This window comes from Styela clava, chromosome 8 (assembly GCF_964204865.1).
Source record: "Styela clava chromosome 8, kaStyClav1.hap1.2, whole genome shotgun sequence".
Taxonomy (NCBI): Eukaryota; Metazoa; Chordata; class Ascidiacea; order Stolidobranchia; family Styelidae; genus Styela; species Styela clava.
The window spans coordinates 9,844,747-9,976,707 of record NC_135257.1 but is presented as its reverse complement, the minus strand read 5'-3'; the positions used below and the strand labels follow the sequence as shown (position 1 = coordinate 9,976,707).

The window sequence follows — 131,961 nt, the reverse complement described above, 5'->3', positions numbered from 1 at the left end:
GTTTGCGGCCCTTTGCACAATTCCCAAAATGCAATGCTGCCCTCGAATACCCATGAGTTTGACACCCCTGTTCTAGAGGACAGCAGAACCGAGCGGTAGAGTTTGCGTTATTACACATGTTTTTCTCGATGTGTTTTTATTGAATTAAAAGCTGACAATATGTGAGTGACTGACTGTGGTGATGGTGAGTCAACAATAGATGTTTTCCCGACCACTGACCCCAGAAAAATCACTCATATATTCTACAGTTGCAACATTTTTGGTGCTTTTAATGATGGTTTCGCCTTAAACTGGTTTACATGTTTCAAACAAACATTTTAATTCAAAATATGCAACCCTGTTATTTAAAAATACCGGTAGAAAAGTTGAGCCTAGTCTGTCAAGACTAGTTTTAGACTAATTTTTGATTAGCAGCAATTAAACTATAATAAGTCGCAATAATCATTGAGTTTGTACTGAAATTTGCGAAACATAACGAAAAACGAATAGCATGCAAAAACGAGGTATGGTTAACAACCATGCCAGAAAATCTGTGTATGTGGCTACTAAAACGTCTACTGTTACGTCGCTTTTCCGAAATGGAAATGTTTGTTGCTTAGTTTGATGATTAATTTAATAAAAACAAACGTTTCTATCTTAGTTGACCTTTAATTTATTTAGTCTCATGCATAACAATTACTATAATTTGTTCGGTCCCAGAATTATGGGAATAGGGGTATCTTTATCAGAAACTTGCCACGGGCAGCAAAAAAGTTTTGCACAGCCTGCGTCGAAGTCAAGTGAATGTTAATGTCAGACAAGCCTGAATGATTATGGAATTTTTTTTCTAGGCCACAATTCCAATTTACAAAGATAAAAAATTAAAAAGTATGATGTTCACAATATCAAATATGTTGAAATATATCAGAATAAATATTTACCCTGTGATAGATATTAAACAGTCTTGAAAAACATTCAAAACTAATTAAACAGTTTTAGAAAACCTCAGAGATGTTTTGTTAATTCATCATCATATGTTGTTGTTGAATATAAATTGATTTATAATTGAAGGCAATGATCAGTACAAATGTAACGCATTAGGTTCAAACGTAATTACAAATTACCTCTTACGTATTACAAATTTCTTCGATCATTTTACAATGATTTCACAAATTACTATCCACATTTTTTTTTTAGTTTTAATAGACCTGGTGGCCCACAGCTTTATCATAATTCTTCAGAAATGTTTTGGGAGGCAATGTGTTGGTCGACTCCAGATTTGATGGAGTTCATGATATTATGATTTGGTCTTCCACTACAGGTAAACTACCGTACTAATTAGATTACGCAGGCGTTCCCAATTCAGCTTGCGTCATACTAACAACGAAATAAAAAATTCGCGGCACACTTATTACAAATGAAAGTTTTTAAATTCCCTATCAGAAAAAATTACTTTGGTTTACTATATACATTTTATATACATCCATTTCTAATAACGATCGTTGAATACTCGTTTTCTGAAATTGATGAGAGAAAATCTAAATGGTGTCAAAGTTTAATAGTAAAATTATGAAATCTATATATATAAAAAGAAAAAACGTGAAAAATTTTAAACTTAATATCATTTTCAAGATTCCAATTTCTTAACTGCTGACAGGTTGAAAAGGATTGTTCCAGTATTTTAATAGAAACGATAATTTATCCCAAAACAGAAATTTCCCGTAGTTTCAGTGTGACTAATTACCGAACAGTACTATATAAACAAAGTGGAATTGGTAAAATTGCAATCTTTCCAGAATGTTGCACAATACATCACCTATCGGTGGACATAAACTAATGTATCTTCATATGTATGTTACCATACTACTCCAATTACTGATTGCGATGTAATAAAGTTCATGATGATTATTGTGTAAAAAGCTCAGGAAGTTTCTGAAAATTTACCGTTTAGGTAACCCTGGATTACTGTGATACGACTTTACCGATAAGTGAAATTGTCCATCCCTCAGTCGGAGCAGAGAAAATTCACCGATTCATGGCACGCATGCAACTAATATATCTGTGACACCGGTATGACACACTTTGCATCTTTTCAATGTAAGGTATTATTGTATACGGGGATAGGTAATTTTTAGAGCTTTAAAATAGACCAAAATTCACACCGATGCTCCACAATTAAATAAGACGAATAAGACCATATTTATTCCAGGAAGAGAAAAAGCAATAAGACCGAAGTAATAAGAAAAGGAAATTACACACTTTAAACTCTCCATAGTAGTAAAAAAATTGACCGAACCAATAAATTTTATGCCCACTTACTGTGGAGCGTATTGTATATATATATATACATATCAACGTTTTATGATTTATTAGAGCTTACCAACTTCTATTCAATTAATCACTTACAATTTTGTCTTTGGTCTAACCATTTTCCCCTCGCTTGTCGTTTGTCTTTTATGTAACTTATATACATTTATTCAAATATGCCTTTTTTATAAATTTATAGTTGAGTTGTTTTTCTTTTTCTCTATTATATGATTTTAGTAAAGTTGCGTTTGCTGCGAATTTTTTCAATAATTCAAAATATGATCACCATAACGACTATTGCATAGTCAATGTTTGTAGCAAATGTAATTATTTTTTTACACTGAACCAGTAACAGCGCTTTAGGTGTCGTTGCTTGAAGACCTAATATGGTCCCTCGCGACTCCTGTCGCACAAATATCATTATATATTATTATATTTATTGTACCAATTTTTTGTGCATTTGATGTTTTTGTGACGACGAATAAATGATTGATTGATTGATATTCGGGGGCTTCGTTTGGAAAAAGAAACCTTATATTAAGCGACTGGCCTATAGGGTGTCATGTATCATTATCATGTATATATTGTAGCCTATGAACCGAGTAAGACGAAGTAACTTATTGCAGTTGTTAGAAAATGTCCACATCAGGAATTCCAGAATAATGAGCGGGACGGAACAAATAATGGTTGTCACTTTTAGCATCAAAGAGCTGGAAGCTTCATTGTGGACAACGTGTGACTGAAGACATGATAAGCAAGTTTGCGACATGATTAATCGATTCGCTTTTGATTAGCAAGAAGACGATATCTATATTTACTGTAGCGACCACGGTTCTAGTCAGTCTCCCTTTTCGTATTTTGGGTGCCAATAAACTGGCAACGGCAACTTATTTGTTCAAGCCTGAACATTTCTTGAACCGATTTCTTACCTCTGTCTCTTTCGGCGTCGGGTCGCATGGGGTTAGTTCCTATCTCACCAATCGGCGGGTTTGGGTCCTAGCTTAGACGCGGTTGACGTTCTCTATTTTATTTAAGTTAACATTGCTTCTATTAGAAAACTGATCATTTTGGGGTTTGGTTTCGAGTCTCTTTTTTATGTCGTTAAGTGCGGACGACTCTGACTCTGAAAATATTCGTTTGGGTTGATAACTGGGTGATAAAAACAGTAACGAGATCCGCAGGGGCTTTGCAACTTTTTGCCACAACGCGAATTACATGTTTCCGTAACTAATCAAAATCTATAAAAGCGTAGTAGGGCACCAGCAAAAATTTCCAAACACAATCACAGTTTACCGATATATTGCAGTATGACATAGCGAACAGAAATGAACAATGCTCTTGAAACTAGACCTCAAATAAATTCTCTTCTAGTATTGAGATATCGCACCTCTCTCATTTCTGCAAGCTATACTAAAAATAAGGCAAAGGCTAAAGTAGTAGTAGCTAGTAAATTTATTGGAACTTTTAGGTAAATGATCAGTGACAATACATTAAATAGCACACAATGGCAAGCCAAAAGTGATACCTCATATTTTATACCTCAAATGCATAAAGAAGCGGAACTCGCATCACTTTTTTCGGTCCGCATCACTTATTACACAAAGGACGCAGTAAGAGTGGAACAACATATATACACAATATTGAGAAAATTATATGTCCGTGCACCAGCTTTTTCCATCACTAGAGGCCGCCAAGACGAACGGATCATCAACCTAAAAGTACGAAGACGCTCTCTATTCAATTATTTGATAGCCAAATAGTCTTAGTAATACTTTTCTCAGGACAACAAATTCATCTGCAAGTTTGAATCACGCTGGAAATAATGTTCTCATGTGCTGGACTGGGAGCCATGGCACATCTATTAGGTATAACAATCAGATCCGAGTAAATGAACCAATAGATTCTAGTCATGCTATACAAACAGATTAGAAGTAATTTTTGAGGCACGGTACCTTACATTAATCAAAAAAATTCACCCCTGAGTAGGTCATTACGCCTTAAGGAAGAATCACAACGAAGGTCGTAGTTAAGTCCAACAATCTTACTCTTTATTCACCTCAAATGACGGCACATAATTCCCAGATTTTCTGAACGAAAATTCATTTTTAAATCTTGCAGATTGTAAAATTGCTGTCGTGTCACCGTCTGTCGCTTGTGGAATGCCTCGAATAAGTTTCAGCTTGCAGTCAAACTGCAAAAAAAAAGTAATTACAAATGCGGTGAAGGATTGCTAACAGACGGGACTTTGGCAAGTTGTGCTGAAATTTAACCACGACGCCAGGATTGAACTTCAGGCATGAAAACTTTACAGCTGCATTGTCAGAACCTTCAGTAAGACACACGCCCAATATTACATGAATGGTTATTCGAATGCGTGCGCAGATGATGCGGTGGATGGTTATGAGCAAAACACTGGAGGCTATATCCACTGAGCCATCGTTTATCTGTGATTTATTTATTTTTTGATTGTAATGCATTCATTCTCCTATTTTCATTTGTTGGCGTTTCAATATTAAAACGTGGCAAATTGAATACCACCATGCAAACGAGTTTGAATTTTATTTTATTGAAGGGCAGGGAAAGAGAAAGGGGCCGTGGCCACGGGATATGTCGATTTATTTTTATTGAAAAATGCTGGTGTTATTACGCAATCATCGCCAACGAGACGATAAAATAATAATTGAAGAAGTGAACGCGATTGCTAAATTTCCATCTGACAATAAAGATCGAAAATTATGTTTTATTCTTCGAGTCGGCGCTGATTTAAATATTTCTTGTCGGCTTCTGATGCTTTTGTCTTTGCTCATACGTTTATCCGCCAACTTAAATTAAATAATATTATCACCATCGACACCTGGAAATACATATGCATATATAATGTAATATTTAAACGCTATTTTTGATGCTGTTAAAATCTCCCAATATGCTCGGTCACGATCGTAAGTACCGATTCGGAACCGAGGATAGAAAACAATTACGAGAATTTAGTGCTTTGGCCGCACAGACTATCTCCACTATGAAGAAACAAATGTAAAATAACGATGATGATTGTAAAATATTTTCAATCAAAAAAGTGTTATAGGTACTTCGGGTCGGCGCTGATTTATTGTCGCAGCGCAATTTCATTCAAAATGTGGACACCGGCGCGAAAATGCGTGCGCGATATTCGACATTCTTATAAGGACTCAAAACGACATTCGGAGGTCGTGATATTCGAATTGGACATCCCTGCATGACCTTAACTATGTTAGCATCGCAATATTAAATATTTTACATCGACTTTTCCATTTCACATAAGACCAAACCAGGAAGATTCCGGTGCTTCAATATAAAGTGGATCCCTTACATATCAGTGACTTCGTGTATAGAGAGAGACTTGTTCATCACAAGTCGATGAGATAAAACATATAAGTTTTCTTATTGTAACAATACATATGGAATAACATCTTTAACGTCTAACCTGTATTTCATCTTCATGTCCAAATATCTCGCCTTTATACAAAACATCTTTTGGTTCGCGAATAATGTTCGTGGGAAGTTTAAAAAGACGGTATGTAACAGCGACAAACTTGGTATCACCTAAAAAGATGAAAAATTAAGGAAACTTCAAGGGCATTGTTTTGCAGCAACTTCATTTACACAATTAACAAAGTAGACATAACTCATTATGTGATCATTATTATTATAACTCATTGTGCATAACCGCTGCCACATTCTACAACCATGAAAGTCTAAAATCTGTGTAACGATGTTGGTATGCTATTTTCATACCGCAGCTGCACAAGAGGTCTCTGGGTTATCCTAATGTGACATAATTTCAGTAACCTCACCTACTGAAGCCTTTATATCAGGTTGTATTGCATCTACAATTCGTGCACTGACAGTTCTCGGTATTTCAAACCCAATATCCTGTGCAAGAGAAAAGAGCCTTCTCCAAGGTAACGCTCCGCCCATTCCTTCCCCTAAAAACAGCAAATTAGTTCACTCAAACGTCGTAGTACTTGACGAATCTTATTCAAGATCTTCATAAACATTTACCATACTGCGGATCGCACATATGAGAACGATATTCAAAACCTGTGTAGATGAGAATATAAAAAACGAGAAAGCAATGCTCAAGTATATGGACATTTACGTAAAACAGTCCAACTTAGAAATCACTCTATCTTCAACGCCGTTTCCCTAGGCAAGCGTTGTGTTTCCCTCATCCCTCGGCAATATAACGTGGAAAGCGCCAAAAAGGATTCTGGTTTAGTATTAACGATTATCGTTATGAAATTATACCCCATAGCACTTCATTATTTTTCATTTCTTCAGTGGGTTCTCTGTCACTATACATATCACTGAAATAGAATTCTCCACCATTTTTTAAAACTCTGAAAGCTTCTTGTAAAACGGATTGCTTGTCTTCGCATAAACTGATAACGCAGTTTGATCTGATAAAACAAGTGAAGGATTATAATGAGATCTATCCCGACTACTCAATTGAATGGCTAACTTCCAAACTCAACAATGTGGCTTACATAATCAATAGTCTGGAATACCCAAACTAGTTGAAGATTCCCACTCCCAGACAAATTTGACTAGACGTCATGATTAAGTTGTCCTTAAAAACTAAATCTTATTTCATATATCAGGGATGACGAACCACTGACCCGCGGGTCACAAAGTGACCCACCGCGTTTTATTTGTGACCCGCCAAGCGAAGGCACGGAAAAAAAAAAAAAATGCTAACATATCAGTGATAAAACCGGCCTTAAATTAATCTAACAATTACTAAACTATTATAATGTACCGTCAGTTGGAAAGTCAGGGAGGGCTGTGATCGCGCATGTTCAAAATGTTGATTTTCGCGCCGGTATGGTAATTTTCAAACCCCTAATCTTTTACGCATGTATGCACCGCTGTGTACCGTTATTCAGCTATTGGACCTGACATCGTTTATGAAATAACAATACAATTGAGGGAGGTTGTTCATTTCTCGCAACGCCTGTCTTTTTTGAAAGTGCATCTGCAGACTCCTTTAGTGGTTATACGAGAACTAGATGCTACTTTGCATTTTATTAGTTTCTCGCCTACAATGCCGTTGTGAAAACAAAAACTTTCCGACTTGAAATAAAAATCTAGAAATCTGATATAACAATGGGGCAATGTAAAAGTGGCTTAATGTGGTTGGGAGCTGATCAAAAATTATAACACTATCAAAGCGGAATTACCTCCAAACACTAGAACCGTAAAATAATTTAACGCATCATCCTAAACGTTTTTGGTAATTCATATGCGTTTTTTTCGTACTCCAATATCATAAAACCGAGTGCCATAAAAAGTCCCTGATATAAGTGCTGCATAAGTAAAGCCCAAAACTACACCAACACCAGCTTATAAGATTCGTTTCTTATAGATACAAACGTGAATTAAATATCTGTGACCCACTCTCTTTTGTTCCGCGATAAAATTATAATTTTTGACCCATTCATTGAAAAAGGTTCGCCATACCTGTCATATATGATACAAAATTTTAAGCCGACTCACATTATGACATCAACAGATTCGTCCACTATTCCAGCATCTTTCAAATTTTCAATATATCCTTTTACGAATTTTACATTTGATTTTTTGAATCCGAAAACATTACGATGATATTCAATGTATTTATGTGCAATTTCCAACTGTAAGAATTCATATAATCATTTCAATAAACTTGACTCCATCTACATTTTAGTTTGATTTTATAGAAGTGAGCTATTCTGGATATTGATCCACGTCCACGTCTAACATTCAATTGGTTAACTTGTGTAGGTCAAATTATCGTTTTGAAAATCGATCACGCTACGGACTATTTTGGCCAATGGCCAGCCCATGCAGAAACGAAATTCATCATGCCACAACGAATTTAAAAGAATCACGATGGAGCTTTCTATACGCAAATGTCCCTCAGACTTGCACGTAATCGACCGAAATCAAATCCGTAATTACGGGGAAATCGCTTACGAAATGACGCGCTAATCGCGATAGTTTTACTTCATTGTTTGCTAAATTTAAATCCATTGCTAATTCGTATTTATGAACAAAATCTTTTTGTTCAAATTATATTTATTTAGTTGCATGAAAACCCAAATTTTCTAGGTAGTTTAGGTTAGGTGATCTCAATAAAATATATAAGTATACAATACAAAGATAAATAATGACATTTAATTCCATAAGTAAGTAACTGAAATCGAATTATGTAATTTAGTAAATTACGTGCAGGTCTAATTTATTTATAGCTGAACTGAGCAGTTTGCTTTGCAGTTTTTTTTAACACCCCTTAGAAATGTCGTGAAAAATGTAAGGCTTGAGTTTATACTGTCATCTACATTCTACAACGCCCAACGTTCTTAGAATGAGAAAGTATAGCTTTCAAATGAATTAAAAATGAAAAAATCTTCATTTTCATATAGTAAGACCTGTTCATCTGTCATGTCAATACCAGTAACAAATCCATCTTCACCAACAAGTTTGGCAAGAACATAGCAATCTCTTCCACTTCCACTGCCAAGATCTACAATAGATCCGAATAAATGATGCATACAAAGATTTATTCTAAGAATTCAGAATATCGATATCGCTGTTCAATAAGGTAAAATTGCTGCAAAATATGTTTATGTCTTTGATTTACACTTGCAGGGGAAATAATTTAGGGTAGGATACACTGTTCAAACATTGAATTTTTTATGTTAGTTACTGAAGAATTTATTTTTGCCGTAGGGCAGCGGTTCCCAAACTTTTTGTTCGTGCGGCGCCAAATTATCAGTAAAAAAACATCTCACGGCGCACTTACACGAAAAAAAAACGCTGCTTCTAAATAAAACTCAATTTTGTGATCGTTAATGTGTAGCTAATTTAAGCATTTCAAAGTTTGTAAACATATAGGCCCGGGGAATACAGGCAAAAGGTCAACTCTTTTTCCTCATCTCTGCGTGATTTTCCTTTAAAATGACTTTAAATATCACTCCTGTTCGCTAAACTCGGTTCAGCAGATAAATAAACTGCAGCTTGCGAAATTACAGCAAGTGGTGTCTACCTCTATTGTTGCGCAACAATGGATGCAGAATTGCAGATACTACGTAAGAGAAATTAAATAAACTTGAATTTATTGATTACGATGTATAAAATATTTGTGTGCCGCACTCTTTGGGAACCGATGGCGTAGGCGTAGGGTATGCTATAAAATATAATGAGGAGCAATTCAATTAAGTATGGATTTTCAACTCTCATCCAATTACATTATATTCTAAAACTCATCAGATTCGCATTTTATAGTGGTAAATAATAATATCAAAATATTAAGATGAACAGTATTAAATTCAGTTTCCATTATATACAATTAAAAAAAGACAGTCAAACCCAATATGCTCATTCCAGCCAAACATTCAGGAAGTGTGATCCCACAACCAAAGAACTTTGCAATAACATCATTGTGAATCAGTTTCATCGTATCCCGGACATAATTTCTCATCGTACCAATGCTTGGCGAACATGCTGTTGTTTTTATATCATCAGTTGTTAGAATGGTTTTTCCTATCACGAATAATAAAATGGTCTCAACTCCAAAGGTAAACTGTACTTATGGTAAGATAATGATTTGAAATTTAACTAATATGGGAAATAAGACGGCGGGAAATAACAGCGTCGACACTTGCCGATGAGGTGAAATTGTTCCATTATATGCTTTGCCAGTGGAAGAGTACAAATGATAAAAAACAGAATGAATGGCTGGGAGAATAAATAGGTTCTTAAGGCGGGCGTAGTGCCTTGAAATATTTTTTTTACACAACAATTTCTGAAGCCTTTTTAATCCGGCAAGCGAGATCCTGAAAGACTAATATATACAACTATAATTACCAACCATAATATTCTTTGACATTGCCATGGACAGATGATCCCTTGGTACAATCTTCTCCTCCTACTTCCATAGTACGTTTCAACTACTATTAACTAATTAGTTATAGTATAGGATAGGATACTAATCTGACTCCAATATATAAAGGAATAATATAGGTAACGTGCGCGAACTGGGATTGTTTATTATCCCCGATATTGATATATCAATACAAAAAGGTCACATATACAAACATGTGTCAATATCAAACTTATTGTTATTGACAGATGAATGAAAAATGATAGCACACATTTCATATTACTCGGTTAAAATCACCTCTCGCTTTTTATCTTAAAAGTCATACTTCGCAAGCCCCCATTTACGGAAATTATAAAGGAATCTATCCCCTGAGGCTAAGCTAAGAATTAACCGATTTTCACGATAGCCTTTTCACGATGTATACATCTTTCAAGACCTCTTGTTGGTTTAATCATAGAGCATAAATTACAAACTTTATTTCTATTACTATCAAATATTCCGCGCATCGTGCCCAAAACACGAAATTTTCACAAAATATGATTGTCCCTTTATCCAGTAATTTCTGTGCGCCAGAAGAGAAGATCATTCAAGCGTTTACTATCTGCAGCATTAAAATGGTGAGACAATGGTCACTTCACAGACGTATGCATACCACCACCGTGAAGTGACTCACATGCCTTTTTCTAATTCTGTGCAGTGGTGCGTTAAAACTATCTATTGTGCTCAGTGAAGGGCGGTGGTGTATTACTTTATACATGGGCGAGTCCTGAATTCAACACGATGAAAATTATCTCGAATTTTAGACATGGACCAAATACATGTTGATAAGCAGTAAATTCAAGTATATTTTGCGGTAACTCAGAGATATGAATTTCAAGAAAGCCGAGTGGAGAACACCCCGGCGTTTCAATCGACATTGACTTTTATATACTGATTTTCCCATGTACATTATCGAAAAAAACATTCACCCCGCTAACAAAATAAGCTCAGAGCAAGTTTGTTCATAAGATTACGTAGTCATAGGAGTTTACCCTCAGAGAAAAATACCCGTTGAAAATGCCGAACAGAATCGGTCAGTGCTACTATAACGTGAGGCACACGCATTCATATACGAGATCGAAAATGTTTTGAAGTCCGGGCCAATAACAGGCCTAGGTCCTATACCTGTACATGCGTTTCTAATTCTGCCATTTTGCATTGTATGACGTAATAATTCGTAAACTACCTTTAATATACATGGCAATTTAAGAAGTTTTACATGAATTTTAGGGTAAATCACAAATTTTTAATCCATGCAGCAACCAAAATCGAAATATAAGTTTAACCGAAATATAAAATAAGTTTTGTTATTTTAAAATTTTCGGCCCTCGCAAAGCCAGATGTCAGTATATTTTATTTTATGTGGTATATTATAAAGATACAGTAAGTTTGAAATTTCAAAAATCAACATCAAATATTGTCCTCTTAAGGGGGCTAGATACTATTTTTAGTCAAGTCATTTTGTATTCATGCGTAATTCATTGCTGAAAAGAGCCTATTTCGCATCAATCGGCATAGGTGAAAAATCGTAAAAATATACACCTTTCAAACTTTAGTCACATGTCTTTTCGCCCAAGAGGGGCGAGATTTTATTATTTGGTATTGATAAGGTTCCAAAACTCAACTACAGTACATAATACAATTTGAGTCGATGGGTACAAAATTTTGTATTCATGCGTAATCCATTGCCGAAAAGCGCCTATTTCGCGTATATAGCATGGCTGAAAAGTTCAATCATCTATCCAATTTAGGGTTGCCAACTATAAAAAGTTTCAATAAAGGCCATAGATTACCGTCATCATTTATTTTGTAACTTACAGGAAAGAACAATATAAAACAATGAAATAAAAATATATACAAGCTAAAAATATATATAAAAAAATCGTCATGTGTTTTTCATTTAATGTTTATTTAATATTGACCCAAACAAGCTGTAATTTCGCAGTTGCATAAGTTTATAATTTTTAAAGTTATATTTCTGCTGACTCTTTGCTGAATTCAGCAATTGTGGATCACGTTTTATATTTCCCGAAAATTCACGTCATGTGTCCTTCAAGTTAAATTATATTAAAGGTCACTTTTCATTAGTTGTATGGAGCATCTGTTTATTACACTGCGCTATTTAGATGACATCACACTAAAAATGTGTTCACAATAAGCTGAGGTTCCAGGAATTGAGAGTACAAATATTACTATTTTGAAAACATTACCACACTTAAGATTAAAACTTTTTAAGAAAAAAGTGCCATTTTAGTTATTGAACTAGAATTTACTCAAATCTTGCAGTGTTGCCATTTTTGGAAAATTAATGCAAAATATTTGAAATGTTGATAAAATTGTTATTTCTTTGGCTATTTGAGCCGGACCAAAGCGAAATTAAAAAGAATAATTGAAAGCTTGCAAATACATAAACGGAAGCGATTTTTAAGCACAGAACAATATCAAACACAGTACTATAACTATCGAGCAAAACGACGTTGGAAAGAATAAAGGACAATTAGCATGCTGAAAAGGACAACGCCATTGTGGCAAGATGGGAAATTATATTTCAAGCAGTCAACTTTATCTGTCAGAAAAGTAATTGGCGAACATATATTAGGAAAGGCATTAATATTGGCGCGAAATATAGCTTCTACCTCGCGCAAAAATACGAATGGCATAAATATTGTGTAAAACTATCAATTTTCAAATTTTCATCATGTGAGTTAGTAAGTAACGATTGTGGCATTCATCGTGACTGACACTGTCCATGGAAACAAATGCATCTCTCTGCAGATTCCACAGTCTTGTTTTTTTTCACTTATTTGAGCACAGCCCAACCTGCTAAATAATACAAATCATCTGCTTGGCAGGTGCTGAAAGAGACCAATGTATCAATCAGAAACGAACATTCACGGCCACATAACATTACCCAAGGTGGCTCACCGAAATGGGCTCTCCATTTACATGTATTTGGCCATATTTTATTGCCTATCTCTATCTTTTGCGCGGCGATTACAATATCATTGCGTGGCATAGACTATAGCAGGGGTGGGCACACCGCGGCTCGTGGGCCGCATGCGATCTTTTTGGGCGGCTCTTCTCGCTGACATAAATTATTCTCCAAATTTTAACTAACAGAAAAACTTTAATGTAAACACTTTTAATTTAAAAAAAGTCGTAAAAAAGTTTTCGTCAATGATTAAGACAAATTATGTTTTAGTATGAAAATCGCTGTAGCGTTGAATTTCGAATTTAAGTCAGTCGAGTCAGCAAATCTTTCGTCACAATGGTCAATGTTTATTGATGCGTCGGCGGTATTGCAGCTTGATTGCGGCTAGTTAGTCTAAGTTACTGTGCGGTATGTCTTCAATTAAAAAACGAAAGTACGAAGATGAAAACAGAGTTGTCAAGTCAGAATGGGAAGAAAAATACTCATTTACCAGTCAGGAGAATAAATCTCTGTGCTTAATCTGCCATAAGCTACTAAGTCAGAATAAAGTCAGCAATGTTGAACGGCACCATGAAACGAATCATGAAAACTTCTTACGAGACTATCCTCGTAAATCAGCTATAAGGATACACAAATTGAATGAGCTCAAATTGTGCATATATTTGAGCATAGTTGCCTTGTTTATCACCTCTAATGTTATTATACTCTTGGTGAATTTTTTTTTCTGTTCATGGTATTTTGATAATATTAATAAATTCACAAATTCTGCGGCTCTTTTAAAGTTCTGACTTGCAGCATGCTGCTCTTATACTAAAAAATTGTGCCCATTCCTTGACTATAGTATTCGTGCTATATATACATATATAACTAGAGTGCGATTTACTCTCGTTTTGCGGCATCATCTGAAGATCCATTTTGAATTCGGTGAATGAACAAAATCGGTGAACGATTAGAAGCCAAGTTTGCGTATAATGGCGCAAATTACAATTAGGCATTGACATTCAGGCGACATTGTTCTGCGGATCACTTTACGTGAGTTAGATTACGCAATCGCGCATTTTGTCGTTCACATCTGGAGTTCCAATTGTATCAGGATCATAGCATCGGCCGCGGTTAAAAGCTATATATTCAAATGCATCTTGATTGAACATGGTTGATAATTTATAAAAAACGAGGGCCATGATATATACGTTTAGTTAACTTTAGTATCTGATTATGGGACGTAACTAAATGGCCAAACCAAAAAAATGTTAACCCCGCGTCTTTATAGGGTTCCGCCGGAAACATCAGGGCTAATTTTTTACTGTTGGATATCATTAAAATTACAATTAAGTTTTATCAACAAGAACGTGGAAGACATGATGGCGTCGCTAGATCACTCCGACGCAAAAGAATTGAAATATCCTACCAATCGGTTGATAAGAGCTGTAACACCAGTCGCGGCGACTTTATACGTTATAATGTACAACTTGTACGCTCCGATGAAATTCATTAGGCCGCACAATGTGCTAGTCATGAGGCCGTTTACATTCCATAAATTTTTTGGAGCAACTCTTGCAACAGCTCGTTAAATCAAGAAAAATTTTCCCGAGAAAATTAGGGTATTTCATCAGCTTCTGGAATGATTAATGTAAAACGTTCGGCATGGTGTGAACAGGTATCACAATACCTGCTTTAAACGTATGCTTTAGGTCAGTGACGTTTCCCACTTGTGAGAGAAAGCGATATGTGTTTTTCATAAGGAACGTAGAGCTGCTGTGTTGCAACGTAATTGCGTAACGAAGTAGTTAGGGAACGTCGTTGTTTAGCTCAAGTTGGCGCAGCGGACATGTAGAGAATTGGAAGACATTGAATAAAATAGCTTATACAATTTTACTGGTGATCGATAAATGCAATCTAATGCGACCAGCCGAAAGCTATCTTTAACATCTACAAATGTGTCTATATCATATTAGGTTAGCCCAAAACCAAGCGAAGTTTTTGTTATTTAATTCAAAAGCTTTTCAAAAAAATGTTACGCTTTCCAATTTTTGTACGATAATCGCGACATTTTATCTCCATCTCATAATTATATTTAATCTCCTAGATTGTCTCTCAAACAATATAAAACTTGTCTAAATATAATATAAGGTTCGTGAGATATCAGATTTCAAAGTTGCCTAGCTCACACGGGATGATAAGATACCGTAACTATCGCAACTTTCACGAAATCGCACGATACCAGTATTGTTCCACTAGGCCAGGGTCGTCCAACCCGTGGCCCGCGGGCCATATGTGGCCCGCGGAAACATTTCGAGTAGCCCGCGCTGTAATTTTTCAGTATGAATAAAAAAAAATTGAAGTAAAACTATTCTTCGAGTGATGTAGTATACTAAGATGTGATACAAGCGATTCTTTTCCTGAAATGCGCTCTGCCAGCCCTTTCGAACGAGCTATTAGTGCCATTTTGAATCGAAACCAACTGGGAGGAGATATCGATACATAAAGGTGCCATAGCCGCTCACACACTTGATCTTAAACTACTCTATATAACGTTATCGCAAAACCATCGAAGCCATTCTTAGATTAAGAATTTGTTAAGGAATGTATATCATGTATTGTTTGGGTTGCCAATGTTTTACGTCCGGAAATAAAAGAGGTGTTTGCAAAAATAGCCTGTCAAGACAGACCATAACTCGTCACGTCGAAAAGCATGAGAACTCATAGCGGGAAAATTTCCATCGTATTCGTTGGCGCTTGACGAAAGCGCTGACATCAAGGTTACCGCTCAGTTGGCGATCTTCTTGCGGGGGTTACCGTAATAATGATTTTGAAATTACCGCAGAGCTCGCAGCCATTGTCCCTATTTTATCGGTACGACAAGAGGCATCGGTGTGTTGGGAACTGTGATGAAAAAGATCAAGCGTCTTGGCTTATCTTTGGCAAAACTTCCGGAAACAACTACTGATGGCGCCCTATCAATGCTTGTGAAACAACAGTTTTATTGGTATGAAAATTGTGAAAGTTTGGTGTGCGGGTATTGTTTGTTTTTTCATTAACCTGTTGTCAGTGCAGCAAAACTAGAACCTAATGTCATGTTAAATGGCCCGCGCAATTATTAGTAAACTAAATGTGGCCCTTCGGCCAAAAAGGTTGGACGACCCTGCACTAGGCAAATAGCAAGAGAAAAATGCTAAACTTACGCGAATGAAATATAAAACAGTAACAAATCTCCAGAAAAATTGACGAACGAAACCTCCTGATCAGCAGACTGATGAAGCTAATACAAAGTTTACAAACTGAGCATGACGCGTTCCCTGTTTCGCCGGGCATAAAATAGCGTCCTTACTGCATCATTGCACTCGGTGTCTCCACTTGGGTTATAGCCGCCACAAGCACTGAACTGGAAATCTCTGTGGGTTATAATCACTTTGGTATAATACAATCGAGGCAACGCTCAGACAATGGACGCCATATTGTGCCTGATGTTCTCGGCCATCCAATACTGCGCCTTATGAGAGTTAGCACACAATTATTGAGACATAGGTACTTTTTATTTTCACTAATATTTTGCGTAGAAAAATTTTGAAGGTCGCGTTTTTAAGAAGAATCTTAGTCGAACATGCTGATCCTTCCATGTTTGCCAAATTACATTATAGTACATTAAATTGTCTTTGAAGACAAGTATACCGGTTCCGAGTTGCTTCCGAAGTAAGTTGGCCATCCTAATCGTCATAATCAACCATTTGACAATGACGTTCCTTATGACGTCACATATGAATAGTTGTATTTATTCGTCGAAATTACCGACCGACTCAACTTCATCTTCAACGGCCGTTTCTATTTTCTGATTAACAATTTTCGTCTGTCAAGCTCCATAATGCCCTACTGCTCAGCTCCAAGCTGTGCTAAAAGAACAAATGACATTGTAGGATTGTTGCGGAGACATTTTACACCGTCAAATTGGAGTATCACTATAAAATCTTCGGAAAAATGATTAAAAATGGTTCTACGTTGTGTTTTATGGTCAAATTTAACGCATTAGATCATGGGTCGGCAACCTTTTGTCGCTCGCGGGCCAAAATTAAAGGTTGCAAATCATTGGTGGGCCGCACATATTTTTAGAATGTTAAAAATCGAATGGATGACCGATGAATCACATTTCATCACACAGATCAGAAGTTAAATTTGAAGCAGCGCGCGAAGACTGACCATTTGAATATTTTTTGCGCCATTAAACTATTTGAACTTAGCATCAACTTTTCAGCGTTTTGTTGTCATTTGTCTAAATTATAATTAAATTATAGGCTCATTAAACGAGTAATTGTGAATTATATACTTGTTACGTTATAATATAATTCAGTCTACACGTAAATTCTTTTGCGTAAAAAATATAATCGACAAAACAGCTATTATTTGTTACTATAATTCAGTGAAGCGTCGCGGGCCGGATTATATAGCTCCGCGGGCCGTAGGTTGCCGACCCCTGCATTAGATAGTTTGTTATTCTTAATTGCGTTATATATTTAGGTAGCATATAGCTTAAAGTTCAAAAAACACCCTTCGGCTTCATTCCTAGCCCTTATAACAGCTGACTTATTCGATTTGGTACAACAACACGACGAAAATTTTCCATAAGAATCCATTGTTTTGCGTTTCCCGAATATGGCACAAGATGGAGTACATAGACTCGCTTAACCGTAAATATATACTACTACTAGATGTCCAACTAATCAATATTTTTATCTAAAAGAAACTTATGAAACAAATCTTATAAGCTTCTGTTGATGTTGGCGTAGTTTTGGAATTTACTTATGCAGCACTTCTATCAGGAACTTTTTATGGCACTCGATTTTACGAAACTAGAGTACGGAAACACGCATATAAATTACCAAGCACGTTTAGGATGATGCGGTAAAATATTGTACGGTTCTAAAGAGTTTGGAGGGAATTCCACTCTGATAGTGTTATATTTTCCGATCATCTTTCAATCACATTAAGGCACTTTTACACTGCCTAATTGTTATTTCAGATCTCTAGGTTTTTATTTGAAGTCTGAAAGATTTTGTTTTCTCAACTTCATTGTAGGCGAGAAATTAAATAAAATGCAAAGGAGCCTCTAGTTCTCGTATAACCCCTAAAACAGTCTGCAGACACACTTCCGAAAGAGACAAGACGTTGCGAGAAATGAACAGATCAATTGCAGTGTTATGTCATAAACGTTGTCAGAGCCAACTAAATAACCGAATAACGGTACGCAGCGGTGCAGACATGCGTCCGAGATTAGCGGTTTTGAAAATTACCAAACCGGTCCGGGAATTAACAGTTTACATATGAGCGATCGCAGCCCTGACTGCCCAACTGACGGTACTTTATAATAGATGATTTATTGTTATGATTAATTTGAAGCCGGTTTATCCATTTTTACCACCGGTATTTCAGCATTTTATTTTATTGGACACGTTTAGTGGACATAACGATCGTTATGTTGTTCTTGTTGGACACGTTTAGTGGCCATAATGATCGTTTCAATATTATGTTGTTGTTCTTGTTCTTTGACACGTTTTTAAAAAGTCGCTTTTCTCTTCGAATACTGGACCAATTGCTTTGAAATTTTCAGTGGTTAAAGATTAATTTTTTCGCTAGAAGGCTATTACTTTTATTTATTTCAAAATTTTGCGTGAATTCTATGAAATTTGATATTTCGTCTAAAATTTTGCTGTATTATTTTTTATCCATGGGAACACGGATTTTAGTCAGTGTCATGACTGGCTGTACGTTTTGATTCTGCAAAATTCTTGCTACTGGAAATTCAGAACTTTTTTGAGGGTACCGGTAGCGTCAAAGGTACCGGTAAGGACTGATTCGCTCTGGTCTAACGTGTCCATATATTTGTGCGTAGCTCTCTTGTTCTTGTTGTTCTTTGACACTTTTTGGACACCTAGTGGAAATATTTAAAAACCGCTTTTCTCTTCGATCACTGGACCAATTGCTTTGACATTTTAGTGGTTTAAGATGAATTTTTTCTCCAGAAGGCTATTACTTTTATTTATTTCAGATATTTCTGTTAGCTCTGTGAGATTTGTTTTTGTTTGCTATGACGTCACCGAACGTTCTGCGGACATCGGACCCCATTTTGTGTCCTACTGTACTGCTTCGCTTGGTGTGAATATATTTGTAGACTGTGATCTGACGGTACGGTAAACCGTACTGTACTGCGAACAGACGTGTCCATATATTTGGGCGTAGTCTCTTGTTTTATTGGTTGGTCACGAATATAACGCGGTGGGTCACTTTGTGACCCGTGGGTCACTTTGTGACCCGTGGGTCAGGGTTCGCCATCCCTGCCTTAGGGTCCAATATTGTAATATTGTTTGGTCTAATATGGTATATCACATGTTGAAGGTACCAGTATTTGGAGCCCTTCATATGCTGGAGAATCAATGAAATGTTGTTGTTTTTTAAATATGAGTACAAAATGTGTTGCATGTAGCTGTATAGCATTTATTTTGTTAAAAAAAACCTTGGGCTAATCACCTGTTGTAGACTTCTAGTGTGTAAAATAATTTATGAAATTTGGGCTGATCCACTGCAATCTTTTGTCTCCAGATGTTTCAGAGAGTGGTAGTAGATTTCCGTTTTTTATGGAAGCCACGTCAGTGATAGCTGTTCGATTTCGGGTGCTCGTCTGCGCGTCTTGCAGTTCATATAGTTTGAAAGGCTATATTACGTCCCTGTGACGTTGTAGTGACGTAATTATTGAATGGCGTAATCAGGATTGACAGAAAGAATTGTTATGCTACGCCCACTAGAAGTATGTTAGATATGAAACTACATTAGACCCGCTTTTCTTTGGCAAGCGCTATGACTGTATGACGTGATGGGACATATTGTGATGTAATATTTGGATGACGTAGCCAGGTGAGGATTAGGAATAACCACGTTGGAATCAAAGTGACTATAAAAGTGTTGTAGTCACTTTGGTTGGAATAACATAGCGAAAATGTTTTTGCCACGCCAACTAGAAACATCTGTCACGCTGACGAAATCCTGCTGCTCAAAAACACGATGTCATAAAAAAGTGTTTCATTATAAAATTCAAGATTAAAAAAGAGTTTAATCGTACTCAGGTAAGGAGGCGCAGTTCTTACCACTTCATGGCAGCTCCGCCACGAACGAACCGCGGCAGCTCTTGCCACGGTTTTATAGCGCTATTCAGTAATCAGTATTAACGGCATATTCACGAATTAATGTACCAGATTTTAATTGATCATGCGGAATTATATCTCTTTAAACCCTAACCCCAAATCCATCAAAACTGTATCCATAAGAAAAACGTTCCAACTTACCCAATATTTGTCACCATAAGGGACAGCCCTGTCTTAGTGTCTTTACGGCCCACCTGCCGCGGTTACGGCAGCAAAATTTTACCTGCCATTCGTTTTCAATTTGCTGCCGCGGTAACGGCAGCTCGTCATTGGTTTGTGGCAGCAATGACATTAAACAACATGATAGGCAACTCTGACGTCACTCCATAAGACTACAGGCAAAACATTGTATTTCATGATACGCTCCAATGCACATATTTCTCGTCGCCTTTCGCGTCCGTTTTCCGCTCGCTTTTGCTACTCGGCGTCTTTTTTACGTGTAGTACCTGCCTTTTTGCGCCTGTAACGAAACAAAATAATCTCTATATCTAAGAAGTTTTGCTTACTTGGAAAGCTGGAATAACAGGCAAGCTGTAAAGAGCAATTCTAGACATCATAGACTTTTTTTTTATCAGAGAAGATTACAAACGCGATAGCGGAAAGATTTGTGTGGAACATTTTGCAGATAATGACAAAGTTCAAAGTTAGTAATTTTAATGTTTGCGCTTAATCATTGAAATTTTATTTAAAGAGGGTGTCATACAAAACTGTGCTGCGATACAATTCCATAACACAAAGTTTGCACCTATCGAACTTGCTTTTGTAGGTGAATTTATTAGACATATTACATATTCAGTTAATCGTAGGTAACATTGCTGGTACATAATGCATCGTAGATAGGTTTGTTTAAATTTAGCTCATAGCCCACTAATTAATATTATCTTCTATGCAGGAGGTTGCAGGGCTGAATTCAACTTGCAGCCTTACCGATCACCTGACGATGCTCATTTAGTTTGGCTCGAGCAAGTCTTCTTGGAATGCTTGTGTGGATGGAAACTACCTATATTTTTTGCCTTCCTCCGATTTTAGACAAATTTATTCTGAGGGATTTCGCATATAATTCTCACTGATTGTTGGCTGTTTATAATTCCTATTGATTGTGAATTCTGATTATAACAATGAGTTGAAAATTTTTTTACCTAATTTACTGGCACCTTTTTCTTGTCAATACTCCAAGCTGAGGTAATAAACATGACAATACATTTATGTCATCTGGAAGCAAAATATGCACACTAATTAATAGTTAGGCACATTGAGATAATACATCATGACAGAAAATACAAGTTAAAGATATGTATGACCATCACATGGTAATTAAAATTAATAAAAATTAATAGGGGCTGTGGAGTATGGAAAGTTCAAGACAAAGAAAAGAACAAATGTTCATAGCTCATGAACTCTCAATTTTGCCTCCATTGCTTTGTGAAGGCCAATATATTTCGAGTGGCTGAATTGGTTTACCTTTATGATAGCAACGATTTTGTATTTAATATAGCGAGATTATTTCAATTTAATTGAAGTGATATAATTTCCCAAAGCAATGCTTGAATCGTCTAGAATAGATCAGTGGTGTCAAACTCATGGGTTTCCGAGAGCCGCATTGCATTTTGAAAATTGTAAAAAGAGCCGCAAACAGTTTTTGATAATGTATACTCAAAAGATATTTTTAAGATAGTTTTAGTTTGTGACATATATTGTGATGCAACTAAACAGTTGGATTAAGTTTTATTATTTTCTTCAATTTCAAATGCAATTACATATTAATATTTGCATTCCACTATTATTGCAACATTTGCAAGTTACAGTATTTATTATAAAAAATCGTAAAATTCTATGTACAACCATCAAAATCATTTTTGAACAAGCTTTGAATAAGGAAAGAATTATACATACACTAAAAATAACTTAATCTAAATATATGAACCTAAAATTAACAAAAATACTACAGTATAAACTCAATGTTTTAATAATTACATTTGTCCTGGCGTTTGGCATCTTTTTTGTGTCACCAGCATACTAAGGCCAGTCTGAAATGATTTTATTTTACCAACTCTAACTAACGAGGCCACATGATCATGGGTTTATCTGGATCTTTACGAATGTTTAATTAATTCCAGTAATGCAAAAAAGTTACTTTTATCATTTCATGTATAGATCAGTAAAAAAACAAATGACAGATTTTTTCGACAAGACATTTCGCACTACATTGCGTGGCATAGGATTGCTTGAATTATTATTGATATTGATTTTTAGTAACTAAGCCGTTGTATAATTATATTAATATACAAACACATGGAAATTTTCTGTTCGAAGTTGGTCTTCGAATTTGTCATATTGACTGCTGAGCTTATTGTGTTTTTTGATTGTATTGATGGAAATATGACAAATTAAACAATGTGCTTCAGAATTTTGTGAAGAGCAGAAATGTTACAACTCCCATTTTCTTCGAAAATGCCACCTTCTTCATGTACTTTGCGTTTAATTTAATTACTCAAGTGTTTTATTCAAGTATTCCTTTGCTAGCTTGATGTGTATTCTTAATTGGGTCAAAATGTGGACAAAAAAAATTAATATTTCAAAACTACTTTCAGTAAATTGTTTTCTGTGTGAATAATCAATTTCACTTTAGAAGGTTTGAAAAATCTATTACATTTAGATAAAAAAAAACTTCCAAAATCCTATTACAATTATTGTTAAGCGTTCGAGGGCCGCACTGGATGTTCTCTGGGGCCGCGAGTTTGAGATCCCTGGTCTAGATTGAAGTTGTTCAAAAAATATATGATAGTATTTTATCATGAATGATGATTATACCCCTTCCGGAATTTCTTCTATAGTACTACCAAAAGTTGATGAACCAAATATAACACAGGTGCAGTGAGGTACCCGTAATCCTCATTTCCAAAGCTGTTTTAAGTATGTCTGGCGTGTTTTGTGCCTTTTCACAAATAAGACCGCTTATGCAATCTTACGCTTTGGAATTTTTAGTTATTTTCCTCAAGCCCTGCAGGATGTGGAGGCCATACACAACTCTACCGGAGGGTCAAATGTCTTTGCATGCCTCCATAGGTTGTTTTTCTATTGCAAATTTCTATTTTCAATTGCATTATATTTCTTGGAATCACACTGTCACTGATATGTCGCCAGACTTCTGATATCTCCCCGTCTGCTATAGTTGTCCTGTGAATAAATAATAGGAAATTGAGACTAGACGAATAGTTGAAAGTTTTGCTTTATGTCGGCTTAATTTCTTGATTGATATACTTACTATTTCTGCTATTGCCTCTTGTGCTGCAAGAGTCTCACAATGCTTGGACAGGTTTGTCCACAACTTTCACATCTGAAGAAAGAGAGGAGATTTATTAATTTTCGTTAAGAATAAATAAAGCAGTCTATATGATTCAGAATGGAAAAGCTATTAAATCCAATATCTCATGTTTTATTTAAAAAATATTTTACTGAATTTGGTATATAAACCAACTAATAAAAGGGTTTAGTCAGAAAATTACAAGCATTCGTGGCTCCAAATACTTGAGAAATCAGACTATACAATATAGACCGGTATGAGTGAAATGTTAGGTGAACTTGTTAACACTTTGATTCAATACGCAAATAAAAGTGAATGCGTAATAGTATGTTACAATGAGCAGCAATCAACAATGATTATATATCCTCACTGATTAAAAAAATCTAACTGGAGGTGCATGAACTATTTGAAACCATAAGGGGTAAGTAAATATGTAATTTCGGCAAATGGGCAACTACGTACCGTACTGAATTAATAACATCGTAGTATTTGACAAAGGCTGGCTTTCCCACATGTACCCAACAGTGCGATGCCCGGGTGTGATATACAACAATAGTATTCACCTTACCTTTTACCGATTTCTTTTTACCCCAACTTTCAAAAATATCATTAAAATCGACAACAACTGTCAAAGCAGGCACGAACACCATTCGTGCTACGCCTTGAAAGCAGCACATATCCGCTCGTTTTCGTCTCGTCAAGTATGTGCATTGGAGCGTGCTATCGAATACGATCTTCGGACAAAAATGCCGGAGTTGCGCATCATGTTGTTTAATGTCATTGGTGGCAGCAGAATTAATGTACCAGATTTTATTTAATCATGCGGAATTATATCTACTTAAATCCCAAATCCATCAAAACTGTATCCATAAGAAAAAGGTTCCAACTTACCCAATATTTGTCACCATAAGGGACAGCCCTGTCTTTACGGCCCACCTGCCGCGGTTACGGCAGCAATATTTTACCTGCCATTGGTTTTCAGTTTGATGCCGCGGTAACGGCAGCTCGTCATTGGTTTGTGGCAGCTAAAAAGTCAGTCGCCATCACAGAGATATATAAATATTTCCAGTCCAGTGGTCGTCATAGGTTTGGCCGTAGCGGCCATGGTATGAAAATACCGCCGTGGTTTTGCGGCTGCTGCAGACGCCACAGAATACTTAAAACTGCACTTGCAGGTAAGGTAGTCTAACATTTTTGTGTATAAATATGGTATCCAGCAGTAGGTTCCCTAGCTTTTTATTTTAGGGGGGGTGTTTCGAAATTTAGGGGGGTGGTAAATAATTTGCTATTAGAGATACGGTAATACTAGGTTATTTGTATTCTTAAAAAAATGGTATGTATTCAAGAAACGATGTACATGAGGGGCCCCCCAAGTTGATTGACGGCGAGCCAAAATCTACAGCAGAATAAAATTGTAGGGCCAGAAAAGGGGAGCGAGGATAAAGTGCGGGACGACACGGCTGGGGTTTAGAAAATTTTGAGAAATAGGCACCAAAATCTGAAAATAGGCTCTAAGCTTGATTTTAGATACACCTAGCATCGCAGTTTGTTATGTAATGAAATCAATAATTATAATATTTAGCTGATAGAATTCCCGGGAAATAGATAACAAGCACGGCTTTCAACCGTAAATATATATATATAGCCTACTACTACCGGTACGTTTCAACAAGTAATTTGCAACTGATAGTGACTAATGAAGTTACTTGCTCATCTGGCATTGTATGAATGAATGGCTACTTATGGCTTGTTTTGTTACACATTTCACATTTTTTTGAACATGTGTGTTTGACTTTTGTATGAATTATGCAATGAATTAAATTTTGAAACACGCGCGTCAACTGATCATAATGGCGCATAACGTTGTATTCCTTCAGAACTGAGATATTTTGTTAGTAAGAAGACAAATCGCTGAAGTTTGTTTATTTTCAATAAAGAAATAAAAACGCTGTCATTCATCTAAAAAATGTTTGTTTTCAGTGCCTAGTTTTCGTTTTGTGACATCTTTAAGCTTTCTTGATATACGGCAAATATCTAAAATACTGAAGTGTGTAATCCTAATACCCATACGTATACATAAGATACTGGTATAATTCAATTGTTACGAAATAAACGTGCTTAAACTGTGATAATGATGTAACAATAGACGATATCTAAAACTCAAAAGGTACCACAGGAAGGGTTAGCCCGTTAAACTATTTCACTCAAGTTCGGCGGGCCATTTTAAATCGTCCGCCGGCCGTAATTGGCCCGCAGACTGCGGTTTAGAACCCCTCTTCTACACTGATAAATATGCCATAGTCGTTATATTTGAATACATTTATACTTGAGTTAGAAAATAAAGTGTGGAATCGCACCTCAAAATTAGGGGGGGTGTTTGAAATTTTAGGGGGGGTGTTCACCCCCTATAGGGGGGGTGTAGGGAAATCACTGGTATCCAGTCTCATGTGAATAAAAGCAGATTATATACTTTGATAAGAATATGTAAATTGTGCAATAGAATAATGAATAGGGCCTACATGTCAAAAACATGTATACAATCAATCAATCAATTTTATTTCGGTCGCTCTATTATAAAACAATAACAAACACAAAACACAGAGGACCTGGAGGACGGGCATAACTTAGAGAAAAGTTAAAAACGTGAAAATATGCGCCCATCCACCAAAAACAGTCAAATAACACAATAAAACAAAAATGCACGATACGAATCGGGCAATAACTTCAAATAAATAAATTTATGAATAACGGTGACAACAATGAGTTTATTGGACACGTTTAGTGGCCATAACGATCGTTTCAATATTATTGGACACGTAGTGGACATAACGATCGTTTCAATATTATGTTGTTGTTCTTGTTCCTTGACACGTTTTTAAAGTCGCTTTTCTCTTCGAATACTGGACCAATTGCTTTGAAATTTTCAGTGGTTAAAGATAAAAATTTTCTCCAGAGGGCTATTACTTTTTTTTTCGCTATGACATCATCAAAATTATGTGACGCTACGTGTCCATATATTTGAGCATAGCTCTCTTATCATTTTTAAAAAATCGCTTTTCTCTTCGAATACTGGACCAATTGCTTTGAAATTTTCAGTGGTTAAAGATAAAAATTTTCTCCAGAAGGCTATTACTTTTTTTTTCGCTATGACGTCATCAAAATTATTGCCATTGGGTGTCCATATATTTGAGCATATCTCTCTTGTTTTGAAGAGGGGTCATAGTCTACAGATGAAAAACATCGTTTTTATGTGTAACAAGAAAATGAAGTGATTGTAGGAATAACACTGCAAATGGTAAAGGAAAATTGTGATTAGAATAAACAGGTCGCTTGAATGAAGACTTTGTTCGAACATTAAATGACTGATAAAAATTGTTGAAAGAGGTGCTTTTGTGTGTTGTCCAACTAAAAAAATAGTGCTGTGATGGTGTGGTGTTTATAATAAACTATGTTAAAATCTTAGGCGAACTGGAAAGCTATTCAGTGCCTTTTCAGTGGATCCTTGTTTAATGTTAAAGAGTCATTTGAACATAGGAAAATGAAGCGCCTGAGCTGGGGCCACAGTTTGAATATAATGTGAGATGAAGCCAATAATATGATTTCGAACCAGCTCTCCAGCCCTGCTTGCACTGAAGTTGAAATTATCAAGAATTGAAAGAGTCCTATCTTAAGAATTTTCTGGTCTACCATATTTTAGAAAATGAAATCCACTATCCCAGGGCAGATTTTTGGAAATAGATTTAAGATTCAAATGACTGATCACTGAAAAACAAATGCATGCAACAATAAGATAGTGAATACGATTTGATATATGTTTGAATTTCCTATTTTTAGACTGCAATGTCTAGTCATGTAACTAGTCATGTACGTGAATAAAAAATGAAGTCAATCATATCACAATCATATTTTTACAGATACTCCTGTAGGCCTAGATACTTCCTTACTTGATAGAAAAGATCATTCTGTGATTGCCATGCCGCCAAATGTGCATTTTCATAAATTCTATTTCTGTATGAAAGGGCCACCGTTTCCTTTATACAAAGTACATCGAATCAGTTTCTGTTCAACCTGTTTTCTCACAAAATCATTTTTTATGGAACCATTATCATCAACATGTTATACGAGAAAAATATCTATGTCAGCTTGTGTACAACAAATTGAATTGCGAAAAAGAGGAGATTCTGAAATTGCTTCTGCATCAAAATCAAAGAAGGCAAAACAAGCTGCTAAGGACACTAGTTATGCCTTAGTTATCATTGTTGGATTAACATGTATGGGGTTTGTTTTTTACATACTTTATAAAGAGCTGTTATCTAAAGCAGGGCCTACCCAGGTGTTTGGAGACGCTCTTGAAAAGTGTCGAAGTAACCAGGAACTAGTGGTTGCACTCGGGTCACCCATTGAAGGCTTCGGTGAGATGAACAGTAGAGGTAGGAGGAGGCATGTTTCTCATCTTGCTTACATAGATGCACAAGGCAGAGATGCTATGAGAATGAAATTTCATATCAAAGGATCAAGTGGAAGAACAGGGACTGTTCAAGTTGACTCTGTAATTGTTAGAAGAAAAATTTCATATCGGTACATTATTGCTTATCTTGATACTCATCCTAGAAGGATTATTATTATACTAGATGAAAGATCTGAGCTTGACAGAGAGTCTGTTCCATCTATTGAATAGGTGACCAAGTATTTCACCACTGAATCCAATACATTTTTTAAGGATTATCTCCAAGTACATTTAGAATGACCACATCCTAATCCTAACTGTCGAAAAATTCATAATTTTGTGGTATGATTCGAATATGAAGTATGATCACACAACTGCTCTGTTTCATTGGCTGTTATGCAATATTCATATTTGCAAGTGTAAAATTATAACACTTTAAATGGTAAAAATCATACTGGGCATGCTCAGCCACAGCTCTCATATATTATTGAAAATTAATTTTTATGGTTACTTGTTCAATTATTATCTTGTTTGAACAATGTTATGAATTCTAATAACTATGGTTTATCTTTGCCTTATAGATATTTGTATTAATATGCCTGTGTGCAAGTATTATTTGAAAGGCAACTGCAGATATGGTGATAGATGCTATAACGAACATCGAAGAGACAATGTGTCGAATCGACGCCAAGAAAGATGGGAAGAGGATGATTATGGTGGATCATGGCAAGGAAGGAGCAATAACCATAATCAGTATTCCAGATCGCAAACATATAACAGATCAAGTAATAACTTTTATGATAATCGTTATAGTAGTCCTGTCGGTACAAGCAATCAAGGATACAAGCAAGATACCCGGTCAGATAATAACTTTTCTGATAATCGCTATAGTAGTCCTGTCAATACAAGCACCCAGGGATACAAACAAGATAAATATCATTGGTCAAGAAATAATCGATTTTCTGCATTGGAGCAGGAAGAAAAACCTGACAATAATACTGATCTCATGTTTTCTACAATTCAGTCAGATGTAAAAGTATGGGCAGAATCTAAAATGTGGCCATTTTCTTGCTATTCTTATACAAAAGAGTCTGGTTGCATCGAAGGGTTACCAGATATTTCTCCAGAAGAAATGAGAGTTTTAGCTGTTTTACATTCTGCGGAGTACCTGAACATTTTGAATGAAATTGAATCCAAATACTGCAGAGTAAAAGATGAATTGTTTGATATGTCTGATGCCACCAAAAGCAGTCTTGTATCACAAATGAACAATGCAGACAGTAACCCTTCTCAGGATCTTATGATTTCTTCTCTTTATGGACCTAAATTTAATTTTTCTTCTGAAAATACTTCTGAGCAACTTTCTGAAACTGTGGTATCTCCACAAACATCAATTAGTTTTAAATCTAATGACCAGTTCCAGAATTTATCTAATTTAAGTAGCTTTGGTACTCCCGTAAGCACAATTCCAGCACCTAGTACTCCTGCTTCAAACTCCACCAAAATTTCACAAAATATTTCCGTTTTTGGAGCATCCACTCCAAGTATATCTAATAATGCCACAGTGGTAGACGAAGTTTATACAAATGAAGACTCTCTAACAGACGATGAAAGGAAGAAATTTGAAGCTGACAGGTTTACAGTTGGTGAAATACCTACTCGACCACCTTCTCAACAATATTGTCGATAATGCTTCCAATTTTCACTGTTTTACTATTAAGTTTGAAGTTTTAAGCATGGTGAACAAAACAATATATCTATGAGACTATGACAAATTAGCTTGCATCATAGAATTCCTTGATTGATGAACAAATTGAAAATCTATATTGTTATGCACCAATGAAAAAGAGTCTCAGCAATTTTTAGTAGACAAAGACTTGCATCATTTGAACAAGGTTACTTATAACTGTAACAATATTAAGCAATATATGACTCTTTGTTTTTATTTGAGATGTACAGCCATGCACATTACTATGTAGGTACAAAAACTTTCCACATGTTTCAACTCCTATATTTGTATCCACATCTGCAGCCAATAATTAAATGAAAAATGTCGTAGCTAAGAGATCTAACTTCAGTACTTTGTCACATTTATTCCTTCTGTTTTATTTTTAATCTATTGTTTTTTTATGAATTCTAATTCCAAAGAATTACATTCTCTCTATGATAGGCTATTATTTTATCCAACAAAAATGATATCTGATATTCTTTTGTTTGGGTAAGTTGCTTTACTTTTAATTCATTAGAATAGTTCTATTTCTTAGCCATGATATAAATATAACATTACTGTACCACTATTTCTGATATATTTACCCTCAAAAGTTTCCACTTTATTTTCACTACTTTCAATGGAATACCTATCATTGCGTACATATTTAAGGTTTCTTGAATAATTTTCAATCGTCTTTGCAGATAAGAATTTTGAACCCTATTTGACTTGAATTTTGATTACGATGTCAACTATGTTTGAGAAAAAAAATTTAAATTTTGATATTTCATTGTTTCATATACCAAGATATTGGAATATTTTATGTGATTATCAATTCGATCTTCTCTTGACCGTGAAACTTTTCTTATGTGAAATATCAATATCTGAATGGAAACATATACTTTTTCAGAACTTTGATGGCAAATGCCGGTGCTGTTTTGAATTTTCGACTGTGAGTAAATTATTAAAACTTTACAGCCACAGATACTGCAGCCCTGATTGGCACTTGTTGAATAGCTGATCTTGTTTAAATTTGTCATTTTTAGTGGAAATGAATACATTCCTTTAGTAATACCTAGTTTCTTTCTTACCGTATTCTGTTTTCGATCAAGTATAACATAAATCTACTGTTCACCCTGATCCTAATAAGTTTTTTCATGGGCAAAAATGAATCCTCAGTTTTTTTTATATGTATAAATCCTAAAGTTATAATCAAGTTGAAAGATTTGACCTATTCATTTTTTTTAGGAAGAAAAGTCAAGATGAACATGTTTTTGGATCAGAATCTGCTGAACCATCAACGAGTGAGTATTTAGATCAGGGGTGGCCAACCTTTCACATACCATGCGCCACGTTTAAAACATAATGTTTCAGATGCGCCGTAAATCTCTTGTATTCCCACGCCTAATGTCCGCTTCTTGTTGAAATTATATAAATCTATGATACACACACATATATACACACGTATATGTAGTTTTTACAATTTACAACTTCACATGAATAGAAATTAAGCAAGGAAGTATAATGAATAAAACTGATCAATTTTAAGTACCGCCTTTATGAGACTTTTGCTGCTGTTTTACTTTCGCCAGTTTTTTTATTCTTGGAGTTAAGTTTGTTACTGAGAGGAGCAGTGCATTCTTCAAATTTAAATCTGTAAGTCTTGACCTCGCTTTGCTTTTAATTAGTTTCATGGCAGAAAATGTTTGTTCACATCTATATGTCGTTCCGAAACGACATATAAAACCCTGGACAAATTTTCTCAGTTCTGGAAAATTTTCACGGGGTATCGATTGCCAGAACTTGATCATGTCAGATGCACTTGGGACTGAAGAAAGCTCATCAAATTGAATTTTCAATGATGGATGAGTTTTCAAGTCAATTAGTTCCAATTGTATATTGCTTGGCATCTTCATTATGGTTAGTTCACTAAGTGAAAATGGGTTTATAAAAGCAAGTATAGAGTCTTCTTCTTTTGAAATATCATGAAAACGACTTTCAAATAACTCTTGCAAAAACTTGATTTTTTCTGTGTATATTGCCAAATTGCCATTACCAGCAGCACATTCACGGTGTTCTTTTATGTGAGGTACGATTAAGAAGTAAAGTTAGGCGTAATATTGTGACAACGGGCCCTTAGTATCAATCTCTACTCCACTCTACCCTCGATTCTAATTGGCCTTTGCTAATCAGCTGTTTGGCCTAGCGTCGCGTGATTTTACTCCAGGGGCTTCTTCGAGATTAGTACTTGCGTCACAGCAAGCGATTTTAAGCTTCGCTTTTGTTGACAACGGTTATTTGAAATTTGGATGGAAAAGGTGGTATTTAGGGGTCATTTTCAGCATGTTGTGGGTTGATTTATAAGAAATTTGTTGGTTGGTTGAAAAAAGGTTGTTCAATGGTTATTGGGAGATATTTGGGATGTCTGGGCAATGGAAAATCCATGTTTCAAGCTGATAAATGACGATTTTCTATTTTTTCAGAAGTTCTGAACTTTTTACTTCAGTAGGGAAAAAATAGTAAATTTTACTAATTTTTGCTAAAAGTCTAGAATGAATGTCATAAAGTCCATCCAGAAGCTAACGTCGATAATCGCCTGTTGTTTCGAATTCCAACAAGCCGTAAGTGGGCGACGTGGAGTAAGAAGAATAGGTTTTAGGTACAATCAAAAGTCACCATGTAAATCGCAAAAAAACGGCTTGGCGTGGAGAAGCCAAGTGCAATTAACAATTTTGGCATGAAAAGGGTTAAAGATGCAATGCGCCACCTCTAATCATGCAATGCGCCACGTTTGGCGCATGCGCCATAGGTTGGCCACCCCTGATTTAGATGATTTGATAGTGGAAGATAGAATTGCTGACTTTTTGAATCATTGATTTCATAAATTGCAGAAATTTTATGCACTGTTTTTCGATGATTTCAGGGGATAAAATCAGAGAATTTTTATTGAATCTCCGATATTTCCGAATTGTTATTGCGATCTGGAATGTCTTCATTATGCTTTGCATGATAATGTGAGTGTTTTTTTAGTCCATTCATGTTGTTCTCTTATAGAAAACCATATTGGATGCAAAACATGATTCATGTTTGTTGATTTCGAATTTTATCTCTCAAGCATTTTTATTCAAAAAAGGTTAAATATTGGGGCCATGTTGACCCAGAATTACTACAAGTCTTAAAGAGTAGCACCTCGGCCCAATTATCGAAATATAAGACAAATATATCATAGGTTTAGTTTATTACTTTTGGAATTGGAAACATGACTGTTCATCCCCATTCACACGGTCTGCATTACCTGTAAATATGGATTGAATTCCTGGTACAAATTGCTTAACATACAAAGTAAATCCTCAAAGAACTGTTCTCCCCTGTCAGATAATTCATATAATAATGCATTTTATTTCCAGCTTCTTCGGGTCCTGATGGCGCACAATAAAAAGATATTCACTTCATTTGTATATTTTAAAAAATTTAGTGCAATTATATTTTAACACCTAGTTGTAAAATGTTGCTGATTTGGTATGGGACACATATTGAGCACAGTAGAATTCATTGTAAAATCTAGAGCCATCTAAATGAAAAGACTAACTGCTGGAAAGACTGGACTTCCTGAATATTGAGCTATCTTTGAATATTTCTAAAATAACACGGTGGTTACCAACTTTATGTGACTGGTGAAAGCATTGCAATTGTTGTTCCATCTCTGTTTTTCTTGGGCAATATGTATTTTATTTGGTTAATTCTTGATATGTTTGCGATGGCTATCTTGTGAAAATGCTGTTATAAGTCCGTACGCTACCGTAAGTAGACCAGGTTCAACCCTTATCTGCAGACCATGCAGCCTGCCTTGACTGCGAACCAATTATGAATAGGTGGAATTCGCAGAGCACAGACATATTTTTACATAGTTGTACTTAAAATACAACTTGGTCCAGTTTCAGACGTTCAAACAGTCATATTGATCCTGGTAGAAAATTCTGCTTAAGAGTTAGGAATGCACTTGCTACCGCACCGGGTACAAATCGTGTAGGGAGAATTGTAGTGATGTGCGAGAGGATTGCTAGACTCCTTAGTCTCACCAGAGAGTGGTCCGTGTAATCGCTCGCCTGTTACGGCTTCCTCCATTGTTTAAAATTTTATTTTTTGCACCGCCTACTGGGGTGGGTGTATGGGGAAATCACCAAGTTTGACAGTTGAATTGAATGGTCATGGTATGTATTACCCATCCTGCATGGCAGAGCTGGGGAAGGCTACCCAGCAAAAGCTAGTTGAGGCTGAACGCAGCTTTAAAAGCCCAGATACTCGTGCTTAACGATTCATTATTTGTCATAGACCAGAGGGGTTATGGTTATAAATATGATCGATTCCGCAGAAAAATATGCAGTTAAACATCACTAGCCTAAACTTCAACAAGAGGCGCAGAATACATATTCCTTCAATTTTTCCCCAAACCTACTTCATCCGCAGAAAAATATGCAGTTAAACATCACTAGCCCAAACTTCAACAAGAGGCGCAGAATACATACCCCTTCAATTTTTCCTCACTTGCCTGTCCTTTATGACTAATGCGTACTGCTTACCCTTATAACCGATTCAATTTCAGGCAGAAAATTCATGAATTTGTATTTATGTTAAAATCAGACAATTAAACCTGGTTATGAAAATGTAAAGTGGAGTGAATGAAGATTCATAGTCTTTTGTAACATTAGATGCCACACTGCTTTTCCCTGAATCCTCTGCATTAGCAGCAAAATTGATATTGGTGAAATAGAAAATCATTTGATATGATGGTCATCATTCGATTTTTTGGTCTGCAAAAAATATGTACTTTGAGCATATTGGCCAACACTAACTCTGTAAAACGCATTGTGAATATACTCAAAGCTATGTATGAGTGTGGCATTACCGTACTGTTTCTCTTATATAGAACAATGTATTCATTTGGAAGAACAAAATAAACTGAACTTGCAATTATCCTTGAACATGAACATAAAGGTGACAGCACATTTGCATTCACAGACTTTAGCACCCGCATATTGCACCCATGTGGATGTGATAACCTCGTTTACTTCAAAGACTGGTGTCCTTGGACCTTGAGTATAAATCATGAGTGCAAATGTTGGGTCCTTTGGTTCAATGTCTGTGGGTGCTAAAGTGTATAGGTGTGACTGTATTGCTGCAACTGCCTGTGTGTGCAAAAATAATAGAACCAAACATAAGCTCGTTCCATGTCTTTTCCCTGCTGTTATGCACTTGCAGCATACGGCTTGAACAGCCCATTTTGTAAATGCAATGAGCAAATACTATTTTTTGTCTGAAATTTAAATTAGACTTGGCCAACATACACTCCTTGACGATATGAAATTTAAAGAAATGACCTGTAGCTTTGTGAGTTCATCTTTTAGCTTTGTGGACCGGGATCGCTCTTGTTCTAAACTTTCATTAAGATGAGACACCTCCTCTGTCAGTTCATCACGAAGGACACCCAATCGTTCAATCTCAAGCAAAAGTTCGCACTTGTCCTTCACTTGAAAATTCAAACAAGAATATATTCGAACAAGTACTCAGAACTTCAATATCATGAGCAATATATTTTGTTGTTGTCACTTGTTATGTATCTGAGGGATACTATTTCAAATGTACAGTGTTTCAGTCATTATCAGTTACAACGTATCTATCCGATTATTATCAATGAACATTTACACATCGAGAATACTGAAATCCCATTTAAAATAGATTAGGAAATATTACACTTATATTAGCGTAAAGAATTAAACAATTGTTTATTACTTTCTCCTTGTTGCAGCATTATTAAGAGCTGCTTGTTTCGTTTCTTCACATGCTTGAACTGTTCATCTAATTCTGTAACTTTGCTTTGCAGCTTTTTAATTATTTCATCTTTTTCTTCTGATGCTTGCAGTCTTTGATCACGTTTATTTGTTACACCACTTTGTTTTTCTTTCGTTTTCTGCAGTGTAAATACTTGATGAAATATTTGGAACAGAAAAATTTGGCACTAACAAAAGCGATAAACTGGGATGTAGAAGAGAATGGACAAAATCTTTTTCTCCAAGTTTTGAATAAATGCCAGAACTAAGCAGACATCACAAATATAACACTAAACACATCGCACTTTTCGACTTTCATTTGCTACGTTTAAACTGTCCTAATTAACATAAATGAGACAACATAAAAAACACACTTTTTTATCGTGTAGTTGTTGAAATCTTCCCCTCGCTTCTTCTATTCGTTTGATATTATTTGCTTGCTTGTCAACCTCATCAAAAAAGTTTGGCGCATTTTCTGTGAATGATAAGTTTATGGATTGAATTCAAGCATGACATTGGAATCTTATGAAGTGGTGGTACAAATGAAACACCTCAGTCGTCAACGTACCTTCAGTAACCTGAGCAACTCTTTTTTCTTCAGTCATATCTTTTTGCAGGGGCAAAGTATCTTCCACATGTTGCCTAAACTCCTATAAATGTTGAAAATAGCTTTTAGCACAAGCAGTCATTACCATTATTGAGTTTCTGACTAATAGTTCCAATAGATTTTTTAATTTTGGGTTATTATGTCACTTTGACTCATTTATATACTAATAACTTTGGAATAATTATGAAAAATACCTCTAAAGATATAGTCTTGACAGCTTTTTTCTTTTTCTCCTTTTTACCCACTGATGAACTAGAGGTCATCACTTCATTGTCGTACTGGTAACTGTTGTTGAAGTCGTTCTGGTTGAAGAAAGAACAAATATGTGCAAAAATAAATGATAGATAAGGCGGTGATTGTTCTTAATGGTAGCACTCTGCTATTCTTTCTCGTATGTATGAAATAGACAAGAAACATGCAATAAGTAATAGTACACAGGATTATGGTAGCAGAAAATATTAGAAATTATCGATTCACAGTGATTGATACTGAAATTTCCGTTGCATAATATTTTCAATGCACGGCTCATTGTCTCCAAGATCAGATCGATTGTGAGCTTTGTTTCAATTAACTGTAGTGTTTCTGGTACTGAAATATCAATTTCCATACATTAAAAACCCTGGTGAATGGCTATAAATAGCAAAGATGCAGCAGAACTCATCTGCTTAATAAATGTCCCGCTTTTCATTCAGGGTGGATTCACTGACCACCAAATGAGAAAGTAATGGACTTTGCATTTTCATAGACTGGTTTAATTGTCTGACCTTGATGACATCAATTTCGAGTTGGGCTCATTCATAGGATTCATTAGTCAGAGTCTTTCCTATCGAATTTGTAAAATAAATATTTTACCGGAATGTTCATTACTTCATGCTGCATCTGTTTTTGAAGGTTTTCAAACTTCTCATGCTCAATTCTGCTCAGTTCTATAGCTCTTTTCAAATCTTCATTATAAAGATCATCCACCAAGTTTTCATCATGTTGAATCCATTCCTGCATGACACGTCCACTTGGGTTTACTTTAACTGAATAAATCCATTAAAAAAGTTATAATTATTCAATAAACTATTTGGAGACCCCAATTACAAATGAAACATCATAAAATTGGTTCCACTTGTATTGTAGCATTTGAACTCTTTCATTTGTTATTTCAAAAATCAAATTTATCAATAAAACATGATAGCACCTGCATTTCCAGGATTTCCATCAGTGTCAGAAGATGAGGTCTAAAATGCGAAGAATGAAAAAATAATTAGCATACAACAAATTTTCACATAAAATAAATAATCAGACACACTTCCCTATATTTGAAAAATAACAATTAACTCTCCGCAGGATACATAAAATAAATTTCTACACATTGATTATTGAAACATATATGCTGCTTATCATAATGGTTTGTAACTTAGACAATCAATCAAAGACAAACTTTATTAAATTAAAGTGCGTCTATTTCATATGAAATAACTGTATCACACAATCAAACACTTTGTGTCACGAATCATTACAATATATGTCAATTATACCAAAATTTCTACATTTTAGGCTATTTTTTATGAACCATCAAAAACCTGGGTAAAATTTTAACTTTTTTGGTAAAAGGAAAGCAGTTTAATAAAATTCCAATGTCCTCTGATATAAAAAATACAAAAAATTACTTTCACTGCACTTTTAAAAAAATTGATGGAATTCAACTTTTGCTTGGAATGGCCCCAATAACCAGCCAACGATAATTTGACAATTCCCAAATTTTGCACAGCTGCAGAGTGTAAAAGATTAAAAAACAAACCAGTTTCTTTTTCCGACGTCTGTTTTTTTTCTTGTTTGCATTAACATTCGAACCTGCAGAGTTGACCTTGCATTTCTTCTGGTTGTTTTTAGCACTGTGGTCGAGGCATTGATCATTTTCTTCATCACTAGAATCTTGAACATGAAGAAATGCAAATTTATTCGTAGATGCTTGGATTCCGATTGACATGTTGTAGTAATGTGATTACGTTTAGATAGTGAGCTGTAACTGAAAATAAAATTGCAAAATGTGAGATAAGCATAATACTGTAATAATTTGAAAATGTAAGTTAGTTTGTAAACATAAATATCAAGGTGTAGCAGATAGCAGTACCAATATCGGGTCTCATTAGGTACGGTATACGCCGTAACTATCGGCATACCATAACTCCGTAACACCTCTGTGAAGCTAGCAGCAAAACACGAAATTGTGACTGACAGAATCGCAGAAAATACCCACGCGTAAAATTAAATGTTCCCAATGCTTTTTATAAGAAAGTGTATATTTTGATTAGTTTCACAATAGCAAATAAAGCAAAACAATCATTAACTACACACGCTAAAGCGACTGTTACAGTGCATAAAATTTTTTTATAATTCTTTGAGAGATGTTTAAAAATGACTGAATTTTCATCGTGTAACATGGTCGTTTCATGAAAACCTCCAATAAAGCAATGACATTTAACAACATGATGCGCAACTTCGGCATTTTTGTCCGAAGATCGTATTCGATAGCACGCTCCAATGCACATACTTGACGAGACGAAAACGAGCGGATGTGTGCTGCTTTCAAGGCGTAGCACAAATGGTGTTCGTGCCTGCTTTGACAGTTGTTGTCAATTTTAATAATATTTTGAAAAATTGAAGGTAAAAAGAAATCGGAAAAAGGTAAGGTAAATTTTATTGTTGTATATCACACCCAGACATAGCACTGTTAAGTACATGTGGGAAAGCCAGCTTTTGTCAAATACGACGAAGTTATCAAATCAATACGGTACGTAGTTGCCCATTTGCCGAAATTGCATATTTACTTACCCTTTATGGTTTCAAATAGTTCATGCACCTCCATTTAGATTTTTCTTATCAGTGTAGAAATATATACTCATTGCTGTAGCATACTATTGCTCATTCACTTTTATTTGCGTATTGAATCAAAGGGTTAACAAGTTCACCTAACATTTCACTCATACCGGTCTATATTGTATAGTATGATCTCTCAAGTATTTAGAGCCACGAATGCTTGTAATTTTCTGACTAAACCCTTTTATTAGTTGATTTATATACCAAATTCAGTAAAACATTTTTTACATTAAACATGAGATATTGGATTTATTAGCTTTTCCATTCTAAGTCATATAGACTGCTTTATTTATTCTTAACGAAAATTAATAAATCTCCTCTCTTTCTTCAGATGTGAAAGTTGTGGACAAACCTGTCTAAGCATTGTGAGACTCCTGCAGCACAAGAGGCAATAGCAAAAATAGTAAGTATATTAATCAAAAAATTAAGCCGACATAAAGCAAAACTTTCAACTATTCGTCTAATCTCAATTTCCTATTATTTATTCACAGGACAACTGTAGCAGAAGGGGAGATATCAGAAGAAGTCTGGCGACATATCAGTGACAGTGTGATTCCAAGAAATATAATTAGGATACTCCATAAATGTTTGCAATAGAAGAACAACCTATGAAGGCATGCAAAAGCATTTGACCCTCCGGTAGAGATGTGTATGGCCCCTACATCCTGCAAGGCTTGAAGAAAATAACTAAAAATTCCAATGCGTAAGATTGCATAAGCGGTCTTCTTTGTGAAAAAGCACAAAACATGCCAGGCATACTTAAAACAGCTTTGAAAAATGAGGATTACGGGTCACTACACCTATGTTATATTTGGTTCATCAACTTTTGGTAGTACTATAGAAAAAATTCAGGAAAGGATATAATCATGATTCATGATAAAATACTGGTATATATTTTGGACAACTTCAATCTAGACCAAACTCGCGGCCCCAGAGAACTTCCAGTGCGGCCTCGAAAGCTTAACAATAATTGTAAAAGTATTTTGGAAGTTTTTTTTATCTAAATGTAACAGATTTTTCAAACTTTTTGAAGTGAAATTGAATATTCACACAGAAAACAATTTACTAAGAGTAGTTTTGAAAAATTAATTTTTTTTGTTCACATTTTAACTCATTTAAGAATACACATCAAGCTAGCAAAAGAATACTTGAATAAAACACTTGAGTTATTAAATTAAAAGCAAAGTACATGAAGAAGGTGGCATTTTCGAAGAAAATGGGAGTTGCAATATTTCTGCATTTCACAAAATTCTCTGAAGCACATTGTTTAATTTGTCATATTTCCAACAGTACAATGAAAAACACAATAAGCTCAGCAGTCAATATGACAAATTCGAAGACCAACTTCGAACAGAAAATTTCCATGTGTTTGTATATTAATATAATTATACAACTTTTTGTTACTAAATATCAATAATAATTCAAGCAATCCTATGCCATGCAATGTGGCGCGAAATGTCTTGTCGAAAAAATCTGTCATTTGTTTTTTTACTGATCTATACTTAAAATGATAAAAGTAACTTTTTTGCATTACTGGAATTAATTAAACATTCGCAAAGATCCAGATTAACCCATGATCATGTGACCTCGTTAGTTAGAGTTGTTACTATAAAATTATTTCATCCTGGCTCTAGTATGCTGGTGACACAAAAAAGATGCCAAACGTCAGGACAAATGTAATTAAAAAACATTGAGTTTATATTGTAGTATTTTTGTTAATTTTAGGTCCATATATTTAGATTAAGTCATTTGTTTAGTGTATGTATTATTCTTTCCTTAACCAAAGCTTGTTCAAAAATGATTTTGATGGTTGTACATAAAATTTTATGATTTTTTGTAATAAATACAGTAACTTGCAATAATAGTGGAATGCAAATATTAACATGAAATTGCATTTGAAATTAAAGAAAATAATAAAACTTAATCCAACTGTTTAGTTGCATCCTAATATATGTCACAAACTAAAACTATCTTGAAAATATCTTTCAAGTATACATTATCAAAAACTGTTTGCGGCACTTTTTACAATTTCCAACATGTAATGCGGCTCTCGAAAACCCATGAGTTTGACACCACTGATCTATTCTAGACAATTCAAGCATTGCTTTGGGAAATAATATCACTTCAATTAAATTGAAAAAAAATTTGCCGTATCAAATACGAAATCGTTGCTATCATAAAGGTAAACCAATTCATCCACTGGGAATATATTGGCCTTCACAAAGCAATGGAGGCAAAATTGAGAGTTCATGGGCTATGAAGTTTTGTTCTTTTCTTTGTCTTGAATATTTCATACTCCACAGCCCCTATTAATTTTTTTTTATATATGGTCATACATATCTTTAACTTGTATTTTCTGTAATGATGTATTATCTCAATGTGTCAAACTTTATATTAGTGTGCATATTTTGCTTCCAGATGACATAAATGTATTGTCTTGTTTATTACCTCAGCTTGGAGTATTGACAAGAAAAAGGTGCCAGTAAATTCTTTGTATAATCAGAATTCACAATTAATAGGAATTATAAACAGCCACCAATCAATGAGAATTACATGCGAAATTCCTCACAATAAATTTGTCTAAAAATGTCTAATAAATTCACCTACTAAAGCAAGTTCGATAGGTGCAAACTTTGTGTTATGGAATTGTATCACAGCACCGTTAAGAGAAGTAAAAACAGTTTTGCTGTTTTGTATGACACCCTCTTTAAATGAAATCTCAATGTTTAAGCGCAAACATTAAAATTACTAACTTTGAACTTTGTCATTATCTGCAAAATGTCCCACACAAATCTTTACTCTATCGCGTTTGTAATCTTCTCTGATAAAAAAAGTCTATGATGTCCAGAATTACTCTTTACAGCTTGTATGTCATTCCAGCTTCCCAAGTGAGCAAAACTTCTTAGATATAGAGATTATTTTCTTTCGTTACAGGCGCAAAAAGGCAGGTACTAAACGTAAAGAGGACGCCGATTAGCAAAAGCAAGCGGAAAACGGTCGCGAAAGGCGACGAGAAATATGTCCATTGGAGCGTATCATGAAATACAATCTTTCGCATGTAGTCTTATGGAGTGACGTCAGAGTTGCCTATCATGTTGTTTAATGTCATTGAATAAAGGCAGCATTGCAACACCATTGGTGAAAAGTAGAAACCTCAAAGATTCGATTTCAATATGTCAGAACAGTCTCAGCACGTTTTGACTTGGCCATATATAATACTAAACATAGCGTATATTCTTCAATTTTTAAAACAATGTATATACAACAAATATAAAACTGATTTTGTATTTCAACTAAATTCACTGGATAGTTCTTTTCTCTTTGTCACACAACAAGAATGCACTTCATTAAACTTAGAATAAGTTGAGGAAAGTCTAAAATACCAAAAAAAAATTACGCTCTCTTGTCGATTCTTTAATATATTTCACAAAGTTATCGTTTTTGAAAGGGCGATTTCTCAAAAACCGCCAATAAAGGCAGCACTACGACACATTCGGAGTAAAGCAGATACCTTATAGATTTGATTTCATTATGTCAGAACAGTAGCAGCACGTTTTGACTTGGCCATATATAATACCAAACATAGCGTGTATTGAAAATTTTATAAACAATGCAGACTTAACATATTTAAAAACGGTTTGGTATTTCAACTAAATTTACTAGATAATTTATCAAACATCTTTTTCTCTTGGACATACATATATACTGTACGTCCATCAAACTTGGAATGAGTTGCGGAAAGTAAGAAACAACAAAAAATCATTTTACGCCCTCTTGTTGTTTATTTTCAAATTTTCAAAAAATTATTGTTTTCGAAATAGCGATTTCTCAAAAACCGCCAATAAAGGCAGCACTACGACACATTCGGAGAAAAGCAGATACCCTATAGATTCGATTTTAATATGTCGGAACAGTAGCAGCACGTTTTAACTTGGCCATACATGATTCCAAACATAGCGTATAATTTTCAATTTTATGCACAATATATATACAACAAATTTAAAACTGATTTTGTATTTCAACTAAATTTACTGGATAGTTCATCAAAGAAGATATTTTTCTCTTTGTCACACAACAATAATGTACTTCATTAAACTTAGAATAAGTTGAGGAAAGTCTAAAATACCAAAAAAAAAATTACACCCTCTTGTGGATTCTTTAATAAATTTCACAAAATTATCGTTTTTGAAAGGGCGATTTCTCAAAAACCGCCAATAAAGGCAGCACTACGACACATTTGGAGAAAAGCAGATACCTTATAGATTTGATTTCATTATGTCAGAACAGTAGCAGCACGTTTTGACTTGGCCAAATATAACACCAAACATAACTTATATTCTTCAATTTTATAAACAACGTAAAAGTAACAATTTGAAAAGGGTTTGAGTTTCAACCAAATTTGCTGGATAATTATTTAAATATATATTTTTTTTGTCGCGCATTATTACTGTACGTCTAAACTTGGAATGGGTGGCGGAAAGAATAAAATACCAAAACTCATTTAAGCCCTCTGGTGGATTTTTTTTACTTTTAAAAAATCAATCGTGTTTGAAATAGCGATTTCTCGAAAACCGCCAATAAAGGCAGCACTACGACACATTCGGAGAAAAGCAGATGCCTTGTAGATTCGATTTCACTATACCAGAACAGTAGCAGCACGTTTTGAGTTGGCCATTTATAATGCCAAACATAGCGTATATTCCCGATTATTTAAATAGCGTAGATGTTCAAATATTCTAAAAAGGTTCGGTATTTCAAATAAATTCACCTATTCCATTTTCTTACTTTTTCAAACACCGATACTGTGTGTTAATTATAATTAGAATAAGTTGCAAATTGTAAAAAACAATAAAAAAATGTCTTACGCACTATACTTTTTTTTTAATTTCCCAAACATACGCTTTTAGAGTGACGATTTCTTGAAAACCGCCAATAAAGGCAGCATTACGACACTTTCGGATAATCGAAGATACATTAAAGATTCGATTCCACTAAACCAGAACAGTAGCAGCACGATTTGATTTGGTCCTATATAACATCAAACATAGAGTATATTCTTCAAGTTTTGAATAATGCCAACGTTAAAAATTCATAAAGCTGTCGTATTTTAAACGAATTTACTGAATACTTGTTCAAATATAATTTTTTCTCAGTCACACATCAATACTGGACAAGGTAAAAAATATATTTGATCAATTATCCAGCAAATTAAGTTGAAAAACAAACTTTTTAAATTCGTTACGTCCATTTTGATGTAAAATTTTAAAAACACGATATGTTTGGTAATATATATGACCAAGTCAAAACGTGCTGTTACTGTTCTGGTATAGTAAAGTCGAATATGTAAGATATATGATTTTCTCCAAATGTGTCGTGGTTCTGCCTTTAATGGCAGTTTTCGAGAAATCGCCACTTCAAAAACGATAATTTTCAGAATTTTAAAAATAATCCACAAGAGGAGGTAAAATGATATTTCGATATTTTATACTTTTCGCAACTTATTCCAACTTTAATGAACGTACAGTATTGATGTGTTAGTAAGACAAAGGAAGTTTGATAAATTATCTAGTAAATTTAGTTTAAATATAAAACTCTTTTTAAATATGTTATGTCTGCATTGATTTTTGAAATTTTGAATACACGCTATGTTTGGTATTATATTATATTATTATATGGTCAAAACAAAACGAGCTGCTACTGTTCTGGTTCCGTCAAATCGAATCTTCAATGTATCTGCTATTCGCCTGAAGTGTCGTAATGCTGCCTTTATCGGCGGGTTTCAAGAAATCGTCACTCCAAAAACGGCATGTTTGGGAAATTAAAATAATATTATATAGGGCGTAATACATTTTTTCATTGTTTTATACAATTTGCAACTTATTCCAAGTTTGTGTGTGTTTGAAAAAGTAATAAAACGAAATATTACGTTATTAGGTGAATTTATTTGAAATACCAAATCTTTTTAAAATATGTGAACATCTACGCCTACAAATAATTAAGATATACGCTATGTTTGGTATTATAAATGGCCAAAGTGTGTCGTAGTGCTGCCTTTATTGGCGGTTTTCGAGAAATCGCCCTTTCAAAAACGAATATTTTTCGAAATTCAGAAAAGAACCCACTAGAAAGCGTAAAATTTTTTTTTTTAATGTTTTAAACTTTCCCAATTAATTCTTAGTTTAATAGACGTAGAGTATTCATTTGTGAGAGAAAAATATATTTGATCAGTTATCTAGCAGCTTTAGTTGAAATACAAATCCATCTTAAATTTGTTACGTCGACATTGTTTATAAAACTGAGAATACACGCTATGTTTGGTATTATATATGGCCAAGTCAAAACATGCTGCTACTGTTTTGGTATAGTGAAATCAAATCTATAGGGTATCTACTTTTCTCCGAATATGTCGTAGTGCTGCCTTTATTGGCGGTTTCCGAGAAATTGCCCTTCCAAAATCGATAATTTTTCGAAATTTTGAAAAGAATCCACGAGAGGGCGTAAAATGTTTTTTGGTATTTTATACTTTCCTTCCGCAACTCATTCTAAGTTTAATAGACGTACAGTATTGATGTGTGACAAATGGAAAATATATATATTTTATCAATTGTTCAGCAAATTTAGTTGATATAAAATTCCCTTTTAAATTTGTTTCGTCCACCTTGTTCATAAAATTGAAGAATATACGCTATGTTTGGTATTATATATGGCAAAGTCAAAACGTGCTGCTACCGTTTTGACATAATAAATTGAATCTATAAGGCATGTGCTTTTCCCTGAATGTGTCGTGATGCTGCCTTTATTGGCGGATTTTGAGAAATCAACACTCCAAAAACGATAATTTTCGAAATTCTCAAACTAATTCACGAGGGTGCGCAAAATTTTTTTTTATTATTACTTTATACTTTCTGAAACTTATTCTAAGTTTAATAGACGTACAGAATTGATGTGCGACAAAGAGAAAAAGATATTTGATCAATTATCCTGCAACTTTAGTTGAAATACAAACCCTTTTTAATATGTTACGTACGGTTGTTTTAAAAATCGAGGAATATACGCTATGTTTGGTATTATATATGGCCAAGTCAAAACGTGCTGCTACTGTTGTGGCATAATAAAATCGAATCTATAATGTATGTGCTTTTATCCGAATATTTCGTAGTGTTGCCTTTATTGGCGGTTTTCGAAAAATCGCCATTCTAAAAACGATAATTTTTTGTAATCCAGGACAGAGTCCACTAGAAGTCGCAAATGTTTTTTTGCTGTTTTGTACTTCCCGCAACGTATTCCAAGTTTAATAGATGTACAGTATTAATGTGTGACAAAGAGGAAATGATATCTGATCAATTATCTAGCAAATTTAATTGAAATACAAAATCAATTTTAAATTTGTTACGTCCATGCCGTTTGTAAAATTTAGATTACACGATATGTTTGGTAATATATATGGTCAAGCCAAAACATGCTGCTACTGTTCTGTTATAGAAAAATCGAATTTATAGGGTATCTGCTTTTCTTCAAATGTGTCGTGGTGCTGCCTTTATTGGCGGTTTTCGAGGAATCGAGGTTCCGAAAAGGATAATTTTTCGAAACTTCGTATTTGCGAATACCTAAAAATTCATTTTTCGCTTAGTTAGTCTTTTTTTAAACACTATTTTCTTGTTAAATTCAATGTATTCATTCAGTTTAAAGATTTTTCATGTATTTTCGTGCCAATATTATATTTTGATCAGCATTTTCAATTTTCATATGTAACTATAAGTGAACACTATATGCGCGTGGAACCTATATTCAATGTGTTAAAGTATTCTGGCTGAAAGTGCTGCTAGCTTCACAGTGGTGTAACACCTCGCATAACTATCTTAACCATACTGGATGGTAGCAACAAGAAAATGGCTCTGACAGAATCGCAAAAAATACCCACGCGTAAAAATAAATGTTCCAAATTATTTTAGGAAGAAAGTGTATATTTTGATTAGTTATACAATAGCAAATGGAGTGAAACAATCGTTACCTACATTACTCATCTTGTTAATACACAAGCTAAAACGACTATAACAATTCATCACAGAATTACAGGCTTTTTAGGAGTTGTTTAAAAATGACTAAATTTCCGTCATTTAAGACGTTATTTCCCGAAAACCTCTCAAAAAACGTTTCGACATGGCCATATATAATACCGAACATAGCGTGTATTCTCAATTTTATAAACAATGTGGATGTTACATATTTTAAAGGGGTTTCATACATCGATGAACTTGGATAAGTTGCAGAAAGTATAAAATTACAAAAAAAACTTTACGCTCCATAGTGAGTTTATTTCAAAAATTTTGAAAATTATTGTTTCTGGAGCAAAGATTTCTCAAAAACCTCCAATAAAGGCAGCACTACGACACTTTCGAAGAGAAGCAGATACCTTATAGATTTGATTTCGTTTTAGCAGAAGACTAGCAGCACGCTTTGACTCTGCCATATATAATACCAAACAAAGAGTATATTTTTTTAATTTTGAGAAATATAAATGTAACATATTTTTAAAGGGGCTTTTATTTCTACTAAATTTACCTAACAATTATTTTTTTACTCATCATTTACTTATTAGAGATGATGTAATTTCAATGAATTCACCCGTCGTTCAAGTATTTACTTTGAAATACCTGTAATTGCGCATTTATCACATTCCGTCATGAGTTGTGAAAAATATTACATATATCCCAGAATTACTAAATATTGAAAAAATCAATGTTTTTTTGAGGGGGTGATTTCTCGAAAACTCGAAAATAAAGGCAGCACTACATATAACACATTAGAGGAGAAGATAAACAACTATAGATTTGATTATAATATTACAGCAGAGTAGCAGCAGGTTTTGACAAGGCCATACATAATACCCAACATAATATATTTTCTGCAATTAAGCATTCAGAGTTAAATATTAAAGCCTTTCTTCGCGCTTGAGAACCACCACGCGACCCATATTTCAATTCGCGCAGGTAAAAAAATAACGAACGTATTTTCCTCGCGAAATAAAATAGGCCGCGAGCCGAGGCCCTGAAAAACGCCTAGAAAGTGAGTTTCGTAGCGCACATCAGGTAACTACCTGAAAATGATTTTAAAATGTTCCTTAAAAATTTAGTAACAAATATTGCCTTGTTCCCACTTCCAAAAGTTGCACGTTTTACGGAAAAGACGCTTTTACTTCAAGAAATATGTGCTACGATCTGTCCTATATTCTCTACATTTTCGGCAATGAACAATGACTTCTGCACGACGTAACAATTGAATCGAATCAGCTGTTAGCGAGCGGATGAATATTAGTTATTACTGCTCGACCTTGCGTTGAGTTGGGCAGCCTTTCCATAGCCCTATTTAGTTATTATTAGTTAAGTTATGCTAAGACGTTGTTGAAAAATGTATAAGTAAGTTATTAAACACTTGTAGATCCTTACCACGGATATGGGCCATGAGACGAAGTCTTGAAAACGCCCAGAAAATGAGTTTCGTAGCGCACATCTGGTAACTAAATAAATTCTTCAGTTTTGTGTGAAAATGAACATACTGAACGCATTACAGCTTGTTCCACAATCCTGATGCGAAATTGAACATAAGAGGTTCCAGGAAATTCAATAACCATAAGTTTACAACACATACATAAGAACTATGCAATTCGAGAGCCCTACAGCAAACTAACACAAATGTAGTCCTGTAATGTTTTGCCTGACCAAAATCGCACTTTCTCAGTCAATCATAATTTATTAGGTAGATTACGAATATGGCATACATGTAACCAACAACAAAAAATACTTTAATTGTGTGACAGGAGTCGCGAGTGACCTCGAAAGCAGCGACACCAAAATAAAAAACAGCGACACCAACAACGCTGATTCACATTAGCAAATAAATTTTATGTAAGAACCACAAGCAGTTTACAACAAGAACAGCATAAAAAGCTACATACATTTTATAGAAGCTATCAAACGTATTTATTTTTAAGCAATGAAGTCACAAATTAACATCGTGAGCACGAAAACACAAATAAATCAGTTATTTCTCACTTAGAAATTTACCGGAAAAGTCAAGAAAATTAAATGAATGTACAATATGTACATAACATAGTGAACAGAAATATTATAATTAGTCTTTTTTTAGTTTATGTGGTTATGTATTTGAACAAAGGCAATATTATTTCTAGAAGCAGGACTACGACACTAACAAATGTCCGAAAAAAACAAAAAATAAATGATAGGCCTACTTATTTAATCAACTGCAATATCTAATTCACTTTCTTCTGAATTGTTTTCGAAATCCACTCGAAAATCGACTTTTCCTCTATAAGTGTACTGTGATTTTTGCAGTCAATACAAAAACAAAAATCTGTGCAATTTAAGTTGATTTTGACACACTTGCATAAATTATTTTGACTATTTTTCTTACACCTGCAGTTTGCCATGCTTCTTCAGTGAATCATTGTTGGGTGGAATCCTTAGTATAATCCTTATGTTTGCCAGTGTTAAATAGACGTGCCCTGGTATCATTTACATTCTTCATATCCTCTTCATACAGTGAACAAACAAATTCCCCAACTTTATTTATTAATGCCTCGATAACCTCAAAAGATCTTCATAGTTGGGAAAAAAATGAATTGAAAACCTCAATGAAGTCTCCAACATGAGTTTGATGGGCAGTTCCAATTGCAGAAAAGTGCTAAAGTATTTCAATATGAATAGCCCATCTAAGCTGTTTGCAACTATTATAATTCTCATATACCTTTACGCTTCAAGACTTCTTGTTTAATCCATTTTATAGCACTGATAGATAGATAGATAGTTTATTTCGAAAACTCCATAACAAACCTAAATTTAAAATGGAGAAATCTGGAGGGCAAGCAAAACCTACAAAAAAGTTTAAAACATGAAGTATCTCATGTGCCTGCCCACCAGCACGCACACAAAAACACAAGCCCAATTAAATGAGGCTTGGGCCAAACTTCAAAAACAAAATACACGATAGTAATAAACTTTCGGGCTGTTGTACTCTCTTTCAACAATTACGTTGATAATGACCAATACCTACAACCTCATGCAAAGATAATGTGGGGAGTGGAATGTAATAAATTTGCGACGATAGTCATACTCATGAAGCCATGAAAGCTTTAAGAAAAACCAAGCCATGAAAAACTACACTGATTGCTAGATTGGGCATTGCGGAAAAGGTGATAAGTGGTTTAATATACGAACAAACGCAAAACCATGGCGGCAAATTCGGTGTGCGGACACTCATAAAAGCAATTATTAGGAAAAACACTAATCACACGTGAGCAGGTCTGTAGCCTAATTGATACATTGACGTGGCTAACATTGTTAAAACAGTACCGGTATACACACAGAGAGAACAAATCAAAAATATGCCACTAAATGAATGTTTAAAAATGATACACTGTAAGTTACACTGCAAACTATTTACACATATAGTTGAATACTCAGTATTCAAGCGGAATTTCTAGAAATAGCAGTATATCATACTCTTTGTCACATATTCCTTAAGTGCTGGTTCATTGTTGTCAATCTAATCTTTCTTTCTGATAGCAGCAGGGATCATAGCCTGCGTTAGGTCGGATTGGTGGAACATTGCCGTTTTCTTCTGTAGTACAGTATCTAAAATGAGGAAGAAAATCATATTTGGAACAGCATGAGTGTAAAAATACCACTAAATACTAACTAATACCTTGAATACATAATGCATTTTATCTGATGTACTCAATGAGCGTATATATGCTCATTGCATGTACTACAGTCCAGCACTGTTTGCATATCATTACTAGACTATATCTACACTAAATTTTGATATATCACAGTCTGAAATGCCCTATGACAGTATGAGTATGGACTATAGACAGGGCCGGATTTAGATCATGAGAGGCCCTAGGCTATTCTATTTGCGAGGCCCCTTCATATTTTCGAGCTCAGAATTTCTCTCTGAACAACATCACATGTCATTGCTTAATGTTAAAAATATTAGTGCATTAAACTTTTCGTCCTTTCATTCTCCCCATTCATGAGTGCAAATTTTTAATTTAAAGAATAAAAATTTACTCAAGGCAGTTTTGCTTTTAATTTCTAATTTCTTTCTCTTGCGCTTGCTAGCTGCACTTTCAAATCTTTCACTCATAATAAATTTAAGGTTCGAAAAATTATGAAATAATTAATAATAATTAATAATCAGCAACATATCAACTACCGATACTGATTTTTGCAGAGTAGACTACGGTACTTCAACATAGATAGAAGTTCCAGCAGAATGTGCATAATAATTGCCTTTATTATGATGCAAACGACGTAATAATGGCTGTTTACAACGTGGTTGAAACCAGTCGCATAGAATTTTCTACTCTGAAAAGCTTGATATATATATACTACTGTACTATAGGTAGGGTTTAAACTTGTCAAGTTTTCTAAAAGAATTACAAATTTCGAAACCGAACTTCGAGGCCCCTTGACGTTGAGGCCCTAGGCTTCAGCCTGCCTGGTCTATTGGTAAATCCGGCCCTGACTATAGACTATATTTTAAAACATCAACTGTCTGTCTACAACTTGATTTCTCACCTCTCAATCGTTTCCAATGCTACTTTCTTTCCACTCCGGCATAACTTATCATTGCTTCCCAGGTTCTTGTCGACTCTATGAATTTAGATTTAGACCAACCGACATTAGTAAAATTGATTATTTTCTTCTCTTTCACACAACCGTGCATTACAGAAACAGCCATTAATTTCTATTTCCAAATATGCTGTGGCCTATATAGTAGTATAAGTCTGCTGAATAGTCAAGAAGAGTCATTAAATTAATCATAAACATTTCATGCAAGCCAGAAAATATCGTTGTTTGTGACATATTATTCTAGGTCTAGCCTTCCTTGGAGTTACCGCACCGTACCTATTTAACAACGTCTTATGAGCTAGTGCTCAACTAAAATTGGTATTTATGGTAAGGATATACAAGTGTTTAATATCTTATTTATACTTTTCAAAACCTACTTAGAATAACTGAACTAATAATAACTGAAAAAAAAAACTATGGAAAGGCTACTCAACGCAAAAGCGAGCAGTAGTACATCTGATATTCATCCGACCACTGGGGATCCACCTACAGCTGACTAATTTGTTTGTTACGTCATGCAGAAGTCTGCGTTCATTGGCCCATGATACCGGAAAAGCAGAGAAAATAGGACAGATGGTAACACATATTTATTGTAGTAAAAGCGTCTTTTCTGTAAAACGTGCAACTTTTGGAAGTGGGAACAAGGCAATATTTGTTACTAAATTTCTAAGGAACATTTTAAAATCATTTTCAGGTAGTTACCTTATGTGCGCTACGAAACTGAAAGATAAATGGCCTCGGCTCGCGGCCTAAAAGGCCACTGTTGCTCTGTACTGGTAGGTGTAATCAAAACCTATTTTTGTTTTTGTTGCTATACTTAGCTATATAAACTTAGTCCAGAGTAATATAAATTGTCCTGATGTATTTATTGGATGTTTTCGAGAAATCGCCCATCCAAAAATCAAAAATACCCAAGAATCCAATAGAGGGCGTAAAATTTTATTTATTTTTTTGTTATTTTATATTCTACGCAACTTATTAGAAGACGTACATAATGATCTACGACAAAGATATTTGTCTACAATACAAAGTTGCGGCTCGCAACAAATTTCGTCACTTGAAAGTGGCCCGCGAGACGAAAAAGGTTGGGCAGGCCTGTCATAGAGCTTGCGAAGTACAGCTACCATCGTCCGAAATGGCATCTGCGCCGAAGATACCGATTTCGGGTTATCGTCTGCGCGTTTTAGACGACCGCCCGTACACTTTGGAGGTATTTATTAAGCCACTGTGGCATCGTAGTGACGTAATTTTTTGGTGGCATAGTCAGGTGGGATTTAGGAATGACATATGCAAAAATTGTTGCCGGGCCAACTAGAAGTGCTGTGGTACTAAACTATACCAGACCCCAAAACTCAAGTATGTACGTACTTGATATCAACAAAAGTCGGGTCTGGTATTGTTTAGTACCACATGCACTTCTACTTGACCTGGCTCAACAATTTTTGCATATGTCAATCCTAACCTTCACCTGACTACGTCACCGAAAAATTACGTCATTTCGACGTCACAGTGGCGTAATAAGGCCCACCAAAGTATGTGGATGGTTGTCCAAAACGAGCATACGATCACCTGAAATAGACCAGCTATTTTCCTCGTTTCTTGTCACAATGATCACAATAGGAGAGAGATCGTCAGCGTTAGCGAGTTCGTTATCGGCGGCGCAGATGCCATTTCGGGCGATCGTAGTTAGACTTTGGCAAGCCCTATGACTGTATGACGTGATGGTGACGTCGTAGTGACGTAATTTTTGGATGGCATAGTCAGGTGGGGATTAGGAATACCAAATGCAAAATTCGTTATGCTGCGCCTGCGCCCACTGGAAGTACTTGTGGTACTAAACTATACTAGACCCCAAAAGTCGTCTTTTGTTATTTTGTGCAAATTACATTGAAAACATTACTGTGGAAATATTGCAGACCTTAATTGAATGGTCTTGTGGTTGAATATACAGATATAATTAACTTTAAATATTTTTAGCTTATAAAATATTTAATTTACACTGGTGAAAACGATGTCCAAAATATGCTGCTGCAGTACTATTATTTTTATTATTATCTGGATGCATGCTGTTAAAGGTGTTAAGGAACTTGTATTTGTGAATCTTGTGTGGCGACACGGTGATCGGTCCTATATAAAGTCTTACCCCAACGATCCGTACAATAATGGAAGTATATGGAAAAATGGGCCAGGAGAGTTAACGAATATTGGAATAAAGCAACAATACGAACTTGGGAAATTACTTCGGTCACGATATGATGGAATTTTAAGCAAGGCCTACAGGCCACAAGAAATTTATGTAAGAAGTACTGACAAGGACAGAACAATTATGAGTGCTCAAAGTAACATGGCTGGACTGTATCCACCTGTAACAAGTGACGAGCTATGGAATGGGTCCAATACTGAGTGGTATCCTGTCCCAATACATGTTGTACCGCTGGAAAGTGATAATCTCTTGAGATATCCGATCAGAGGTTGTCCAAAATATGAGAAAGTAATGCATGATATCCATAATTCACCATGGTTTATAGCACATGAAAAGAACTACTCAAGCTTTTATGGCTATATTCAAAAAAATACGGGCAGTACATATCGATATAACTTCTCAAACATATGGGAAGTAGAAGATAATTTATTTTGCCTTAAGTCGAACAATTTTTCTCTTCCACATTGGGTGAAAAATGAGGATCTCCAAAAACTCAAATTTCTGAATTCTTTAGACATGGGCGTCATGTTTAGCGATGTAGACTATAAATACAGAAGTGTTATTTCTCAAATGCAAGGTGGTGTTCTTTTGAAGGAAATGATACAGAACATGACACAGCATATCAATAATATTTCAAAATATTCCACCATTGCTTACTCTGCTCATGACACAACCTTAACTGCACTTCTTGTTACCCTGGGCAACTATGATTGGATACAGCCTGAATATGCCAGTTGTATCATGATTGAACTTTACAAAGACTCTGATAAATATTTTGTGGAAATCTATTATAAAAAAAGAAATGGCACAAAGGCGCTAAAGTTTTTTAATTGTAATATTTCTTGTCCATTTGATGATTTTGTCACCATAGCTAAACAATTGATTCCCGATGATTATGGGAAAATTTGTGGAAAGCACCAAGAGCCATTTAGTTGTGATAAAATAGTCCTTATTGCTGTTTGCTGTATTCTTGCCTTGTTTATTTTAATTTTCATTATTTATGTTTCATGGAAATGCTCCAAAAAAGCAAAACGTGACTTTCCCTATAGCATAGTTGAAACAACGGATGATGATGGGCCAATTTAGTATTAAGAAGCTGTCCGCAATCTCTAATGAGGAAGTGATAATTCCAACCCCACATAGTATTGCCCCAGATTATGAGTGAGTAGCAAACAGTGATTAGAGGACTTTGTGACTATCTCATGAAAATATCATTCTATATCCCATTAAGTTCTTAAACCAGATTGTGAAGGTTTTTTCCTTCCTGAGAGTGAAGATATATGACCATCCTTGTCAGCTTTATTGTATTATTTTATTTATATGCTCATGAAATTGTCATTCTTATTGATCATTTTATTTGCAGTTTTATTTATGTCTGATTTGTTTGCTGCCTGTGTCTTGTTCTAATAGGCGCTCTTCTTAGGGGGCGTTCAATCTTGAAGTCTTGACCCACTTCCGATTATATTTCATTATCTATCTGTCTATGTCCGTTATCATGGTAATATTTTGGTGACTAGTATTTACTTTCATGTGCACATTTACTAAATTTTAATAATACATAATATTTATAGGATGAAAATTTGATGTTTTCCATGGATCACGAGGTAACTGATAATAATCAACGGAATGCATACCGTACTTCACCCGTACAAATAACTAATATTACCTCGTATTGAGTAGTCCCGCCACATCATATGTACGTGTGCGTGCGTGTTTTAGTTAATTCAATACTTTTGGATGAGCGAAAAGGTACCACGTTTGACAAGACATTTTAATCTAAAATCTGTACTTTTAAAACTTACTTAGGGTTTTGTTTGCTCTCCTGATTTGTGAGCAGTTTCATTTATTTTGTTTTTATCAATTATTTTATCGTCAGTTCATGCTGATTATGGAATCGGAATAAACCTATACTTACTTTTATCTTCCGATAATAACACAATTTTTTATCTTCGATAATAACACACGACCGGCTTGCCCATTTCTAAATATATGGTATTGCTCATCCAAAGTTGATCACGTTCAATATTAAAAATTACTATTCTCTTGTTCAACATTTTCCAAAATTCGTGTTGTACTTTAACCAACTTAGTGGATATTTTCCCAACCAGCATGATGCCATCAGTTCGTTAGAACTGTACGGATATCAATTCAACTCACCAAAAGATTCTGGCACACGCAGGACGATGTTACCGAAAAATTTTACGCAAAAAATCGTATGAAATAAAAGATGAGATATCGCCGTTCTCAAACAAAACATTTATGGGACCTCCTGAAGTATGCGCCCCAAGATGGCGCACAACCTGAACTCAGGTTGTGTACCAGATTAGGGTTCAGGTTATACGACATCTTGGTGCGCATACCCCAGGAGTACCCATTTATGTGTGAAATTTGAAGAACAATATCCATAAAACAGTGATATAAAAGTTTCATGCATGACAAAGGGGTAAGGGTAATATCAATTTGCAACGTCTATACTAATGCAGTCGACTTTAGATTTTGAAACTTAATGAGTTTATGTGCATTTTAGCCAGAGTAAAAATTTGATTAGTTCAAAATACCAAACTAATGCATTGTACGTTAGCTTAGCAACATAAGCTACTCTTGCGTGGTATTGAAGTCCATCAGCGCAGAATAGTTTAAGGGGGGGGGGGGTGTCTCAAAAATGTCATGTCCCACTTGTCCCCCTTGTGCCACGTACCACTTGTAACACGTGTACCACTTGTACCACGTTTACCTCTTGTACCACGCGTCCCACTTGTACCACGTGTACCCCTTGTGCCACATGTCACACTTAACCCACGTGTCCCACTTTTTAACGGGCCCCACTTGTCCCGCGTGCCCCACTTGTCCCATCGACTTTTATTGCCGATATCGGTCGGGGGAGGAGGTATCGGTCGTGTTATTCTATGCGTTATAACGTAGCGCTATAAACATCGACAGACTTTTTTCGTATTTGTCATATTTTTTTTTTGGTTATCGCTGATATATACGAATTTGTAACTATTATTGATTGCAATTCTGTAAGGCGTATTTCCTTCCCTGGTTTCCCGACTCATTCACTTTTATTATACAAATCACAGCGCATTGTAAAGCAAATCAGGTACAGGTAAGAATTAACCGACGGCTATCGCTAACAAGTTGAACCGATAAATGTAAGAATTTTTGTTTTCTTTTTGCGCCTATCATATATTTAATTTTGCATAAAGCGCGCCCATATCGTTTTTTGTAAATTTAGAATTGTCGAACCAGATAAGTACGACTGTTAAATATTGTATTCCATGGAAATTTTACGAGATATTTGGGACTGGGAGAAATATTAGAAATGCCACGTAGAAATGCCATTATTGCCGATTTATGCAAGTAGGTAGTATTAGTGTTTTATTCCAACGCTGAGTTAATACTCAATACGTGAATACTCAACACTGAATATTTAATTGATTACTAATTTGCGGAGTTTTTAATTGTTATTATTTAATACGAAATTAACACGGACACGATATAAAATTGAAAGCATAAAAAAGTCAAATATCTCATTCCGGGGTGAGTAATACTGTTCGCTTAAAATTGGGACCTTAATTTACAAACTGTGATACAAATCGTACAAAAAAGATAAAAACCAGCATAAAATTAATTTGTGTTTGGAATGCACTCCCTAATAGTTGTCTTTGACATCGTCGCCGATGTGAAATCAATTATCTGTCCAAAAAATAAAAACCAAACTACGATATCCGCCGTTGCATGAGAATTATATTTACTAGTGAATAAAAAGTGCTTTAATATAGGTTATCAGCATTGATTGGGATGTCAAGCCGCCGAAAGGATTGCAGTGACAAAAATATTTACTGCGGCCTTGGACTATGACAAAATTATAACATAAAAAACGCAGGATTGTTACGAAGTTTTCAGTCTTCAAGTAAATTCCGAAAAAATAATTGTCACGGCGATCGTTCCGGCGGCTGACATTTCAATTACGGTTGTTTGAAATGACAATACTCATTATTCAGTGTTGTGTTCGTTGAAAATATTCGAATATTTCGATTAAAAAAATATTTGCCTACAACTAATTACGGCGCAAGTTAATAATAATCATTGAATGGCAATTAAAAATCAATTTGTTTACATTAAATTCCGAGTAATAGTTTCACATTTAATGCATTTGATCGGCGCTACATGCGAGCGTGTTTTTGTACTTTGACGCTACTGACATCCGCGAGTTATACTTCTCTCCCAAATTAATTTTCACGACTTCTAATGTTTTATTTTCAAATGTGGGTACAACTGACTACGGATTAATGGTCGATATTTGAAATAGGGCTTGCAAAATATTCATTATAAACCGCCAGGTAAAGAGAGGCGGGCTAAACGTAACTTTGGAATTTCGCTGTGAACGACGCATTCTTTTCAGCTTATTAAACGCCTTACGTCGTCGTGAATTGACCCCCCCTCCCCCGTTGGAAAAATTTTGGCTGTGCCCATGTCGGTATTTATCTGATATCAACCCGGCTATATTCCGGCACTGATAGACCAGGTCATAATTTGTCACCCATGTTATCAATAACCAAAAATTTCGTGCTTGCTTTTACCAGAAATTTTAGTTTGCTGAATGAAAGTGCGACCCGCGGTTTTACTCAGTTATCTTTATCTGGCCCTCCTGTATTAAAGGTTGCACACGCTTGGTTTAAACTACTTAAATCGATTGTACCGTAAATTGCTTTGCAACCTAGTGTAAGTATGAAATGTTCCACCACAACACTTTTACAAATTATGATAGTTTCAGCAAACGTGTTGTTGCGAACAAGCGCAAGGATTATGGATTGTGACGTCCACCACGAAACGATATTGTTTGTCGCACATGCAAAAAAACAGGCCACATACAGAAGCACTGCAACTTTGGGAAACAAAATGAACGAACGGAGGGGACGACGAGACCAATTATTACGTCAAGACCAAGTGGAACAGAACCCGCGCCATCTTCACCTGAAGTCCCACATGGACGGAAAAATGCACAAAAATTAGGCAAATCCTTAATCGAACCAAACCAAGGATGTTGTCATGGAGAGGCAGAATCACTGTATTAAATTCCCTTGCTCTTTCTCTGATCATCTACAGCGCTGGAGTACAAAGTATCCCAATGTCATTTATTCACCAACTGCAATCGGACTTTTTCAAATACCTATGGTATCCCGAAACCATTGAGGTGATATCCAGGAAAACATTGCAACAACATCTTTCAAACGGGGGCATTAATATGCTCGACGTCAAGTTGAAAGAAAGTTGAAAGCCTGGTACATAAAATCAATCAGCTATGTTCGCTAATCACATATATTTCGTTTCCCTCATAAAACAGTCGCCGTGATTGTTCGCTCGTTAAAAAAACGACTTGTGAGTGAGACTTGTCTGTGGCGTATAATTTTCAATCCATGGTAATCAACTTAATTATGTCTAACGTAACTCGCGTTACGACTTTTAAATACATTGATACTCTAAAAAAAACAAATGTAATATGTGGACATAACCACATGAGATAAACTGTCTAAATATATTTTATTTTAATAGGTATCTTTGCAATCTTGTTAATTCGTTATCGCCATTAGGAATCCCCATGTTTGCCATTTCGCGGATTAGAAAATTCTGTACTTGTAACTACCATCCGTTCAATCGCAATGCCGCCATTCGGATTATTTTTAAGATATAACCGTTATTATCTCACGACGTGAAATCTATTTTAGTACAATGAAAGTCGATTGAATTAATTAATTTATCATCATAATTAATTTACCTTTACAATCCGCGTCGCGTTTACAACTTTGTATAATGATAACACTGAAACTTTCGGCAGCAATATAAAGAAATGGATAAAAAGGTAAATCCAACGCACAATTATTTTTTGTATTGAAGTGATGGTATGGTTTCCAACGCTAACCAACCATAATACCAAAACAATCGACCTTTTTAGCAAAATGCACGCAGTATTAGCGACAAGTGGGACATGTGGTACAAGTGGGGCCCGTGAAAAAAGTGGGTCAAGTGGTTCATTGGTACAAGTGGGACATGTTGTACAAGTGTGACACGTAGTTCAAGCGTGACACGTGGTGCAAGGGGTACAAGTGGCACAAAGGGTACAAGACACGTGGTTCAAGCGTGATACGTGGTGCAAGTGGGACACGACATTTTTGAGACACCGTTTAAGCGGGGCTTCTTAAAGTTGCATTGTATGTATGAAACCTGCAATTTATAGCCACTCTAATTGACAATAGCTATACTATCAAATATATTAGATAAAGTGGTTTTTGGCATTATATCTGCGACGTATGCTGAGATGAAAACACACGCAACATTGTCAAGATGATGTTAATCCACTTTACGTTATTTGGTCGTTCACGCCAGACAGTGAACTCGGCGAAGGATTATAAACAGGAAACAATTTTACTACGTCATTGCTCAAAAGGTTCATTCTCAAATTTCAATTTTGATGTATAAACCTATGGTTTTTAGGATACGAGAAGATGAATAACTTGATAATCAAATATAGACAAACGAAGATAATTTGATAGTATTGAGAATTGAAACTTTCATGGTTTCGTGTATTGTAATCAGAACGTAATATGACTTGGAAGCAAAAGTGTTGGTGTTGCGTCACGTATGACTCATCACACAATGCACAGTAGCTTTTGAGCTAATAAACGATAAATGCTTCCTACTCCACTTCCATACGTAAATCTTTGTATTTAGGTTACAATTTAATTATTCATAGTACACCAACCTCGACCTGTCTTTCTTTAGGATTCAATATTACTTGTGTATTCTACTTATGTGAGCGAATCTCTTTTGTATGTTATTCAATAAAATCTTTCGAACATTTTGTGTTAGATAATCTATTTAGGGCAACTCAATTATTGATTGCGATCGACAACTTCATTCTACACTAAATTCTACATCTGTGGACATTGTCGATTAATTCAAAACTTAGTTGGTTTCGTACGATTTTGGTGATGCAAAAGGATACATGACTGCAATCATAAATAAACAAGAGAGCGAAACTCAAATATATGGGCACAAAAGCCAAAACGAAGTAATACGGGCATGTATGTAATCGTATGCAGTATGGTAGTCTCTCGGTCTTCGACTGACCATGACCACCAGATCGCAAACGCGGATCCGCCTCAAGGTGCACAATTTTCATTTTTGATGATGCAATCACATACAAAAACGAATTTCCTGAAGCCTACAAAAAAATTGAAATGAATAAAAGTAATAGCCATCTAGCGACAACAACCTTTAACCACTGAATATTTCGAAACAACTGGTCCATTAATAAAAGAGAAAAGCGATCATTTATAACAGAATAAAATGAATTCTAACAACAAGAATATAATACTAAAACAATCTATAGGTCCATTTCGTGTCCTCTAAGTTCCACTAATGTTGATCATTTTTACCATCTATTGCGTGGCCTTTAAAAACATAATTTACCATGATATCTTGTGTTGTAAGACCCGTTGAGCTAAATGCTATTTCTGATACAGCGGAGACACAGAGGTACTTTCGGACAACAACTGTGATGTTGCCACCATTCGAAACATTTCTTCTTGGGTCGCTGATAAGCCAAGATTTCTGTCATTCAAATATTTTGACCCCATTGATCAGATTTTCAATTTATTCTTGCTTCTTTCTTTCAAGAAGTTCTATTGCTGTTCCTGTCTGCTGAACTGCGGGATGTTCCATCTCTGATGTATAAACATTTTCTACTCCAAACTTCAACTGCATGTTTTCCACATTTCTTGATGCATTTTGCTTCATGGATTTCGTTTTATATCTCGTATTCAGGACATATGAACACCAAAATCTGAAACAATCCCATGCATCCAGCCTGCTATGTTTACTCCGGTTTGCTCGTCATCAAGCAGCTTTGTTGAAAGTACGAATGAATTTATTGTGAAATCCTGAGAAAGAATGTGTTCGGTGACAAATAAATACGATTCATGCTTAATGCTAGTCGAGGCATCTGTTGTGTAAGTCAATAAATGTGGCATCGAGTAGTATATATAGTTCCAAAAATTGCAAAATTTTGGCCACCGCTATTGGCATTAGGTTTCTTTGTATTTTGAAGCACTCGGACACGTTTCACGGCAATTTTGAATGTCATCTTCTTGCAATTTAACAAAAGGATGACGGCTAACCACATTGCTTCAGAATTTATGGGGTACTGTTGTGAAAAGTCATTGTTTATCCACAGTAAAAGCATTAACTTTGGAGACGCCATTAATGTTCATCTCCTTAAAGTGGTGCCAAACGCCAAACTTTCGCCGATGTGCTCCACTCCTGTTCATATATCATACACGCTGATTTGAATGTAGCTAAGATTTCAAAATTATTCTGTAAATAAGTAGAATATTATTATTTATTCTGGGTAAAGGCAGCTGATGGGGTAATACGATGACTCAATCATATGGTGAACCATTTTGGAGAATAGGACAAGAGTTTATTTTGTATATGTGGTATGGTGTGGGCCCGTAATGCAGTTTTATTGGGTACGAAAGCGGGTGCAGTAGCCTACTATACTGCCAGAATACTAATTGGCCAATGACAATGACAGTAAACAAGTTTAGTCTCACATTAAATAAGAGTTATGAACGCATTAAGAGAAAAAAGATACGAAATGGTCCAAATGTGGCGCGTGTCCTCGCCCCACGCAAACGAGCGAGTTGGAGGAGCGTGTAAAAATATAGTGAAGTTTGCAGCGCTGTAGCAACTCCGCATAGCTGTGTGAAGGGCTTATTACAAAACGTACCTTGTTTGCAATCCAAGTGTCAACAATAAGAATAGATTCCAATGCATCGGAATCTATTCTAGTAAATTCTACGAAGAATCGATTCGATCATCCCTATTTATCACACATGTCAGCGACTCTCAATTTATAAATTTTAATTTCAAACTATTAAACGATAGAAGATATTTCAATAACGAATAGTAAGTAATAATTAATAAGAAATATTTTAATCTTGGTAATAGAAAAATAAAACATGAATACCATCACCGACAAAACAAGATACAAAAATGAATAAACAACAACAATAGTAATAACCTTAAAATAGTTATGCCAAATTTGAACCTTCTTGTCAAATAAGCAGTAAATCAATTTATATTTCTGTTAATTTTATTTTGAATTTTGAAGTAACATTATATTTCTGATTTCCACGTATGTTTTTGGAATTGTAACTATGCTTGTGCATGTTATTCCAAAGATATAATACCATATTTTAATAATCGTGTGAAGTAAAGTAATATGATGAATATTCAAACAATCGACAAAGCTCAATGCCTTGAATCGTAAATTATCAAAAGAAGATTCTGGAGAATCGATATTCATTTTTGAAGTGTTCAATCACTTTTTGTTCATTGTGATCTCGAAATATAATATTGGTGAAGACCAGTTCATCTAATGCCTTTATATGGCGGGAGGTGGCGGCGGAGCAGGAGGAATTGAAGAAGATCCCGTAGTAGCCAAGTCGGGCGTGGGGGATGCGCTTGCTGCAGGTGGCGTTGGAGGCGCTGGCGGTAGTGGAGGAGCATCTGAAGGTGGAATTAAATCCGGCGACGAACCATCGGTGTCATTTTTTGTCTTTTTTGGCGAGAAAGATGACTGGTGCAGAAATGATTTCTGACGCCCGCTCTCATCATCGCTCGAGACACCAACAGAATTATTTAGTGATGCCTGTTCACTTTTCACTGATGAATGATCTGATATTCCCTTTGTTGGAGACAAGACTGGAATCTGTGCTGGGGTTAAATTTTTGTTGCGATTTTTTTCTGGCGAGGAAAATGCCTCCTTGCTACGAGCAGCTAGGGTATCACGATGCGACGGCGAACAAGCAACCTCTGAGGAAGCTCCATCTCCATCAAATGCTGCATTGTTTGAAGCGAATATATTGACCTAGTGAAAAAGAGTGCACTAGTGGAATATTTGGAAGAAATATTCAAAATAAAAATTCATCAAAAAGACCTTGATCGATTATTATTTTCAATAGATCGAATACTAAACACTTCATTGTTACGAGAAAAAAATTTTCATACCACTGGTGCTTGTGCTAATCCTTCCAAACCAGATTCTCCTTTTTCGAAATCGTATCCATTTCGGTACGTTATATCGGTCAGTGCCACCCCTGATGATCCTGGTCTGGTTATCCACGCATCGCTTGCGGATTTACTATGTTTTATTTCATTCAACTGCAAAACACATAGATGTAACGCATTAGATCATATTTATGGCAATAAAAACATATCAAACTTGTTTTTATGACAGCTTTCGTAGTTTTCTCAAGCCTCTTGGCATGGCATCACAAAAATTCCAACTTTCAATGTACTCGTTGGTACATACTTAAACGTGCTTCACATCAATTTGCAATTGCTTTTTTATGTTCTATTTTTTACATGTGTAATTAGAGCAGAGCATTATATCAATAAAAATCTAAGTAAAATTACTTGTGCATTATTCATCAATCCTTAAGTGAAATTGGCACTATTGATTAGACTTAAAGTCAAGCTCATAAAACATTAATTTGAAAAAGACCTTAACAACAAAGTGTACAAATGTTAAATATCCGATCCAACCTGTATCACAGCGAACCCCACAGGCACTTGTAGTGTGATAATTACATTGAACAAGGTGTTTCGAAAATAACCGCATGTGGAATACAAATAATAATAATATTAAAACGTGACAGCAATTGGCGTACCTGTTTTTGACGCTTGCAGTAATACAGCAACACGAGAAGAATTACCACTATTGCTACGACCGCTCCAGCTATGATGAGACCTAAATGCAGAGGCTGTAAACCCCATATGAGAGCAGCAGAAGAAGTAGATTCTATGCCTTTAGTAGAGACGGTTGCCGTCGAATTGTAGAATGCGTTTGTTGATTTGTTTGGAATAAGCGAAGCTTGGGTACTTTCCTGGTCCGGAGGAGTACTTATAACGTAAGAAGTTGTCACACTTTCATAAGTAGTTTGTTCTTTAGGAACTGATGTTGATTTTGCATCTGTTGTGGTCGTTGATATTTCGCCAACGCCGGAACCTTCAAACGTTGACATAATTGTAGATTCTGAAGCAGCAGATGTCAGGCCAATATGGTGTGTAGTTTCTGGCCCTGAAGTTGCTGTAGACGAACTTACTACTGAAATTGTAGTAGACTCGTTTTCTTCAAATTCAACTGGTTGACTATTGTTTTGGGTGCTAATGTAGGTGGTGAATTCAGAAAGTATGTTCTTCGATGTTTCTATGTCAGGATCAGAAGAGGTTGTCAGCTCAGCCAGTGAAATATCGGTTGTAGTTGAGTGATTAATCGCAGGTGTCACCGAGGTAAAGGTATCATTTTTTACTGGGACTGTGTTGTTTGTATCCTCAGAATTTGAGGCTGACGTCAAAATTTCCACGTCCTCACGCACCGTAGTTCCGTTCAAAATGCTACCAACCGTAATTCGAAATGCCTCTTCATTTAATCCTTTTTCAGAAGTGACTTCCAGCAAAGTCGAAACTACAGTACTGAATAGCTCTTGCGTAGTATTTTGTGACCTCATGGTTGTCCCATTAACATGCGGTCAATTTCCTTCAATTGTGTTGCATCGACTCGCTCACTTTTACACGGCTTGCGTCATCTGCTGAATGTACAAATATGTAACCTTTAATAACGAAGTGAAACATTGTGTAACATCGCAGTCTAAACTGCAGATGTATGGTATCTAAGACTATGCGTCGGTATATGTTATTCATCACTTTACCAAGCGTTCAGATTCTATTTTGATTGTCACATTATTCTTAACGTTCTCAATTTCCGCCACGCATTCTGAATCATAGGTCGGTAGTGTTTTATTTAACCTGCTCTGCTCATCTCACAAATGACACAAGCGGATCGTGCCCAAGGTTTTTTATTTCATAGTATATTGTTCGATTTAATGTATAATACCCATAAAAATGTATACAGAAGATTTAGATCGCAAAAATGGTTTAATCAGAATAAAGGCATAAACTTCATGTTACTGTGACCTCTCCAACCCGGAAATACCCGAAAACAATAACCTAGTTTTTGTAAAATTTGCACTACATACGTGATGGTCAAAAATGCTAATGGGATATGGGTTAAGATAAGACACATATCGAATAAAAAAGACACAATGTTGAGTTTTAATGGAAATATGCAGAAAATGTTCAAGAATTTGATACAACCAATCTTAGATAAATATAACGGGGAATTGGACCGTCTTTCAAATTCCATACGTTCATGCAAAATATTAACGTCAAATATTCCAGCTACAATATGTTATAATTTTAATATCATATTCATATATATATATATATACATTCTATGAGCACATATGTTTTTAGTACTTTGGTGACTTTAATTTAAATTTTCGAAAGAGATTTGAGAATACATATGCCGTTATATTTAAAACATAAATTTCATAAAGTATAATTTCACGAACGTTTACCTTTCATACCAGACAATAACAGAGCCAGATATGAGGTCGTCGAACTTAAATCGATTGGGGAAAGTACATTTTTCCATTGGCCGTATCTACTACTGGAACTTTTTTCAGGTCGAAATTTGTTCTATTCGTTAATTATTTTTACAAAAAGTACGCTTCATACGTATGTAAATTTTCCAATTTTTTTTTTAAATATATGACCACAGTAATTCCGAGGGTAATTTTAGCTTTCGCAAGTTGAATAAAAAAAATTTTGGAATGTGAATATAGCAAGTACAGCCCAGTCCGGACGGCTAACATTTATTTTGTTTGTAATGATTTAAATGACGGCGCATAAGTGTGTTCAAAAGACCCGGACATTCTGTTAGTGAGGGTTGCTAACAAAATCCAATTTTACATGAGCGAGAACTGTCGTGGATATTAACGAACCAAAACAGCCTAATGGAAATTACAAATCTAAATTTGTTAAAACTCGGGTATTGCCAGAACTGTTATAAGCGCTATGCTGTAATTTACTGGGCTAAATTGATGAATATTGCGAGTAAGGGAATATTGAAACTCTTGAATGTTCCCGGCTAGTTTGATTCAGATATATCTATACAGTATATATAACGTAATCACTCGCGATGATAAAATACAATATCTAACTTACTAATGATGAAGTCTATGAACCAGAAATGTTCTCACCTGTATGTTACAATAAACGCATATGTTTTTACTTGAACGCATAATACAAACACGAAAATATGAGGCACGTTATGCATACGATTAACTTATTTCAAAATATATGTTTTAAAGTCTTACCTTAACGATACTTCAAACGTTCTGTAGTGGATTCTCTCATATATATAGGTATAAATCACAGTAGGGAATTTAAAACTGTGCTTAATTACAACATCGTAATTGCTTCGAAGGCCGCCTTTTAATACTAAACCCACTCCATCCGTTGTTGTTATAATTAAAGCATGCACATGGTGGGCGTTTAATATTTTATACGTAAGAGATTTATACCATCGGTACAAAACGTATTCTGCAGTATGCGTTGGAACGAATCCAAAACAAGTTTCAAAATTTTGAACGTGTTCATTTTCATTTAAAAAAACGAATCGAACAATTTTAAGAATGTTTAGAAGTCATCTACACACTTAACGCATGGTATTTGATTCAAAATATATAATAATTTAAAATGAAATCTTACACGTTAGAATACGGGCCAGTAATATATATTATCATAAAGTGTGACCTAAATATTTTTTATGTATATAATGATCCATAGCGCTTTGTCTTGGTTTCTACCGAAGATGTAATGAATACAATTTTTCACACGTCATTGCCTCATTTGACGCTGGATTTTTATCAATACCGTAATGGTTATCATAAGTAAAACAATTTATATATATATTCGTATCATTGATCTGACGTAAATGACTACCTTATTAGGCGCACCACGCGCATGTATCAATAGGTCAATAGAAACGCATTATTTTTGCAACATCATCGCTTTAAGATAAGACAAAAACTGTTGTCAAATTAACTTGCGTTTTTCATATTCTTGTCCCTAAGCACGATTGAGCGATATTCGATTTATCTTACCAGATGACCCTATAGCAAAATTGTAACAATCGTGATTCCTGTTATGGATGGTTTCTTTAGAGAGAGATACCGTATATATTATTTTGTCATACAAACAGTCATCAATACGAAAAATAAATACGTAACAGTAACACAAATAAAATTGCTTTGGTATTGACGGGAGGGCGCGATACGACCATGATGTGATCGAGGTCAACTCCCACCCTATTTGCTGATGTGATTAAGGTTCACATTGAAAATGATTATTAGAAAAGTTGGTCTGTCAAATAATACTTCAACAAAATCGATGTAATCACAGAAAACTATTGGGGAAGGGCATGTTTTGTTGAGAACTCATCAACACAATAAATACTCCATATCAGAGGATGATGGGCTCGAAAAATTTGGTAAAAATGTATCACCAGCATGACAAAAGATTAAATGCAGCTTAGTAGAATTACTGACATATTTAAGCCACATTTAAGTTAAGGATTAATGACCAATGAGTAAGACCAGTCTTGACACTATCTCTATCCATATGTAATATGCTTCAGGTTTAAATGCGGGTATTCGTTTCCGAAATACGATATTGAGGCATACAAAAACAGTTGGAAAATGCAAATTTGACTCTAATTGATAAGTGAGCACGTTCATCATTTGTTGAAACCGGACACCCGATAATTGGAATCATGTCAAATGCTGCAATGGAAAGACATTTTTTTATATGTGTACTATAAGCAATCATTATGGAACAACATGAAATATAGAAACAGCTATAAACTATGGCGAGTAAATAGCGTCTGGTAGAGAACGCTTTAACTTCACGTTGATTGATCATTCTTCTATTGTTCGTGCAAAACTGAGTCATGTCAAGCGTCGTTTCATCGTCGCTTCTAATGACATTGAGTATCATTTAACACATTATCGCTGACTGGTCTTGTACCCCTTGGCCACATCAGAATAATTTTTGCCGACACTGCTCCAACAACTATGCTGACTATTACACCAATGTGAAATGACATTGCCGACAACATAAGAGACAGTGATATGAACATTTCTAGCCCGTACATGAGGCAGCAAGTCAAGTGCAATATTAGGACTGAAGACTTCAAAAATCTGTTCAAATGAAAGGTAACGGATTATAACGAATGAAATTGACAGTCAATGTGATGTAAAAAGAAGACCACGAGAATAACCATGTAGTTTTTATATAGAGAGAAATATAAGGAGCGCTTTTTTGTTATAGGTGAAACACGTGATAGGCTACTACTTCCATTCATAATTGTGTTCCAATTACGCATTTCATTCACTCAACTATAGATTCTATTTACAGACAAATATAGCGCAAGAAAAGATATAGATTAGAAAATTAATATAAAAATTTTCAACAAGTAACTTATTGGAATAATATTGGAAAACATATATCCTCGTCTTAAAATGCAGTTTAAGTATGTATCGTTATCAATATTCACTGACTTTTACCTTCTAATCGATGAACACTTCGATCTTTTTACTTTGGGAGTACGAATCGGTTGTTTGGTACTATTTATCGGTACGCATTGGCATGAAGGGGAAGTGGAAACCTGAAATTTTAGATTTTATTATGAATATTATTTTATGAAAATTTGAGATGTTTTCATAAAACCTGCAAAATTTAATCCGCATAAACACCATTTCCGATCATGAATAAGGTAGCACACAATTCTCTAATATTGAGCCCTAAATAGGTGAGTTTATTACAAATGTGATGTGCTGTTGAAACATACAAATATATATACTTTTTTCTGCATATCTATTGTATTATGCTTTTATGGCATTTCATAAACAATTAAGTAAGTTTTAAATAAGATCAAATTCCCCAAATCTAACAATATTAGACCGTGTATTAACTGCAGATATTAGAAATACGAAAACTAAACATTTATGTTTTTGAAAGAATGAAGCTACGATCACAATTTTTAAACTCTGTCTCCTCACCCGCAACTGCACTAACAATCGTAAATAGTGAATGGTTCGCTCATGATTATTGGAAATTTTCATAAATGTGGCTGGTTATGTAGGCCATAAAACACTGAACCACATAGGTAGTCTCAAACAAAATACGTGGCAATTGTTTCCTATCACACTTCATTCTATCATATTGGTCATCGACACTATACTTTTTATACACCAATAGTCATTAGCTTACGTGTTTGTTTTTGTATGCACTGATTTATTTTAATAAAAACAAAAGCAATAGGTAAAATCTGTTTAGAGTTTTGAATGTACTGGTGCTATTTTGATTTATTATGATACCATAACGTACAGTTTGAGTTCAGTGAATAGAAATGCTGAACTATCAATCAATCAAAATATGAATCACCTTTCTAATCACTTTGGATGTTGCCCGCCCTTCCGTATGGTTGATTGCTTTTCCTAAGACGGTGTTGAGGTGGAATCGGCCGTATTTTAAGCATTCGTACAACAACGATATAATCATCAGCAGGAGGCAAGAAAGTATTGCATCTGAAAAAAATTACTGTACCTTTGCGTAGATAGAATGTATAAAAAGTAGACTATTTTACAATAATTTATTTTGTGAACATTATCAATGTCAATTCACAATTAAAATTCAACAAAAATTAAAAAAAACTTTACCTTTTGTATTATCTACTTTCCATTGTCTAAATAACAGTGTGAAAGGAACTTCAAAATGTAACGAATCTTCCATTTCCATTTTATCAGAGTTATGTATTCTGAGTTTATAATTGACCTTAATGTATGTCTCTTTACAAAAGCATAAATAACACTTTTCATACTGCCTTCAATCTCGTCGAGCCCCTAATTGCAATCTTTTTATCATACGATTATTGAGATATATATATTGAGCATTTTGTTTAAAGCAAATCAACGATAAATAAATATCGTCACGCTAATAACCGAATTGCGTAAGTCATTTTTAGCAGTTTTGAGAAAAACGTAAGAAACTTCCTAATGATATTGTTATGCCATTAAGAGTCAATAATCTGCCATGGTTAGATTTTTTGATCGTAGCCGGATTTAAGTTAATTTGTATGAAGCAGTTAAGTGACGTCATAATGGCGCACTGTGACTTAGGCAGAAATGTGTCTATGACTTGGGGACATACGCAATTTTGCAACTTTACTATATGCACCAGTCCTGAAAACTAAACATTACAAAAACGAATGTAATTCTCAGTATCTACAATGTCTAATCCCCAAAATAGCTAATCAGTTTCAATTACATTATTTTTTAGGTTTAAAAATATATATATCTTCAATATAACACGTTCTGCACACCCACCGAAATAAGACTAAGATTAAATATAAAGAATAAAACAGCAATGCACCCAATATAAAAGCCAATCAAGGTGAATTGGACTCGGACAGTGATGATCACAAATGCACGTCTTCCTATACTGTAGTATAAATTCAAATAAAAGCGCGCTAAGCTAGAATCCGAGATGCAAAAACTCGAAAATACTTCGCAGAGGTTATTTTACCTTTGTGACGTCACAATAGTCCTGCTGTAACCACGATACTTCATTATGACGAAACAATTGCACAAATGTGCATGCCATACTAAATCTCCATTTTTATGGGTTTCGGAATTCTTAAAATAAAATCTTAGTTAACAGACAGGTGCGCAGCATTACATAAATACCTATTTTATAAAAAAAACTCAAAATCGCCAAAAATGACTTACGCAATTCGGTTATTAGCGTGACGATATGCTTCAACTATTCCGCCTATTTTTAAGCAGTGCCGCAAAAAATCTTGTGAAAACAAAACTCAAGCATACGTGAAAACAGAATGCTTCATGGGCAGATGAAACATGATGTGCATATGAGTTATACACGCTATAATCATTCCTAATGTTCACTAATTGGTAAAATAACATCCTCACGCCAGAAAGTACCTTTGCATTTGACATTTTCAAAATTACCAATGTAAATAAGTTTTATCAACGATCTGAACGGATAATACCGATGTTTTCTATTTTTAACAAAAGTTAACATTGATTAATTACTCCGAATTTCTTTGCACTGCAATGTTTTTAAAACGCTTGTCTGCTGCGCTCCATTTACATTATAGCCATTTCGAGACAACGTTTTATGGTATTATTGGTGAGAATTTTGATGAAAACACGCTGAGCAGGGAAATTTTACGCTCAACCGCTATTGGTGTCAACGGCGCAACGTGAATCAACATCGACAAGTAAAATTAAGATACAATCCTTATTTGTCGAATTCCATTTAAGGGGTTTTCCTAAATTACTGCCATTCAATTTTTATTGTATCATGGACACCCTATTCTGGTCAGTAACTGATACTCTATAGTAATGCTACATCTTTATTACTAGCAATCACAGTTTGGAAGTGTTTTGCTGCATTTTCTAGTTGAAGTTTTAATAATGATCCCGTAAATCGAAGATCACTAGACAAAAATTTATTATAACTGTTACTCACCTGAAAGCGATTAACCGGTTAACTGTTTATGGCAGAACTGTCATTATGGCAGAACTGTCAATAACTGCAGAAAAAGAGTTGGTGCTTGTATTGCATTTTATCAAATGGTGACTGCAATCAAGTTGAAAGATGTGAATACGGGAGCCATGTGATTGATTGTTGTTTATACTTAAAAATCTGAAAACAGAACAAAAACATCAGCGAAAAAAATTTGACGCTCTCAGAAAGCCATGCTTTTTGCACTTTGAACATAAATAGAAAGTTAAAACCCAGTCGAGTGCGAAATCCATATTTGAAATCAAAATTTCAACTTTTCTCTTAGCAAAACAGAGGAAAACCTGGAGCGGTGGCAAAATTTTATCCGTTATCGCGAAGTTTAGGTTTTATACATAACCGACTATAATATGCGAGGGCGGCATATCTCTCACCCACCCATGCTTGAAGTTCGCATTAACTGAGATAAACTGCATTTGTTGCAATAAAATGGGGACATGAAACTACCTAAATATTGCAGAACTTCAATGCCTTCCATGGTTCGTCCATTTTACAACTTCCTAATTTATCTTTTTCTTAACGTTTGGCATTCTGATTTGACTAATGTTTGTTAGAAATACCTTCAACCAAAATATCAATTTAGAAAAACTCCGAACTATTTGTGAAAGTTCTCTTTAGAGCAGGGGTCGGCAACCTTTTGTTGCTCGCGGGCCAAAATTAAAGCTTGCAAGTCATTGGCGGGACGCACATATTTTAGAAAGTTAAAAATCGAATGGATGACCGATGAATCACATTTTATCACACAGATCAGAGGTTAAATTTTAAGCAGCGCGCAAAGACTGGTCTACACGTAAATTCTTTTGCGTAAAGAATATAATGGACAAAACAGCTATAATTTGTTACTATAAATCAGTGAAGCGTCGCGGGCCGGATTATATTGCTTCGCGGGCCAGATCCGGCCCGCGGGCTGTAGGTTGCCGACCCCTGGTTTAGAGCAACAGCCAGTTTTTCCTACCTGTTTTATATTTCCCTTAAAATTTTTCAAAATACCACATAATTTATTTTCTAATTTTGATAGCGGTCAAAAGTTTCAATTGCAATAATTCAATTACGTAGCCTAAAACACTTGATAGACCAGGCTAGAGTTCGCTGCCATTTTTAATAGGGGATGTTTGTTTTGAAACAAAATTACGATTCTGCACACGCAAAATTGCAAAAATACTCCGCAACAAAAATTGCGCAAAAATTTTCTAGCATTTAGATATATATATACAATGAGTAACTCGATCACAAATTCTCTGCAATAGTACCTTCGGGCAAAGAAGCCCCTAGATTTAGTAGGCTAGTCGTCACCATACAAGCGTTTTGCCAAGTCCAATTTTCACCAAAAGGGAGTTTTCGGTAATAGCACACAATTGCCCATAATTGGACACGTCAGTGGACATAACGATCATTTCAATATTATGTTGTTGTTGTTCTTGTTGTTCTTTGACACGTTTTTAGAAAGTCGCTTTTCTCTTTGATTACTGGACCAATTGTTTTGAAATTTTCAGTGATTAAAGATTTCATTTTTGGCTAGAGGGCTATTACTTTTATTTTTAGCTATTGCGTCATCCAAATTCGTGTCCATATATTTGAGCACAGCTCTCTTGTTAATTATCATGTCATGGTGTTTGTTCATCTACTGCTAGGCTAGTAGGAAGTATCGCATCTTTCTATTCCGCCAAAGTCGGAACGCCTTTACCGGATTAAGACAAATTAGCATGCAAAATGGGTAGAGGTCCGGCATGAAAATTTCCTAAATATAATCTTCGTGGTAATAGACTTGTACCCAACAAGGCCACAACTGTGCGTGCAGGTATTACTGTTGTTCTGATTGTAAGCAGAAATATCTGTTTATCTGTTTCCGACTGGCGGTATGAAAATTGATAGGTTTCTAGGTCTACCGCTTTGAGACGATGGGCATCTTAACTGGGCAGTGTTGAAAGTGTTGCCAGGAGTTGGCGCTTACAGACTGAAAACTGTTTCACACCCACAATGGGATATCATATGGATCGTTTTGGAAAATTATTGTTCTTTATTTATTTCATAAAGTTATGTGTGCTCTGTGGAATTCGTTTTTCACTTTAAATTTTTGTGTGATGACGTCTTCAAAATTGAAAATTGTGTACTTTGTGGCAGTTACGCGATCGCATTTCAGCGATCTCATGGTCAGCGAAGTCGGGAGTAGACTACCGTAACCGGTACAAACAAAAAATTTCACTACTTCGTTTTGGCCTTCCTGTCCATATATTTTGAGCATTGCTTTCTCATTTGATTAGAAACATAAAAATACCTGGCACATAGCTAGCATAGGCACATGAGCGAGCCAATTTTGGCAACTCCAGAAAAGAATCTGTCTGAGCGGAAAAAAGTGTCCAAATAACTACAATTTTGACTGTTACGTCACCTTTAATATCTCTCACTGATAGGTCCAGTTGTTTTTAACCTTTGCAAGCCCGTCGAACCCCTACGGCCTACTGCGTTCCGTGAGCTTCCGTCGAACTCCAACATTTTGAAGACTTAAAACCAGGGGCACAGCGAAGGTTTTGAAGAAAATGCATCTGTCTTCAATTGATGGGGTATAAAGTAGATGTCCATCTCTAAGGTGGCATAATGCACAAAACACTTCTCCGAATTGCAGAGAATTTTCTACAAACATGGAACCACCATGATCATTGAAACTAAATTATTTAAGTGTATCGAAATAACCGTTGTTGTGCCACGATGGCATCCTCGGCAGATGAATTGTTGGCATAAATATGTTTTTCGTTGTATTTATGAGTTGTGCATGTAGAAAGGCACAAAAACATTAGAGATCGAAAGCTGGAATCACGGAAATTTTTTTTTAATGAATTTGAGTCTATATATTTTCACAGAATTTTTGACGCTTGCTATTTACATAAAGTCAACTTAGTTTCCTACTTATGAATTTTTAAAAACTCCTCCAACGGAATCGACCGCAGTTCGGTAATGGCCTTTGATGACGTACTACTGGGAACTCATTCCAGAACTTGTCTCCATCTCACATTTGCGAGTAGGGTGTTTAACCTCTGTTTTGGGCATTTAATCCAAGTTTCTCATCGCGTAGTTTCATAAAGATTGAAACAATAAAATAATGTAAAACATAAATACTAATGAACAGGGATCTCTGACAGTAATGGGATCAACCAATGGCGTTTTATGTAATGAACGTAATATTCACTCAAAGTTTAATGCTAGCAAGTCACACTGTTATATAAACCAACTTTGCACATGTAGTCCGGCAGATAAGGGGACCTTTTTGGCCCAAGTTTGATTTCAGACATAAAGTTTTTTTTATTTGTGATTATTCATCTTGGGGTCATTGCCCATCATTTCTACATGGGTGTGGAGTTTGCAGCCTTGAGCAATTTTTTTTACGGCTCGATATTTGTATTAGTGTTTTTCGTCAAACCTGTGCATCATAATGACGCACAACCTGAACCATAACCTGTTACAATACTATGTTCAGGTTGTGCGCAATCTTGGTGCACAAACTACGCAAGCACCAAATCTACTAGGAAAAAAAATCAATCACTTTTAGGTATTTGTTGAGCCCAGTTTGGGTCGCGACCCATATTAAGTATATGGAAATACTGTCGAAACATGCGCGTAAAATAAAGAGTACTATTTCAAAATACCCGTTTTTGTTGCAATTAACAATACAAGCCTGCTAATGCCAGTGGTTCAAGTGGATATACACCCAGTGGAGAACAGTCAATTATTTGTTGGCGAGAATTGTTAGGCAGCGGGATGATCACGACGACACAGTGAAAGATAATGATATCACGAGAACAAGCATGAGAAAATTGCTACATTTCATAGTATATCCCTGGGAAAGAATGTAGTTCATTCTTATGTTTCATGCCAATGCTTTTCAAACTACCAAAGACTCTCAACACTTTTGCTTCTTCTCTTCTATAAAAATACATTGTAATTGTATATTCGCATTTCCATCTGTTTGTTCGTGCTCCCAGATAACCGATCAGCGGCCTCCAAGGAGGACGGGGTCCCCTTTTAAGAAACCCTGTCATAAACTAAAAGAGGCGACCGTGCTTCTCTTGCCTGTTGTCATGCTGTCCCTGGAATTTAGCAGCAACAAAAATTTCACAAGAACGGATTTTTAAATTTTATGATTTTATTAATATTCTCAACAATGAATGATATACGGGTGGTAGAATGCCAAGTTATTCCAACAACATGATCATGTTTTGCAATTTACAACTAATATTTTGTATGTAACTTTGTTTGACAGAGCCCTAAGAGCTCTAACTACAAATATCAAATATGTGAGGCCAAAAAAAGCAGTGGCACACTACAACATTGTCAAATGTGCTGTATTTACGATAGATAATAGGTTTACCAAAAAGAATTACATGAAAAATGGTAAAATAAAGATCAATTCAGCAATATCTACTTGGTGATATATGCATCTGTTGATGATGTGTTTGTTTCGGAAGTTTAATAACAGAATTAATTGTGGTTGTTGGGGATGTTTTATAAAAAGGTTGCATGGAAAAAAGTTTTCACAAAATGTCAAGGTTTGATAGTAGTAGAGAAGTAAAAAAAATACTCCCATACTTTCATTTGATAACCACGCCACAGAACTTCCCCGATAAGTACACGCAGCAATTGCGAGAGGCAGAAATGCCAAGATGGTATTTCATCGCATTGCAAACCAATATTAGCAATTCTTATATATATTCGCGCATTCCCACCTGAACAGCGTGGAAAAGATTATACCCATCTACACACTTTAAGAACTATGTCAGTGAGCTTCATATTATCGAATATCAGTAAAGGAATAGTGCAATGGGAAAAGACATATAAGGTGGAACTTTCAGTAGTATACAATCAAATAATCTTATTGTAGAATATATATTTAAAAACATTTCGTCACGCCAACTGCAGTCCGAAACTTTTTGTCTCTGGCTGAGCTTAGATACCAATTGACACGCATGTAAACTGGTAAGACTGTAAGAGGCACGCGATGGAGCAGATACTAAGAGTATCCATCCCCCAACTGTCATTTGAGAGGGTACTGCTGTTTTTATTGCAGATGTTACTGATCTTTTTGTATTTAAGATTTACTGGCATCACCGATTTAAGAATATTGGAAACCAACACGCAATATTACAAAACTTACTTTTAACACGAGGTTTGAATGAATGAAAAAGCTGAAACTAGTATTCTTTAGAACAGCATACAAATTCTATGGAATGAAATCATACACAAAAGCTCGTCAAAAACCTATAGCTCAATAATCAAGTGGAATTTGATACATGTGCGCAAAAATGTGCGCGTTACTACGTACAACCGAAGCACGCAGGAAGATGTTTGTGATGTACTAGTATTCAAAACTTTGACTCAACTGTGTTGGCATAACAGGTGCACATCTCGGTTTCGCATACGCATACCTTCTATCTCCACAAGGATATATTAATTTTGCCAAAGTCAATGCAGCACTGAAAGGTTGCGGTTCTTCCAAAAGAAAACTCGTTACACATCTTTAGATACCAGTGGATGGTTTTACATGGCCTTGTTCGGAGTGAAAGACGAGGTCAAATATTCCAATCCAATTCAACTAATAAAATATTTCCCAAGTCCCTAAGCTTAAACTAGGAAAACGAAATGCGCGCGGCAACGCAAATGTAGTTTGAAGAGCGCAATAGAAAGTGGCTAGATGATGTCGATGGATCTTGGCTTGTATTAGTGAAATAAACCACCATTTATTCTACTAAAATTAAATTTCTGACATTGTAAGGAGATTCAATGTTGCCATGTATGCAAAACTAAACCATGTAGTTATGAAATAATTGTTTTTAACAAAAAGGCGCTCCTGAAGTATTCGTACCAAGATGGCGCACAACCTGAACATTGTATGTTTACCAAGTTAGGGTTCAGGATGTGCGTCATCCTGGGCCGAATACTTTAAATCCACTTAAAAAAAATTGCTCAACATTATATACTCCACACCCACCTGGGTATCATTATATATGTCATATACATTATATCTAAACAATAAAAAAAACTTTATGTCCCAAAACAATGTTAAGGCCCGATTCTGCCGGACTAATGGTTCAAGTTGCGACTTGAGCGTCTGGGCAGTACAAAATTGAGGCCACGTTACCAACTCGCCGCTGCATTCCGTGTCACTTATTAATAGTTCATAAAGCACACCGAGACAACGTTTTAATTCCGGAAATAACCGAAATATTCATTATACGTTGCCGCAGTTCCTACCGTATGGCCGGCCATACGCCGACGCTAAGCCACCTTCTGTAACTATAGCCCTTTCACCAGTGGCGCAGCAAGACTCTCTTGGGCCCCCCTGCAAAAATATTTCGTGGAAATGACCCTAAATAAGCTAAAACAACTTCTTTTTTTCGTCAAAAAGCACAACATGTCGCTATTAAAAGGCAATGGTAACCTGAAATTTGCCGTTTATCTTGGTTACTCTAATTTTTTCCATACGTGCTTCCTTTTCTGCGTTTCTGTGCGCCACTGAGAGGTTTTGCTTTCAACATCATTCTGACAGCCTTCGTAATTTTGCCGGTGCGATCATACCACAAGACGCCGAAAATCGACGGCCCCCTGGCATTGTTAGGATTTAAGACGATTTGAGCAGAACTAACATCAACGTTATAAGATGTGCATTATTGGTTTTGCAATGCAGCTTTTGGTTTTGCGGCTTAAATTTCTAAATTCTAACCGCTTGGGCCCCTTTGCGCTGTGGGCCCTCCCGCGACCGCGGGGGTGGATGCTACGCCACTGCCTTTCACGGTCTTGCATTAATTCGATTTGTTAGTCGCTCGTGCACTGCATTTGTGATAAGTCACATTTCAATACATGCAATATCAAATCGATAAATTGGATATTTATGCACGAGTTGCATGAGTTGGTTGTACTTGTATATTTTTGGCTGTATATGGAATTATCGATGCGACATTTACAGTATATGTAGACGAGTTGGTTGTATGTGTGTATTTTTGTCTGTGCGTTCATATCATGTTACTAACACTATCGGATTTTCTGTGAGATTCCAAGTAAATAGTAAATTGTTCGAGCAGGATTCTAGTATATAAAATGTTACTATATTAGGTCGGCCAAAAATAATGAGCCGGAGAGCAACGCAAATGCTATCTGTTTTGCATTCAGATCAAATAAGAGAGTTGTCTTTCGCGTGCACAAATAATTTATCCTTGTGGACTTTCACTTCATAAGTGTGAAAACTGCGAAGACCTTTTAACGCATTGCATACATTGTAAAATTGGCATTGCCATGAAAAAAAAAGGAGTAACAACATGTTTGTGTCCAACATCTTGAACTGTTGAAAACAGCTTGAATCTTTGGATTAATAGTTCAAAACATAAATCATTTTCAGTCGCTTTATCGTGACCATATCTGCCTACGGCTACTAATGAATTCATCATCTGCAAAACAACGCTTCAGACGAACGTGGCAACTGACATGTCGTTTAGCAACGACTATCAGATTATCGGAGAATACGATATAACCAACGCTGAATCATGTCACCTTATGGTTTAGATTGGGAATTTTTATCCTGAGGCGAAACTTGTTATTAAGCTATTTTTTTGCAATAAAAATATTGCATTCAATTCGATTTATTGTCGGACATATTTTATTTGACGTTCACAAGCGAAAATTTCGAATTATAATCTTCAAAATGTCTGAAACTAAGTTGAACGGGTTCAATTCAAAGAGTTTCGTATGAGTATTGGTTAAAATTTATATTTCAGTGTTTATACAAACATTTTTCTATCTGAGGTATCAAAATTAAAAACATTTACATTTTGTCACATTTTAACAAATTGAAAACAAATGCGGAACGGTGAATTGTTTTGTATGAGCAAGCAAGAATCGTTACATAAAATCGCCGTCAGTAAACGAGATTCATCGTAATTGTTTACAGAATATTTTTATTTAATACATTCAAATTATTGAGAATTCAACCGACTTACTCTGTAACGAAAATGGTCAATACGTCATAAGCAACCTCGTTTCTGCCTTGGGAACGGGAAAGCTACTACATTTTTACGCCATGACTGAATTAATTTTGATAGTATTATTGGTTCAAGCGTGAGTTGAGCAACCACATGAATCTCGTCTCGACAAGTTTTATTTATTTATCGTGATCTTTTATTTTGCTCCGGGGCAGATCGAAGTATATTTAAAATCTGTACTAAAAGTGAATTCTCCAAATCTCTTTCTTCATTTTTTGGTATGCATTGCTGCCAACTATTGCTTAAATTCATCGGAAAACTCAACACCTGATCAATTGAAGATTCAGACAAACGAGGAGCATCACCGTACTAACGGGTACTTACATAAATAACACCTGTGTTTGGGATATACGTGCTACACTGATTTGGAAATTGAAGATCAGCAGTCGAAGTAATATGAAGTTGCTGCAGTTATGCATGCAAATTTTTATGGCCGTGTTATGCACCAGGTAAGAATGCAATTTATTGGACACGTAGTGGACATAACGATCGTTTCAATATTATGTTGTTCTTGTTGTTTTATTACACATAATAACACACTTAGTGGAAATATTAAAAAAACGCTTTTCTCTTCGAATACTGGACCAATTGCTTTGAAATTTTCAGTGGTTGGAGATAAAATTTTTCATTTTTATTTATTTTAAATATTTCTGTTAGCTCTGTGAGATTTGTTTTTGTTTGCTATGACGTCATTAAACGTTCTGTGGACATCGGACGCCATTTTGTGTCCTACTGTACTGCTTCGCTTGGTGTGAATATATTTGTAGACCAGTGGTTCTCAACTTTTTATGACTCGTGGCCCCCTTTCGGAGGCTTTTAGCACTTATGGCCCCCACTTTAATATTCCAGAGGTATTAGTAGGGTTATTTTCATTGATAGATTCCAAATCCCATTATGTTAAAACAATTTGCGAAAACACCCTGCGAAATAACCTAGTTGAGCAGCAAACTAGGAAAAACTGGGAGATTTCTTTTAAAGTAAAAAGTAAATTCAGATTTCAGCCCATCCTTGTGGCCCCTCCTCCAACTCCTCTGTGGCCCCCTTAGGAGGCCGAGGGCCCCCGGTTGAGAACCGCTGTTGTAGACTGTTATCTGACGGTACGGTACACCGTACTGTACTGCGAACAGACGTGTCCATATATTTGGGCATAGCTCTCTTGTTTTTAATGCAAAGATTACGGACCCTTGTTGGAAGGCCTTCTCAGATTTACAAATTGAGTTGTTATTCTAAAACTAGGCAACGAAGATCTTCATAATCTGACTCCAAGTTGAGCAAGATTTATAGGAATGTTTCCAGTCGATTGTTTGGTTCTTACTTCTATGGTTTGCCTGTTTAAGTAAATTTTACACTTGGTTAATTATTAAATATTCATGAATTTTTATTTCTTTCAACTTTGCATTCTAACAAATTGAAATATATTTTGTATACTATCCCCGAGTATTATTACTATTATAAACGCTAATACTGAACTCCACCTATCATACTTTTCAGAACATCATTCGGACAAAACCATCTTCTCATTGCTCCTCAAATTCTTCGCGAGGGAGTACGAGAAACTGCTGTACTTAACCTGTACAATATTAATGGGCGCGTTGATGTAGTAGCAACAGTTAAAGTGAGTTTGCTCTGCATTTCCTTTCTGTTGACTATAATGCTACGTTTTGAAGTGATATTGTTTCTTTCGTTATTGCAAATGCGCTTTTAATTTTTTTTTTAAGTTAAATATTTCTATATGCTGTTCAAACATATATGTCACCGATAAAAATGGGAGACTTATCAAATAATTTAATAATTTCAAATAATAAATTCATTTTGATACAGTCAATAATAAATTTTGTTTTGTAATCCAATTTGACAAGGCACAAATTACAGAAATTGTGCTGCGTTTTTGGTGCCATATTACTAATATGGCACTAAATATCTATACTATCCTAATCTTTGGTGTGTGTGTGTGTATGGCCACACTTTAAATGTGAAATTTTGCTTAGCCTTCGATGAGTGAAGCTCGGAAACACTGATTTGCAAAACAATTTTCTATGATTTCAGCTCGAAGGTGTAACAAATTTTGAAATCAAGAACAAGGATGCTACTAAACCTATCATCATGAAAATACAGGTGAGTGGATACATGAACACAGCGTTAAATAATTTATTGCTTCATCTGAAACATCAGTGATATTCACTTTGAATTTGAATAAGACTTATGCAGTGATATATTGAATATTATCGATTTTCTTTCTAGATGTTAGATTTTTAAGTCAACTACAAAATGCGCCGCAATTGCAATTTATGTTTTTGTGTATTCATTTAGTACGACAAACCACCCGGTGTCTTGCCAAGTAATAGACGTCAATACGTAGAGCTTCTTGTTTCCGCTAAACAAGGAAATAAAAAAGTTTACAGTGGACAATTGCGGATGAGACTCATTGAATCGAGTGGATACATTCATCTTCAAACCGACAGGCCAATATATAGGTACGTATATTGTACATGAATAGCCAAATTCATAATATCATCTTTATAAATACAATGTATTTCAGACAAGTTCCTATAATAATTCAGACCAATGTCGCAGGCTGTAATAAGAATACAATTCATAGAAAAAGTTTGTGAACATAAAATATATGTTTATTATTTTGACATGAACATATTTTGTTTTGGTGTCACTTCTTAAAAGCGATGAACAAAACGTATATCTAATTTAGGATACAAAGTTGAATAACGGATTATATGCAGGGGTGGGATTCAAATTATTTGTCAGCCGGTTCCATCACAAAAGTCGTATTGTTCAGGTGGCTATGTTACAAAAAGTCGTATTTTTCAGCAAATAAACTGATTAATGCTAAGGGTTCGCTGATCTCCTAAAATTCCGTGAAACGGTTCTATAGAACCGGTGCGAACCGGCTGAATCCCACCACTGGATAAATATTGTAGTAAACAATATAATATCAACATAGCTGGAGCATGTAAATTGAGAGATTGTAAGTTTAGCGTTTTTCATGAGTTGGATTCAGAAATTTTCATTCGCTCACTCTTCGACTCATATGTAACTGTACCAGGTTTAACACTCAACTTTTCGTAGTTGCTCAATTAAAATTTTTTTTCCATACCATGTATATATGCAACTCAAAATTAAAGGGACTTATAGCTAAGTTTCGTATACACGAATCTGTATTAACTGAGATGAGTTGATGTGAGAGTTGAGCCCTTGAAGGAAGAATAGAAATGCAAAAATGGCTTGTCATTTGTCAAGCTAAAATGAAAATGTATCAAAAGTTTACTTCCCGTATCTTTATTTAAGACAATTGGAACTCTAGCTTTTGCTCACTTTGCAGGCCAGAAGAACGAGTCAACGTTCGAGTTATTGCTCTGACCCAAACACAAAGTCCCGAAGAACATCGTGAAGTCGAAATCGTTATCAGGGTGAGAATAGCAGTATTTCATAACTTTATACAAATGTGTGTACATCAAACCCAGTTTAATTCACCAAATCGAGTTATGTACACATATTTTTACTCAGAACAATCCAACCACGATATGTTTAAAACGCCATACCAACGTTTATTCCATTGGCAATACAGCAATGACCGCCTAAGCAAAATTTATGCCCGTTATAAATCAGTTACTCCACTCAACAATGCAAACTCTGCAGGCCTATTTTTCTCTTAAAAGAAGCAATGCAATTCAGGAATCAAGAGCTATGAATTGTGATATATAGTAATTTTAACCTTTTTGAATTAAACATTTATATTGATTGTAGCAACTTTCCGGAAATACCAAAGTAGTTCATAGTTCAGTTCAATTGCAAGTTTTTTGTTTAATTATCTATGAATATTTCATCTAAAGTTGATATATCTATTCAGATACCTCTGGACAATGTTGGAGTGGAAAAGAAACTACTGCGTATGCCCAAAGCAAAATTTATCGATACATCATTTGAACTCCCCGAATATCCGGTGTATGGAATTTGGTCCATACAAGCACGTTACACGGATGAAGTGAGCTTATTAGAATTAAAAAGCCCAAAACTCAGTATATGTTGTATATGTGCAATGATTTAAAGTTGAAGAATGGTAAAAACATAATATTGTAACCTTCAAAGTATATTTCAGTAATCTATATTATCTACTCAAAATCCCAATACTTACGGTTTCTATAAGTTATTATTTATTTAACTTCAGAAAGTGGTAAGATGGTCTACGACTACGTTTGACGTCAGACCTTACGGTAAGTTGCTCATTCAAAGTCACTTCCGGTTAATATAGTTGATTTTTAACTACAATATTAACAACCCATATAAACCGTAGCGTAGACTCACTAATTACCCATTCATCAGCAACTATGTTATGTGATTAGGGAAATGCCACGCGTAAAAAAAACAGGAAATGCCAGCTTGAAAAGATGGGACCTTTTACATTTCTTGAAACTTATTATAAAGTCGGTTTTTAATGCAGAAATTGACAAAAAATGCCACATCGGGCACATAACATTTTAAAACTTATTTTTGCTAATCGTAATCTGCACTGTTATTGTGAAACCATCAAGCAAAAACATCAAATGTTAATTCTGATAGATAACTGTGTCAGGTAGGTGCGTGACTCACTGTTATTTTGTGCTATCGTTTCCGTTACCAATGTACAATGAATGAATAGTGCAATTAAATCTAGGGAAGTTTGTGGTCGTAGGCTAGATCTCTAATTACATAAATCCTTGTTGTCTAGTATTAGCTGATTATATAATGGTTTACAATAAAAATAATTTGACAAAATCAGTAAATAGTTGGATGACTAATTTAATGTTTCACACAGTGCTCCCTACATTCAATGTTCGAGTGCTTCTGGATGATCCTTATGTTTTGGTGAAAACCGACATGTCGAATGAATATATCAGAGGAACGATCACTGCAGATTATAGTTACGGACGAAAAGTTTCTGGGCCGTATTTTCTCGCCGCGAAGCTGAATAGACCGGATATTAAATCAAAATTCCTATTTTACCAAATGCCTGAATTACGGAGAACGGTAATTTTCTTTTTTTATGGTGTGTTTGACCACTAACAGCACCCATAATAAGGTTCTAGCTAGACTATAATAGAGAGTTGTAATGTTTTTCTTTGCGTTTTGGCATACGTGCTTTATTAAATTTTACTAGATTTGAACCCGAGATCCAAAACGTAGAATACCAACGTAAATAAAAATTGAAACCAAAAATTTAAGTTCTCTCACCTATTCCAACCCACATCAACAAATAATTCTAACCAGATTTTAATGCAAATATTAAATCTTACGTAACCAAAAACGAATTCATTATATAAATTACTCAATGGTTTACGATTAAGACTTCTTGTTGAATAAGTTCATTGATAATGTGCATTGTTTCAACATTTGCAGGCAAAACTTAGGGGCGGGGAACAAAGATTTGAAATTAAAGCAACCGAAGTTTTGGCGGTGATTGGTGATGATACATTTGATGATCTTGAAAAGGAAGGTGCAACAATTGAAATAGACGTTGCTGTTACTGGTATGTAAAATGATGGTACCTTGTCGACTTCCATTTAACTCCTACATACCTAAAATTGCGGATTTCGGTTTTAGGAGAAGCGGAAGGAGTGGTTGAATCGGACAGATCAAGACCAATAATGTTTGTTCGATCTCCATATCAGCTTGATATATCGAGAATGTCTAAATATTATACACCTAGAACTTCTTTTGAAATAAAGGTGAATCGAATTCTGGGTTTCCGAATCAATTTTATTTTAAATTTGAAAACACTTCAAGAACTTGCTGGTATATCTATATAGAAGATGTGGCGACGCTGTTTTAGTACTGACGAAATTAATATCAAATGCGATGCGGTCAAATTAATTCGTTGGAAGTGAAATTTGATGAGTCTAATTCTTTTTGCAATAAACGAGAAAATCTTCCTTTCTGAAGCGTTGTTGAAATCAATCATAAAATACGTGATAATGTTATTTTCAGATAACTAAATTTCCAATGTTTTAATTACCAGGTGGATGTTTTGGATTCTGTGACGAACAGTCCTGTCAAAAAAGTTGAATTGGTTCTTACAGGTAAAATATAATATCATGCAGGATTTCAACAATCTGGAATCGGATACAACAATAAATAATGAATTGCCAATAAGTCAATATAAATTACATACTTTGATAAGTTATTCTATTTTTGACAATGTGTTAATACGTAATTCTTCTATTTCTGATTTCGTGTTTTCATGTCATATTCATATACACAAACTTCATTCAATTTGTAAACTCATGCAAAAAACATGGATAATATTGAGCAAGTCTTAATTTTTGTTTTCTGTTAGCCCTCTCATTTTTTTCTTGTTACACACTTTGTGTTGATATGGATATTGATAATAATGATAACAACAAACGCTTAACAGGCCCAAAGATTTGTGGAACCTTGGATTGTGGAAATGACAAATGTTGTAGCAATGGAAAGTGTGGAGAGTGCGAACGTACGTATTTCATGTAAAGAAATAGCATCAACCTAATAAAAAAAACTTTTAGAACCCTGAAAATATTTTTCTGATTCGTTTACATTCTCAACCCGAACATGATTATAGATAACCAGTAACTAATAGCAAGACATCAATAATTCTTTTGGTAAAGCGTATTTGATGAAATAATTTTGTATAAAGTTTAAAATAAACAATATTAAATTAGACTATGGAATTTCCAGGTACTAAGTAAAAAAATTCTGTATGTTGAACTGCTATCTGACCTGTGATATGCGTTTAAAACATAACAGCAATCGTGCGTCAGATTAATTGCCGTTTTGTTATTGACCTCCTGCAAACCTGGTTATCCAGGTAGCGTATAGTGTGTGTGATTGTGCCTTAAATAAGATTATATTTTATTCAGCAATCGTGGAAGAATCGGATGAAAATGGTCAAGTCAATTTCAAAATCGACATGGACAAAGATCCGGTGAAAAGAACCTATACAGTAAGTACATCATTCTCATGTTGAACGCGGCAAATTACTCTCCATCTATTCCATATGAATCGTTGTTTGACGCTATGTCTTGCATTGCTTGTACTTACTTTTCTATTGTTTTTCGATTCAGATACAAACAAGAAAGCTTGGAATACCCAGTGAAAACTTGGCAAAGCTTGATTTTACTCTTCATCCATACATCTCATCATCGGGAAGTTATTTGCAGGTGAAAAGATGTAATCACGTCAAAACAAATTCGGATATCATAAAACTTGTAACAAATTGCAAAAACCGACATTGTGATTTTCATCGTACATCTTGAGTATAACGTAATGATTGTGTATCAATATATACGAGGTGTGGCTAAAAAGAAACGAGACTGACGTCACAGATTGCGCAACACGATTAACCATTGGTAATCAACACTTTTACAGTGTGGTGTAATATGTGTTCTTTGTTCAACAGCTTTTTTGACACAATATCGCAATTATTTTTGCTCTTTAGGAGCCATAGGTGAATGTGATTAATTGCTTGTTGAAAAAAAAATTGCCGTGCGAGATCTGATTGAGTTTTTTGGCGATAGGGGGTTCAATTGCAGAATGACGATTGAGCAATGAATTAACATTAAATTTTGTGTCAAACTTGGAAAAACGGCGACTGCGACTTTGAAGAAATTGTGTGATGTTTATGGAGATTCTTCCATGTCCAGAACAAGAGTTTTTGAATGGCACAAGCGATTTGTGGGATGCAGGGAGGATGTGGAGGATGATTCGAAGTCAGGAAGGCCTTGCCCAGTTGACATGCATTTTTCCAAGTTTGACACAAAATTTAATGTTAACTCTTTGCCCAATCGTCATTCTGCAATTGAACCCCCTATCGCCAAAAAACTCAATCAGATCTCGCACGGCAATTTTTTTTTCAACAAGCAATTAATCACATTCACCTACGACTCCTAAAGAGCAAAAATAATTGCGATATTGTGTCAAAAAAGCTGTTGAACAAAGAACACATATTACACCACACTGTAAAAGTGTTGATTACCAATGGTTAATCGTGTTGCGCAATCTGTGACGTCAGTCTCGTTTCTTTTTAGCCACACCTCGTATGTAGTGAGTAAGTGAATTAAAGTATTCTTTAAACAAATCTACAAAACCAGTAACCATATTTCAACTTTATTAATAGTTATCGGCTGTTGAAAAAATCGCAGAAGTTGGAGATAAAAATTTTGGAATTGATGTCTGGTACAAAAGTGCACCTTCAAAGATTAGTTATGTGGTGAGAAAATACAAATTTATAATTGATCTTCTAGTTTTGTTAAATTCAATTTATTGTATGTATATTTATTTCAATTCAGATTATACTATAATTTATCACAGTTTGCATAATAATCTGCTATTATTATTTCACGTTGGGGCAAAATTTGGATTGGATAGTATTCCAATGCCTCAACTTTTCGTTTGGCTAACATGAATCTAAAACAAAAATTATTCTATTTTTATAGATTATGGCTCGAGGCGCAATAATATCAACCGGAGTTCACATACCGAAAAAGGGAAGTGTAAACACGAATATCAAGATTGAAATTAAAGGCGAAATGGTTCCGTCATTTCGTTTTTTTGTTTACTTTTTCAGCGGGAAGGAGTTATTATCCAATTCCTTATGGGTTGATGTTAAGGACGCGTGCAAACAGGTGGGGACGACATTGCTTAGGTGCCGTTGTAAACACGTTTTATTTAGTGTTACTAGAAATAATTTTCGTCCAGTCAATTTATTGCACTCTCGATGAAGTGGTAAACAGAGGGTTTTTAGATATTCGAAAAGTGTAATTTACTGTATTTGAACTGTGGTTCAGTACTTTCTGGTTAAGTATCTCATCAATTAAAATTCGTAACATCGATGCAATTTTGTCAAAAATTCTTTTGTTTTAGGAACTTCAAGTAAAAGTGCCTGCTCAAGTATTACCATCACAAGTTTTTAATGTCGAATATATTGGTAAATTCTTTGTTTACCCTTTACTAGAGGTTTAATTTCGTTATGTATTTTTCAAAAAGTTCTATTTTTTGCCGTTTGTTCGGATGATTTACATTTTTTAGTTTCGATTCCATCGCCAGAACCAATAAATTTATACTAGGAAATTTTACATTATTAACAATAATTAACGTCTTTGTCGTTGTTAAAATCAATCTCAGCTATATGTTATAGTACGGAACTTCTTAATATTATTTTGTTCATTACCTAACACTTTAAAAAATATTTTACATCAGCAAGTACAAGACTTTAAACACTGTTTCTAATTTTCACATGCAGGTAGTCCAAACGCTATTCTGGGGATGTCTGCAGTCGACAGAGCCGCCTATTTTCTTTACGATAAAGGGAGATTGACTCGAAGTTCTGTCTTTGAAGCATTGAATCTGTACGACGAAGGATGTGTTCGAGAGGGCGGGAAAAATGCACAACATGTTTTTGAGGTTGGAATCGATGAAGTTATTAATTAAAATATACCGCAATATGAACCATGTTCATAAACATAGTTAAATTGACATTCTTGAAAGAACTCGAAAAAATAGTCGTCGGACCATCGACGCTATTCACAATAGTATTTTCTGTGTGGGTGATTCAGAATTCGTAATGTTCGTTTGACGTGTGTGACCTCTCGTTTCTTATCCTCAGATTCTAAACTTCTTATGCTACGACATTACACTCATGCATTTATACAGGAAGCGGGTCTGCAAGTAGTCGGAGGTCTATACTCTGCTAAAGATGATTTCACGAATCACTGTGAAGCTAAGGCGTTGAAGCGGAAAAAGCGGTCTGCCCCGAAAAATATTGTGGGTTAGTATACTTGCACACTAAGCAACTGTGTAGGGTGAATTCAGTAATTCACAATAATTGTACCTGCAAATTCCACTGAGAAAATGCCAATGAATGTCAAATGAAATCTTTGGTTTAATTTGGCTTTACCAAAGCATTTGTAACTGTGACCTATTTTGATAGAAAACAACTACCAACATACAGCTAAGATTGCACCTTAAATATTGTGAACTCCGATGAATTTGGAGAAAAATACAAGTCAATTGGATATAGACTTCTAGAGAAATACTTTTAGCACGGCTGATGTTAGTGCCTCATTTTTAAGAGTTTCGTAAAATGTTAGACGGTAATTCAAATCCCATACCTTCAAAACTAACTAAATTGCTAGCAATGAATGATCTGTTGCCGTTTTCTTTACATTTCTATTTACAAACAAATTTTCTACTTAGCTAAACTTGAGAAAGAAGCGTTAGAACGCAAATGTTTAATGGATGGTTCCTGGGAGAATTTATATGGAACGTCCTGCGTAGAGCGAGCGGAAGCTGTCAGACTTAAACATTCATTTGAGTGTGCAGAAAAATTTCTCAAAGGATGTGAGGATTACAGAAGAACAAAGTGAGTGAATTAGAGTAAATTTACTACGATTTCGTAATTTACAATATTTTTTTACTAGTAGGACTGATCAGCTACTTGTTATTTCAGTAAAGTTGAACCTTCAATAAAAATCATTCTTATGTCTCCAAATTCAGCCCAGATTCTGTCAGGTCAATAATTCGACGTGAACTGGCGATATCAGATTCACTTCCAATCCATTCCATACAAATCATCTTACCATGTCGTCTAATACTATTAAATAAAGCAATAACCACTTTCTAGGTCCCTTTTGAATAGCACAGAAAATAAATTCGACAGGCGATAGTAACATTTATCGGTGAAAGAAACGTCATACATTATATACACATGAAGCATTTCCCGTATCGTGTTTTTGCAGACGAATAGCGCGAGAGGGCGGCAGATCTATTCAGGCAAATGCCGCAGGATTTCAAGCAGTTGCTAATAATGTGCGATCCAACTTTGAAGAAAACATGTTGTGGGCAACAGACGTCATATTGTAAGTCTGTTTGGAATATATTTTTGAAGATTGCTCATGTTGAATTAGGGTCTACTAATTAAGAACTCGGAATCTGTAACATAATACGAACAGTTTCTAAGTTTGTTAAATATCTACCTGATTTATTGATATACTTGTCTAACTTATATGAGTGCGAATGAAGTTCTCCGCAAATAAACATTGTTTTATTTTTGTATTGTAGAGGACCAGATGGAAAATACACCCGAGGAGTGGTAGCAAAAGACAGTATAACCACATTTGAATTTGACACTGTCAGCATGCATGAAATTGACGGTAAAAATGTTTACTAATGTTTAAAATGTTAACAAGATCACATCTGGTGGAAAATTGGATGGCATGAATGAATTTCATTTGTGATAGGGTATTGAGTATGCGGCTTACGTCGTCAAGTGAAACGATGAATACTTGCTGCTGAAAGTTCTAATTGTCGAGCAAATCGACATGGCGTATTTAAGATTTCGATTATAATTGTCCATCAAAAAGTATACAAAGAAAATGTGACGTCACGATTGCCGACAACGTGAAGTGTGATATTGTTTCCATTTCCGAGAAAAGAGAAGAAGGCTATAGCCTAAAGATCACCAACTGTCCAATGGCGCACTGTTTGTCAGATAAATATTTCAATAATACAGACACATAGATTTGCACGTATCAGTAGACTTGCATGTTTAACCTGAGCTGAAGTTTGAGTAAAACTTCTAATGGAATATTCGTTAGGTTTACTTGATATTTAATTCACGATTACAGGTTTCTGCGTTGCGCCAACACAAAACGTGACAATATTCAAAGATGTTTTTGTTCAGTTAAAACTTCCTTACTCACTTAAACGCATGGAACAAGCAGAAATTCGAGCTACGGTGTTTAATTATGCAACCACTTCTAAACGGGTGAGTATATTCTTAAAAAATAATAATTGGCTGGTTTATACAGAAAGTAATAAACAAAGAAATCCTTAGCCCTCCATTTTGTCTCTGTCCATTTTCAACCATAATATACAATCACAAAACACAATAATACTTCAATCCCAACAATAAAATATCTAAAAAATATCCAAAATTTGTTTGTTGTTTTAAAGACATTGCGTAATTCCTGATTGAAAAATATCCCCATATCACAAGCCTCAATGAATTTATTTTTTAAGTTTTTACGTTTTCCGTCCGATTTAACTATAGATAAGAGGGAAACCATGCATACGACTTTTTGATAGTGGTAGCGCAGTATCCTTACCCGTATCGCTCATTTGTTTGTTTGTTTTTTATATAATATTTGTCTTTGCAGTTAACTGTTTATGTGAAGATGGGAGAAGATATTTGTTCTCATTTCCGACAAGGTGATATTTCTAATTTTTGACAAATTAGTAATTAACGTTATCCAAAATACTATTTGATAAGTTGGTTATATAGTTAAAAGTTTGCAATAATTAATTATAGGGACAACTTGAAGTCATATATAGGGGAAACATGCATTGACAAAAATGAATTCCTTTTTGTAGGAAAATTTGACGAGGTCATCACGTTAGAAGTTGATGCCAATGAAGCAGAGACAGCATCATTCGCGCTTCTGCCACTTAGAGTTCCAGACAGTGAGCATGTTGACATCGAGGTGAAGATTACCAATGAAGATAATGTTGATATTGATCACGTCAAAAGATCAATACTTGTTCAAGTAAGACTTTTTGGATACATTGGAATGAACGTAGATCCAAAACAAATAAAACCTGTAAAGGCACCAGTAACCAGTAAACAAACACACAAAATGGGAATGGGCGAGAAAACTACTTGTCGTCCTTTGAACTATTATCTTCCAAAGTACTGTAGGCCTATCTGCTTTTTATTCTATAAATTCATGATTTTTTCTTTAATTTCCAGCCGGAAGGGGAAATTAAAAATGATATCAAAGGAACATATGCCATAGATCTCAAAAACAAACGGCCAAGCTACATCGACCGATTCAAGATTGATCTTAGGTTTCCCAAACGCTATTTAGCTGGAAGCAGGCAGTGCTGGATTTATCCATTTTGTGAGTTAATGAATGATATTAAATTAGACGAATGCAATAATAGGTATACGATTTCCATTGAAAGAATTCTATTATTCATATAGTAATTACATTGAGGCGCTTCATTTCCAACATGTCCAAAGATGGCATATACTCTCCATGTGCAACTATTGCCAAAGCAGTCGACAAAATAATTTAATTTCCTGTGATATCCAATACTCTTTAGTTTTGAGTTTAGATTGATCACTACAGCCCACTTGGAAATGAAAAAGTTCATTCATGACTTAACTGCCTATAAAAACTATATGGATCGGGATGTTTTATTACTATACTTTTAACATACTTGCAGCTAATTACATGGGACCCATCATCGAGTTCGACCCGGTTACTAAACAACCTAAGAATGACATCAAGAATTTAATAAGGATGCCAGGTGGATGCGGAGAACAAACTATGTTGTCAATGGGTCCGAACGTGATGGCTCACAAGTACTTAAAATTAGTCGGCAGGATGAAAGACGGGTCAGCTGAGGAGACAGGATCAATCGATAAAATGCAAAAAGGTTTGATTCGGAAATATATATTTTTTGACAAACGATTAAAACGTTATGGTGAATTGTTATCAAATCATGGTAAACAAATATATATATAAACTGACCATAAAAATGAAACGACCGATCCAGCATGTTGCGTTGGTACTGTCTACTCTACACTATAGACTACACTACAATCCACATAATTATATATTCTTTTCCCGTTACCACTTGGCGTTGAACATGTATGAAATAAAACGTTACATCTAATTCTAAAGAACTTGTTCTACCTCTTCTATATCAATATTGTTGAAAAGAAAATTTTTTTATTTTTAAAATTCATAGCCTGTAGCGTTTTGAAATCATGGATAATCTTTTGTTGTGACTTTTAGTGTTTTATTACTTTATAACATATATATTACTGTATTGCAGGTTTTGCAAACCAATTGAAATACAGGGCATCGACAGCTCCGATTGTATGGTCTGTTTTCCCACGTCACGCCCCTAGTGTCTGGTGAGTGCAATCAAATTAAAAACAAATCAGCCCCTTAAATAAAGGCTATATGACAAAATGACTCAATATACATATACAACCATTTAAGTTATGTACATACAAAATTTGACGTCATATGCATATACAACCTATATACCATTAAGTGATACACATACAAAAGTCGAGGTGATATGCATATACATTATAGTCATTCAAGAAATGTGCATGCACAGTCAAAAAATTTCATTAGCAAGTACTCTGCACTAGCTGTAGTAATACAGTTGCCAAGAACTGAGTATGATCAAATCCTCACAGTACCTGACCACGAGATCGCTGAGATGCGATCACTGAACCAAGGTCCGGTGCGCAAAATTCAATTTTGATGGCGTCATCACACAAAAAATTTAAAATGAAAAACGAATTCCACAAAGCCCACAAAAATAGATAAAACCAGTTTTCAACGATTGCGTTTTTATTCAAAGGTTGAACGCCTATGTGAACAAAATTTTTGCCCAAGCAAAACAGTTTTATACTGCTATGGATGTAGGACCAATCTGTACGTCAATAAATTGGTTGGTTGATCATCAAAATCCCGATGGAAGTTTCAAGTCCGGTGGAAGGGTGATACACCAAGAAATGCACGTGAGTTCAGAGTAGTAAAATTAGAAATATAGAAAATCATACATCGATGGAGGTCGGATTAAGAAATTACTCATACGCAAAGAGAGATGGTTCATCTTCATCTGTGTCAACATAAATAATAATGTCATTTCACTATTTATTAAATGGTTTGTATCCTGACGCTATGAGAAATGAAAGAAGAATAAAAATATGATATAAAATCTATAAATAGTAATAAAAGCTGGAAGAAAAGTTATGAATGTCTATCTGCTTTGTCGCATTTATTGGAAATAATTTCTGTTTTGACTCAAGGATTACCCCTATACACACCTGCATTTCCTATTGATCTAATTTTCTATTTCCTGGAGGGAGTCTGAAACATTATTTTTTTTTTTAATTAAGGGAGCTGTAGGAAGTACGCTCAGTTTGTCGGCATACGTTATGATGTCACTCGTAGAGTCACAATCCATTTGTCCTCAACACACAAAGAAAGTTGAAATCAGCATATTGAAAGCAACTGATTACTTAAAGAATAGCGAAAACGACCGACAAATGGAACAGCCATACGCTCTCTCATTGGTGTGCTTTGCCCTTTCCGTTTCAAATCCAAATGATCCTTTTGCAAAACGAATGCGCAAAAAGTAAGTATGCTCATTCTAGTTTGTTTCAGAATTTATCACACAATATTTCCATATATATTATAAAGATGGAAGAGCGTCTGTTCGCAAAGAACTACGTTTAGCGCATATCGGCCTTGTCAGGTTGGTAAGACAACTATAATAACGTTGTATTTTTGTAGGCTATTGACAAAGATCAATTATTCGGAAGACAATCGACTAGCTTTCTGGAAAGGAGCTCCATTCAAGACCATCGAGGGCACCGGTACTCACGCATATTGGTATAAACGTAATGCGAAGGCGATCGATGTTGAAGCGACTGGCTACGCATTACTGTCATTGCTGTATGCACAATCAGGAGAAAAGGGTAACTGTTCACTTGTTATTGTAGTTGATTGTTTGAGCGTTCTGCTTGTGCAATGAGATGATGTTAATCTTACTCATATTTTATTGATCACTGTATATGTTGAGTTTATTCATATTGTTTCCTCCTGTTTCTAGTCACTCAGAATATTCTTGATGTGACAAGAAAAATTGTACTCTGGATTATTCAACAACGAGATGAAAAGGGGGGATTCTCAACCACGCAAGATACTGTTGTTGGTTTACAAGCACTTGCGGAATATATGATCTGGAGTAGCACAGTGGTATGCAATTCTAATTCGAATAGACATGTATATAAAACAACGAATTAGCATTACTAACCTGTTACGTATTGGAGCATGTGTTATAGATATTTAAAACTAACTTTAGTGGGTGAACTTATCATCAAGCAAGGGTATATTTTTTGATCTTCTTATTCGCAATTCTTTTTGGAAGGAACCACCAACACGAGATGTTAAAATTGATTTAACCATCAGTAGTCCTAATGGCAGCGACTGGTACGATGAACCAAAGAGAATTCATCTGGATAAGAGTAACGAAAACTCAACTACACCAATTCCCATCCCGTCTAATGTCATTTCTGGTGGAGAATTGAACATTCAGGCCCAAGGTTTGTAATTGCATTCACGGCTTTTTGATACTAAAAAAACGCAAATAATATTTAGGTCAAACAAATTGCTCTGCATCGCGTTGGGAGTGAAAATATTCTCTTGCAAGCCATAAATTTTGGCAGACTGTTTTGATAGGGTTGGTAACGTGTCATACATATATTGCCAAAAATATACATATACCGCCAACTCATATACATATACAGCCAATCAAATATACATATACTGCCAAAGCCATATGCGTGTATAGTCTACTTCATATGGAAAGTCGCAATACAATAACACAATACTCCACAAAAGCTGGTCGTTCATATAACTGATGCATTAAAAAGCGTGAAAGAAACTCCAAAGCGACTAGTGATCAAAACGGTAATAGCATCCAGGTCAGGGGTAAGGCTTTGCATAGGACATAAAACTGCCAGTGTTCGTAGTTCATGATAACATACAATAGGCACAAATTCATAATAATATAATACCTCATAACAGCTGATTCTTGATAACTGCAATAAACTGACTACAAATTAATCAAATTAACACTTAAGATATGAAAACGCCGGTTCGCGTAGTTCTTGATAAATGTACAATCCGTCCGTTTGCGTTTGCGGAGACGTCGTAACTCACCGAAAGGCGGAGTGAAACGTCGAAATGAAGGGCTGATTTTGGAAATAGTATGATTGCGAGAGCTTATTTTTCACCTTGCCCCATGTCCCACCTTCCTCTATTGCAGGGGACGGAAACCTACGGCCCGCGACGCTTCGCGAAATTATAGAAACAAAACATCCGTTTTGAAAAATATATTATTTAGACTAAATTATATTATAACCTAACAATTACATAATTCACAATTACTCATTGAATGAGCATATAATTTAATTATAATTAAGCAAGTGGCAACAAAACGCAGAAAAGTTAATGCTAAATGCAAAGGGTTCAATGACGGTGAAAATATTCAAATGGGATTTTATGAGATACAATGAGGATTCTATATTCTATTCGAGAGATGTATCACTGCTTGATTTTTATTTTAAAAAGTACCATCCGTTTGGTTTTTCAACTTTCTAAAAATATGTGCGGCCCGCCAATGACTTGCAACCTTAATTTTGGCCCGCGAGCGACAAAAGGTTGCCGACCCTTGCTCTATTGGTTATTGGCAACATCTTTCCACAAAATCATTAAATTAAAGTTTGGTAAATTTGACCAATTCCACACGATTTAATCTCAGAACACATCTACGGAATCATTATGACCCTCGTACACATTATTTCGTTATATATCAGGGCATTTTATCAACTTTCGCTAGTTGCAAGTCGTTTTTCATATTTCAATCGATAGCGTTTTGGAGTTTCTGTAAGCGTAAGCACACTACCCCGAAACGTCAGCCTATAAAAATATTCTGGCGATGATTTCTTGATTAATAAATATGTAACGTGAGTAATGATAGTTTGCATCAAACTTTGATTTGATTAGTTTGTCGACAGTTTACTATAGATGACCAAAGAATAAAAGAATAGTTGAAAAAAACGCACTTAATGTTTCAATATAACTTTCAAACTTGCAGCGACTTGTAGATGTAACCGCATCGGTACATAATATACAGGAAGTGCACGGATAAAAAATGGATTGGCGGTGTTTGCACATCACTCAAATGTATATGTATATTGAGTTGATTATGAGTGCATATGACATTGGTTGTATATGTGCATTACATGAATGGTTTCATATGTATATCAAATTGGTACGATATGCATATAACATGGTATGACATCGCTTAAATGTTCATAGAGTTGACTATACACACATATGACATTGGCTGTATAAGAATATTGCGTACTCTATATAAGCATATCGCATTGACTGCATATGTACATTACTCCATTTGCCGTCTCTGTATATTAATTTGGCGGTATATGCATATGATAGTGACTTTTGCATTTGCATCACTTTCACCTGATATTATGTGTATATTGAGTGACTATAAATACATAAAGAATTGGCTGTGTATATTACTTGAATGACCGTGTATGTGTATCTAATTGGCAGTATATACATATGACATTGGCTGTGTTATGTACATCACCAAAATGGCATTGGTTGTATATGCATATTTAGTCGGCGCTATATGCATATGTTCTGCTGTATATGTATATCACGTTACCAATCCCACTCGACTGTTTTAAAGACTGGAACTATGAACCGAGTGCTCATTATAGATAGGCTGAACTCCTTTTAATTAATTCTTTTGATCCTGTTGTCGGTGTCAAAATGAAAGCAAAGGTTTCATAACAATGCTACAAAAATTTGAAGGCGCCTTTTTTTAGTATAAAACTTTTGCAATTTGTTGCTCGCATAATTTTGGTGCTGATAAACACATTCTAGGTGAAGGCGAGGGAACTTTATCATACCGATGTGTATATCGTACATTAGTGGATGAAGATGCTTGCCATTATGACATCAGTGTGTCCACTGAAGAAGATCGTATACCGCTGGGTCCCGTAGCTCAGGGTGATGGTGCAGAAATACTCAAATTAAAGGTGAAATGAACTTATTGTTTATATTTTGCAATTTCTTTCAGTTTAAGTGTATATATACTACACTTTTGTTCTACCAACACATGTGTGATTTTGTTATTTTTAATTAGATAGTACGGTATTCGTCGCAACTAGAGGTGGTATTATAATACATATCTATTATCTCTTCGAGCATATAATTTATATACTTATTATATTCAAAATAAAAAATTATTTCTAACACACATATACGTACTTTTTGCCAGCTTTACATTTCCAAGCCCAAAGGAGAACCTTCTGGACAATCAATCGTTGAAATCAACTTGATTTCAGGCTATGAAGTGATGGAAGACACTCTCGTCAAACTGTCTGAAACCGTTGACGCATCAAGTAAAAACAATTAACTATTTTATAAGCCTTTTTTTTTTAAATTCTCATACTTTGCCATTGTATTTAACCAATACCTACTTAAACCTACTTTATGCTATTCTTGGCATTCATCTAATACCGACTTCGTACAAAAAACGAGCCGTAAACTATTCTCAAACGGCCTCATAAACGGCCTTAAACTATATGTCATATTATCAAGTACGACAATCGATTTAGATATTGCAGGGATATTTACTGATTGCATCTTGAGAGACGTTGCAACAATCTTTTGTACGAATATATTGAAATAAGTTTAAAGAACTCAACAGCAATTACAGAAGAGAGTAGGTCACACAGACATATTTTTTTATTCCAGTTGAAAGATACGAGATTGCGAAACAGAAGGTGTTTTTGTATTTGAGCGACATTACGGAAGTCCCTAAAAAGCTGGCATTCAGAATATCAAGATCAGTGTATGTTGGCCGACCGGAACCATCTACTGTCACTGTTTATGATTACTACGAACCATCGGTAATACTTCATATCATACTGCCTTTTTCTGAAACATATTGAAAATAAAAATAAAAATTATGTGACAGGTGAGATGCAGTAAATTTTACAATGTGCCGGAACAAAATTTGAAACTTCGAACATCGTCTTGTACTGATAAAAATGGATTGGGCCGTGAAGACATTTGTAAATGCGCCGAAGGAGGATGCCTAACGTGCAGGTTCTTGCAAATTATTTAAAACTGTCAAAAATTTTGTTATCTACATTCATAACCAATATTTTCTCTTCATGCTTATTACTTATCGATTTTAATCGAATTATGACGATGGACAAATATTATACTCTAAATCTCAGTGTGCCTAAATTCAATCATATCAGGCATACTTTTAATATTATATTTGATCTACTCTTAGTAACATTAATATTTTTACAAAATTAGGACGAGAAAACAACAACTTCAACATACAGGATGTTTGGAAGGCACGGATGGAGAATGCACGATTTGTAACGATCCTGACAACTGCTTCGATTTAGCAGATATAGCCTGCAAAAGGTAAACTTGAAACTACATATATATACAAATTGCGAAGACAAATAATAGATATATACTTTATTTTCAATACAACTCAATCTTGTGTACCATTGAAAGTTGTCAACATCTTTGCTGCGCCCACAGTGTATATGTGACCCTTTCCTCCTATTGGAACGTTAACATAGGACACGACACGTTTATCTTTAAATAAAGCCTAAAGATGAGTGTTCATAAAATTGCGTATATGTATTGAGTTACGGATTGCTGAAAACCTCACTAACTTGTGATATATTAATTCAGTGATTATGTGTATGAAGTTAAAGTGACTTCGGATGGAGTCGAAGATCCCAGTGGAGTATTTATGGATTTTGCTATCCAAATAGCTGAGGTTTATAAAGCAGGTGAGACAAAGATATCCACAATAGCTGAAAATAAACATGACTTTACAGTTTCGACTTGTAAACTTGCAAAATAAACATGTTTTGTGGTAAAACATTCGTTATAAAATGACGTCATGAATCACACCATCACCGCCACCGATGTGTGAATAATTTGAGCGATGCGTGAAGTAGTTTGAAATATTCTTTTATCTCATTTATTTTCTTGCCATCCCTTATTGTAAGCTATATTGTTTACAATCAATTTCGCACATTCGTTGATGTAAATTTCTTTGTATAAATAGTTAAATACAGAACATGGTTTGTTGTTAACATATAAAATTACTCCACATCCAGCTGCCAGCCTAATCGTGAGATTTGCATTTATCCCAATCAGAACTTCTACTCGTCAACAACGTTTGTGCTCCACCTTGTCTTAAACTCCTACTGACTCCTCTCAACGTCTCCAATCTGTTTTTATTTGCCCTATGTATATTTATTTTTTGTCAACACATACGCTTGAACACTCAATTCCAGAATTCAAGAAAGCACTGAAATTCCAGAAAGTGCTAAAGAGTGACAAATATGAGTAGAAATCATCTAGCTCTGTAAAGATTTCTCTAAAGTTCGTTTTTATTGCTCACACACTATGATGAAAAAGCAGAGCGTAGTCTAGAATAAAGTGTGTGCATTTGGGATTGGCATATATTATTGTAAAGATATTACCACAGCAAACCTTGATCGTGGATGTAGTAAAAACCCAAAATTACTTCATTCTCCTGCTCAGGTGGTGATCGGGATGTGGATAGAAATCAAAACAGAAATTTTAGTATAAGAAGAGATTGTTTTGAATCGTGTAGAGATGATGAAGTGTTGGTTGATAAAGACGGTAAAAAGGTAGGCCCCAGTTATCATAACCATTTTTAGGTTGTATATAAAATTTAATAATTTCTGTGAACTCACTATTTTGCGACAGTTGAACCATGTTCAAATAAACTTTCTTAGACAAGTAGAAAAATGCCACAAATTGGTATATAACACCCCATATGTATAATTACTCAAAAAAAAATTTTAAATCACTTTTCAATTTTTTTCTTTCGACCATGGTTACAGTCAGTGGTGGGATTCAGCCGGTTCGCCCCGGTTCTATAGAACCCTCTCACGGAATTTTATGAGATCAGCGAACCGGTTAGTATTACTAAAAAAACATGTAACAGAACCGGCCGAAAAATATGACTTTTGTGATGAAACCGGCTGACAAAAATTTGAATCCCACCACTGGTTACGGTTTACCTTCTCCAATAAAGTTTACACATTTGTTTGTTTCAAGGAACCGTTTCTTAAGAAGGACAGAACGCTTCTCTTGATTGGAAATAGTGTGGAAATGAATTACGAAGATGATGATAATATTCTCAAAGGCGGTGAACTGCCAAGGTGAGTTAGGATAGAATAGGATTTACATATTTATTCAGGGGGAGAGGAAAGCCGATAAGACGGCTTAATCATATGGCGAACCACGGCCTCTCGTCCGGTTACCAGTCCAGGTCGGATATGGGATTAGTTAGTCAGTTATTTGTTTTCGGAAGCATGGACTTGATGGTGGAGAAAGCCGTAACCGACCAGCGGTTACGTGAACCACCCTACGGCGGCGAGGAGTCCAGCAATTCTCTCGCACATGATCATCCCCGCATGGGATTCAAACCCACGAAGCGTATTCCTAACGCATAGCACGATGCGCCACACCGCCGAGTTAATAAGATTAGCTGAAAGAAAATGCCAATAATAAAAATTGAATAATCACTGCAAAAATTTCCGTTATATAGCAGGGGAGAGCCATTTATTTCGCATCTCCCTAATTTCTATGGGACAGTTCCATGCTCCAGTATAGTGCGTCACCAATACATTAATTTTGGAATTTTGTATTAGGAAACTAGAGTACGATTAAAACGCTGCATGCTGTCAAAAGCGAAAAAAATTAATATTCGCTTTTTATTTCTTTCAGTCCCCACTATCGGCTGGGTGCAGGGATGTTTGTAGAGCGTATATATCCGACGACGAAATGCAAGAAGTCAAAGAAAAAAGCCGAAGAAAAGAAATGTAGAAAACTCAAAAAGAAAACTCCAAAAAGTACGAGAGAAGAATGTCTAAAACATATTGCTATTCATCAGTCATGTACCAACTTGAGATTGCTCAGAAAACTTCTCACGCTCGGATGCGACAGTGAAAGAAAATGAATTGATTGTTCATTGTTGTTTTAGTAGGGAATACTGAAGATTATTGAAAATGAGAACGTAAAGTACTTAGTTATGTTCTAAATGCAAACAAAAAATTAATAAATATCCTCAAATATGAAAGTGTGCTCGAAGAGATTTTACTTATCGATCTCGATCGGTAAGTATGTTGATAGGTATTTGTCTGTTTGTTTGTTTGTCTGTTAGACACTTTCGTATGTTACGCAATATCTCACGAAAGCGAGGTTGAATCTGCTCCAAATTTTGCATCCATCATATCTCGGACCAGGAGCGTATTGATTTTCGATGAATTATTATGTCATATAATTAGCGAGGTATTAATTAATTAGTGATGGAACACGCGGTGTCGCTATTGAGTCACAGTGAAGGAATCGAAACCGGAGTTTCGAAAGATCGAGAAGTCGGCGGTCTCCGATCTCTGTCTAGTTTTCGTCATTATCACTTTTCACGGGTGTAAATTAGAGATCTTTGGTACAAAGTCTCGTCACTAATGCAAAAATTAGAAATTTGAGAAAAACACCCCGCCACGTTTAAAATAACAAATTAGGAATTATCTAGTTGGGGCTAAGAATGAATTAAACATTTGAATTTCCAGCGCAATTTGCATTACTAACTCTAACTCAAAACCTAACTAGATAATTACACCGTAAAATTAGAAAAGAATCTAAAAGCAGAGTTTTGAGTTTTTAAAAAAAGATCTAAAAAACATTTGGCCTCCGATATTATTGGTGTTAAAAAATCAAAGCATTGATACGACAGTACTTGATATGACAGGGCAAACTTTTTTAGCATAAGAGCCGCATGCAGCAAGTCAGAAATATGTGAGAGCCGCATTATTTTTTGAATTAACAATATTAAATTACCGTGAACTGAAAAGAACTTTACACAAACGTATAATAACAATATTGCAAAGTATATATTCTTCAACCACCTAATAAATTGAAAAAAAAAATGTTATGCTACAGTTTCTCTTAGGTAAATTTGGATAATATATAATTATTGCCAGCGAGAAGAGCCGCATAAAAACTCCGGCGGTTTGCCCACCGTTGCTCTATATTGAAAACCTGCGAACGTCGTTTTTCATCGTCATCGATTAGTGGAAAGTACGGTATTACCAATACTGATTGTGGCTGGGAATCTTTATCCCGAGGCGAAACTTGTTATTAAGTAAGGTAATTTTTGTAACCAAAAATAATGCATTCAAATCGGTTTTTTTGACGTTCACACACGGAAGTTTCGTTTCATAATCTTTATGGCATCTAAGACGATATAAGTTGGATCAAGAGTTCTATTTTCAGTTTCATATGGGTTTTGGTCGATATCTATATTTCAATGTAGGTTATATATCTATATATATCTTTTCTAGCCGAGGTATCGAAATTAAAAAGCATTCACATTTCATGATATTGTAACAAATTTGGAACCGTTATTTATTTTGTATCAGCAAGCGAGAATCGTTTCTTAAAATCGCCGTCAACAAACGAGATTCATCAAAAACCTCATGTCAGAATATTGTTATAATACATTAATATTATTGAGAATTCAACCGACTTATTCTATTAAAAATGATCCATACGTCATATTCAACGTCGTTTTTGACATGACCATAGGAACGGGAAAAGCTACTGTTATTTTACTCCATGACTGAATTAATTTTGATAACCTTAGAAGATAGTATTATTGGTTCAAGCGTGAGTTGAGCAACCACATAAATCTCGTCTCAACAAGTTTCATTTATTTATCGTGATCTTTTATTTTGCTCCGGGGCAGACTGAAGTATATTTGAAATTTGTACTAAAACTGAATTCTCTAGATTTCTTTCTTCATTTTTTTGTGTATACATTTCTGCCAACTATTGCTTAAATCCACCGGGAATCTCAGCACCTGCTCATTTAAGAAGCAAGCGAGGAGCATCACCGTACTTACGGGTACTTGAAAATAAATAACACCTGTGTTTGGGATATACGTGCTACACTGATTTGGAAATTGAAAATCAGTAGTCAAGATAATATGAAGTTGCTGCAGTTATGCATGCAACTTTTCATAGCCGTGTTATGCACCAGGTAAGATTGCATTCTAATATTTAATACAAACATTACGGACTCTTGTTGAAATACCTTCTCAGCTTGATAAATTGAGTTGTTATTCTAAAACAAACTAGGCATAGAAGATCATTATAATCTGACTCCAGGTGGAGTCATACTGCTATGGTTGTTTGCCTGCTTTAGTACATTTTACACTTGCTTAAATACTAAATCATCATTTAAATTTTTATTCCTTTCAACTATTCATTCTAACAAATTGCTATATATTTTATTACGATAAACATAATATTATTATTAATAAAACGCGGATACTGAACTTCACCAATCATGCTTTTCAGAACATCATTCGGACAAAACCATCTACTAATTGCTCCTCAAATTCTTCGCGAAGGAGTACGAGAAACTGCTGTACTTAACCTTTACAATATTAATGGGCGCGTTGATGTAGTAGCAACAGTTAAAGTGAGTTTGCTCTGCATTTCCTTTCTGTTGACTATAATGCTACGTTTTGAAGTGATATTGTTTCTTTCGTTATTGAAATGGGTTTTTGATTTTTTTTTTTCAAGCCAAATATTTCTATATGTTTTTCTAACCAACATGTATGTCACCGATAAAAATGGGTCTTCAGACTCCATTTTGCTACTTAGAACCATGTTCGGGACTTATCAAATAATTTCACAATTTCAAATAAAAAATTCATTTTGATACAGTCGATAATAGATTTTATTCTGTCATCCAATTTGACAGCGCACATATTACAGAAATTGTGCTGCGTTTTCGGTGCCATATTACTAATCTTTATCCCTGGTGTTCGTGCATGGCTACAAATTTGAATATGCATTGTCTGGCCTTGACAACCAGCAGATAAGTGAAGCTCGGAAACACTGATTTACAAAACACTTTTCTATGATTTCAGCTCGAAGGTGTAACAAATTTTGAAATCAAGAACGAGGATGCTACAAAACCTATCATCATGAAAATAAAAGTGAGTGGATATAAGAACACAGCTTTAAATAATTTATTGCTAAAACATCTGTGATATTCACTTTGAATTGGAATAAGACTGTATGCCGTTATATATTAGATATTACCGATTTTCTTTCTAGATGTTATTTTTTTTCAGTCAACTACAAAATGCGCCGCCAATGCAATTTTTTTTTTTGTTTATTCATTTACCTAGTACGACAAACCACCCGGTGTCTTGCCGAGTAAAAGACGTCAATACGTAGAGCTTCTAGTTTCTGCAAAACAAGGAAATAAAAAAGTTTACAGTGGACAATTGCGGATGAGACTCATTGAATCGAGTGGATACATTCATATCCAAACCGACAGGCCAATATATAGGTACGTATTTTGTACATGATTGGCCAAATTCAAAATATTATCGTTATAAATACAAAGTATTTTAGACAAGTCCCTATATAACAATCACAACCAATTTTGCAGACTGTAATAAGAATACCAATCATGGAAAAATGTTGTGAGCATAAAATATATCTCTGGTATTTCGACATGAACATATTTTGTTTTGGTGTCACTTCTTAAAAGCGATGAACAAAACTTATATTTAATCTAGCATACATAGTTGAATAGCGCACTTCACCAGTTGGCTTCAGAAAATTTCATTCGCTCACTCTTCAGCTCATATATATGTAAATTGCTTGTAATTTGTCAAACTAGAATAAATAGGTATCAAAAAGTTTACTTCCCGTGCATTTATACAATTGGAACTTTAGCTTTTGCTTACTTTGCAGGCCAGAAGAGCGAGTCAACGTTCGAGTTATTGCTCTGACCCAAACACAAAGTCCTGAAGTACACCGTGAGGTCGAAATCGTTATCAGGGTAAGAATAGCAGTATTTCGTAACTTTATACAGACGTGTGTTCATCAAACCCAGTTTTATTCATCAGGTTAAGTTATGTAGACATATTTTCACTCAGAACAATACAACCACACTATGTTCAGAACGCCATGCCAACGATTATTGGCAATACAGCAATAACCGCCCAAGCTAAATTTATGCCCGTTATAAATCAGTTACTCCACTCAACAATGTAAACTCTGCAGTCCTATTTTTCCCCTAAAAGAAGCAATGCAATTCAGAAATCAGGAATTCTGATCAATCTATGAATTCTGATATATAGTAATTTTAGCTTTTTTTTTAATTAAACATGTATATTGATTTCAGCATCTTTCCGGAAATAACAAAGTAGTTCATATAGTTCCATTCAATTAGAAATTTCTCGTCTAATTATGAGAATTTCATCTAAAGTTGATATATCTATTCAGATACCTCTGGACAATGTTGGAGTGGAAAAGAAACTACTCTTTATGCCCAAAGCAAAATTTATCGATACATCATTTGAACTCCCCGAATATCCGGTGTATGGAATATGGTCCATACAAGCACGTTACACGGATGAAGTAAGCTTATTAGAATTAAAAAGCCCAAAACTCAGTATATGTTGTATATGTCCACTGATTTAAAGTTGAAGAATGGTAAAAACATAATTCAAATTCCCACCTAAATTCCCTCCTATTCCTATTCAAAATCCCAATACTTACGGTTTCTATAAGTTATTATTTATTTAACTTCAGAAAGTGGTAAGATGGTCTACGACTACGTTTGACGTCAGACCTTACGGTAAGTAGCTTCATTTAAAGTCACTTTCGGTTAACATAGCTGAGTTTTAACTACAATATGAACAACCCATATAAACCGTAAAATCAAAAATCATCCATCCATCTGTATTATGTGATTAGGGAAATGCCACGCGTAAAAAAATAGGAAATGTAATTGTAATCTGCACTGTTATCTGATGGCTGATGAAACCATCAAGCAAAAACATCAAATGTTATTTCTGATAGATAAATGTGTTGAGTATGCGCATGACTCAATGTTATTTTGTGCTATGGTTTTCGTTACCAATGTACAATAAATAATGCAGTCAAATCTAGGGAAATTTGTGATGGTAGGGTGGAACTCTGATCACATAAATCCCTGTTGTCTAGACTCTAGTATTAGCTGGTTATATATTGGTTTACAATAAAAATAATTTGACAAAATCAGTAAATAGTTGGATAACTAATTTATTGTTTCATACAGTGCTCCCTACATTCAATGTTCGAGTACTTTTGGATGATCCTTATGTTTTGGTGAAAACCGATATGTCGAATGAATATATCAGAGGAACAATCACTGCAGAATATAGTTACGGACGAAAAGTTTCTGGGCCGTATTTTCTCGCCGCGAAGTTGAATAGACCGGATATTAAATCAAAATTCTTGTTTTACCAAATGCCTGAATTACGGAGAATGGTAATTTTTCTATTTTTATTGGGTGTTTGACTTCTAACAGGATCCATAATAAGGTTCTAGTTAGACTATCATAGTGAGTTGTAATGTTTTTTTCTTTTACGGTTTGGCATACGTGCTTTATTACATTTCACTAGATTTGAACCCGAGATCCCAAACGTATGATACCAACGTAATTGAAAATTGAAACAAAAGTTGAAGTCCTCTGACCTACTCTAAACAACATCACCAAATAATTCTAACTAGATCATATTGCAAATATTAAATCTTATCTAACCAAAAACAGATTCATTATTTAATTTACTCAGTGGTTTACGATTAAGACTTCTTGTTAGATAAGTTCAATGATAATTTACATTGTTTCAACATATGCAGGCAAAACTTAGGGGCGGGAAACAAAGATTTGAAATTAAAGCAACAGAAGTTTTGACGGTGATTGGTGATGATACATTTGATGATCTTGAAAAGGAAGGTGCAACAATTGAAATAGACGTTGCTGTTACTGGTATGTAAAACAATGATACCTTGTAGACTTCTATGGTGGCCCATCGTTGTCACGTGTAAAATTTAAAAAAAAAATGAAAAAATAAAATGAAAAAGCGAAAATAAAAAAATAGTTGTGAAAAAACATAAAAATAATTGAAAAAAAAGAAATAAAAAAAAATTTAAATTAAAAAAAAAAATTGAAAAATAAAACAAACAAAAAAATTAAAAAAAAAATTAAAATTAAAAAAAAAAATTAAAAAAAAAAAAAAAATTTGAAAAAAAAAATTGGATAAAAAGAAAATAAAAAGGTTGACAACGATGGTCCGCCTCGTGGCCCATCGTTGTCACGCGTTTTTATTTTTAGAAAATTTGATGCTGCTTGGGACCAACGTTGTCAGACTTAATCCTACACGCACAAATGTGTTTCCTGGGTTTCTAACTCACTACTGATTTTCATGACCAATATCCAATAAATTCAACATGAAAATGTTCTACAAATTCTCCATGCTACAAGTTCAACCACAAGCAATATATTTATAATAAGGATAAGAGAATATAGAATTGGATACGAAAATTTGTTTTTACGTGTAGAAGGTAATTTAATTGGAAAATGCTGCTTAACTGCTCAGACACTCGTGCGATGCCGGTACGGTATCGTCTGACCGTACCGGTACCCATGCAATCACTCGTGAAAGAATGGGAGATGATGAGTGATTGTATGGCTACCGGTACGGTCAGACGCAAAGCGACTATAACCGACTACCGGTATTTGGTAAGACGGTACGGTACCGGCATCGCGAGTGTGCAGACAACTGAGTAGTTAAGCAGCATTCTCCAAATTACCTTATACACGTAAAAACAAATTTTCCGAATTTTCGTATTCAATTCTATATTCTCTTATCATTATTATAAATATATTACTTCTTGTTGAACTTGTAGCATGGAGAATTTATAGAACATTTTCATATTGAATATTGCTCAAGAAAATCAGTAGTGAGTTTGAAACCCAGGGAACACATTTGTGCGCGTAGGATTATGCCTGACAACGTTGGTCCCAAGCAGAAGCAAATTTTCTAAAAATAAAAACGCGTGACAACGATGGGCCACGAGGCGGACCATCGTTGTCAACCTTTTTATTTTTTTTTTATCCAATTTTTTTTTTCAAATTTTTTTTTTTTTTAATTTTTTTTTTTAATTTTAATTTTTTTTTTAATTTTTTTGTTTGTTTTATTTTTCAATTTTTTTTTTTAATTTAAATTTTTTTTTATTTCTTTTTTTTCAATTATTTTTATGTTTTTTCACAACTATTTTTTTATTTTCGCTTTTTCATTTTATTTTTTCATTTTTTTTTTAAATTTTACACTTGACAACGATGGGCCACCATAGACTTCCATTTATCTCCATTATGAATTATATACACAAAATTGGGATTTCGGTTTTAGGAGAAGCGGAAGGAGTGGTTGAATCGGACAGATCAAGACCAATAATGTTTGTTCGATCTCCATATCAGCTTGATATATCAAGAATGTCAAAATATTATACACCTAGAACTTCCTTTGAAATAAAGGTGAAGAGAATTCTGGGTTCCCGAATCAATTTTATTTTAAATTTGAAATCACTGCAGAGACTTGCTGGTATAGCTAGAAGATGTGGCGATAGAATAAGTTCTGACAAAATTAACATCAACTGCACTCGAATTAATTCGTTGGGAATAAAATTTGATGAGTGTAATTCTTTTTGCAATAAACGAAAAAATATTCCTATCTGAAGCGTTGTTGAAATTAATTTTGAAATACGTGAGAATATTATTTTCTGATAACTACATTTCTAACGTTTTAATTTCCAGATTAATGTTTTGGATTCTGTGACGAACAGTCCTGTCAAAAAAGTTGAATTGATTCTTGCAGGTAAACTATAATATCATGCTGGATCTAACAATCTGGAATCGGATACAACAATAAATAATAAATTGCCAATAAGTCAATATAAACTACATACTTTGATAAGTAATCCTAATTTTTGACAATGTGTAATTACACAATTTTTCTATTTCTGATTTAGTGTTTTCATGTCATATCAAACGCAAACTTTGTTCAATCTGTAAACTCATGCAAAGAACACAGATAACACTAAGCAGGTCCTAATTTTTGTATTGATATATATGGACAAACTATATTGTGATTACAACAAACGCTTAACAGGCCCAAAGATTTGTGGAACCTTGGATTGTGGAAATGACAAATGTTGTAGCAATGGAAAGTGTGGAGAGTGCGAACGTACGTATTTCATGTAAAGAAATAGCATCAACCTAATAAAAAAAACTTTTAGAACTCTTTAGAAAATATATTTCTGGTTAGTTTACATTCATCAAGATTACAAGATCATAGATAGGTAGTAACTAATAACAAGACATCAATATTCAATAAAGAAAAAAGATGAATATGGTTCGTCATTCAGTCCTACTCAATTTATTACACTTGGTAGGGTGGTGACTGGTGTAGGGATAGCTTAGGAAACCCACGCAAGGCTATCGCGATCATTGGCCGATCGACTTCCGTTTACATTATATAAAATTATTATATCAAGCTGTAATTATGACAAATCTGATAACGTGCTATAAAAGTATGTGCGAGTATAAAAAATACTTTATGTTGAACTGCTATCTGACCTGTGATATGCATTTTAAACATAATAACTATCGTACGGCCGATTAATTTGTGGTATTGGCCGTTTTGGTATTGACCTGCAAACCTGGTTATCCCGGAAGCGTACTGCAGTGTAGTTGTGCCTTAAATACGATTATATTTTATCCAGCAATCGTAGAAGAATCAGATGAAAATGGTCAGGTCAATTTCAAAATCGGCATGGACAAAGATCCAGTAAAAAGAACGTATACAGTAAGTACATCATTTTCATGTTGAAACCGACCATGATTAAAAATTACTCCTCCGGTATTTGACGAAATGTATTGTTTTATGTTTACTTACTTTTCTATTGTTTTGGGGTACAGATACAAACAAGAAAGCTTGGAATACCTAGAGAAAACTTGGCAAAGCTTGATTTCATTCTTCATCCATACATCTCATCATCAGGAAGTTATTTGCAGGTAAAAATATGTAATCACGTCAAAACAGATTCCGATGTCCTAGACCTAGAACTAAAACATGTAACAAATTGCTAAAACCGACATTGCCATTTTCATTGTAGATCTTGAGTATGACGTAACGAATATATATCAATATACCTGGAGTAAGAAAATCAATTAATGTTTTCCTTTAATATATCTACTAAACCAGTAAACATAATTCAACTTTAATAATAGTTATCGGCCGTTGAAAAAATCGCTGAAGTTGGAGATAAAAATTTTGGAATCGATGTCTGGTACAAAAGTGCACCTTCAAGGATTAGTTATGTGGTGAGAAAATACAACTTTCTAATTCATCTCTAATTGATATACATTTTAATTCAGAGTATACTATAATTTATCACATTTTGATTAATAATCGGCTATTATGACTACACGTTTGAGCAGAAAAGGATTAGATATTATTCCAATGCCTCAAATATTCGTTTGGATGACATGCCTGTGAAACAAAAATTATTCTATTTTTATAGATCATGGCTAGAGGCGCAATAATATCAACCGGAGTTCACATACCAAAAAAAGGAAGTGTAAACACAAATATCAAGATCGAAATTAAAGGCGAAATGGTTCCGTCATTTCGTTTTTTCGTTTACTTCTTCAGCGCGAAGGAATTATTATCCAATTCTTTATGGATTGATGTTAAAGACGCATGCAAACAGGTAGTGACGACATTGCTTAGATGGCACTGTAAACACGTTTTATTTAGTGTTACTAGAAATATATCTTTGTCCAGCAAATTCATTTAAGTCTCGATAATGTGGCAGACAGAGGAACGCTCCGGAAATGTGTGTACTAATATGGAGGTAACTAAATTTGTTTGCCTAGTTTACATCAAGTTGTGTAAAGAGACTGAAATGTATGGATAGTGGCTATCTATATTCACTTGGCTAACACAGACAATACCGAACTCGTAATAGAAGTAAAATAGGAAGAATCGCAATAAAATTAGGGCCTGACCCTAACCTGGTACACATACTACGGGAGTACCGGCAGCGGGATAGAATTCTGAATCCCTAACTTACCATGCCTACATAATGAGGTCCAACGCTCTAATCACTAGGGCCTAGGCCACTAGCACACGACAAATTGGTCGGAACAAAACTGTTCAAATCAAAACAATATACAAATAAAACGTACAGCTTAATTTGAAAGATGTAATTTACTGTATTTTGAACTGTGGTTCTTGTTGAAATATTCAAGATGTTCTCGTCCGTATATATCACTCAGACTTTCTGGTTAGGTATCTCATCAATTAAAATTTGTAACATCGATGCAATTTTGTCAAAAAAATTTATTGTTTTAGGAACTTCAAGTAAAAGTGCCTGCTCAAGTATCACCATCACAAGTTTTTAATGTCGAATATATTGGTAAATTCTTTGTTTACCATTTACTAGAGGTTTAATTTCGTCATGTATTTTCCAAAAAGTTCCATTTTCTGCTGTTTGTTCGGATGATTTATATTTTTTAATTTCGGTTCCAACGCCAGAACCAATAAATCCAAACTAGGAAATTTTACATTGTTAGGAATACGGTAATTAGCGTCTTCATCGTTGTTAAGATCAATCGTAGGTATGTGTTATAGTATGGAACTTCCTAATATTATTTCGTTCATTACAAAAAACTTTCAAACATATTTTACATCGGCAAGTACAGAACTTTAAACATTGTTTCTAATTTTTACATGCAGGTAGTCCAAACGCTATTTTGGGGATGTCTGCAGTCGACAGAGCCGCCTATTTTCTTTACGATAAAGGAAGATTGACTCGAAGTTCTGTCTTTGAAGCATTGAATCTGTACGACGAAGGATGTGTTCGAGAGGGCGGGAAAAATGCACAACATGTTTTTGAGGTTGGAATCGATGAATTTATTAGTTACAATATAAATCAATATTCATACCAAAACATTCCTTAACCCTAGATTCTAAACTTCATATGCTACGACATTACACTTTTGCATTTTTACAGGAAGCGGGTCTACAAGTAGTCGGAGGGCCATACTCTGCTAAAGATGATTTCACGAATCATTGTGAAGCTAAGACGTTAAAGCGAAAAAAGCGGTCTTCCCCGAAAAATATTGTGGGTTAGTATAGGCCTACTTGCACACTAAGCAACTGTGTAGGGTGAATGCAAAATAATTGTACTTGCAAATTTCACCGAGGACACGCAAATGGATGTAAAAATTTTAATTTACCTTGCATCGGTAATGTTTTCTTTTGATGTTTTGAAAGTACGTAAATTACCAAACTTTCTGGTGTCAGACGGTAACTCAAAATCCTATGCGGACAGACCTAACTAATTGCTAGCAATTAATGATCGGTTGCCGTTTTCTTTGCATATCTATTTACAAACAATTTATCTACTTAGCTAAACTTGAGAAAGAAGCGTTAGAACGCAAATGTTTAATGGATGGTTCCTGGGAGAATTTATATGGAACGTCCTGCGTAGAGCGAGCGGAAGCTGTCAGACTTAAACATTCATTTGAGTGTGCAGAAAAGTTTCTCAAAGGATGTGAGGATTACTTAAAATTAAAGTGAGTAAATTACAGTAAAACATACCACCCTCTTTTTATTTACAATATTTTAACTAGTAGGACTAATCAGCTACTTGTTATTACAGTGAAGTTAAACCTTTAATAAAGAAAATCTTTTTTATGATTCCAAATTCAGCCAAGATTCTATCGATAGGGTTGATAACGTGCTATACATATACTGCCAAGAATAGGCATATACCGCCAATTCATATACATAAACAGACAACTAAATATAAATATACTACCAAGTCATATGCATATATAGCCAACTCCATATACAAATACAGCCAATAAGGTGATGTACAAATACTGCCGAGTAATATGCAAATATAGCCAACTCAATAATTAAATAAAGCCATTAACCGTAGTACTAGAGCTAATGTACATAGCCCAGGGTGTACATAGCTGTCTCAGGGTTAAGATGATGTAAAAAACACTGCCAGATCATTTCGTAAGAATACAATTTATGTATATGCGCTTGCATCTGCGAATTATATGCACATCACCGTTCGTTCATATATTCAGCGCATTAAAAAACGTAAAACTTCAAAGCTTCTAGTGCTCGGTAAGGTATTAGCATACAGGGGTAAGGCTTTACATAAACACATATTGATTGCGACAAAAATACATGAAACTACCAATGTTAATATAATAATACCCCACAACAGCTGTTCGTTGATTACACAAGAATTGAGCTGGGTGAAAATCTCTCTTCAGTGAACTATTCTTCAACTAAAGGCAATAAACTATCCACAAAATAATCAAATTAACGCTTGGTGTAAAATATAAAACTTAAAACTGCCAGTGCGCGTAGTTCTTGAGAAATATCCAATAGGCGCCAAATCTACGATGTCATGATGCTCCACAACAGCTGATCGTTTGAAACACGAAAAATGTGCTGACTAAAAATCTCTTTTCGGAGATCTATTTTTTGGCTATTGGCAATAAACTGTGCACAAAATAATCAAATTAACGCTTGGTGGGAAATAATAAACATAAAATTGCCAGTGCGCGTAGTTCTTGAAAAATATCCAATATGCGCCAAATCTATGATGTCGTAATACCCTCACAACAGCTGATAGTTGTAAACAAGAGAAATGTGCTGGCTAAATATCTTATTGCAGAGAAATACTCTTTGGCTATTGGCAATAAACTGTCCACAAAATAATCAAATTAACGCTTGGTGGGTAATATAAAACATAAAACTGCCAGTGCGCGTAGTTCTTGGGAAATGTCCAATAAACGCCAAATCTATGATGTCATAATACCCCACAACAGCTGTTCGTTGAAAACAAGAGAAATGTGCTGGCTAGAGAAATATCCCATAGGCGCCAACTGAGTTTTTCAGATATATCCAATTGGCGCCAAATCTATGATGTCATAATACCCCACAACAGCCGATCGTTGAAAACACGGGAAATGTGCGGGCTAAAATTTTTTCTTCTTCAAAGAACTATTCTTTCGATATTGGCAATGAACTGTCCACAAAATAATCAAATTAACGCTTGGTGGAAAATATCAAACATAAAACTGCCGGTGCGCGTAGTTCTTGAGAAATATCCAAGAGGCGCCAACTTAGTTCTTCAGAAATATCCAACAGGCGCAAAATCTATGTTGTCATAATACCCCACTACGACTGATCGCAGAAAACAAAAAAAATGTGCTGGCTGAAAATCTCTTTTCAGTCACAGTGCATTGGTGGGTGGATTCGAATACACCCTGGGACACAATGAGGCGGTCCATTGAATTCAACAAAAGATGCCGTTAAAATCTAGCAACGAGTCAGTATCACCACGTAAGGACATGTGGGACTTCAAATTTGGAGAATTAATAATTCTGAAATTAATGTTCAACTGAGATATTTTGGATCTTTTTTTAAAAATATTTTTCACCTTGACAACATACAACTATTTTGAAGACATGCGTATCTGAGGAGTCTTTATAGAATTAGACTTCTATATGAATATTTTTTAAATCTTATGATCAAAATTTTCCACATTGGCGACATACAGTACATACAATTTTCGAGACATGCGTATCTAAAGAGTCTTTATAGAATTACTAGATGAATATTTTAGATTCTTAAGATTAAATCTGGAATAAAGTTACTGTTCCACTTTTGGTTTATGCCTAATTTCAATTGAAAATGAGTTCTGGAACTTCCATTCTAGATAACGACACTTCTTTGTTAAAAAGTTCATAAGCTTCACGGGTCTCAATCGAAAAACGGTAGTATATATTTTTGCGCTCAATAAAACAGCAAAATCCACATTTATAAATTAACAAGTAAAATGTCCAATTTCGACCAAAAGCAAATAATTTATTCATTTGAATACCCTTTAACATTTTTTAAATCTAGAATATATTTTGAATTGGGCCATGAGCCGAATACTAAAATATGCCAAACAGTCGTTTGACTGAGATGGCGACATTTTAGTTTCCTCTTCCTAATACCAATTCTACTCATATCTTGCGTCGCTCTACACGGTCGCTGTCCGTTTGTGGGGACGTCACATCTCACCGAAAGGCGGAGTTAAACTTCAAAACGAATGATTATATATAGATATAGTATAGGTGCAAAAGGTGATTTTCCACCGTGCCCCATGTCCCACCGTGGTCCACATTTCTCTATTGGTTACTTTCCACAACTTTTTAAATTGAGGTAGGTTCAATTTGACCAATTTCACACGTTTTGACCTCTCACATCTACGAAATCATTATAATCCTCTCGTACGCATCATTTCTTTTAATTTTATATATTGAGTGAACATTGAGTATTATATTTAAAAAAAATAATGCCCTATTTCAGGCAATAGTTATAGTGAGTTCAAACCAGATACTATTTTGGCATTGGATGTGAAATAACTTGAACTGAATGATAAATAACTCAATTGGGCCCGATCAATATATCATGAATATGGAGGAGCAATGTTAAAATATATTGACATCAAGATTGCGTATTAGGCCTTAGCTGACCACTGAGTTCGTTAATAAAAGATCGACGGACAAGCAATGACATATTTAGATGAAATATCTAGCTCCACATGGATCTCAAATACAATTTTTCGTTGTATGTACGTATGGAATTGGTTTAGTTGGCGCTACAGGTATATTTAGTTGGCGCTATATGTATATTTTTGGCTGTATATGCATATTTAGTTGGCGCTATAGGTATATTCAGTTGGCGCTATATGTATTTTTTTGGCTGTATATGTATATCATGTTACCTACCCCACTCGATTCTGTCAGATCAATAAGTCGAAGGAAACTGGCGTTATCAGATTCACTTCCAATTCATTTGTTAGAAATCACGTTACCATGTCGTTCAATATCAATAAATGAGGCAATGAACACTTTCTGATTTTTTTTAATAGCATACTAAATAAACTTGACAGGCGATAGTAACATTTATTGATGGCAGAAACGTACATACATCATATTCTCGTATCGTTTTTTTGCAGACGACGGAGTGGCAGATCTATTCAGGCAAATGTCGCAGGATTTCAAGCAGTTGCTAATAATGTGCGATCCAACTTTGAAGAAAACATGTTGTGGGCAACAGATGTCATATTGTAAGTCTGTTTGGAATATTTTTTTGAAGATTGCTCATGTTGAATTAGGGTATATTAAAAACTCGAAATGTGTAAAAATATGAACAGTTTCTAATTGCGTTAAATCTCTGCTTGAAGTATTGATTTACTTGACCAACTTATGTGAGTGCGAGTGAATTTCTCCGCAAGTGAAGATTGTTTTTTTATGTTTTATGTTGCAGAGGACCAGATGGAAAATACACCCGAGGAGTGGTAGCAAAAGACAGTATAACCACATTTGAATTTGACACTGTCAGCATGCATGAAATTGACGGTAATATTGTTTACTAATATTTAAAATGTTAACAATACCACAATTGGAGGAATGAATTTCATTCGTGATAGTGACTTTAGAGTATGCGGCTTACGTCATTAGGAGAAACGATGAATACTTGCTGCTCAAAGTTATAATTGTCGAGCAAATCGACATGGCGTATTTGAGATTTCGATTATAGTTAGCCATTAAGAAATATTTACAAACAAAATATGACGTCACGATTGCCGACAACATGAAGCGCAATATTGTTTCAATTTCTAAGAAAAGGGAAGTAGGCTATAGCCTGAAGATCACCAACTACACAATGGTGTCCTTGTTTGTCAGAAAAATATCTCATTAATACAGACACATAGATTTGCACGTATGACTAGACTTGCATGTTTAACTTAGGCTGAAGTTTGATTAAAATTTTAAATAGAATATTCGTTAAGTTTACTTGATATTTAATTCACGTTTACAGGTTTCTGCGTTGCGCCAACACAAAACGTGACAATATTCAAAGATACTTTTGTTCAGTTAAAACTTCCTTACTCACTTAAACGCATGGAACAAGCGGAAATTCGAGCTACGGTGTTTAATTATGCAACCACTTCTAAACGGGTGAGTATATTCCTAAAAAATAACATTTGGCTGATTCATACAGAATGTAATAAATAAATAAATCCCAAGCCATTCATTTTGCCTCTGTCCACTTAGAATTAGGGCTGGCATTTCGAATCGAATAATAAATTACTCGAATCGGTTCAGAGCAAAATTTCTAATCACCGCCATCTTGATTTTTTTCCGTCTATGGTTGAGGTAAATTTCTCAATTTTTTTATTAAAGCCATATTTTTTCAACGCAATTCTGATATATGACTCTTTTCTGTAGTGAGTCAATGACGAAAACGTGTTTTTATTGTGTGTGAAAGCTCAGCAATCTGCCTGAGTGCTGTATTCTATGTTTTCAGTAATTTATGTGCCTGGTGGACCTAATACAACAAGAATTTTACATACAATTTTATATTTCCCAGGTATTTGATATTCGATTTAAAAAAATATTCGATTCGATTCTGAAATCATCAGGTATTCGAAAATGCCCAGATTTACTCAGAATACAATCAAAACACATAATAATACATCAATCCCAACAAAAAAATATTCAAAAAAATATCCAAAACTTGTTTGTTGTCGTAAAAACATTGCCTAGTTTCCTGATTGCGTAGTTTCCTGATTCAAAAAATCTTCCCATATCACAAGACTTCAATGAATTTATTTCCCTCAGAGTTTCGTTTTCTGTTCGATTTACCAATGGATGAGAGGTGAGCCATGCACACAACTTTTCGATAGCGGTATCGCAGTATTCTAACCCGTATCACTCATTTCTTCTGTTTGTTTCTTATATAATATTTTTCTTTACAGGTAACTGTTCATGTAAAGATGGGAGAAGATATTTGTTCTCATTTCCGACAAGGTGATATTTCTAATTTTGACAAATTTGTAATTAACGTTATCCAAAATACTCTTTGATAAGTTGCTTATAGTGCAATACAAAGTAATAATATAAACTATAAAGTAGTTGGAATCATGAATCCCCTCCCGAGCGTTGACTTAATAGTTTATTTCCGTAACATTGGCTAATCAGCAAGAAGCCAAAGGGTAATAATTGAAATTTGTGTAGCCGGCACATTTTTCACCCAGGTTGATTTTAGGCATGGTACTGAACATAAGCTCGTTCCCGTGGTTTTGCCAACAATTTGTCAGTTTTTAGTTGTGTTTTAAAAACTTAAATACAAATCATATAACGTAGTCCCTATACCACAGGCTAGACATTGGCAAAGTATGGCCCGCGGGCCAAATCCGGCCTGTTGGGTAATGATATCTGGCCCGTCTGATGCTGCCACAACCAAACTGAAACCAAATTTTGATGTTAAGCCATGCAATAGGTGAAGGATATTTTTGAGATTGCGATTAAATTCATTTTTGACACGAGGCCCATTGTTTTTCCTTTTGTGACACTGTAAATATTTTTCGTAAAATGTGACTTTTTACGTCACACGTACGTGGCCCGCCAGTCTAGTTAAGCAAATTTTTTGGCTCCTGGCCCAAAAACCGTGCCCACCGCTGAGCTAGACTGAAATTAGCTATCATATCAGTATATATTGAATGACAGGTGAATAAATATTTTGAATCGAAATTATGGTTATGGTAAACGTAAACCAGTTTGTAAGCGCCAACTCACGGAAGCATTAAAAGGTTTGCAATAATAAATGATAGGGACAATTTGAAGGTATGTGTAGGGAAAACATGCATTGACAAAGATGAATTACATATTGTAGGAAAATTTGACGATGTCATCACGTTAGAAGTTGATGCCAATGAAGCAGAGGCAACATCTTTAGTGCTTATGCCACTCAGAGTTCCAGATAGTAAGCAGGTCGACATCGAGGTGAAGATTACCAATGAAGATAATGTTGATATTGACCACGTCAAAAGATCAATACTTGTTCTAGTAAGACTTTTTAGATATTTTAGCATAAACGTAGATTCAAAACAAATGAAACCCGTAAAGGCACGAGTAACCAGTAAACAAAACACCATAAAAGGAATGGACGAAAAACTGCTTGCCGTCTTTATTTTCTGCCGAAGTACTGTGGGCCTATCTGTTTTTTATTCTATAAATTCATGATTTTTTTTTTAAATATCCAGCCGGAAGGAGAAATTAAAAATGATATCAAAGGAACATATGCCATAGATCTCAAAAACAAACGACCAAGCTACATCGACCGATTTAAAATTGAACTTAGGTTTCCCAAACGATATATACCTGGAAGCAGGCAGTGCTGGATTTATCCATTCTGTGAGTTAATGAATGATATATAATTAGACGAATGCAATAATAGTTATACAATTTTCATTGAAAGAATGCAATTATTCATATAATAATTACATTGAGGAGTCTCATTTCCAACATGTCCAAAGTTGGCACATATTCCTCATGTGTAACTACTGCCAAAGCAGTCGACAAAATATTTTAATTTTTGGTGATATCCAATACTTTTTTAATATTTTATTTCTTCGAAAAAAACACTACATCCCACTCGGTACTGATAAAGTTGCAAAATATAATTCATGACTTATCTGTCTGTAAAAATTGTATTGATCGAGATGTTTATTATTTATTACTTTACGTCTACTATACTTGCAGCTAATTACATGGGACCAATCATTGAGTTCGACCCGGTTACTAAACAACCTAAGAATGACATCAAGAATTTGATAAGGTTGCCAGGTGGATGCGGAGAACAAACTATGTTGTCAATGGGTCCGAACGTGATGGCTCACAAGTACTTAAAATTAGTCGGCAAGATGAAAGACGGGTCAGCTGAGGAGACAGGGTCAATCGATAAAATGCAAAAAGGTTTGAGGTTCAGAAATATTCTTTTTTTGACTAAGGGTGAAAAACTTTACAGTGAATTGTTTATCAAATCATAGTAAACATATATATAAATAAACTGGCCATAAAGGTGAAACGTCTAATTTAGTATGTTGCGGATGATACTGTCTGATATACACTACACAACAACATCCACATAATTGTATCTACACTTCCCGTTACCACTTGGCGTTGAACATGTATGACTCATATGAGATGAAATGTTACGGCTAATTCTAAAGAACTTGTTCTTCTTCTTCTATATCAATATTGTGGAACAGAGGATTTGTTTTTCTTTTAAATTCATAGCGAATCGTGGATAATCTTTCGTTGTGACTCTTATTGCTTTATTACTTTATAACATATATACTACCGTATTGCAGGTTTTGCAAACGAATTGAAATACAGGACATCGACAGCTCCAATTGTATGGTCTGTTTTCCCACGTCGCGCTCCTAGTGTCTGGTGAGTGCGATAAAATTAAAAACAAATCAGCACCTCAAATAGAGGCTACCGGTATATGACAGAATGAGGATAACTCAATAAACACTGATTGGGGTGGCGAGCATCTGTGGCACACACTCAAAGTGGATAATAAGCCTCCCTCACACAATTCTAAATATGTGAAATAACTAGTGGGCAACGCTCAAATATATGGGGTCGAAAACAAGAACTGAGTATTATCATTCTGTATATTTAACACGTTACCAACCCAATGGATATGACCTTTTTATATGTATAAAAAAGTAGACATATACCATATGTATATATAATGTAGTTGGTGTACACGTCAAATTAATCAAATGAAATATGCCACCTCTTGTTTTTAAAAGTCATAAACCAGTTCTGCAACAATATTTGTTTTTATTCAAAGGTTAAACGCCTATGTGAACAAAATTTTTGCCCAAGCAAAACAATTTTATACTGCTATGGATGTAGGACCGATCTGTACGTCGATAAATTGGTTGGTTGGTCAACAAAATCCCGATGGAAGTTTTGATACCGGCGGAAGGGTGATACACCAAGAAATGCACGTGAGTTCAGAGTGGTAAAATCAGAAATATAGAAAATTATACATTGATGCAGATCCGATTAGGAAATTACTCATACGCAAAGAGAGATGGTTCTTAATCTTCATCTGTGTCAACATAACCAATAATGTTATTTCACTATTTATTTATTAGTTTGTATCCTGACGCTATGAAGAATGAAAGAAGAATAAAAACATGATATAATTAATAATAAAAGCTGAAAGAAAAGTTATGAATATCTATCTCTTTTGTCGCACTTGGTGGAAATAATCTCAGTTTTGACTCATGGATTACCTCTATACACACCTGTATTTGCTGTTAATCTTATTTTCGATATGTGAAGTCAAAAAACGTTTTTCTTTTTATAAATTAAGGGAGCTGTAGGAAGTACGCTTAGTTTGTCGGCATACGTTATGATGTCACTCGTAGAGTCCCAATCCATATGTCCTCAATACACAAAGAAAGTTGAAATCAGCATATTGAAAGCAACTGATTACTTGGAGAATAGCGAAAAGGATCGACAAATGGAACAGCCCTACGCTCTCTCGTTGGTGTGCTTTGCCCTTTCCGTTTCAAATCCAAATAATCCTTTTGCAAAACGAATGCGCAAAAAGTAAGTATACTGGTTCTAGTTTGTTTGGGGATTTATGATAAAAATCTCTTTCCCAAAAACTACGCTTAACGCACATCGGCCTAGTCAAGTTAGAAAGTCAACTATGGTAACTTTGTATTTTTGTAGGCTATTGTCTAAAATCAATTATTCGGAAGACAATCGACTAGCTTTCTGGAAAGGAGCTCCATTAAAGACAATCGAGGGCACCGGTACTCACGCATATTGGTATAAACGTAATGCGAAGGCGATCGATGTTGAAGCGACCGGCTACGCATTACTATCAATACTGTATGCACAATCAGGAGAAAAAGGTAACTGTCCACTTGTTACTTATCGATCTCAAGATCGGTAAGCATGTTGATAGGTTTTTGTCTGTTTGTTTGTCTGTCTGTCTGTTAAATACACGCAATATCTCACGAAAGCGAGGTTGAATCTGCTCCAAATTTTGTATGTGCATTCATCATAGCTCGGACCAGAAGCTTACTGATTTTGGATAAATTATGTCGAATATTAATAGCGAGTTATTAATTAATTAGTGATGGGACACACGGTGTTCATATGGAGTAAGAGCGCTGTTTTGGGGGACCCCCTAACTTTCGATCGATAAGTCTTCGGTCTCCGACCGATATTCTCGTTATAGAATTTGATTGTTTGAGCGTTCTGCTTGTGTGATGAGCTGGTGTTAATCTTACTCATATTTTATTGATCTCTGTATATGTTAGGTTTATTTTTATTGTTTCCTCCTGTTTCTAGTCACTCAGAATATTCTTGATGTGACAAGAAAAATTGTACTCTGGATTATTCAACAACGAGATGAAAAGGGGGGATTCTCAACAACGCAAGATACCGTTGTCGGTTTACAAGCACTTGCGGAATATATGATCTGGAGTAGCACAGTGGTATGCAATTCTAATTCGAATAGACATGTATATAAAAAAACGAATTAGCATTACTAACCTGTTACGTATTCAAGCTTGTGTTATAGATAAAAATGAACTTTAGTGGGTGAACTTATCATCAAGTAATGTCATATTTTTTAAAGTTTTTATTCAAAAAAAAAAAAATTTTCTGAAGGAACCACCAACACGAGATGTTAAAATTGATTTAACCATCAGTAGTGCTACTGGCAGCGACTGGTACGATGAACCAAAAAGACTCCATCTAGATAAGAGTAACGAAAACTCAACTACTCCAATTTCCATCCCATCTAATGTCATTTCTGGTGGAGAATTGAACATTCAGGCCCGAGGTTTGTTATTGCATTCAAGTCTTTTTATACAAAAAAAAACACAGAGATTATCTGTGTCAAACAAATTGCTCTGCATACCGTTTGTAGTAAAAATAATCCTGCAAGCCATAAATTGGAGCAGATTGTTTTAAGGTTTGGAGCCATGAACCGAGTGCTCACTATAGATAAGCTTGATCTTATGATCTTGTTGTCGAGGTCAAAGTTGAAGCAAAAGTTTCCTGACAATGCCACGAAAATTTCAAGCACCTTTTTCTTGGCATAAAGCTTGCACAAGTAGATTTATGTTAACTAATTATGTCGGTGAAATAAAATAAATTGTTGCTCGCATAATATTGATGCTAATAAACACATTCCAGGTGAAGGCGAAGGAACTTTATCATACCGATGTGTATATCGTACACTAGTGGATGAAGACGCTTGTCATTTCGACATCAGTGTGTCCACCGAAGAAGATCGTATACCGTTGGGTCACGTAGCTCAAGGTGACGGTGCAGAAATACTCAAATTAAAGGTGAAATCAACTTATTGTTTATACATTGAAATTGCTTCCAGTTTATATGTATATATATCTATATTTTTGGTGTACCAACACAGGAGATTTTGTTAACTATAATAAGGTCGTAAGTGTCACAGATAAGGTTTTGACCCTGTGATAGTTATATCAGATGACCTAAGATTCCGGATTGGTTATTTATCGATACTGCAACTCCAACGTGAACACTTATAACAGCAATAATGACAGCAAACACAACTCAAAAGCAGCCGACGTTTATTATTGCCCGACGAGGAGAGAGCACGAGATATATTTTCTCTCGTACATGTAATAAGTGGTCGGAGTCTTATAATGCAAATTCGGATGTTACCACAATACCAACCCGACAAAACAGCATTGAATAAGGGGTAACCATATCATCTTTATACATGATATATACACATCATAAACGTATTCAATGCAATTAGAGTTGTTGTTATAGTACATCCCTATTATTTCTTCGAGCATATGATAAATATACTTATCATATTCAATGTTACAAAATATTTCTAACAAACATATACCTAATGTTTTGTCAGCTTTACATTTCTAAACCCAAAGGAGAACCTTCTGGACAATCAATCGTTGAAATCAACTTGATTTCAGGCTATGAAGTGATGGAAGACACACTCGTCAAACTGTCCGAAACCGTCGACGCATCAAGTAAAAGCAATGAAATATATTATATGAGCCTTCTTGTTTTTTGAAATTTTTATTCTTTATCATTTTATTTTCACTATACCTACTTAATGCTATTCTTGGCATTCTTTCTAATACTTTATTAATACAAAAACCAAGTTAGCAGTATATATTCTCAGATCATATCGCCTTAAACAAAAATTAATATTATTATGCACGACAATCGATTCAGATATTTCCGGGATATTTTCTTGTCATACCGGGAGTGAAGTTGCAACTGTATTTTGTACTATTTATATTGAAAGAACCCAACAGCAATTACGGAAGAAATTTTCTTTTGCAGTTGAAAGATACGAGATCGCAAAACAAAAAGTGTTTTTGTATTTGAGCGACATTACGGAAGTCCCTAAAAAGCTGGCATTCAGAATATCAAGATCAGTGTATGTTGGCCGACCTGAACCATCTACTGTCACTGTTTATGATTACTACGAACCATCGGTAATACTTCATATCATACTGCTTAATGCTTTTACCTTTTACTGAAACATATTAAAAAAATAATCAAATTATGTAACAGGTTAGATGCAGTAAATTTTACAATGTTCCGGAACAAAATCTGAAACTTCGAACATCGTCTTGTACTGATAAAAATGGACTGGGCAGTGAAGACATTTGTAAATGCGCCGAAGGCGGATGCTTAACATGCAGGTTTTTGCAAATTATTTTATACTAATAGTTTTTGTTATCTCATATACCTTTCATTTTACCCAATATATATGTTCTCTACATGCTTATTTAACGTATTCTTCATGTTTTGCGTATTGAATTTATCATTTTTATAATTCGAAAAGTTCTATGTCAGTTTTTGTTATGTCAAAGACCTGAGAATATGAGACTTGACAGTGGACAAATAATATGCTCTAAATCTTAGTGTGCCTGAATTCAAATTATATCTGCCATATATATTTTTATTAAAATATTTTACCTACTTACAGTAACATTAATTTTTCACGAAATTAGGACGAGAAAACAACAACTTGAAAATACAGGATGTTTGGAAGGCATGGATGGAGAATGCACCATTTGCCACGATCCTGACAACTGCTTCGATTTAGCAGGTACAGCCTGCAAAAGGTAAACTTGGAACTACATATATATATATATATATATATATATATATATATATATATATATATATACAAGTTGCGAAGACATATAATAGATACAGTATTTACTTTATTTTCAATCAAATTCAATCTTGTGTACCTAGAGAAAGTAAATGTTTATCAATGAAAGTGGTCAATAACTTTGCCGCGCTCACAGTATATAAGTGACTCTTCCTTCCCTTTGGAACGTTAACATAATATACGACAAGTTTGTATATAAATGAAACCTAGAGATGAGTGTGCATAAAAATGCGTATATGCATTGAGTTACGGATTGCTGACAACTTCACTAACTTGTGATATATTTATTCAGTGATTATGTGTATGAAGTTAAAGTGACTTCGGATGGAGTTGAAGATCCCAGTGGAGTATTTATGGATTTTGCTATCCAAATAGTTGAGGTTTATAAAGCAGGTGAGACGAAGATATCCACAATAGCTGAAAATAAACATAACGTTACAATTTACAGTCTAATGCACTTGTTCGTAAAAAGACATTCAAACAATCTTATTTGTATTGTATAACCTACGTCCTACGTCATAAAATGAGCCATGCATCACACATCACCGCCACCGATGTTTGAAAAAGGTTTGACCGAGGCGTTAATATAGTTTGAATTCCAGAATTCAAGGAAACACTATTTCTCACCTATTACGATGGAAAAAATAGAGCGTAGTCGGAAAAAAGTGTTCGTAGGATTGGCATCGCCATATATTATTGTAATAATATTACCACAGCAAACCTTGATCGTGGATGTAGTAAAAACTCAAAATTTCTTCATTCTCCTGCTCAGGTGACGATCTGGATGTGGATAGAAATCAAAACAGAAATTTCAGTGTAAGGCGAGATTGTTTTGAATCGTGTAGAGATGATAAAGCGTTGGTGGATAAAGACGGTAAAAAGGTAGGCTCCAGTTATTATAACCATTTTTGAGTTTGATAATTTCTCTGAAACTCGCAATTTTGCGACAGTCGAACCATGGTCAAATGAACTTTTTTAGATAAGTAGAAAGATGCCACAAATTTGATTTTAGCACTCCATATGTAGAATTAGTAGGAAAAATCAAAATATTGTATTCCATCTTACGTGATTATGGTATATCCTCTCCATTAAAATTTATACATTTGTTTGTTTCAAGGAACCGTTTCTTAAAAAGGACAGAACGCTTCTCATGATCGGAAATGGTGTGGAAATGAATTACGAAGATGATGACAATATTCTCAAAGGGGGTGAACTGCCAAGGTGGGTTTAATAAGATTAGCTTGAAGAAAAAATGCCAATAATCAAAAATAAATAATCAAAGTTATAATTTCCGCTATAGGCTACTACAGGAGAGAGCTATTAATTCCGCTCTTTCCAATTTATATTACACAGTTCTAACTGCTCCAATATAGTGCTAACGAATACAGAATTTTGTATTTGGAAACTAGAGTACAATTGAAACGCTGCATGCTGTTAAAAAACAAAAAATTTTGTTATTTGCTTTTTATTCCTTTTAGACCTCACTATCGGCTGGGTGCAGGCATATTTGTGGAGCGTATATATCCGACGACGAAATGCAAGAAATCAAAAAAAAAAGCTGAAGAAAAGAAATGTAGGAAACTCAAGAAGAAAACTCCGAAAAGTACGAGAGAAGAATGTCTAAAACATATTGCTATTCATCAGTCATGTAACAACTTGATATTGCTCAGAAAACGTATCACGCTCGGATGCGACAGGGAAAGAAAATGAATTGATTGTTCATTGATGTTTCAGTAGGGAATACTGAAGATTATTGAAACTGAGTACGTAAAGTACTTTGTTCTGTTCTGAATGCAAAAAAATTAATAAATATTCTCAAATATGAGAGTGTGCCCGAAGAGTTGTTTTTCTTCATTCCCAACTTTTACAAGTTCAAATTAGGGATCTTTTGTACACTGATGCAAAAATGTGAGATTTAGGTAAAAACGCCGGCCAGATATAAAATGACAAATTAGGAATTTTCCAGTTTGGGTTAGGAATGATTTAAAAAGTTGAATTTCCAGCGCAATCTGCATTCCTAACCCTAACCCCAACGGGATAATTACTAATTTTCTTATTTTGAGCGTTGGCGGGGGCTTTGTACAAATGATCTATTAGCAGACAGTGTTAAGTTATGAGGAATATTATCATCGCAAAATTGAAAAAGTATCTAAAATCAGAGTTTTGAGTTTTCAGAAAATGATCTGAAAACTTTTGGCCGATATTATTGGTGTGGTGATATCTCGTATATATATACAAAGCATTGATACTTTATACCAGCGAAGGTCGTTTATCATCGACATCGATTAATGGAAAGGACGGTATTACCGATACTGATTTTGGCTGGGAACGTTTATCCCGAGGCAAAACTTGTTTTTGACTAATGTTATTTTTTGCAACAAAAATAATGCATTCAAACCGATTTATTCTCGGTATATTTATTTGACATTCACAAGCGAAAGTTTCGATTCATAATCTTGATGGTATATCTAAGACGATATAAATTGGATGAAGAGTTCTATTCTCAATTTCGTGTGGGTTTCGGTTGATATCTATTTTTTAGTGTATATACAAACATTTTTCCATCCGAGGTATCAAAATTAAAAAGCCTTTACATATCGTTCTAATATAGCAATTGAACAACTAATTTAGAAATGTCATCTACATTGTATATATATATGAAAAGCAAGAATCGTTACTTAAAACCGTAGAACTAGACTCATCATAAACTCTGACAGAACATTATTTAAATACAAAAGAGCTATGCTCAAATATATAGACACGTTTGAAGTAAATGAAAGTAATAGCCTTCTAAAGAAAATTTTTATCTTCGAGCACTGAAAATTTCAGAGCAATTGGTCCAGTAATTAAAGAGAAAAGCGACTTTTGGGGATAGGTAACAAGTGGGCGTGGCTTTCCACGCGTTTTCTCACCACTGAGGGGGCGGAGGCACTGCCCCTAACCCCAATGCCACTTGAAATAATTCCCATTACTCAGGCGAACGCTTTCCCGCTCCGAGAACGGAGATTAACGGCCTCTAAACGCCAAAATCACTCTAGTGTAACTAGATCGATGACTTGATTGACAGGTAGCCTACTCCGGCCACTAAAACCCTGTTTTGAGCCATTTCCAGTTTCAACGTGAATTGAAATACCAAGTGATCCAAGTCACTTATCCATTACGGTACCAGGGCAAAATAAAAAAATATCGATTCTCCGATAATCATATGCGGTACAGTAACTTACCAGTAGGCCTACCTGAAATTCGTTCGCAGAACGGTTCTTCCTTGTTATATAAGAACTCAATCCATTTCCTCTGATCAAATAAAATAGAATATCGGGCAGAGACCGAAGACTTATCGATAGAAAGTTAGGGGATCCCCCAAAACAGCGCTCTTACTCCATAGTGACACCTTGTGTCCCATCACTAATTAATTAATAACTCGCTAATTATACGACATAATTCGCCCAAAATCAATAGGCTACTGGTCCGAGATATGATGAATGCACATGCAAAATCTGCAGCAGATCCAATCTTACTTTCGTGAGATATCGCGTGCGTCTAACAGACAAACAGACAGACAGATAAACAGACAAATACCTATCAACATACTTACCGATTAAAAAAGTAATAAGGTAGGCTACAAAATTTATGTTGTTTACATCAGAACTGTAACGAAAAGATGAGAGCGGAATTCACTGCGGTACCGTACCGTACGGTACCTCACCAGTACTGCAGTACCTGTTGCTGTATGTAGGCCCGCTATTCGATCGTGGAACGGTTCTTCTCTGGCATATAAAAACTCAATTCAATTTGTTCTTATGAAAATTAACAAATACGGTAGGTTAAATTTGCATGAAAAACCCTACATTACTGCAATAATAAGATCGCGAAAGGAATAAGTCAATTTCACTGTGGTACGTACGTTAACTTACCGCAGTACCGTATCTGCCAGACGCTTCTTCTTTGCAAAACCAACTACGGTAATTCGATTTATTACGGTATTATAACAGCAGATACCACAGTCTACAAATATATTCACACCAAGAAAAGCAGTGCAGTACGGTTTGCCGTACTTTTAGCATCACCGGTAACCTCAGAAAACTTACAATTTTTGAGCAACGATTTTCAGAATCCACCTTCACGCCGACGTTCGATGGCACGTGATCATGTGTCCGCAGAACGTTCGGTAACGTCATAGCAAACAAAAACAAATCTCACAGAGCTAACAGGAATATTTGAAATAAATAAAAGTGATAGCCTTCTAGAGAAAAAATCAAACTTTAACCACTGAAAATTTCAAAGTAATTGGTCCAGTATTCGAAGAAAAAGGCGATTTTATAATGATGATGACGAAGAATAATGACAATAAGAAGAGTGCCAGCATAAAATGCAAAACGATCGTCATGTACACTACGTGTCCAATTACATGTATACATGTATATCGGTGAGAATTTAATTGGCGTATCCTGCCACTAAATGACCAGTACGACAATAAATCAATATGCCGTTTCTGACACGCTTACGCAGAAACGGAAGCGACACACTCGCGTGCCACAGTGTAGGAACGTTATTGTTTTTAAGGGTACTAGTAGGGAATACCTGAAAAATATGAATTATGAAGACGCAAAGTTTTGTGGTAATTGTAAAAATGAGATATGGTTGAAT

The 131,961-nt window shown here is 35.0% G+C and overlaps 9 protein-coding genes and 1 long non-coding RNA gene across 12 annotated transcripts; 5 read left to right on the top strand and 5 right to left on the bottom strand.

Annotated features, from left to right (window-relative positions):
• Positions 1-3,709: 3,709 nt before the first annotated feature.
• Positions 3,710-10,345, bottom strand: LOC120345855 (arsenite methyltransferase-like). Its single transcript, XM_039415427.2, has 9 exons — positions 10,175-10,345; positions 9,673-9,846; positions 8,733-8,827; positions 7,819-7,955; positions 6,571-6,722; positions 6,117-6,248; positions 5,747-5,865; positions 4,343-4,477; positions 3,710-3,998 (listed from the first exon to the last, which is right to left on the bottom strand). The coding sequence occupies exons 1-9, from the start codon at positions 10,239-10,241 to the stop codon at positions 3,936-3,938; spliced, it is 1,074 nt and encodes a 357-aa protein (XP_039271361.2). The 5' UTR covers positions 10,242-10,345; the 3' UTR covers positions 3,710-3,935.
• A 13,057-nt stretch (positions 10,346-23,402) lies between these two features.
• LOC144425807 (uncharacterized) lies at positions 23,403-24,375 on the bottom strand. The gene is made up of 3 exons (XR_013477667.1): positions 24,217-24,375; positions 23,610-23,681; positions 23,403-23,521 (listed from the first exon to the last, which is right to left on the bottom strand). It is a non-coding gene; the product is annotated as an uncharacterized LOC144425807 (long non-coding RNA).
• Positions 24,376-27,543: 3,168 nt separating this feature from the next.
• LOC120345491 (mitochondrial import inner membrane translocase subunit Tim21-like) lies at positions 27,544-28,677 on the top strand. The gene has a single exon (XM_039414952.2). The coding sequence runs from the start codon at positions 27,622-27,624 to the stop codon at positions 28,324-28,326; it is 705 nt and encodes a 234-aa protein (XP_039270886.2). The 5' UTR covers positions 27,544-27,621; the 3' UTR covers positions 28,327-28,677.
• On the top strand, positions 28,655-33,309 carry LOC120345492 (small integral membrane protein 7-like). Of its 2 annotated transcripts, XM_039414953.2 has the most exons (5): positions 29,797-30,313; positions 30,714-30,755; positions 31,052-31,107; positions 32,727-32,817; positions 33,211-33,309. In XM_039414953.2, the coding sequence occupies exons 1-5, from the start codon at positions 30,225-30,227 to the stop codon at positions 33,224-33,226; spliced, it is 294 nt and encodes a 97-aa protein (XP_039270887.2). In that variant the 5' UTR covers positions 29,797-30,224; the 3' UTR covers positions 33,227-33,309. The 2 variants fall into 2 exon arrangements, 1 of the variants encoding a protein (XP_039270887.2); XR_013477563.1 differs by lacking the exons at positions 31,052-31,107; positions 32,727-32,817; positions 33,211-33,309 and having other exon boundaries at positions 28,655-30,313; positions 30,714-30,756.
• A 1,100-nt stretch (positions 33,310-34,409) lies between these two features.
• On the bottom strand, positions 34,410-38,276 carry LOC120345490 (G kinase-anchoring protein 1-B-like). Its single transcript, XM_039414950.2, has 9 exons — positions 38,028-38,276; positions 37,425-37,464; positions 37,091-37,263; positions 36,433-36,540; positions 36,200-36,281; positions 36,006-36,106; positions 35,594-35,771; positions 35,182-35,330; positions 34,410-34,614 (listed from the first exon to the last, which is right to left on the bottom strand). The coding sequence occupies exons 1-9, from the start codon at positions 38,214-38,216 to the stop codon at positions 34,579-34,581; spliced, it is 1,056 nt and encodes a 351-aa protein (XP_039270884.2). The 5' UTR covers positions 38,217-38,276; the 3' UTR covers positions 34,410-34,578.
• A 15,436-nt stretch (positions 38,277-53,712) lies between these two features.
• LOC120346030 (prostatic acid phosphatase-like) lies at positions 53,713-55,541 on the top strand. Its single transcript, XM_039415663.2, has one exon. It carries the CDS (start codon positions 53,771-53,773, stop codon positions 55,046-55,048), a length of 1,278 nt encoding a protein of 425 aa, XP_039271597.2. The 5' UTR covers positions 53,713-53,770; the 3' UTR covers positions 55,049-55,541.
• Positions 55,542-62,870: 7,329 nt separating this feature from the next.
• On the bottom strand, positions 62,871-67,569 carry LOC120346385 (uncharacterized). 2 transcript variants are annotated; one of them, XM_039416104.2, is made up of 4 exons: positions 67,249-67,569; positions 64,699-65,616; positions 64,037-64,189; positions 62,871-63,896 (listed from the first exon to the last, which is right to left on the bottom strand). In XM_039416104.2, the coding sequence occupies exons 2-4, from the start codon at positions 65,536-65,538 to the stop codon at positions 63,411-63,413; spliced, it is 1,479 nt and encodes a 492-aa protein (XP_039272038.2). In that variant the 5' UTR covers positions 65,539-65,616; positions 67,249-67,569; the 3' UTR covers positions 62,871-63,410. The 2 variants fall into 2 exon arrangements, with proteins under 2 accessions (XP_039272038.2, XP_039272037.2); XM_039416103.2 differs by having other exon boundaries at positions 64,699-65,619; positions 67,249-67,568.
• Positions 67,570-67,951: 382 nt separating this feature from the next.
• Positions 67,952-72,650, bottom strand: LOC120346387 (uncharacterized). Its single transcript, XM_039416105.2, has 4 exons — positions 70,654-72,650; positions 70,379-70,521; positions 69,499-69,599; positions 67,952-69,132 (listed from the first exon to the last, which is right to left on the bottom strand). Exons 1-4 carry the CDS (start codon positions 70,730-70,732, stop codon positions 68,910-68,912), a joined length of 546 nt encoding a protein of 181 aa, XP_039272039.2. The 5' UTR covers positions 70,733-72,650; the 3' UTR covers positions 67,952-68,909.
• Positions 72,651-80,766: 8,116 nt separating this feature from the next.
• Positions 80,767-103,365, top strand: LOC120345661 (complement C3-like). Its single transcript, XM_039415192.2, has 42 exons — positions 80,767-81,011; positions 82,054-82,177; positions 82,609-82,677; positions 82,873-83,036; positions 83,897-83,984; positions 84,425-84,559; positions 84,743-84,788; positions 85,370-85,581; positions 85,951-86,080; positions 86,155-86,279; positions 86,570-86,630; positions 86,966-87,040; positions 87,447-87,529; positions 87,651-87,746; positions 88,703-88,795; positions 89,022-89,210; positions 89,449-89,512; positions 89,828-89,988; positions 90,238-90,352; positions 90,781-90,946; positions 91,323-91,442; positions 91,645-91,736; positions 92,211-92,350; positions 92,742-92,793; positions 92,956-93,128; positions 93,332-93,482; positions 93,811-94,023; positions 94,426-94,507; positions 94,969-95,128; positions 95,510-95,748; positions 95,907-96,091; positions 96,226-96,371; positions 96,544-96,718; positions 99,093-99,247; positions 99,490-99,613; positions 99,969-100,123; positions 100,192-100,322; positions 100,542-100,655; positions 100,935-101,035; positions 101,799-101,908; positions 102,342-102,445; positions 103,014-103,365. Exons 1-42 carry the CDS (start codon positions 80,959-80,961, stop codon positions 103,243-103,245), a joined length of 5,403 nt encoding a protein of 1,800 aa, XP_039271126.2. The 5' UTR covers positions 80,767-80,958; the 3' UTR covers positions 103,246-103,365.
• A 1,515-nt stretch (positions 103,366-104,880) lies between these two features.
• On the top strand, positions 104,881-129,429 carry LOC120345662 (complement C3-like). The gene is made up of 42 exons (XM_039415194.2): positions 104,881-105,326; positions 105,647-105,770; positions 106,225-106,293; positions 106,489-106,652; positions 107,063-107,150; positions 107,597-107,731; positions 107,906-107,951; positions 108,414-108,625; positions 108,998-109,127; positions 110,551-110,675; positions 110,955-111,015; positions 111,310-111,384; positions 111,923-112,005; positions 112,119-112,214; positions 112,431-112,523; positions 112,724-112,912; positions 113,557-113,620; positions 113,941-114,101; positions 114,218-114,332; positions 114,617-114,782; positions 118,244-118,354; positions 118,555-118,646; positions 119,110-119,249; positions 120,050-120,101; positions 120,967-121,139; positions 121,337-121,487; positions 121,836-122,048; positions 122,447-122,528; positions 122,938-123,097; positions 123,469-123,707; positions 123,834-124,018; positions 124,461-124,606; positions 124,782-124,956; positions 125,313-125,467; positions 126,028-126,151; positions 126,471-126,625; positions 126,705-126,835; positions 127,148-127,261; positions 127,607-127,707; positions 128,087-128,196; positions 128,432-128,535; positions 128,793-129,429. Exons 1-42 carry the CDS (start codon positions 105,274-105,276, stop codon positions 129,022-129,024), a joined length of 5,394 nt encoding a protein of 1,797 aa, XP_039271128.2. The 5' UTR covers positions 104,881-105,273; the 3' UTR covers positions 129,025-129,429.
• Positions 129,430-131,961: the final 2,532 nt, after the last annotated feature.

Coding starts and splice junctions, on each gene's coding strand:
- LOC120345855 (XM_039415427.2), bottom strand. CDS start 10,241: ATGGAAGTAGGAGGAGAAGATTGTACCAAGGGATCATCTGTCCATGGC. Junction 7,956..8,732: donor TTGACATGACAGATGAACAG/GTCTTACTATAT, acceptor GAATTCTTACAG/TTGGAAATTGCACATAAATA. Junction 5,866..6,116: donor TGATATAAAGGCTTCAGTAG/GTGAGGTTACTG, acceptor TCATCTTTTTAG/GTGATACCAAGTTTGTCGCT.
- LOC120345491 (XM_039414952.2), top strand. CDS start 27,622: ATGCCGCCAAATGTGCATTTTCATAAATTCTATTTCTGTATGAAAGGG.
- LOC120345492 (XM_039414953.2), top strand. CDS start 30,225: ATGAATTCTAATTCCAAAGAATTACATTCTCTCTATGATAGGCTATTA. Junction 30,756..31,051: donor GCTGTTTTGAATTTTCGACT/GTGAGTAAATTA, acceptor CATTTTTTTTAG/GAAGAAAAGTCAAGATGAAC. Junction 31,108..32,726: donor ATCTGCTGAACCATCAACGA/GTGAGTATTTAG, acceptor CGATGATTTCAG/GGGATAAAATCAGAGAATTT.
- LOC120345490 (XM_039414950.2), bottom strand. CDS start 38,216: ATGTCAATCGGAATCCAAGCATCTACGAATAAATTTGCATTTCTTCAT. Junction 36,541..37,090: donor ATGAAGTAATGAACATTCCG/GTAAAATATTTA, acceptor TTCTTCAACCAG/AACGACTTCAACAACAGTTA. Junction 36,282..36,432: donor TCAAGACTATATCTTTAGAG/GTATTTTTCATA, acceptor CAACATTTATAG/GAGTTTAGGCAACATGTGGA.
- LOC120346030 (XM_039415663.2), top strand. CDS start 53,771: ATGTCCAAAATATGCTGCTGCAGTACTATTATTTTTATTATTATCTGG.
- LOC120346385 (XM_039416104.2), bottom strand. CDS start 65,538: ATGAGGTCACAAAATACTACGCAAGAGCTATTCAGTACTGTAGTTTCG. Junction 64,190..64,698: donor ACTGCAAGCGTCAAAAACAG/GTACGCCAATTG, acceptor TGTGTTTTGCAG/TTGAATGAAATAAAACATAG. Junction 63,897..64,036: donor GATTAGCACAAGCACCAGTG/GTATGAAAATTT, acceptor CTTTTTCACTAG/GTCAATATATTCGCTTCAAA.
- LOC120346387 (XM_039416105.2), bottom strand. CDS start 70,732: ATGGAAATGGAAGATTCGTTACATTTTGAAGTTCCTTTCACACTGTTA. Junction 69,600..70,378: donor CATCCAAAGTGATTAGAAAG/GTGATTCATATT, acceptor CTAAAATTTCAG/GTTTCCACTTCCCCTTCATG. Junction 69,133..69,498: donor AAGTGTTCATCGATTAGAAG/GTAAAAGTCAGT, acceptor TCATTTGAACAG/ATTTTTGAAGTCTTCAGTCC.
- LOC120345661 (XM_039415192.2), top strand. CDS start 80,959: ATGAAGTTGCTGCAGTTATGCATGCAAATTTTTATGGCCGTGTTATGC. Junction 82,178..82,608: donor ATGTAGTAGCAACAGTTAAA/GTGAGTTTGCTC, acceptor CTATGATTTCAG/CTCGAAGGTGTAACAAATTT. Junction 85,582..85,950: donor TGCCTGAATTACGGAGAACG/GTAATTTTCTTT, acceptor CAACATTTGCAG/GCAAAACTTAGGGGCGGGGA.
- LOC120345662 (XM_039415194.2), top strand. CDS start 105,274: ATGAAGTTGCTGCAGTTATGCATGCAACTTTTCATAGCCGTGTTATGC. Junction 107,952..108,413: donor GTTTGACGTCAGACCTTACG/GTAAGTAGCTTC, acceptor TGTTTCATACAG/TGCTCCCTACATTCAATGTT. Junction 126,152..126,470: donor CGAAACCGTCGACGCATCAA/GTAAAAGCAATG, acceptor TTTCTTTTGCAG/TTGAAAGATACGAGATCGCA.